Source organism: Oryza sativa, chromosome 1 (genome assembly GCF_034140825.1).
Source record: "Oryza sativa Japonica Group chromosome 1, ASM3414082v1".
In the NCBI taxonomy this organism is placed as follows: domain Eukaryota; kingdom Viridiplantae; phylum Streptophyta; class Magnoliopsida; order Poales; family Poaceae; genus Oryza; species Oryza sativa.
The window spans coordinates 12,635,532-12,762,422 of NC_089035.1; the positions used below are offsets into that span (position 1 = coordinate 12,635,532).

At 44.4% G+C, this 126,891-nt stretch overlaps 12 protein-coding genes, 2 long non-coding RNA genes and 1 other non-coding gene across 25 annotated transcripts in view; 4 read left to right on the top strand and 11 right to left on the bottom strand.

The window, feature by feature from the left end:
- Positions 1 to 2,760, bottom strand: part of LOC4326972 (protein GFS12) — an 11,049-nt gene extending 8,289 nt beyond the window's left edge. For 4 of the 6 annotated variants that reach the window (XM_066311376.1, XM_066311374.1, XM_015765863.3 and 1 more), the window contains exons 1-4: positions 2,368 to 2,760; positions 2,120 to 2,154; positions 1,497 to 1,568; positions 1 to 1,419 (exon numbers count right to left, since the gene is read on the bottom strand). The exon at positions 1 to 1,419 is cut by the window's left edge and continues 606 nt beyond it. In XM_066311376.1, the coding sequence (XP_066167473.1) occupies positions 1 to 1,419; positions 1,497 to 1,568; positions 2,120 to 2,154; positions 2,368 to 2,514 (1,673 nt within the window). In that variant the 5' untranslated portion in view covers positions 2,515 to 2,760. Of the gene's footprint in view, positions 1,420 to 1,496; positions 1,589 to 2,119; positions 2,155 to 2,367 lie in introns of those variants that run through there. The other 2 variants (XM_015765866.3, XM_066311379.1) reach the window with 2 other exon arrangements.
- Positions 2,761 to 3,294: 534 nt separating this feature from the next.
- LOC9272345 (F-box protein SKIP23) lies at positions 3,295 to 5,698 on the bottom strand. 2 transcript variants are annotated; one of them, XM_015779701.3, is made up of 3 exons: positions 5,471 to 5,698; positions 4,016 to 5,355; positions 3,295 to 3,616 (listed from the first exon to the last, which is right to left on the bottom strand). In XM_015779701.3, the coding sequence occupies exons 2-3, from the start codon at positions 5,283 to 5,285 to the stop codon at positions 3,591 to 3,593; spliced, it is 1,296 nt and encodes a 431-aa protein (XP_015635187.1). In that variant the 5' UTR covers positions 5,286 to 5,355; positions 5,471 to 5,698; the 3' UTR covers positions 3,295 to 3,590. The 2 variants fall into 2 exon arrangements, with proteins under 2 accessions (XP_015635187.1, XP_015635181.1); XM_015779695.3 differs by having other exon boundaries at positions 4,016 to 5,398.
- Positions 5,699 to 23,411: 17,713 nt separating this feature from the next.
- LOC4326973 (F-box protein At5g25290) lies at positions 23,412 to 33,258 on the bottom strand. Of its 4 annotated transcripts, XM_066311386.1 has the most exons (5): positions 32,919 to 33,258; positions 32,729 to 32,830; positions 32,565 to 32,590; positions 23,963 to 32,491; positions 23,412 to 23,738 (listed from the first exon to the last, which is right to left on the bottom strand). In XM_066311386.1, the coding sequence occupies exons 4-5, from the start codon at positions 25,233 to 25,235 to the stop codon at positions 23,710 to 23,712; spliced, it is 1,302 nt and encodes a 433-aa protein (XP_066167483.1). In that variant the 5' UTR covers positions 25,236 to 32,491; positions 32,565 to 32,590; positions 32,729 to 32,830; positions 32,919 to 33,258; the 3' UTR covers positions 23,412 to 23,709. The 4 variants fall into 4 exon arrangements, with proteins under 4 accessions (XP_066167483.1, XP_066167482.1, XP_066167480.1 ...); XM_066311385.1 differs by lacking the exon at positions 32,565 to 32,590; XM_066311383.1 differs by having other exon boundaries at positions 32,729 to 33,258.
- Positions 33,259 to 35,885: 2,627 nt separating this feature from the next.
- LOC4326975 (uncharacterized) lies at positions 35,886 to 38,169 on the top strand. 2 transcript variants are annotated; one of them, XR_010741896.1, is made up of 4 exons: positions 35,886 to 36,258; positions 36,912 to 36,989; positions 37,729 to 37,791; positions 37,883 to 38,169. It is a non-coding gene; the product is annotated as an uncharacterized lncRNA (long non-coding RNA). The 2 variants fall into 2 exon arrangements; XR_001545433.3 differs by lacking the exon at positions 37,883 to 38,169 and having other exon boundaries at positions 37,729 to 37,875.
- Positions 38,170 to 45,315: 7,146 nt separating this feature from the next.
- On the bottom strand, positions 45,316 to 48,648 carry LOC4326976 (uncharacterized). Its single transcript, XM_015766777.2, has 3 exons — positions 48,441 to 48,648; positions 46,967 to 48,312; positions 45,316 to 46,711 (listed from the first exon to the last, which is right to left on the bottom strand). Exons 2-3 carry the CDS (start codon positions 48,234 to 48,236, stop codon positions 46,701 to 46,703), a joined length of 1,281 nt encoding a protein of 426 aa, XP_015622263.1. The 5' UTR covers positions 48,237 to 48,312; positions 48,441 to 48,648; the 3' UTR covers positions 45,316 to 46,700.
- Positions 48,649 to 53,517: 4,869 nt separating this feature from the next.
- On the bottom strand, positions 53,518 to 54,398 carry LOC4326977 (ubiquitin-40S ribosomal protein S27a-1-like). The gene has a single exon (NM_001409022.1). The coding sequence runs from the start codon at positions 54,287 to 54,289 to the stop codon at positions 53,822 to 53,824; it is 468 nt and encodes a 155-aa protein (NP_001395951.1). The 5' UTR covers positions 54,290 to 54,398; the 3' UTR covers positions 53,518 to 53,821.
- Positions 54,399 to 54,537: 139 nt separating this feature from the next.
- On the top strand, positions 54,538 to 57,950 carry LOC4326978 (uncharacterized). Its single transcript, XM_015755544.3, has 5 exons — positions 54,538 to 54,756; positions 55,762 to 55,842; positions 56,468 to 56,592; positions 56,704 to 56,883; positions 57,350 to 57,950. Exons 1-5 carry the CDS (start codon positions 54,717 to 54,719, stop codon positions 57,716 to 57,718), a joined length of 795 nt encoding a protein of 264 aa, XP_015611030.1. The 5' UTR covers positions 54,538 to 54,716; the 3' UTR covers positions 57,719 to 57,950.
- A 553-nt stretch (positions 57,951 to 58,503) lies between these two features.
- On the top strand, positions 58,504 to 62,327 carry LOC4326979 (uncharacterized). Its single transcript, XM_015755553.3, has 7 exons — positions 58,504 to 58,862; positions 59,727 to 59,826; positions 61,101 to 61,196; positions 61,274 to 61,326; positions 61,637 to 61,685; positions 61,781 to 61,828; positions 61,930 to 62,327. Exons 1-7 carry the CDS (start codon positions 58,603 to 58,605, stop codon positions 62,023 to 62,025), a joined length of 702 nt encoding a protein of 233 aa, XP_015611039.1. The 5' UTR covers positions 58,504 to 58,602; the 3' UTR covers positions 62,026 to 62,327.
- Positions 62,328 to 63,003: 676 nt separating this feature from the next.
- Positions 63,004 to 66,327, bottom strand: LOC4326980 (dihydrolipoyl dehydrogenase 1, mitochondrial). The gene is made up of 2 exons (XM_015755531.3): positions 65,997 to 66,327; positions 63,004 to 64,439 (listed from the first exon to the last, which is right to left on the bottom strand). The coding sequence occupies exons 1-2, from the start codon at positions 66,255 to 66,257 to the stop codon at positions 63,189 to 63,191; spliced, it is 1,512 nt and encodes a 503-aa protein (XP_015611017.1). The 5' UTR covers positions 66,258 to 66,327; the 3' UTR covers positions 63,004 to 63,188.
- A 3,958-nt stretch (positions 66,328 to 70,285) lies between these two features.
- On the bottom strand, positions 70,286 to 73,435 carry LOC107281750 (uncharacterized). The gene is made up of 3 exons (XR_001547520.3): positions 73,189 to 73,435; positions 72,702 to 73,097; positions 70,286 to 70,752 (listed from the first exon to the last, which is right to left on the bottom strand). It is a non-coding gene; the product is annotated as an uncharacterized lncRNA (long non-coding RNA).
- A 1,841-nt stretch (positions 73,436 to 75,276) lies between these two features.
- On the bottom strand, positions 75,277 to 80,747 carry LOC4326981 (hydroxyproline O-galactosyltransferase GALT3). Its single transcript, XM_015768460.3, has 7 exons — positions 80,020 to 80,747; positions 78,778 to 79,027; positions 78,425 to 78,700; positions 77,442 to 77,570; positions 76,097 to 76,273; positions 75,908 to 76,015; positions 75,277 to 75,802 (listed from the first exon to the last, which is right to left on the bottom strand). The coding sequence occupies exons 1-7, from the start codon at positions 80,670 to 80,672 to the stop codon at positions 75,596 to 75,598; spliced, it is 1,800 nt and encodes a 599-aa protein (XP_015623946.1). The 5' UTR covers positions 80,673 to 80,747; the 3' UTR covers positions 75,277 to 75,595.
- A 4,285-nt stretch (positions 80,748 to 85,032) lies between these two features.
- LOC4326982 (probable glycerol-3-phosphate acyltransferase 3) lies at positions 85,033 to 91,499 on the bottom strand. Its single transcript, XM_015790640.3, has 2 exons — positions 90,666 to 91,499; positions 85,033 to 86,250 (listed from the first exon to the last, which is right to left on the bottom strand). The coding sequence occupies exons 1-2, from the start codon at positions 91,416 to 91,418 to the stop codon at positions 85,327 to 85,329; spliced, it is 1,677 nt and encodes a 558-aa protein (XP_015646126.1). The 5' UTR covers positions 91,419 to 91,499; the 3' UTR covers positions 85,033 to 85,326.
- Positions 91,500 to 104,531: 13,032 nt separating this feature from the next.
- On the bottom strand, positions 104,532 to 104,721 carry LOC112937713 (U2 spliceosomal RNA). Its single transcript, XR_003240372.1, has one exon. It is a non-coding gene; the product is annotated as a U2 spliceosomal RNA (small nuclear RNA).
- Positions 104,722 to 109,779: 5,058 nt separating this feature from the next.
- Positions 109,780 to 112,550, top strand: LOC4326983 (polygalacturonase At1g48100). The gene is made up of 4 exons (XM_015766769.3): positions 109,780 to 111,039; positions 111,131 to 111,298; positions 111,445 to 111,489; positions 111,591 to 112,550. Exons 1-4 carry the CDS (start codon positions 109,816 to 109,818, stop codon positions 112,431 to 112,433), a joined length of 2,280 nt encoding a protein of 759 aa, XP_015622255.1. The 5' UTR covers positions 109,780 to 109,815; the 3' UTR covers positions 112,434 to 112,550.
- A 234-nt stretch (positions 112,551 to 112,784) lies between these two features.
- On the bottom strand, positions 112,785 to 117,765 carry LOC4326984 (uncharacterized). Its single transcript, XM_015766771.3, has 6 exons — positions 117,470 to 117,765; positions 115,527 to 115,908; positions 114,833 to 115,029; positions 114,595 to 114,736; positions 113,389 to 113,548; positions 112,785 to 113,315 (listed from the first exon to the last, which is right to left on the bottom strand). The coding sequence occupies exons 1-6, from the start codon at positions 117,550 to 117,552 to the stop codon at positions 113,290 to 113,292; spliced, it is 990 nt and encodes a 329-aa protein (XP_015622257.1). The 5' UTR covers positions 117,553 to 117,765; the 3' UTR covers positions 112,785 to 113,289.
- Between the last annotated feature and the right edge of the window lie 9,126 nt (positions 117,766 to 126,891).

A 126,891-nucleotide genomic window follows, 5' to 3' on the forward strand; every position in this document is an offset into this window, starting at 1 on the left:
TTAGGATGCGGTTTCGTGAAAAGTTGGCGCCGCCCAGTTGATTTAGGCTTTGCTGGATCACTAGGAGGCAACATTACATTCTTGGCTTCAACAGATGACTCCCCAGAAAGTTTATACCCAAAGGTTATGTCAATCCAATGATGCAGTTGTCGCGAGACTCGATCACTCTCTAAAGCATTCCTGTGCAGACAAATAAATTCCTCTGCAGAAGTCACCCAGGAAGGTAAAGCCAAATTGCTCATTTCAGAATGAAGAGAGACAAATATCCGAGGATCGCTATAGAATTCTGGAATGCACTCATCAGGAGTCCATTGGTATAGCCTTTGCATGTTAGATGGGTATTCGTTGGGCTCATAAACAGAACGCACAGCAGACCTCAAGATGTTCTTTGGTAGCCTCCTTGCTTTATAACTGCAAACTGCTAGCTCTGAGAGACACTCATCAGAAACATGATGTGGAACCTCAGATGATGAATAAGTAAAATCAAGTTGTTCATCACCTTTTGCCAGCCGCCATTTACTTTTGGTGAGGTCCCTCCAACCAATATCAGAATTTTCATCAGGCCTCACTGTGAAATCTATTACCCAAGGCATTACTGTGTGAAAAGCTGGATCACCCCATCTTCTACCAGCTAACTTATTTAAGACAAGAATATATTCGTAGTTGCTCAATTCACCCATCCACCATCGCTTAGAGTAAGACTGCCAATCTAAGGATGATGACAGATTGAAACCAGAATAAATGGCCCTCGAAGAACAATCCTCCTCAAAACAACATAGGGTAAGAGCTGGACGCTTTGACTCAGCAAAACCACAATTCTGTTTTACAGGACATATATCACTTATGCTCAGGTAAGGCCATAAAGAATCTGACATAAAGATGGCTGAAGGTTTTAGATTACCATGATGAACTCCAGAATCATGAAGATACACCAAAGCAGATATTATCTGGTAGATGAGAAATCTAATATGCCAATCTGACCACAATGCCTCTGGACTGTAGTGCATGATATTTTCCAAGGTATATGGAGACTTTGGATGCAACATGTAGCAACAATCATATGTTTCTACAATGCCTAAAACAGGTAAGATGTTGGGATGTCTGACATGGCCAGAAGGATGTATATCATTGAACTCTGAAAATCCAGTAAAATTGAGAAAATCTAAGCCTCCTGAGCCAACAATTTTATTTTCAGACAAAAGATTTAAAGAATTCATCACACTCTCTTCTGTTGTCAAATTCAAGTAACTTGAGATAAGCTCTCTAATTTCAGAAGTGGCTGCTCTAGCAAGATATCGAGTAGGAGTTAACTTAGTAATTGTGTTTATGATTGATTGCTTCCTGTGGTTGTCATCAGCATCTGTGCTTTCCTTGCCCTGCAGATCTATCTGACTTCCATTCTCCAAGGAATTACTCTCACTGCAGGATAATATTAAATGTTGATGAACTTGGGAGCCTTTTGGGCATAGAAGATAGTACCTAAAAAGAAACTTTACCATTCTTGAATATCCAAAAGTTCCTTGCCACCCTGTAGTCCCACCAATACAAAATAACCAGTGCTCTGCTGGCTGCAACATATACAGCATCACTTGAATAAGGATGGAACGAAACAAAAGGAAGAGGACAATCCAGTTAGTTAAGAAAACAAAGGGCGTAGATCAGTGAGTCAGCATACAAGATACAACTAGCTCTAATAGCCAAAAACTGCATAGATGTACAAACGGCTTTTGAGTTGTTTTGCAGATGGTTACTATTTTCCGTGCATCTTGTTTCAAGAACTGGTGTACTAACAATGTCAAACTTTCTTGTGCCCAACCTTGTTAAAATGTCCAAAGAAAAGCCCCAGCATGTGCTTTAATGATACTCCCAAGTGAAAAATAAGGAATTTTGCAGCAGCATTGAAATAACACTGCTAAAAATAGCTAACAGTTCAGTTAGTGATTTACTCAATTGTTTCCATGATCAATAATCTAACTAAAGTATAATGTTGTGATATTGTAAAGAGGTAAGAGCATATACAGCTAAATTTTCCATCTTGCCAGAAAATATCATCAACACGAAAGGTAATTGTTTTAGATAATATGCAAAGTAACTGTAACCAAAGAATCAGTAGCCCTACCTCCCATTACATTCCTCAGCCCCATCAGATGCAATCTGCAATACCAGGAGATGCGAAAAAAAAAATACAATCATGTCAGAACTACAACCAAAAAGCTACAACCACTAAAACAAAGAGAAGGATTTCTAACAATGCGGAGGCAATGGAAGGATCAGCCTCGCAGGAATATGAAATGAAGCTCCAAAGGGTGGAGCAACGCCTAGGCTAAGCACACAGAAACGAAGAGATAAATAGGGTGGCGGAAAGACCTGGACGACGGCGGCGGAGGCGAAGGGGAGAGGGGACTCGTGGAGGCCGTGCACGAAGGAGAAGCAGGAGCCCGGGAGGCCCGAAAGGATTCGACGCTCCAGGCACTCCGGGCACGCCGCCCCCGCCTTCTCCGGCGAGCAGACCATCGCCGCCGCCACTGAGGCCTGGATCGAAAGACCAGAAGAGTCCTAGTGCTTCCGAATTTGGACCGAGGCGCTGAGCCGTGGAGCCCTAGGGTGGTGTGGAATCGGGCCGAGGCGGCAAACAACCGGCGACTAGCGAGCGGTGTTCGACGGCCGCAGCCTCCGCGGTAGCGCCGCCGCCTCCGGCGTCGGTCGCCGTCGTCGGAAAAGGAGAGAAGAGAAGAATTCTCAATCCAATTCAGAGGGTTCAGGCCCAAATTGAGGAGCCCAACTTATCACTAATTTCCATTGGGCCAGAAAACGGGTGAATTGAACTAGGCCCGACTCAATTCTTCACCACCAAGCCCATTTTTGGACATGGTGAACTACTTCCGTCAAATCTTTGTGCTACCATGAATTTGCATCCAGTTCAGGTTGATGAATGAAACTTTAAGAAGGGAATGGAATGCGATTTCAATTCAAAAAAATAATTTAATGAGAGATTGCTGGCTCTTAGCTTGCATTCAACATTACTGCACTGCTCTTTCCAGAAACGTTCAGCGAAAGGTTAGTCCGGGTTAGTTTCAATTGGTGCTTCTCTTGTATGGTTTGCTTCAATTGATCAAAAGGTAATCCTATACACGTAGGAGTACTTGAAAAACGACCAGCTATGAGTTGACCCATCAGAATTCATAACTGAAGAATGAAGAGGCCAAAACAGGAGAATTTGCAAATTCCTTCAGTGAAGCAGTCACGCAGGTTCATCTGATCAATTCAATGGTTGCCGCCGTTTAAGAAGCATGATTTATATATAATACCGCCAGGGATTATTAAAGGCATTTTCCCAACCATATAATTAAGTGTATCGCGTGCAACATCACAGAGGATAAGAAAAACCAGACCAAGTGAGTTCACGGCACCACACCCAGTTCTAACTTCAGACTGCATAGTACATGTACAAATCCCTTAGCTGCCATTGAAAAATGCCCATTTCCTTCTATGTCATTGCCACTGTACGGAAACTTAAACTGGTTAAATTATCTAAACGCCCAATTTACCCTAAAATTGGCCTGCATATCATCGTCATCCTTTTCCTCTTCTCAGTCTCTTCCGTCACCGAATAGAACTGGGCAAGGGGAACAAAATATTATTAGTAACTTTGACTACCACAATAATATCAACAGCATATCATAAGACAGGTTCAAGTTACATTTCGAATCAATTAGTTTTAGTATTTTACACTACATCAAATATTTATGTAGTCAACTAAACGTATGCACACAAACTTGTTATCTTATCAATAATGCACGTGTTACATTCCCAATCATATTGATGAGAGTTGAGACAATACATCATTGTAAACTATAATATTATTACGCATATGGTATGTAATAGAAAATAACTGAAACCAACAATTACTGAACAACTAAATCAAAATGCAACTTTATCTATCACAAATGAAAATCTATAGAAAGAGATGTAAGCAAAATGAAATCGGTAAAACTGAAGCATTGATTCTATTTACCTTTAGAATATGATGGCCTAAACCAAACAGGAGGTGGCCAATTCAACCACGAGCCAACAGGCAATAGATCGGTGAAGCTACTATCTTCCAAATGGAAGGCACCAACCTCTCGACAGCCAAATCGCTCAGAATAAATATTTTCCATTGAATCATCTGTACAGTAGACACTATTTGGAGTCAACATGGGAAAATCTTCTACTCGTAGGAAGAAGGAGCTATTGAAGCCAATAAACAGCACACGGCCTTCAAAATCCTTCTGCTTAACAAGTTCTTTCTCAACAAGATCAACCTTATATACGATCAGTTCCTCAGTCCTCCGGTCATCATTAACATATTTGCAATCCCTACATACTTCAAGAAGATCACCATATTCCAACCGAACAATATACCTGGTACAATCGACGACTGTATTCTTGGTGTCCAGGAGAACCCTTAACATCGGAGAGGGTCCATTGGTATCGATAGCATGAACATCACCATTGCCTCGGACTGCATAAAACAATCTGTCATCGTCGTTGTACAAAACATCATGATAATCCCAGCATTGCTCATCAACATCGATCCAGGTCCAATGAGTGCCACCCACCCTTGCAAACGAGAGGTGATTATCGAGCAGGTGCAGAATCATTACTGTGCAGTTTCCACTGGATGGATCTGCTGACAGGACAACCCTCCCATAGAAGTAAAACCGGCCTTCTTCCCAGGAATGAAATTCTGTCTCTGCTTCAGTATCAACATCTCGTGATGACATATCCATTGTAAGAAGATCATAGCCATCTGGCACCCCGTCAGCATTGCAATGTATCTTGACATTCGCTATTGTCTCCGGTGGCGGCATCGCGATCTGAGCCTGAGTCGCCGGATTGACAAGGAGCAGATTGGACCGCTCGTCGGCGGTAATAAGCCAGCCATGGGAGGACCCGACAATGTAGCGGCTACGGAAAGGAGGATCCGGCATGGTTACATAGTACTCCTTCCCTGTGGTGAGGCTGTACAGGGTGGCAACGGTTGGGTCACGGTCGCCGGACGAGAACACGAGGCATGGCCCCGGGTTACCGGAGCAAATGCCTAGGCGGCGGGCCTCCAGAAAGCTGGCACACCATGCGCGGCAAACCACACCGGAGCTGAAGATATCTGGGATGTCAAGCATACCAAAGATGTGGACGAGCAGGTCGGCCGGAAGCTGGGACCAATCGACATCGGAGGTTGACGGATACGGAGCTTCTTGCTGCAACAATTCTGCGGTAACAGAAGAAGAAGCCTGCTCCATCGATCAATGAATCCCCTCCCGTACTGATATCCCGCAGAGAAATTCCGAATTCCCCAGATTCCTTGTTGTCCTGATTCAGAAAAACGGGATGGAGTCCTAGGCCTATACACACCCTATAACAAACAACGCTAATTATGATTCTAATCTAACTCCGATAAGATAGGAACATTATTCTGAGTTCTGACCCGAGGCTGCCGCCGTGCGCCCGTCGGTGATGAGCCGCCGGTCCCTGCAACCGCGCCGGCCAGCCCCCGGCGGCCTCTGTTACTCAGTCTCGGCCGATACCCCGACCGCCGGCGGCCGCATTCGTCGCCGTTGCTGCTGCTGCGCCTGGGAGGAGGAGGAGAATAGGCGGCGCGGTTGCGGCGGCGTCCGATTCCCTCGAGCTACACCAACTCTCCAAGAAGACGAACAAGGTCTTTCCGTTTCTACCGTCCATTGATATCCTACGGTTCCACAAGTAAGAACCGTGTCTGTGTACTAGGGGATGAAGGCGCAAGGACACGTTGCCTTTAGGTCATTCCTAACCCAAAATACTAAATATGGTTTCCATAAACTCCACATCATCAAGAAATTAGTATTAGACACTACTCTTCCAATGCAAACACTACTATTCCATACTTAAATTTAATGCTTCTTATCACACATGATGTCTTGAATGTTGTTTAGAAACTATGTCTCATGCAAGACATGGTTTCCTTCTCTTTTCTCATTTATTCACTTGCCACATCATTTTTCATTTTAGGTGACACCTTATTTAATGCTATAGACATTGACGGAGCTCGTGGCTCCTCACCGGGAGACCGCGCAGGCCCCCCTTTGCCAGTTCGGCCGGGGGCTTAGGGTGAAATCTCAAGCTCTCGCTCTCTCTGTATGTGGAAATATCGTATGCCAGCCAGAAAACACGAGACACCGACGATCTATACAGGTTCGGGCCGCTGAGAAGCGTAATACCCTACTCCTGTGTTTTGGTGGATCTGTGTATCAATGAGCTACAAGTGTGAGCTGACTTCTCCCCCGTTCTAAGCTCATAATCTGGGAAAGAATCAACCAACCCCCTGTCTATGGGCAAGGTCCTCCTTTTATACTTCAAGGGGATACCACATGCACCCTTCTCTTTCCAAACTGGACTGTTCTTTTTCTCTAGAATGGGCGGAGATCAGCACGGTTGCTGTTCGAATGACACTCCGATGGGACTGCCCATACCTACCTCCACTTCCGCCGGGGGTGAGCGCGTCGTGGGAACACGGCTGTGCGCTGACGATATGATTAGTGTCAGACCGGTCACAAATCGGTCATTCTTGTCCACCGCGTGTAATCTTGGCAACGTGCATGTTTGCCCTTCTTCACACAACATCTTGCTTGTAATGGTTAGGATGAAGCCTGGCATATATCGATCGGGGCTAACGTGTCATCTCTAAGAGATAACACGCTTAACTCCGGCTTGAGACGAGTGCCTAGAGGCTTTCGTCTTGACGGGACGGGGCAAGGCGTGCGCCAGACCGCCAGCTGCCACCTAACCCGTGATCTGACCGGTCTGTGACTGGTCACAGACCGGATAAAGGAACGCGCCGTACTGCACTGCGTACAGCGTGACACGCCTGACCAGACTGCATTAAATGCTGTTAGGTGAGCACAGCTGTGCTCACTTATCCCATATATGTGGCGCAGACTTCCTAAAGGGGGTCGGGGCGCCCCGGCCCTCGGGGCCAGGGCAAGCGCAACCCGACCCCCCCTCGGGGGAAATCAGGAGGAGGGCGGACACCTCACCCTCGGGCCCGACGTCCCCGAAGGTGCCAGGCCACGTGGGCGATTGTGTCTGCCTCAAGCCTCTAGTCATGATACTCCCGGTCCCATATCACCGACAGTAGCCCCCGGCGTTATGCCAGAGCAATTTCCCTTCCCAAGGGAAGCGGTCAGGTGTGACGCCACTCCTAAAGCCTGGTGACAGGTGGGACCGGTCTGCATAGTTGGGCAAAATCCCCAACGGTCCCAGTCCATGCATATTGGTATTGCTAACTTTGGTTGTCCATAATGGGCGGTCTATTCAAGACTGCCACATCACTTGAGCAGCGCGCGAATCTGGGTGAGCAGATTTGTCTCGCCCAGAGATACGGTAACGCCGCTTCGGTCGGCGAGCGTAATTAACGCGCGCACGATACAATCCGTTTCGATTGCCACAACCGCATATCCACCTCAAGCGCCGTAAGCGGGCGAATGGGATTAGTGGAAGCGTGGGCACGGGAAACGAGGGAGCGAGATAGCGAGATACGAGGGAGCGAGGTAGTGGGCACGAGAAACGAGGAGCCAGGCCCAGCGATGGCAAGGGTATAAAAGCATCGAGAAAAGGATTTGCTCCCTTCCTTTCGCCATTGTTCCTCTTGCCTTCGCTGCCTGAGCTCTAACTCTTTCTCTGCTACGCCCTACTTTCGCCACACGCGCTCGTTCCCAATCATCTCTTCCTCCACTGCCATGGCACGGGGCTCTGCTCTGCTCGACGGCAGTGTATTGCCGCCTTCCCGCATCGTGAATGAGAGGCACGCCGGACTGCCGCGCCGCTTCATGCCGGAGTCCGCCACCGGTCGGGAGATTGTGATGCTGGGCGAGGGGCGCCCGGCACCAGACTACCCGGGGCGGTCCATCTTCTTCCTCCCCTTCGCGATGGCTGGGCTGGTCCCGCCATTTTCTCATTTTTTCATGGATGTTCTGGAGTTCTACGATCTCCAGATGGCGCACCTCACCCCCAATGCGGTGATGACACTGGCCATCTTCGCGCACCTGTGCGAGATGTTCATTGGGGTGCGCCCCTCTCTTCAGCTGTTCCGGTGGTTCTTCACCGTGCAGTCGGTGTCACCGCCGTCGGTGGTTGGCGGCTGCTACTTCCAGCCGCGGGGGCCGGTGCTGAACCGCTATATCCCCTGCGTCCTCCGCAAGAAGTGGGACGACTGGAAGAGCGACTGGTTCTACACCCCCCTCGCCGACGAAGCGCGCCTCCGCCTTCCAAGCCAGCCCCCGGCGCAGGTCTCCAACTGGCGGGCGCCGGTAGATCTGGGGGAGGAGTACGACGCCGTCCTCGACCGCCTGGCGGGCCTGCGATCCCAGGGGCTCACCGGGGCCATGGTGTTCGGCGATTACCTCCGTCGCCGGATTGCGCCGCTCCAACGGCGCGCCCGGAGCGCCTGGGAGTACACTGGGCCTGAAGACTACATGCGGACCCACCAGGGAGCCAGATGGGATTGGGCTCCTGAGGACTTCAAGATCGTAGTCCAAAGGGTGCTGAATCTTAGCTCCGCGGAGGCGTCTCGCCTTCCTCAGGAGATCCTCCCCCTCTGCATCGATCCCGACCGCGTCTCCATTCTAACCATTATGCTGGGGGTCGGGGCTTCAGAGGAGAGAGCCCCTAAGGGCCACGACGGCGCGGGCGAGAGCCGCCGGGGGAAAAAATCTGCCCCAGGAGGGGGTCGTGCTTCTGGGCCCCGCGTCGGGGGCTCGGGGAGCAGCCGCCCTGCCGACGCCCCGGGGAAGAGGAAGCTGGGAGGAACACCTCCCCCATCTCCTCCCCGAGGGGGCGGGGCGGTGCGTACCAGCGGTCGGCGCCCGGAGGGGGCTGCGCCGACGTCACAGCCCGAGGGGGAGCGCAAGAAGAAGCGGCTCCGCAAGATGGGGGAGACGGAACCAGCCCGGGGAAACCTAATTTCCCCCCCAAGGTGGTCATTCAACCGACCCCCTCGCAGGTTCGTCTCATTCTCATTGCGACCACCTTTCTCCCAAAGAGAAGTTTTTTCTTACTCATTTTGTTCGTCTTTTGGTTTTTTCTTCTGCTTCAGCGATGTCCCGTCGCATTCCTCCCGCCGCCCCAAGTCCGGCCAGTCCGAGGCCGAAGATCCAGCGGCCGCAGAGGAGCGGAGGCGGGAGTCTGACCGGCGTGAAGCCGGAGCCCGCCTTCGGGAAGCTGAAGAGACCGCCCGGGAGGCCGCCCGGGTTCGCCAAGCGGAGGAGGCTGCTCGGGAGGAGGCCGCCCGGGCTCGCCAAGCCGAAGAAGCTGCCCAGGAGGAGGCCGCCCGGGCTCGCCAGGCTGAGGCGGCAGCTGCTGCTGGCGCGTCACTCGGGCCCACTCCCTCGGGCGGCCCTCAGGCGACATCCTCCGAGGCGGCTCGCGACGAGGCCGCGGGCGCGTCGCCTGGGCCTACCTCACCGGGCGACGCCCAGGACCAAACGGGCCCGGGGGACATCCCCGAGCTCAGCGTATCCTCCGGGGGGCCAAGCCGCGTCGCTTTTTCTCCAAGGCGGCTTTTCTCCTCCTCTTCCGTCGCCCCAGTGAGCGCCGAACCCATTATGCAGGCCTTGGCCGCCGCAAACACCGCGGTGCTAGACGGATTTAGCGCCCAGGTGGAGGCCTTGCGAGCGGAACGAGCGGAGCTCGAGGCCGCATGGGCGCGCGTCGAGGAGGGGCGGCGCTCGGTGGACGCCATGGTGGAGGTGGGCCGTAAGGCTCACCGCCGCCACATCTCGGAGCTCGAAGCCCGCAAGGCGGCGCTGGCGGAGATCGCCCGAGAGGTGGAGGAGGAGCGAGAGGCCGCCCTCGTCGCCACCACCGCGATGGTCGAGGCGCAAGACACCCTCCGTCTTCAGCACGCAAGCTGGGAGGCGGAGCTGAAGAGCAAGCTCGACGCCGCCCAAGGGGTTCTCGACTCCGCTGCCGCCCGAGAGCGGCGGGCAACGGAAGCCGAAGCGGCGTCCCGGCGGCGCGAGGAGGCCCTTGAGGCCCGTGCCATGGCGCTGGAAGAACATGCCGGCGCCGTGGAGAGGGGCTTGATGGACCGCGAGGCCGCCACTGCTCTCCGGGAGGCGACGCTGGCAGCGCACGAGGCCGCCTGCGCCGAGGAGGAGTCCGCGCTCCGCCTTCGCGAGGATGCACTCGCCGAGCGGGAGCGGGCTCTCGAGGAGGCCGAGGCCACGACGCGACGGCTGGCGGACAGCCTCTCCCTCCGCGAGGCGGCGCAAGAGGAGCAGGCGCGCCGCAACCTTGAAAGCGTCCGCGCCGAGAGAGCCGCGCTGGAGCAGCGGGCTGCCAACCTCGAGGCACGGGAGAAAGAGCTGGCCGCGGGGGCGCGCATCGGTGGGGCGGCTGCGGGCGAAAGCGACTTAGCCGCTCGCCTCGCGGCTGCCGAACACACCGTCGCTGACATGCAGCGCGCGCTGGACTCCTCCACCGGGGAGGCCGAGGCCCTTCGCTTGGCGGGCGAGATTGGGCCCGGCATGCTTTGGGACGCGGTCTCCCGCATGAAGCGCGCCGGTCGGCAAGCAGGCCTCTGGGGAGGCCAGACGACGGTGCCCCCCACCAATCTGGAAGGCCTCGCTCCGCACCTCAACAGGATGGCTTGGGTTCTCGAGCGACTCCCCGAGGAGCTCGAGAAGACCATTAAGGCATCCTCGAGGGACCTCGCCCGGGGGGCGGTCGAACTCGTGCTGGCGAGTTACCAGGCCCGGGATCCCAACTTCTCCCCATGGATGGCGCTGGAGGAGTTCCCTCCCGGGACCGAGGACGAGGCGCGCGCGCGGGTCGGGGATGCTGCTGACCACATCGTCAACGGCTTCGAGGGCTCGGCCCCTCGGCTCGCGTTCGCCCCCAGCTCCGACGAGGAAGGCGACACCAGCAGCGAGGACGGCGGTGGCGACGAGGCCGGCGACCCAGGCGCATATGAATGAGCCCCCAGGCCCCCGCCACTCTTAACTTTTTTTTCTTGTTCTTTCTTCTAAGGCCTTCATGCCTCTTTTTTGTACAATCTAACTTAATCTGCAATGAGAAATGATGAAAAATTTTTGTGTTAGTTTTATTTTGCTATATATATGAGTTGAGGATGATCTGTGCCATGGTCCTTTTGCGCCTTAGCTTGAAATAAGGGCTCGCGCCCAAGTCCCGGTCCTCGAATGGCTCGGGTCGGGGCTAGTGCCTGGGGAGATCCGCATGTCGAGACTGGCCAGGCCGGGAACGTGGTGACCGAGGGGTATGGGTGACCCGATTGTGGGTTTTTGCCGATTCCCCCCCGGAGTTCACCACGCCCCGGGGCACGGCTCAGTTCTGGGCCCCGTTTGGCGATTTTAGCTGACCGAACCGAGCCCCCGAGGGCAAGGTTGAGCACGAGTGACCCTATTTCAAGTCAAGATTCTTCAAAAGGAAAAAACGGCACAGACACAACCTTTAGGAAATTGAAACTGCTTTTATTGAAATGCTGAAAGGAATATATGTGCATGTGTGGTAGCCCCCGGCTAACCCTGCACACCCGAGGGGGGGTGCGGGGTTAGCCCGAGCCAAAACCTGACACCCGACCCCCCCCTTCAGGGGTAGAAGCGACGAAGGTGTTCGATGTTCCACGGGTTTGGCAGCTCCGTGCCGTCGCCCGTGGCCAGCCGTACCGAGCCCGGCCGGGGGACACCGATCACTCGATACGGACCCTCCCATATTGGTGAGAGTTTGCTCAATCCAGCACGCGTTTGGACGCGGCGTAGGACGAGGTCGTCGACGCAGAGTGATCGGGCCCGGACGTGGCGCTGATGGTAGCGCCGCAGGCTCTGCTGGTAGCGCGCAGCTCGGAGGGCCGCGCGCCGCCTTCGCTCTTCCAAGTAGTCGAGGTCATCTCTACGAAGCTGATCCTGATCAGCCTCGCAGTACATGGTGGCCCGAGGAGACCTCAGGGTGAGCTCAGATGGGAGAACCGCTTCTGCGCCGTAGACGAGGAAGAAAGGCGTTTCCCCGGTCGCTCGGCTTGGTGTGGTTCGGTTCGCCCAGAGCACCGCTGGCAACTCCTCGATCCATGAATCGCCGTGCTTCTTGAGAATATTGAAGGTCTTGGTTTTAAGGCCTTTGAGGATTTCTGCATTGGCGCGCTCCACTTGGCCATTGCTTCTGGGGTGGGCAGGTGAGGCGAAGCAGAGCTTGATGCCCATGTCTTCGCAGTAGTCGCCGAAGAGCTCACTAGTGAATTGGGTGCCATTATCCGTAATAATACGGTTAGGCACTCCAAAACGGGCCGTGATGCCCTTAATAAATTTAAGAGCAGAGTGCTTATCGATCTTGACAACCGGATAAGCCTCGGGCCACTTAGTGAACTTGTCGATCGCAACATACAGATACTCAAACCCGCCCGGGGCCCGTTTGAACGGTCCCAGGATATCAAGCCCCCAGACAGCAAATGGCCATGACAGTGGTATGATCTGCAGGGCCTGGGCCGGCTGATGAATTTGCTTGGCGTGGAACTGACACGCTCTGCATCGCCGGACCAGATCGACTGCGTCATTGAGAGCTGTCGGCCAATAAAATCCTTGACGAAAGGCCTTGCCAACCAGGGTGCGCGAGGCAGAATGGGCTCCGCACTCGCCCTCATGGATGTCAGCAAGAAGCTCAACGCCTTGTTCCTGAGGAATGCACTTCAGGAGGATTCCATTAGCCGCGCGCCGATAGAGGGTCCCTTCTACCAGCACATAGCGTTTGGAAATGCGTTGTACGCGTTCACTCCCTTCGCGGTCCTCAGGTAGAGTCTTATCTGTGAGGTATGTTTGGATCTCAGAGATCCAAGCAATCAATCTAAGGGAGCTTGGAACGCTCTCTTCGGGTCCCGAGGCCTGGACTCCGACGGGCCTCGGGTGCCGGTCAGGCGCATCCGTCTCCTCTGAGGGGTCGGGTCGCGCCGACGGCTGGGTAAGCCTTTCTTCAAAGGCGCCCGGTGGGGTCTGGGCTCGCGAGGACGCTAGCCTTGAGAGTTCGTCGGCTATCATGTTGTCCCTTCTGGGTACATGCCGAAGCTCTATCCCGTCGAAATGGCGCTCCATACGCCGCACTTGGCGTACGTAGGCGTCCATCTGTGGGTCAGAGCACCGGTACTCCTTACAGACCTGGTTAACGACTAGCTGGGAGTCGCCTAATACCAAGAGGCGGCGGATCCCCAGTCCAGCCGCCACTCTGAGTCCAGCAAGGAGTCCCTCGTACTCTGCCATATTGTTAGTCGCTCGAAAGTCGAGACGGACCAAATATCTGAGGACGTCTCCGTTCCGAGAGGTCAACGTGACCCCTGCACCGGCGCCCTGAAGAGACAGAGAACCGTCGAATTGCATCACCCAGTGGGCGGCGTGAGGCAGCTGTGAGGGGTTCGTGCTGGCCTCGGGCATTGAGACGGTCTCTGGAGCCGGGGTCCACTCTGCCACAAAATCGGCGAGGGCCTGGCTCTTGATAGCGTGGCGTGGTTCAAAGTGCAGATCGAACTCAGAAAGCTCGATTGCCCATTTTACCACTCGTCCTGTACCCTCTCGATTATGCAAGATTTGACCGAGGGGGTAAGACGTAACCACAGTGACCCGATGCGCCTGGAAATAATGGCGCAGTTTCCTTGAGGCCATCAGAATAGCGTAAAGCATCTTCTGGGCCTGTGGGTATCGGGTCTTGGCGTCCCGGAGGGCCTCACTAACAAAGTAGACAGGCCGCTGCACCTTTCGGCGGGGCCGATCCTCCTCGTTAGGGGCCGTACCCCCGGGGCGTTCTTCGTCCAAGTGGCCCCTCGGGGCGCACTCGTCTTCTGCGCTGATGACCTCGGGGTCGGAGGATGACAGGAGCGGCCCTCCCACAGTGGCCTCGGGGCCGTCCTGGGGGTCGGGGACTCCTGGCATCGTCGGACAAGCGGGCAAAGGGCCAACTCCGGTCGTCAGGGGCCTCTGGCCTCCGTTCGGCTCGGGGGCCTCTTCTCCCTGCTCTTTCCCGGGTCGAGTCAGCACAGGGTTAGCCTCGGGGCCAAAGGGCTTTAAGTGCAGCCTTCCCTCAGTGGCCTCGGGGCCTTCCTGAGGGTCGGGGGCACCCAGCACCGTTTGACAAGCGGGTGGAGGGCCGACTCCGGTCGTCGGGGGCCTTAGGCCACCGTCCGACTCGGGGGCCTCTCCTCCCTGCCTGCTCCCGGGCCAAGTCGGCACAGAGCGGGGGTGCGCAGAATGAGGATCGTCCTCATCGCGCTCCACAACCAACGCTGCACTAACTACTTGGGGGGTCGCCGCTAAGTAAAGTAGCAGGGACTCATTTGGCTCCGGGGCGACTAGAACCGGAGGAGAGCTGAGATACGCCTTCAACTGGGCGAGGGCATTTTCAGCTTCCTCCGTCCAAGTGAACGGCCCCGAGCGCTTGAGGAGCTTAAACAAGGGTAGCGCCTTCTCTCCCAGCCTTGATATGAAACGACTTAGGGCGGCCATGCAACCGGTGACGCATTGCACGTCCCTAAGTTTGCTGGGGGGGCGCATCCGCTCGATAGCTCGCATCTTCTCGGGGTTGGCCTCAATGCCTCGGGCAGAGACCAAGAACCCGAGAAGCTTGCCCGCAGGTACACCAAACACACACTTATCGGGGTTCAGTTTTATGCGGGCGGAGCGGAGATTCTCAAAAGTTTCCGCTAGATCTGAAAGTAAGGTCTCTTGGTTGCGCGTTTTTACAACCAAGTCATCGACATACGCCTCAACATTACGTCCTATTTGACTACCCAAAGAAATTCGAGTAGTACGCTGAAAAGTAGGACCTGCATTTTTTAACCCGAAAGGCATTGATGTATAACAATAGGTTCCTACGGGGGTAATGAACGCAGTTTTTTCCTCATCCTCCCTAGCCATGCGAATCTGATGGTAACCAGAGTATGCATCTAGAAAACACAAAAGGTCGCACCCCGCAGTGGAGTCGACGATCTGATCTATGCGAGGCAGGGGGTAAGGATCCTTAGGACATGCCTTGTTAAGGTCGGTGTAGTCGATGCACATCCGAAGCTTGCCGTTCGCCTTGGGAACGACCACCGGGTTCGCCAGCCACTCCGGGTGGATGACCTCACGAATGAACCCGGCCTCCAAAAGTCTAGCCACCTCCTCGCGGATGAAGGCTTGACGTTCCGGGGCTTGCCGCCGCACTTTCTGCCGGACCGGCCTTGCGCCCGGCCGCACGGCGAGACGGTGCTCAATCACCTCCCTGGGGACCCCGGGCATGTCCGCTGGTCTCCATGCGAAGACGTCAGCGTTTGCCCGCAGGAAGGAGACGAGCGCGTCTTCCTATTTGCCATCCAGAAAACCACCGATCCGTGTGGTCTTGGATGGGCCGTCGCCCAAGGCAACCTCCTTGACCGGGACCTCGTCGCAAGTGGCCATCCGCTGCCTCGGGGCGGTGGGGGCAGAGGGGCCAAGCCTCTCGTCACCACCCTCGGGCTTGGACGCAGCAGCGAGGCGGTCCGCGCGCTGCTCAATGCAAGCAAGCGCGACTTTAAGGTCGCCACGGACAGAGATGGGGCCACCGGGGCCCGGCATCTTCATCTGGAGGTAGGCGTAGTGGACCGCCGCCATGAACTTCACCAACGCGGGTCTCCCTAGGACCGCGTTGTAGGGCAGACTGAGGTCCGCCACATCGAAGCTCACCCGCTCCGTGCGGAAGTTGGCGGGTCCACCGAAGGTGACCGGTAGGTCAATGTGACCTAATGGCCACGTGTGCCCCGGCGTCACACCGATGATCGGTTGAGACGGCTGGAGCACCATCCCCGGGGCCTTGATAGCATCAAAGGCCGCGGGGGAAAGGATGTTGAGAGCCGCTCCTCCATCTATGAGGACACGTCCCAACTTCACGTTGCAGATGGTGGGGGAAACCACCATCGCAACCTGCCCTCCCCGGGCAATGCACGGTGGGTGGTCAGTCTGGTCGAAAGTGAGAGCGACCTCCGACCACCGCGCCCGACGCATCGCCTCATGGGTAGGGGCCATGGCCAGAAGCTCTCGTTTCATAGCCTTGAAGCTCCGGCGAGAGACGTGAGCACACGCTCCTCCATCGACGGTGGCAATGGTGGCCCCAGGTTCTTGGAAACCTAGGTCATCATCACCATCATCGATGTCAACAGCGGGGGCCTTCTGCTTGGCCTCACCTCGCCGTTTGCCGGATGGAACCGCCGGGGACTTGCCCTCACGGCGTTCCTGCCTCCTGTCCTCCTCCCACTTCCTCGTTCGCTCAGCCAGGTTTTTGACTGCACGACAGTCCGCGAGATCGTGGAGGGAGGTGTGGTGGACGGAGCACCACCTGCCGGCCGGGCGCTCCCTGCCGGGAGTTCCGGCCTCTTTCTTTTTGTCGCTCGCAGGCCTCCCCTTTCGGGTGGCCCGCGGAGCGCCCTCGACGGCGAGGACATGACCCTCGTCGCCGGAACGGTCCGACCTCTTCTTCCTCCTCCTATCACGCCGCCCTGTCTGAGCGGCGGATCCGGGGGCGGCCGAAGCTGCCACTCCGGAACCGGAGGAGTTCCAGGTCCACGCTTCCTCCTTACGAGCCACTCGGTCCGCGAGCTGAAAAAGCTCCGCGGTAGTCTGGGGCTCTTTGGAAGCGATCTTTTCGAGCATGCGGTTGTGCCGCACGCCCCCCCTGAACGCGTAGATCACCGCGTGTGCAGGGATGCATGGTATAGTGTTGCGGACTTGGCAAAACCGCTGAATGTACGAGCGAAGCGACTCATCATCGCCTCGCTGTACTGCATGCAAGTCCGCTTCTTCGCCTGGGCGCGGATATGTGCCTTGGAAGTTCATGGTGAACTGTTGGCACAAATCTTCCCAGGAGTGGACCGACGCGGGTGGCAGGTTCATTAGCCAACCCCGCGCCTGTCCTTTTAGGGCCATGGGAAAGAAGTTCGCCATGACCCTGTCGTCACCCCCAGCGGCCTCAATCCCGGTCGTATAGACCTGGAGAAACTCGGTGGGGTTGACGCTCCCATCGTACTTCTCGGTGATGGTGGGCCGGAACCTTGGGGGCCAACGGACATTCCGAAGACTCGCCACAAAGGCTCTACAGCCAACACCACCGGCCGGGGGCACGGAGGGCTGATCTTCACGTCCATGTCGAGGTGACACTCTGGACGAGGAGGCTCCCTCCGTTGCACGGGGAGTACGCCGGCTATTACGCCGGCGCCCGATGTTGAGGCGGGCATCCGGCTCCCCATGCTGATCCTCCCGAGTCGACGGTGTAGACGAGGGAGTGGCAGCCGAATGACGTGCAGCCGCCGCCGCTCGCCGCGCCCTCCGCCTTGATGACACGGAGCCGGTGGTAGCGGCGCCGGAGGTCTTGGTGGTGGTGGCGGACCGTCCACCAGCACCCAGGCGCTGCTGTGCCGTCATGACCAAGTTGGCCACGTCTTCCAGCCATCGCTGGGCTGGAGACTCCGGGTCATGGACGACAGGCGGGTGTCGTAGGAGCGCGCCAGCAGCTTGAAGCGCACCCTGAGGCGTGCTGCCGTCGCCGTAGACGAGGAGGCGACGCTCCCCGTCTCGCCGTTCTCCTGCATCACCTGCAGCCGGTGACGCCGCGGACTTGTCGACCCTCTCAAGCGCCTCCCCCTGCTTAGGGCTTTGGCGCGGAGGAGGTGGAGGAGTACGAGCTCGACGGCGTGGATTCGGCTCCCCGTCGTCGCCGCTCACACTCGGCGAGAGGTCGTGCGTTTTTCCTTGCTCGGCCATTAGGCTGAACAAGAAAAACTTGGGGCACACGGAAGAGTCTGAGAGCCCTGAAAGCACACGCTGAGCCCCCTACCTGGCGCGCCAGATGACGGAGCTCGTGGCTCCTCACCGGGAGACCGCGCAGGCCCCCCTTTGCCAGTTCGGCCGGGGGCTTAGGGTGAAATCTCAAGCTCTCGCTCTCTCTGTATGTGGAAATATCGTATGCCAGCCAGAAAACACGAGACACCGACGATCTATACAGGTTCGGGCCGCTGAGAAGCGTAATACCCTACTCCTGTGTTTTGGTGGATCTGTGTATCAATGAGCTACAAGTGTGAGCTGACTTCTCCCCCGTTCTAAGCTCATAATCTGGGAAAGAATCAACCAACCCCCTGTCTATGGGCAAGGTCCTCCTTTTATACTTCAAGGGGATACCACATGCACCCTTCTCTTTCCAAACTGGACTGTTCTTTTTCTCTAGAATGGGCGGAGATCAGCACGGTTGCTGTTCGAATGACACTCCGATGGGACTGCCCATACCTACCTCCACTTCCGCCGGGGGTGAGCGCGTCGTGGGAACACGGCTGTGCGCTGACGATATGATTAGTGTCAGACCGGTCACAAATCGGTCATTCTTGTCCACCGCGTGTAATCTTGGCAACGTGCATGTTTGCCCTTCTTCACACAACATCTTGCTTGTAATGGTTAGGATGAAGCCTGGCATATATCGATCGGGGCTAACGTGTCATCTCTAAGAGATAACACGCTTAACTCCGGCTTGAGACGAGTGCCTAGAGGCTTTCGTCTTGACGGGACGGGGCAAGGCGTGCGCCAGACCGCCAGCTGCCACCTAACCCGTGATCTGACCGGTCTGTGACTGGTCACAGACCGGATAAAGGAACGCGCCGTACTGCACTGCGTACAGCGTGACACGCCTGACCAGACTGCATTAAATGCTGTTAGGTGAGCACAGCTGTGCTCACTTATCCCATATATGTGGCGCAGACTTCCTAAAGGGGGTCGGGGCGCCCCGGCCCTCGGGGCCAGGGCAAGCGCAACCCGACCCCCCCTCGGGGGAAATCAGGAGGAGGGCGGACACCTCACCCTCGGGCCCGACGTCCCCGAAGGTGCCAGGCCACGTGGGCGATTGTGTCTGCCTCAAGCCTCTAGTCATGATACTCCCGGTCCCATATCACCGACAGACATCATCCTAGTCATTGGGTTAGGAATGGCCTTATACAGACACATGCCCATTATTATCGTGAGAAATACTTCAGCATGGGAGAACCGGAGAAATAGAGCCCGTTTTGTTGGCTACCTGAGTAACTTATGCCCGAGAAATTATGATGATGTTGCCTGGTCAGGCATGTCCTCTCTCCAGGTTGATAATCCTTATCGTTTTGGACAAGAGCACGGTTTTTAAAAAACAACTTTAACCATTTTTTTATTATAATATATATATAAGTGTTAACAAATATATGATTTTATTAAAGTATTTTTAAGACTAATCTATAAATGCCGTCACCATATTTGAAAGACAAATATTTTAAAAATGATTTATAATTAAAGATTCTCAAATTTAACCTTACCACTGTCTAAAATGACAATTATTATCAGCACGGAGGGAGTAAGAATTTCAGAAAACGCCTACAATCGGGCGCCACAAGGGGGGGCAGCAAAATTCGGGTGCCTCCCTCCCCCAACCCGACACGCATGCCGCCCAGGCCCCGCCATGTGTCCCCACCATGCACGCCGTTGCAACAAATCACCTACATATTATGGAAACTTTCATTTTTGTTCTATCAAAAATGTTTCACCTAGTGTACTCATGATGTTTCACTATATACTAGATGATGCAGTGAATTGAAACATCCTGTTGCTTTTGCTGAAACATTGTTTTCATATAACGTGAAACAACGTCCGATTTTTTTGTTGTGTTTCAGCTTTTTAAACGATTGAAACATTTTCGATCTACTTAGTGAAACAATTCCGATATATTTGGTGCAACATCATGCAACATTTAAAAATAATTCAATAATAAGCTAATTTTTTTCATCGGATTATATTCATGTGTGGTCTTGTTTTAAAAATTTAATTGCAACGGATTTAATTGTGCAATCGGATCATGATTTGGATAAATAATTTAAGAGAAAAAATAGTTTAAAGTTTGCTTAGATGCATGCATGCAGGGTGACGTCATGATGACATGGGCGCTCGATTTTTCTAAAAGAAAAAATTAGGCGCCCGATCTGTAGTCGCCTCGAAGAATTTTGCTGTTTGGTTGGAGCCTCACCCTAAGCAAAATAGATCCCATAACGCTACACTATGTAAACTCTGAACAGCTCTGACTCTTGCAGTAAATAGCATGTACTACTTGCTAATTTTGGGCCTCCGGTTTTCTACACCGGACACCCCATGTGTTTACAATACTATTCTCTGAATCAATGGATGGTACACACATGACAAAGTTGTGTATCGTAAACCTGACATCGTCATACATGTTCTACAATATATTAATAATATAAGGTTTGCCCGAGTGGGACCCAAATAGACCAAGCATGGTCGAGTATATCACGAAATACCAAAAGAAGTTGACCCAAATAGACCAAGCATGGTCGAGTACATCACGAAATACCAAAAGAAGTTGATGAGGTAGAGGAAGCGAAACAGCGACGGTCTATCTTATTCCACAGGCAACGAGTGGTGAACCTATATCCTTATTCCACCGTCTTCGACACCTTTTCATCAGCATAGCACATATACGGATGGCTCCAACTTCTCCTTCTAAAAGATTTAATTAAGCAAGGGTAAGTACCAACCTACTCAAGAAGCCACCATAATGCATTTAGTGCTCACATGGGTTCAAAGATGGCTTGGTTCCTTTGCATAAAGCTAGATTTCGCAAATCATTTCACAAACCTATGACTTAGCAGTTTTAACTAAAAACGGTGTTAAGTTGAAATTGTCATTAATCCGCGAGGATTCATCCACCTTCCCCAAGCCTCACTTGATCCGGTTTGCCATTGCATCATGTTTTCCACATTTCCAACACCATAATGACCTTCTCGTCCGTCGAGCAAGGTCACACCTTCATTTCCTATCCTATTCTAGGTAGATTAAAACTTATGAGGCTAGTCAAGAGCAGTACAAGTCCTGACGCTCATTAACCATGAGCACGGCTATTCGAATAGATTGGTTTACTCACACTACAATGGATGTACGTTTTTAATCCCGCACTCCATGACGTACCTAACACATGAGCCTAGTCCCAACACATGAGACTTGTCACGGTCTGGTTTTTCAGTCACCCTCGTGTCGCGGTACCTGCTCCAAGGACTATGGATCCCCATTGCAGCCCGTCACACCAACCCCACCTCGAGCCGACAGTGAGGGGAATCCTGGCACTCTCGAGATACTAGGGGTTATACAATCTATACAAAAAATGTTAATAGCAGTGGTGTTCATTCCCACACCACACCTTTTTCTAGATGTTAGTGGTAGGTATGGTGTGGGAATGGACATCACCACTACTAACATTTTTAGTAAAGATTGTATAATCCCTAGGGTGGCGGTGGTGAAGGTTTGGGGGTAAGTGGGTTAGTGGGCATTCTTTTGCGAAAAAAGCCCATAGATTTCCACTTTTATAGCACAGCCCTAATTCACGATTTTTCTCTCTTTCGCATGTAATATCTGGCTTTTGAAAGTCAGCTTAGAGGAACCGCTCGTGAGGAACCTATATCGAATTACACTTTTTCACAAAATTTCCAGCGTGCGTACTAACCTACATGGCATCGCCCAGCGGCCGCGCCATGTGCAACGCATTATGTATTAACATGGAGCGTAATCCATGTGAAGAGAACATCATATGGAACATATTGTCCTCGAAGAACATTGGATCTCTTGATCAGCTCGTTAGCTGTCAAGTTTTAGATGTTCAAATTCTTATCATTTAATGATGCTGATATCATGGTTTAACTATATCTTTTTGACTGATTGGATCTATACTTTGAAAACGATAGAGACATCTACTGTAATAGATTGCAGGTATTTTGGTTTGTATAAAACATTTTTTTGAAACAACCCGCACGACGATTCTATTGATATAGCACAAAAAAAAATACAAATCTATAGTCCCGGTAGACATAGTTAGGAAAAAAGAAAAAGACAACCACACCACGCGTCTACGTTTGATCCTGCTACTGAAAAAAAACAAGCACACAACACCCCAGATAAATGGTTCTTCTGAATGACGCCTCAAAGAAGAGAACGATGCTAAGAGCACCGCCGTCCGTCCATCCTAGAGAATCAAGATGTGGTTTTCACCTAAAGAAACCATTGGGTAGAAGAGACGCAACAACGCCCCAAGAGGAATATGACGCCTGCGGGTGTTGCTGTTGTCGGCCCGAGGGCTAGGCCTTCGCCCGTAGTTCCTACTTTTGTCTATAAGTCCAACTCCTCTTCTGCTGCATCTAACACTCCTATTAAGTTTGAAAAAAGGAACTTATGGAAGGCTAAACAACTTAAAGATTTCAGAAAGGCTAATGGGTTATATTTCAAATGTGGTGAAAAATATTCCCCTTATCACAAATGCTCTTTAGCTGGAAGTCATCTGAAAGCTCTACAACTAATTGAAATTTTGTCTGATGAAGTACTAGATGCTGTAGTAGCAAGGGAAGGAGATGAAGCTGCTGAACTTTGTCACATTTCAGTCTTTGCTATAGCTGGTAATTCTCATCCCAGGCTATGAGGTTAATGGCTTTGGTTTAGAACAAAGTGCATCTCATGTTAATTGGCGGCTCAGGTAGCTCTCACAGTTTTCTGGATTATAATTTTGGTCAGCTCTTGGGACTTCCTTTGGTGGAGATACCTCCTACTTTGGTGAAGGTGGCTAATGGTGAATTCATTACCTATAAACATCATATTCCTAAATTCACTTGGTGGATTCAGGGTTTCACTTCCTCTTATAACATGAAGTTGCTACCATTGGAGGGTCATGATGCTATACTTGTGATGGATTGGTTAGCTCAATGGGGTGATATGCAGTGCAACTGGGCTGAAAAGTGTCTTTGAAATTTCAGTACAATGGCGACTGGGGTTCAGACACCTGCCTCAACTACCAATTTATCTGAAATTTTCTTGCAGCAGGTTCTGAAATGGCACAAGGGTTGTGATATTTGGGCCACTGCTTTGGTAGAACAAACTGTTACTTCCACTGCAGTGTCTGTTTCTTAATCTATAGTTTTACGAAAATTTGGTTCAAGTATGCAAATACGTATAGTTTTATAAAATTTACCTACACTCAATTAGTCTCTGCCTCAGGTCATGACAATGAGGGCGTACAGTTGGGGAACGGGGATGCGTTGTCGTAGAGACCGAGAACCAGAAATTAATACTAGGTCGTCTAAAAACTTTACCTATAGGCTATAGCTCAACATCCATTATTTACCATCTCCCAATATCGCACAGCTCTTCTTTTCTTTTTCCGTTTTTTTTCTAAAAAAAGATGCGGTCTCTCAAATCTCAATCTCATGAAAAACCCCCGAGCTCCGTTTAGCATAAACAGAGAAACTTTCATCAAGAAGTGACACAGCACAAGACTTTGCTTTCTGCATAATAAAGTAACAACTAACAAGTTCTCACAACAGAGCGAAGATATGAAACGCATGATTAATAGATTATTGCTGAACATGACAGTAACACAAGTTAGGCTGTAGGCGCCATTGGCATGCGTTGTTTACACATTATTTTATACTACCTCCATTTCAGGTTATAAGACTTTCTAACATTGTCCACATTCATATAGATGTTAATGAATCTAGGTACATATATATGTCTAGATTTATTAACATATATATGAATGTGGGCAATGCTAGAAAGTCTTATAATATGAAATAGAGGAAGTAGCATGATCCGTACAGCGATCAGCATATGCTCAATTCGTGACTGCTCAATCTGCAGAATTATGGCACAGTGTACCTGAAAAACAAAAGATTGCTCTAACAAAACATGAAAAAACTACAAATGTTGATGGATCTAAGTGATGTATAGCCAAAGTTCACTGTTTCAATCAAAAGTTCTTTGTTCAGAACGACTCTATATAACTTGCAAAAAAGTAATATTACCTATCACAAGAGAATATGAATAGATAGAGATGTAAATAAACATAAATATGTAACACTCGAAGCAATGGTTCTATTTACCTTTAGAATATGATGGCCTAAACCAAACAGGAGGAGGCCAATTCAACCGCGAACCAATAGGTAGCAGATCGGTGAAACTACTATCTTCCAAATGGAAGGCACTAACCTCTCGAAAACCAAACCTTGAATGATAAATATAATGAACTGTATCATCTGTACAGTAGACACTGTTTGGAGTCAACATGGGGAAATCTTCTACTCGTAGGAAGGAGCTATTGAAACCAATAAACAATGCATGGCCTTCAATATCCTTAAGTTCAACAAGCTTGTGTTCAACAAGATCAACCTTATAAACAACCAATTCCCTGGTCCTCCTCTCCTTGTTATTATTAACATAGTGATAATACCTCCATACTTGAAGAAGATCACCTGATTCTGACAGAACAATGTACTTGGCACAATTGATGAGTGAGTTCTTGGCGTCTAAGACAACCCTTAATATTGGAGAGGGTCCATTTGTATTGATAGCATGAACATCACCATTGCCTCGGATTGCATAGAACAATCTATCATCATCGTTGTACAAAACATCATGATAGTTCCAACATAGCTCATTAACATTGATCCAGGTCCAATGAGTGGCACCCACCCTTGCAAAGGAAAGGAGATTATGTAGCAAATGCAGGATCATTACAGTGCAGTTTCCACTGGATGGATCTGCTGACAGGACAACCCTCATGTAGAAGTAAAAGCGGCCTTCTTCCCAGGAAAGATCAATGGGCTCTGCCTCATCATCAAAATCTCGTGATGACATATCCATTGTAAAAAGATCATAACCATCTAGCATTCCCTCACCATTGCAACGTATCTTGACATTCGCTATTGTTTCCGGTGGCGGCATGGCGATCTGAGCCTGAGTCGCAGGATTGACAAGGAGCAGATTGGACCGCTCGTCGGCTGTAATAAGCCAGCCATGCGAGGACCCGACTATATAGCGGGTACGGAAAGGAGGATCCGGCATGGTAACATAGTAGTCCTTCCCTGTGGTGAGGCTGTGCAGGGTGGCAACACTAGGATCACGGTCGCTAGAGGAGAAAACAAGGCACGGCCCGGGGTTATTGGAGCAAATTCCGAGGCGGCGAGCCTCTAGATAGCTGGCATGCCAGGAGCGGCAAACCACGCCAGAGCTGAAGATATCTGTGATCTCCAGCGTGCCAAAGATGCGGATGAGCAGGTCCGCGGGAAGCTGGGACCAATCGAGACCGGGGGTCGAAGGTGGAGCTTCCTGCTCCAGTAATTCACCGGTAACAGAAGAAGAAGAAACCTGCTCCATCGATCCCCTCTTTACTGATAAAAAATCCGAATTCTCCAGCTTCCTTATTGCCCTCCTTAAGGGAGGATTATTGAGGAGCAAGGCTCCGGATCATATAGAGGGGGCGGGGCCGATTCCGACACCCACCACTACAGGACTAAGAAGACACGGATTCTATTTCCAACTCTAATAAGAAAATTATTCTGACTCGAACCTGCAGCCATGCGCGCCGTTCCTGCATCCCAAGCCGGTCAGCCCCGGCGGCCCCTACTGCCGGCCGATAGCCGCATCACCGGCCACTGGATTCATCATCATCGCAGCTGCGGCGGGAAGAATGAGGAGATGCGGCGGCGGTGGCGTGGGGGAAGTTGAGACGGGACGACGGGAGTTGCCGGCGGCGGCGGTGGTGGCGTGGTTGCCGGCGGCAGAACGTATTACTAGCTCACGCTAATCCACCCCCACCAAGATAAAACAAGTGTTGCCCTAGTATTTTGCATCCTTCCACGGCCCACGGGCCCATCAGTTGGCCCAAAAGCCAGTGGGCCACCTCTTTACCTTTCTATCCACCTATCTCTCTCTTCCTTCCCGTTCGGCTGTTATCATCACCCTAAGCGGCGAGCAGAGAGGAGAAGGCCGGCGGCGGGGTCGACCGGCTCCGGCGGGGGGCAAAGGCGACGCCTCCACGGCGCTCACCGTCTCCGCAGGTGCCGTCGGCTCGGCACCGCAAGCCTGTACACCGTGACGTACGGCGGCGCTGGGTGGCGCCACCTTCACGAGCGATGCGCGTGTGTGGAGTCCTCGATGCCCACCAGCTCGTGCGGCGCCCTGCTACTCCCAGTTCGGCGAGGCCGACACGGAGCGCGCGACTGCGCGAAGAGGGCGTGGTTGTCGAGGTTCTGGCATGCATTACGGCTTGGTTGTTTCAGAACCGGTCATGTCGCTTAGTCGTTTTTCAGTTTGTTTTTTACTATAAGAGATGGAGCCGGTGAGACGAGCAGGCTTCGGTGGGTCCTGGTTCAACGACCGACGCCTCAGCTGTGACGGACTGCAGCATGGTGATCAAGATCTGCAGTGCGGCGCAGAGATTCCGGCACGGCAGGCCATGGCGCCCTGGCAGAGGGCGACCAGCCTAGCGAGGAAACCGACGCTCCAGTGGGCAATTCTCGAGGCGGCGCCCGAGGTGCCCTCCGTCAAAACCGCCCAGTTCTCGTCGGCTCGTCCTCGTCACGAGCAGTCGGCCGCCATCCTCATCATTGCCCACCGCCGGCTTCTCACTGCTCTCCCCACGCTGAGACGGGAACTGGGAAGAAAGAGAGAAATAGGTGAAGAGGTGCTGATGTGCGAGTCCATGCTGACTAAGTGTTGTTGACACAGGTCAAATCAAAGTGCCACGTCGGATAAAACCACCTTGCTATACTGCCATGGGACCCGTTGAGAGACCCGTTGCACCGGTTTTAACAGTTGAGGGACCCGTTGTATCTGGTATTTCTGTTCGAGAACGAAAATCGAACTCGCTTTCAAGTTAAGGGACCAAAAATGAACTTATTCCAGTAGAGAAACTAATGGCCCTATCGCCTTCATCGTCGCTCGATCCGCCGTTGAGGACGTCGCCTCCGAGCTCATTGGCCCCCGTCCCGCCTCCCGAGAGATCGACCCGCGTCGCCGGCCCCGAGTCGATCCACTCTAGGCGTCGTCTGCGGGCAACCGCGGCAGTGATCGGTAGGACGATGATACGCCGCTGGACATCGTACATAGCGGCATGGCAGATTGGCGGTGCACCCCGGACATTGCGTAGTGAGGCACTAATGGTTTTTCATACAAGAATTTAAGTGAAAAAGCTAGGATAAGATTCAAATTAAACTAGGATAAGCTTAGGATAAATATGGAGGTCTCATTTTTTTTTAAGATAATGGATAGAAATCTGATCTCTATATCCATAAATAGATGTACACTGCCAAATATTGCACGAGTGTATACGATGCACATCTCATAACCAAGGTACACACAAAAACAATCAACCAAAAAGAAAAGACTAGAAGATTGCTTCAAGTTTTTCCTCAACATTTCAAACATTGGGGGATGCAAAGCTAACCCGCCTTTTCGCCACCACGCCATCTCGTTGAAGTTGCAGCAACCGTAAAAACTCCTTCGCTCTACCATCAGCGGAGGAAGGGGACTAAGCTAGTCTATCCAACCGTCTCATGTCACCAAGCGTCAATTTCATATCTGGCGAACAATCTATGCCTCCTTGGCGTGAATGTGTCCATCACCCATCATCGTTGCAAAGCACCGCCTCCGCTAAGCCGCCATAGCTTATCTCTCTGAAAATCGTCGCCACATCGCGCGAAAGCGATCATGCTGCCCCTTCATGACCGCCGTAGAACCTCACCTCTGTCAAGCCGCCGAAGCTTCTCTCACCGAAGAATTGCCACCACCACACCATCCTTGCCGCAAACCATGATCTCCACCAAGCTTACTGCATCTTATCTCACCAGAGAGCCACCGCCACAACACGAATCATCGTCACAAACCATAATCTTTAATGAGCTACCATCACAGCCTATCTCATCGTGGAACCACCACCACCACACCGTCTTTGTCACTGATGTTTGCCACCACTCTTGGTGCTGCTGCCGCCACCGCCGCCATGCCGTTTTAGTCGCTGACCTCTACCACCACCCTTGGTGCTGCCAATGGCGCTCGGCTTCGCCCCTAGTTTGTCACTGAGCTGATTAGCCACCATCACCACCACTGAGCAAACCAACCACCACCTCTACCAACACCACCACAAACATCACCATCGCCACCTAGGCCCTATCACCACTACTGCACACACCACTAGTGCGCCACCATGCCAACCCATCCACCTCTCAGAACGCCCCCATCAACACCGAGCTCTGGCCCCACCGTGCCTCTCATCTCCATTGTCGACACCATTGCCACTAGCTGCCTCCATTTCTACCATGACCCCCACCAGCCAAGGCCAACGCCGCCGTCCACCTCCAATGTAGTTACTCCTCGCCTCGCCCTGTGAGATAGGAGGAAGCGAGTGGGAGGGAGGAGGGAGAGGAAGCCCTCCGCACCATTGCCCAGCAGCTACCCGCCTCCATCTCCGCCATCTCACCCTGCCAGCTGGGGACGCTGCACCGTCCACCACCAACACGGCATTGGGCTGACCCGAATGACGAGGTAGGGGAACAGGAAGGGGAGAGGAAACGAAGCCCCACCGTTGCTTGCCTCCATCTCTACCGCATTGTGACGCTAACTAGGGTCGCCACCGCCCACCTCCATCGCTACGCTGCGCCGTGCCGCATTGCTTCGCCTAGGAGATGTCAAAGCAGTGGAATCCGGGGTTCGCAAAACCAACGGGTACTTATCACGGTTATTGACTAAGCTACTAGTTTGAATCGATAAATGGGCTACGTTGAGAGAAAAAAACTGGCAAAATTCATCTAAATTTCACTTCCTTTATTACTTTTCAAGCAGTTGTCACAATTACCATCAAGAATCCATGTCACTCCAGAATCCATTTTTGCCCGGTCAGCTGTCTGCAAACCCTATCATGGTTCTGCTCCTCTCCGTTTTTGCCCAAGGTGGGAGCTCCTCGACTGGGGAACTTTTTTTTCCAGTTTCCTGGCAGTTGCCGCATGTGCTCTGTTTTTTTGTTTGTTTTTATTTGGATGTTCTCTTCTTAGCTATACATTGCTTTGCATGCAGTTGTTTGTATATTTGACAGCTCCCGCCCTGCATGCTTACCGCATGTAACTTTGTGTGCGGTGGGTATTGCCACCTCCCTCCTTGTTCCTTCTCCGCGCCATCATTCCCTCCCCCTGTGCCTGTCGGCAACAGGGTCGGCGGCGGTGGCGAAGCAGGCCACGAGTGTCGTTGTTCCCCACGCCGCACAGGCACCGGCGCTCCCTCCCCCCTTGTTGTCCCCCACCCCGCCCACCGGCCACGAAGGAAGGAAGGAGGAGGGAAGACAGGGGATGGTGGCTGGTGATGTTGCCGTCGCTTCCCCGGCATGGCGGCCGCATTAACGCTGCCTCCTTCTCTGGCGACATTGTGGCCGGTGCGGCCGCAGCGCGGCCACTTCGGAGCCACTATCGGGGACCCTCCCCCTTCTTCTCCCTCCCCTTCTAGATGCGTCGCTGTCGGGGCCTACGGTGGCGGCGGAGCCGGCTGTGCTCCATGCTTCGCCGTCTTCTCGCATCAGCATAAACTCTTCTACTCACAGCCTTCGCCACCTCGAGCTAAGCTGAGATTGGTGGGGCGCATCGATGGCCGGAAAGAAGAGGCCGCCCACCACTCTCGCCGACAACCTTCCTTGCAGAAAGAGGCCGCAGCCAAGCCGGCCTCGGCCGTGGAGGCGCCAACGAAGAAGCAAAAGTTGGCCATGGAGCGGAAGGAGATTGACCAGGAGAGGCACTGCCAATCCACTGAATCGGGCATCGCCGCTGCTAAGTTCAAGCTGCAGACGTAACAACAGTTGGTAGAGCGGAGGCTGCGGTGGCGCCAGTGCCCCATCCTTTTGTGATTACGGTGGTGTCGGGGCCTAGGTTCATATGAACGTGTTTAGGATCTTGCTTCATCGGAGGCGTCGCAGAGGGAGGCCACGGTGGAGGCGCTTGTGGTTGTGGCGGACCTCCGACAGGTGTATAGGGCATATGAGAAGGGCGGGCGGAAGGGGGAGTGAAGCGGAGGGTGGAGATGGGTCGTCACGGATGGAGACTGAGAAGGACGATGGCGTGGAGAACTGCGCGCCACCATCGGTTCGTTATGCCATTTGGCGGCTCATTCGCGGTATCTCTTTTTTAGAGCAAGTTTAATAGTATAGCCAACTACTAGCTCTAAATCATCTATAGCCAATCTAAGAGCAGGTACAATAGCAAACTATTAGCTAGCTATAAAGATATTTTAATGAGATAAAAGATGAGAGAGAAGAGTAGCGAGCTACATATATGTAGCCAGCTGCAGCACGGACTCCAAGACACAATATATGTATGACAGGTGGGACCGTATATTAATAGTATAGTAAGCAACTATTGTACGAATTGGCTATTAGATTAGCTATAGATGAATTGGAGCTAGTAGTGGGCTATACTATTAAACTTGCTCTAATGGCTCATTCATACAATAGTTACCTATAAGCATATACTACACCATTAATATATGGTCCAACCTCTCATACACACAACGTATTGGAGTTCGTGCTGTAGCATTCTACAAATCTGTAGCCCGCTTTCCTTCTCTCTCTTCTCTTCTCTCCTCCACGTGTTCTTATAGCTGATTTGTAGCTTGCTATTGTACTCTCTTAGAGATGCCTAATAGCTCATTCATATGTTACTTATAAGCATATACTACACCATTAATATATGGTCCCAACTTCATATGTTACCTATAAGCATATACTACACCATTAATATATGGTCCCACCTCTCATACACACACAACGTACTGGAGTTCGTATTGTAGCTGGCTACAAATCTGTAGCTTGCTTTCCTTCTCTCTTCTCTTCTCTCCTCCACGTGTTCTTATAGCTAACTTGTAGCTTGCTATTGTACTCGCTCTTAGAGATGCTTTCCAACTCTATGATTCATTGGTGCTCCACTACATCTAATGCTTTGGAACTTGTTTGCGGTTTGCAATTGAAGGATTTGCATTGGGTCTTGCAATTGCATGCAATCAGCGTCGAAGCAATCATGAAGTTGGTAACTAATTTGTTATAATATTCAGATTAAATGAAGGGACCGATAATTACGATGACTATCTGCTCATTTCTTCTTCCCTATCGTAATGTTAGCTTGTTTGCTCTTTCTTTTAAGGAAGCTAGGGACAATCGTTTGGGATGATTGTTTAGTTTTGGATCAATTGTTAGGTTTGGACGGGTTTCAGGACAGTGGGCGCGTGAAGAAGGTTCTCCCATTGTTAAGGATTTTGTGAACGAGGTTGTCTAACTTGGTATCAAGAAACGATATTTAACTGAGCCCATTGTTGCTGTGATCCTGGATTTAGCTAGAAAGGTACACGCCGAGCACCGGCACCGACGCGGCTCGAGGTGCACCACCGGAGAAAGCCACTCAGACTCAACCCCAGCCTCCTACCGCCCCCTCCGCCTTTCCCCCCTCCCGTCCCGTCCACACCAAGCTGCAGGGCGCCCGCGACAAGATGGTGGATGAGATCGTTCTCTGCCATGGACTCCAGGCTTCTCCTTTTCGGCACCGACGTCCACGCCGGCTCCAGTTCTTCATGCATCCATGCCGATGCCCCTCTTCATCACATCTACCCTATAGTTCAACAAATGGTTTTACTCATTTACTCATGGAGCACCCGGCATAGATCTGGCCGCGTGGCTGACGCCGGCTAGCAGATCAACCCACCAGCAAGCGAATCCAGTCACCGATGAGAAATCTTTGAAGGGTGAAAACGATTGCTCAAGCTCTGCAAACATTCAATTCTTAAACAACTGCAGCTCATGGGATAGAATATAGATAGGAACTTAAAGCTCGAGATACGGATGCCATCGAACACTGCAGGAGGAGGCGTTGATGTGCAGGCAAGCTCTGAGTAGGGGAGGCTGAGGAGCCCGCGGCGAGCTCGAGGGCCAGCACCGACAGCGGGGAGAGGGGCAGCAGCGACGGCGGTGAGCCAGTGATGCGGAGGAGCCGGCAGGTTGGGAGCGCCGGGATGGTGTTTGGGAAGGAAGGAAGAGGAGAGGGCGGTGGTGTCCAGATAAGGGGAAAAGAATCTTATACTACTAGATGAAGCCCCGCGCGTTGCTGCGGGAGTTTCTCAATGATATTAGAAGAAATAATAGTTATACTCGTATAATTTTCAACTCTAATCAACTATTGAAAAAAGCTATAAATAATTAAGATGGTGAGGTTTATAACAATTTAAATCATATAGTATTGATGGTTGAAACAAATGTGGTTTGATATTGCTGCTGAAATACATGAGATACTTTCAGTACGTAGCATTTTAAGATTAATCTTTGCATATAGATAACTGATGGAAGTGCCTAGTAAATTGAAATTGCATTTGGTCAAAAGGAATCGGGTGGGTCTACTGTATATATATATATGCATTTAGATTGAACCATGTAACCAATTCATTTCCATATAAGACAGCCTAGTGCTATGCTAAAGTAGTGCAAATCAATGAATAAAGGGAATATATCCATACATACACAAAAAAGATTAAGTGCTGACCTTGTTGTGTTGCTTAACTAAACGCAATGAGTTTGAATCCTTAGAATCTTGCCTCCTTATTTGTTCAACCTACACAAAGAGGACCAACTGATTAGCTCACCAACGTACTATCAGAAAAATGTTCAGGATAAGCAAACTTAACTGGGTTTGCAAGATAAACGCTGGTCACTGATTCATGGCGTCAGTCAAGAGGGAATTAACATATTTTTTATTTAGAACCCACAATGGATAAACTAATTAATTAATGAAATAGAAGAGAAAAATTAGGAACACACATAGCATTAAAACAGATAAAAATGGGCTTACTGCTGCTCAGAACCGAAACATAGAAGGCATCACAGGCAATAGGCATTCTTGATATGCGATGGAGAGACGGCGAGTCATCTGCTACTCATCTGTACATCAGAGCTGCAAACCAATAAATCACAAAACATATTATCACATCATATGCCACGATCGCCGCCGTTGCCGGCTTGCCGCCCTCGTCTGTGTTCACCGTGACCGACGCTGCTGCCTTCGTCCGTGTCCGCGTCCGCCGTCGTCCTCAACCGCTGCCACCGCCCTCGTCCGTCACCGCCGCCGACCTCGTCCGCGTCCACCGCGCCCTCGACCACTGCCGCCTCCCTCTGCCAACCGCCGCCGTCCTCGTCCACGACCTCCGCCGCTGCCGCCCTCGTCCGCGTTCACCGGGACCGACGCAGCCGCCCTCGTCCGCGTCCGCCGTCGCCGTCCTCGTCCGCGTCCACGCTGCCGCCTCCCTCGTCCGCGTCCGCGTCCGCCGAGCACGGCGGCTGGCGTGCGGGGATGGGGGAGAAGAGAGTGCTTGTGGTGGCGGCGGATGTTGTGATGTGGTGGAGGGTGAAGAAACCCTGGAGAGAGGGGACATGGGCCGTGATGGGCTGGGCTTCATCCTGAGACCTTCTCATCCAACGGTTTATATGCGATCTCATCCACCGATCGAACAGTTGAGAATTAGTGATGACGTGGAACGCTGAGGTTTCAGCTTTGGGTCTTAACTTTATAGAATGAAGGGATTGGCTTAGGTCAGATGAGATTATCTTGCCTCCAAATCTCAGTCTGAGCCCGCCAGATTGTTTCACTGCTTCCAAAACTTTTCATATCCCCGCCTCCGAATCTCAATCTCCAAATTTGAGTTAACCGCCACGGGTTTTTCAGATTTTACGGGGGAGGATTCTTGTTGTTTATTTATTGAACATTTTCACAGATTTAAATTATGAGAGATTCTTGTTCTACCGAATCTTCAAAAAATTAAATTATGAAAGCCTTTAAAATCTTACTTTTAAAAATGAACCTCTTTACAAAGTCTATGGCCTAGCTGCGAAGGAAAGATGGTCACTAGTCGCCAAAAGGCGAAATCTGTCACGAGCTCGGTCATGCCGTCACCCACCGAACTTGCGCATTATCTTGCCATGCTATGCCGCCAACTATCGTTCCAGTCATTTATGCCATGTGTCGCATTGCCTATGTCGGACCGTGTCGGTCCATTTATACGACGCTCGCAACCATGCCAGCCTATTTGCGCACACGTACCCCTGTTATCCACCTTGTACATACATACTGGTCTATGTCATGTTGTGTTGCTATGGGCAGCAAACACGGAGACCTCACATTCAAGCATGGCGATGGAAACACTGTGGATAGGATGACGGCGGTGAGGCCTTCCTTTTCTCGAGGCGTCACAACCTCCTTGGAAGCGTTGTCTAGGAAGTCTTCGCTCCCAGAGTTTGCCATCTCCTCTGAATTTGTTCCTCAATAGTTTTCTCTGTGATCATCATCAGGTTGACACGAGGGACGAGTGGATCATTTTCTCTCTCACCCCTCCCTCCTCAGCCCTTCTACGTGAGCATGACGAGAAACCCATTCTTAACCTTCTTCGTGGTTTTTGTGTTTGGCGGAGCGTTTGTAACCTCAAGTACATGAGAATGATCAGTCACACTTAGCGGCGACTGGTTTGGTGATAGTCTTTTTGCTGGTTTGTGTGACGAGCTGCTAGTATGCGGAGGAGGTGTATTTTTTTGTTTGTTTTTTTTTTTTAGAAAAATTGTGATTATGCCATCCTCAAAAGCGAGTTTCACCAAAATAACATTCTGCATGTGGATTTCGTTAAAATGCCATTCCCAACCAAACTATACATGCAAGAATGCTATTCAACACAAAATTGCCCCTAGCTCCTTCCACCTTTCTTCACCACCATGGACAGTGTACGAGCTCCTCTCATCTGCCTCCTTCAACTCAATGGCTTGGAGGACAACGATGACAAGCGCGCAGATCCAGTAGAAAGCAACAACTCGGTGGCTGACGATGACAAGTGAATGGATATGAAGCTGCCACCAACAACCGCGTGGAACCGGTGATGACGATGATGAGCATGTGGGTCCAGCGGCATTTCTGCTTGTTTGGGTACTGTAGCATGTAGGCACCACTTGATAATGATATTTCAACGAAGCTCACTCACATAATGGTATTTGGGTGAAGCCCGCTTATGAGGATGGTAAAATTCTTTTTTTTTTGGTTTTTCTGGTGAAAGTCTTAAAGTATCTACCTACTGTATTACTTAAAAACAACTTTAAAAGGAGACATCACATCCGCTGTAGAGTCTAGAAATTTTCCATTAATCAGAGAAAAGAAAAACATAATCCATGTAGAAATATAATTTAGAAATAACTAGAATTCGTAATTAAAAATAAGCAATATTGAGAAAAGAGTATGTATAAGAACCCAATACAAGATTAATTCAAATACGAAATAAAAAATTATGAAATTAGAAAAAAAGAAGAAGAGTTTGAATAGGCATACAATTTTAAAATAACTAAAATTCTAAAAAAGAAAAGGAATATTGAAACAACAATTAATCCATCTAGAACACAACACAATAAAATTTCGAAAATTAGAAAAATAAAAAGAAGATTTCAAATATGAATAAAATTTATAAATAAAATAAAACCGTTTGTTTATAACACAACGGTAGCAAATGACAAAAAGAGGAGAAGAGAAACGAGCCCGTAAAAAAAGATGGTGGTGGTTGATGGAATATATAAAACTATAAACGAAACACAAAGATGATCAGATATATGAGATAACTATTTAACAAATTTTAAGTAGAATTATGTGTAAAAATAGATAACTTTTTGGTGCTAGCCGCGCAATTATGCGGGTTACCCAACTAGTTATTATTTTTTACTGCTACAGCGATATAAAACTTTGCACTTTTTTGGGCCGGTCAATTTTTTTATAAAAAAATTCTCCGTGAAAAACAATTCACTCAACTCAATCGTAATTTCAGTTTCTATCAGTGGCGGCAAATCCATGTACCTTCTTGGCGGCAAATTCTTGTATCGCGCCAAATCGCATTACTTTAGCAAAACTACCTGCGCTCCAAATCCCTGCTCCTGACGCGCCTAATCTTTCCTCAAATACCTCCTCCTGGTGCCAATCGTCTCCCAACTCACGAGCCCCTTCGCCTCCCCTTAGCATACAGCCAGGGAGGAGAGGCGGAGCGCCCAAGGTGGAGACGTGGAGTTGGCTGTGGGAGCAGGGCGGCCTAGAGCAGAAATCCAGGAGGCGAGGGAGAGATGAACCCCACCAGGCGACCCCGGCGACGGGAGCGGAGCCGAGCTGCCGAGGTCGAGCAGACCCTGCCGGAGGCCTGTGGAGGCACGGATGAAGCCACGGAGGGGGCTCGGGCCGTACCAGAGAAGAGGTCTCAGGCAACGGCGGCCTCGAGATCCAACAGCCGTGCTGGCAGAGACATGGCCTGCGCCGTGATGCAGAGGACAAACAGTGCGGTGACCAGCCACATGCCCCCGCACCAAGAGGTCAGAAGTTCTCAGATTTTCAGTTGGAATTGTTACTCGTATTGTCAATGTTTTCTCCAATGGATCATTACATAAATAAAATTTGGGTCCAAACTCTTCCAATCGTGCTGCATTAAGACATCAAGTGTGTTCGAGCCAACTTTGTGTAAGGTGTCTAAGAGCTAAAATTTTCTGCATCAATCTGTGAGATTTCAACGGTAGCAGTTGTATGCACCTAAGTGTTATTTTTAAGAACAACATATTTCTAGAATTTTCCACCTTTTGATTTCCTATCAATATTCATGCAATTCAGTACTGATTTTTCTTAGTGCAATTTACCAAATTTTTATATGAGATGTGCTCTTTTCCATTGATTAGTTTCGGTCAGTATATTTGTAGCTTTTCAGTTAAGTTCACAATGTCATAATAGTTCTGTTTCCAATCAGGAATTAATGAGTCCTGGATGTATCTCAGTTTCTTATTGGGTTAGTGGTGCTTCGAAAATCATTTGCGATTTATACAATGTTAATTAATTTGTTTCATGGTTGGAAATTTAAGATTTGCAATTCAAATGAACATGTTCTTGGAAGCACATTATGCTTGAGAATCTTGATCCTCATTGGCTTCTAGGTGCATGTCCGTTAATAATCTGAAAGTATGTATTTGGTCTGCAGGGCCATGGAGAACAAGCACAATTTGATTTCAGAGCCAACAAGACCTGTCCCTCTCACTAGTCACCACCTAGCTAAATGGTAAGTAAACATCTATTGTTTGCAATATTGTACTGGATCATACTGGATCTTGCAGTTGAGGTTATCGGCAGATATAATAGTTTAATTTAGCTTATATTGCTAATGTCATGCCATTCTTAATTACTACTGATATATGCTTTCCATTCATACATATCTTGAGAGAAATTATTGAAATCCATGTTCATGCCAATTGTTTATTGGAAGGCTTGAATGAATGGGTGAAACTCTATGTGGGGCTTTCCAGTCATACATATCTTGAGAGAAATTATTGAAATCCATGTTCATGCCAATTGTCTATTGGAAGGCTTGAATGAATGGGTGAAACTCTATGTGGGGCATGGCAGTAGGTTCATTTGGATTAAATCAGCAATGTATAATGTTTACATCTTAAAATGAATGATAGTGAATAAGAAAATGGTGATCTTGACAGTGATTTGAGGATGAACACTACAAGATGAATACGTATTTGCTTCTATGGTCTTGGCAGTGATTGAGCATTGCAAATTGCAAAATAAAATAAAACTGGATGCTAGACATGATTTTTTTTCTCTTTACAAAACAATGCCCACAATTCATGACTCTAACCTGGATTTGTTCTTCCAGTTTGCACTTTAAAGTGTTTTTTCTTAGATGAATAGTGCTCACAAGTGACAACCAATATCTGATTTTTTTTTGGAACTCGCATCTATTTATATTATAGCAACTCAATGCTAATTAAAACTTCACTTTTCATTTTCAGGTTTCAAGTTCTACACGCCTGTTTGCACTTTAAAGTGTTTTTTTAGATGAATAGTGCTCACAAGTGACAACCAATATCTGATTTTTTTTGGAACTCGCATCTATTTATATTATAGCAACTCAATGCTAATTAAAACTTCACTTTTCATTTTCAGGTTTCAAGTTCTACGCGCCTTACATTTTGGTGTTCCAATATGTTAAATACAAATACATTTCTCAAATATGCATGCTGTGTTTCAACGTTTTGAGCTTCCTGTTGGAGCTGAACTCGATTAGAACAGCTTGAGTTTCTCCATTCATAGAATACTGGTTTCCTTTACAAATACATTTATCCATTTAGTTTTACATTTTCTTTTTTTATATATTATGCAGATGTCACTTGTGAGTGTGACAAAAAAAATCATCCCTTCTGATCAGCCTATACAACATTTTTTTCTATGTAGTATTATAAGTGATTAATTTTAAACAAATTGGAGAGTGAAATAACATGTACTATGGTAGTTATTTCACTTTCTGCCATTTTTTCCCCTATTGATGAATATTAACAGCTGAAGCTACATGAAAAATGTTCAAAATCACCACTTGCTTCAATTGGTTGGTGATAAAATGCTGTTATCTATATATGGTGGTCAAACTCTTAAAGAAACTTTTAAATAGCATAAACTTTTTAATGATCAATTCTTAGATAACTCTAGTTAGGTCTATAATAACTCTATAAAATGACTTTCAAAATCAATATACGAGCAGTTGTTCATTCTTATATGCTCAAAGTCCGAAGGTACTACAAATACACTGGTAAACAGCCTTAGTAACATTTATTATAAGCTACTGCAGTCCTTCCTGTAACACTGTTTCACACTGGATGTAGTATGTGTTACAACCTTTCTATGTAACATATACTATGTGCTACTGCAGTATTCCCCTGTAACACATTTAGTCACGTGTTACAAGTTTGTGCTACAATAGCTCTGTTCTGTAGTAGTGATTATCGACAACTCCGGAATTCATCCAACTTCCTCTACTCTACTCTCTCCCTAATCTAGTATACAATAAAGTACAATAGAGCCTCTTGTAATTCAGCTCATGCTTTGGGTGTGTGAGAATGAGGGAGGAGAGGGTTATTGATAGTGTGGAGGTGACTTGAGCGAGTGGATATGCTAAGGAATATTCTCAATAGAATTCAAAGAGCATCTTCATATCTTTCTCTTGCCAAGTGTCCTCTCTATGACAGTTTCTACTAGTAGAAACGGCCATAACCGTTATTGGGAAGTCAGTAATAACTGCCTTACCGAAGTAGGGCTGGATTGGGCCAACTGGGGGTTCAGCCAAACCAAGAGTGGCTCCCCTGGCCCACACCCTTCTTCAAGATGCTGACATGTGGGCCCCACTTTATGGTACACCATGTTTTGGCTCAAAATGATTGCACATTTTATATGTTGTAAATCAAAACCATGTGGGTCCATCAGCGCAAATATATTTGCATTCTTCATGCTCATTCTCTCTTGACTTTGGTGGTTGATTACCTGCATACGAATCAACACCAACACTCGTAGAAATGGTTAGAAATAAATCCAACCATTATGTTGAATGCTTTACTTTTATGGTTTTATATAGGTATTGACGACGAGAATTTTGTACTTAACGGCCGTCAACACCGAGCACCACATTAACTTTCGCGCCTTTATCCGTCTCCGCCTCTTCCTTCGACGACGTGTAGACCGGGACCATCTGATACGAAACCCGGTCGAACTCCCACCTCCGAGCGTCCACCTTGTCGTCTGACAACTGACATCCTCGCGGGCGGCAGCGGCGGAGGAGAGGTGTTACCCTAATCTTGCGGTGGTGGACCGAGGGGAGGGCGAGGCGAGGCGGACCGATGTGGCGATGTGGGGAGAAGAAGCTTTTCCCTTTTCCTAAGCCTGAAGGGCCCAGTTGGCTGGATTGGCCGGGCTCACAATAAGCCCACAGTTTGGATTGCAAGGCCGGCCCGCATACTTGGTGCATCCTCTATGCTCTGCCATGCATTTTGCATTGGAAATAAGTCCATTTTGCATCCCCTACCTACCGGCAGAGTTTGATTCGCATATACTCGTTTCTCTAAAAAATAGATAAAAGAAAAGTAAATGTTCAACGTACATCAAGTGCGCTGTGCACATACTGATACACATTTTCTCATACAAGGAAAAAAGATGATATCTTGTAGTAAATGAGCTTTGAGATGCATTTACTGAAAAACAAAAAACTAGGAATTTGTTATGCAACACAAAAATTAATCTTCCAAAACATTTACATCCCAAAATATCCGTTCAACATTCAAATTTATATGGCACATCCAGCTCATGTATCATACACATGCATACTCTTTAGAAAGAAAAAAAATCCAGTGACCAAATAAAAAATTGAAAAGAAAATATTCAATGTAGATCAAGTGCACAGACAACGAGGAAGTGTGGAACATATTTTCTTACATACAGTACAAGGGAAAAAAAATGATGATATCTTGTAGTGCTACATTTACTTGCACAGCATGCTATTTTGTACCGAATGATTTTGCATCATGGAAAAATAATCTAGCTATCAAATGAGCTTTGAGATGTATTCACTCAAAACACAAAAAAATCAAGAATTTTGTTGTACCACACAACATTTACTGTTCCAAAGCATTTACATCCCTAAAATTCGTTCAGCATTCAAATGTACCTGGGACAGAAGGCTTGTGAAATTGTACTATTATACACATCCGCACTCTACAAATCAAATGCTAGAGCAACGACCGGATGCGAGACATGCCCAAAATATATACATATAGCAAACAAATGCTAGAGTAGGAGCATGCCGGACTAGGACGATGGCGCAGAGGATGCAAGGATAGTAGAGGGAGTGCGACGGCGACGAGGAGACCAACCTGTTACCTGTAGAGGGAGAGGCCACACGACGCCAGCAAGGGGCATTTTAAATGTAGTGATAAAAAGAGAAAAATGGAAAAGGATGCATTTTCATATATTGTCTTAAAGGCATAACCATGATAAAAAGAGAACAATGGAACATGTACTTCCGTGGTCCAAGATTTTTTTTAGATGTCCATATGGTATAAGATTTAGCTCTTGCATATATAGTGAAATGTTGCCACAACCATAGTTACAACGTAGATAAGCGATGGTCTACAATTACATGGACAGATTTCCCCTCAACGGTAGGTGGCAGCAGATAAATTCTTCTATCAAAAGATTGTAATGAAAGTTAAGTATAATCAATTTATTCAAAAGATTCATGTTTTCACATTAATTTTACCCTACAACCAGCTCTTTTCTATGATGACACACTTAAATTTTTGCTTACCAGATCCCACAATGAGAGAAACAAACTCCGTTCTTTTCTATGATGACACTTAAATTCTTGCTTACCAGATCCCACAATGAGAGAAACAAACTCCTTTGTTTCTGACCAACACAGAACACCAATTTGCAGTGAACCCCATTGGAAAACATATCCCTTAGACAAAACAATACGTATTTCTCTAGAGCTATATTTATATGCCATATTAACACAGTTTGATAAGCCTGTGATCAGTGAGTACAGAGCCAAGCTAAATCTGCCAATAACTTATTCAAAACTAATCTGCCAATAACTTATTCAAAACCACCTGAACATCATTCGTAAAAAAAACACCCTGCAAATAAACCCATCTCTTCCTCATCAGTGATTTAGAGAGAAAACACAATAGTTAGTAACCAAAAGGGTGCAATAAAAGAATAATGCCTAATAAATAGAATTGAGAAAAATGCCTAATAAATAGAATTGAGGCATAATTGAAAAAGGATCATTAGCATGTACATGTGTCAATTTGGTCATCATACCTACATTGAACAGAACAAAATACTTCTTTGGTGATGTCCGCCTATCGAAATTTCTTAATTAGCCTCCTTCGACAAGCACTTGTTGTACTGTGCTGCTGCTGCTCAGAGTACTCTTGCTGGTTCCCCAGGTAACCCACATTTTTTTGTTATAAAAAATAAAAGACAACCAGCCAAAAATATGTAATACAGTCATCATATCTTTTTTTTATGGCGAGAAGTGATCAGCGGCAAGGAGAATATTGATCTGTAACATTTCTTAATATTGTCTTCATATTTCCACATTATCAAAATCTAACATCCAAGGAAAATATATTTATATAGTAATAAAAAAAGGAACACTTAAGGTCAATGCCATCATCTTCAAAAAAAGAAATATATAAATTTGAGTAAAGTCCATCACCGGTCCCTAAACTTATACCGCTGTGTCATCCCGGTCCCTAAACTCGCAAATCGACCGTTCAGATCCTCAAACTTGTTCGACTGTGTCATCCCGGTCCCTAAACTTGCAGATCACTCGTTTAGGTCATCCAACTTGTTTAGTTGTGTCACCCTGATCTCTAAACTTGGATTTCAATATCATCTGGGTCAAATAGGATGGTCTAAAGACTTTATATTTAAAAATAATTCATAACTTTTTCATGTGAACTCTAATAAAGACAAACTTTATATCAAACTTGTAGCCCTCGACGCGATCTACAACTTTGTAGTTGAATTTTTTTTATTTTAAGTCATTTTTTGTCCCAATACATTTTAAAATTAAAATTTCAAAATCTATAAACATGCAACAATATTTTGGGACCCTAAACAGTTTTAATTCAAAAACTTTTCAACTACAAAGTTGTAGGTCGCGTCGAGGGCTATAATTTTGATATAAAGTTTGTCTTCATTAGAGTTCACATGAAAAAGTTATGAATTATTTTTTGATATAAAATTTTTAGACCGTCCTGTTTAGGGACCGGGGTGACACAACTGAACAAGTTGGAGGATCTAAATGAGTGATCTGCAAGTTTAGAGACCGGGATGACATAGTCAAACAAGTTTGAGGACCTGAACGGTCGATTTGCGAGTTTAGGGACCGGGATGACACAGCGGTACAAGTTTAGGGACCGGTGATGGACTTTACTCTATAAATTTTACTACCAAACTGCTACCCACATGGTATAATTTTCCTATTTGGATTATGCTATGATGTAGACTTATAGTGGATATAATAAGTTCATAATAATTTTTCTTATCACATATTCTATACTCTCTTTCCAACAACACAGTAAAGTTCTGAAAAGAACCATTAGAATGCATGCCACATTATTTAAGCTCGCACTACATTTCTCCCCTCTGGCAGTACAATTCACAGAATTATCAACAAACGGAGCGACTCTTTTGTTCTGTACACTTTGTGAAAACACTTTTTTTGTTCTCTTCCACTGTGTTATTAAGAAAATTACTGAACTGAATCTAAAAAATGTGAAAGCACTCAATGAATTCAGATGGAACTTACCTGGCAAAACATGCCCATGTACATGAGCCAAGCAAGCAACTCCACCATCATCAAGACAATTAGAAGAATGCTTTATCTGCAACTTCATCATCATCAACCACGCTGAACTAAGCCATAAATCTGCAAATATGCCACATAAACATTTTGAACTTGATATAAAAGGTAGGAGAAAATATTTGATCAATAGACTGAAATAGAGGGATAGTTCAAAACAGATTTCCCAGCAATTGCCATCCCAGTGGGTTTGAGAAAATCTGGACAGCCACATACTTCCCCTCTGCAATCTTCACCAGACAATGGCAATGATCTACCCAGTTTCCTGTAGTTTCACACCCAAATACCATGTGCATAGACTGTAAATGCAGTATTAAGAGTTCATAATTAAACTTAAGAAAAACTAAGCAAAGATCAAGTATTTGTTTTCTCAATTCTACAGACCAAATGCATGATGCATGTAAACCATCTAGATAAGTGTTCCATATTTTCATTAGAAATTTCCATACTTTTAGGTTTATCAGTCCCTCAACAGGATATTCGCTGATTCCTTCGGCCGAAAAATTCAATTTTTTTTCATTTAGCAAAATTTCCCCCAAAAATTTCCAAAACTCCAGCAATTCCAGTTACATCAATCCCCCATAAATGTTTTTTATTTCCATGATACTGCATCATGAACCTAGTAACCTACTGGATTGGTTACCACTGTAACGATCCCCTAGCTGCGCTGCAAACAGAATGCACCTCAAGCTATTATGAAAGCCTGACTGGAAATCCAGCATAATAACCACAGATCTGAGTCCCTTCAAGAAGCAAGCTGCAGGCACAAAGGGAGAAATGGAGAGGGGAGGCTACCTGGGTGGCCTTGTCGACCTTGGTGAAGTTGGTATCCGATTTCATGAGGCCCCAGCCTGAGATCACCAGCATGGCGGCGGACGTGGTGTCATCAGAGGTGTTGACCTTGGACTCGGCGGCGAGCGTGTTGCTGTTGTTTTCGACCTCCTTCCAGTTCTGCGGCGAGGCCGCAGGATACTGTCATCGGCACAGTCGCCCATGATCGTGCGGCAGATGGCTCACAACTCCATCATGACTGCCACTGCCTCCTTCACCTTGAGCCCAACGCCAAACGATTTTCACGTCCAGGCCCACATGGCAGCACAAACAGACTAAGAGAGGGAGGGAGGGAAGTATGGCATACCACGTGACGGTCTCACAATCACCATAAGGCTCTTTTTAAGTAGTAAATATTATGAGAGATTCGGTTACCATAAACAGAGGGAAGCTCCAAGAAGTGAAAAAAATACATGACTTTCATTCATGCAGACTAAAATAACAATGTTCTCACAGTCAAGACATGATTAGCATGATTATTGTTGAACATGACAATAACACAAGGTAGCGCGCCACTGTTTACAAATTATTCTAGAGCAAGACCGTACAGATATCCACGCTAAATTAATGTATTCATGACTCAATCTCCAGAATTACTAGAAAGATGACCTGAAAACCAATCAAAAGGCATCACCATGAGTCTGACTTTATTTGAGAAACTGAATGTGATGCTGCGGAAACAAGTTTAAAAATCAAAAGATTGGTCTAGAACACTATGGAAATACTACAATGTTAATGGATCTAAGTGGATGTATAAACAAAGGTCACGGTTTAAATAAAAAGTTCTGTGTCTCCATTTTGCATAATCTTTGTAACAATCAAATAAATAGTTGGGAGGTATATATTAATTTTAGAGATGCCACCTTAGACGGATAATAACATATTCATATAGCAGGGGATTATAGGTGAAAACCACAAATTCAGTGAATCATGGAGACCTCGCAATAAACCATGTAAACATTCTAAGAAAATTCTCAAAAAGTTAACTTAAGTAGAAGGACATACTATTATATACACACATGTAAAAATTTGAAGATAATGCTCAGTGTTGTTTGGAATAGAATACATATAATTAAAAAACAGAAACATGAATAGTGTTGACAGAATAAAGTGAAGTTGGAACATTTTAGTATTATTCCTTTATTTCTTTCTGAGTTTCAACCCTTCTAAAGAGAATCAAGTTCGATTTTTAAAAAAAAATACATGGCGTATTATAGCACCTCCATTGCATATGTTGTGTTGACAATATTTTAAATTTTTTATACATAGTTTGTAGTGATTTCCATGATTTCAGTAATGCATCTGTTACATTTCCAACTATATTGTTAGGCAGTAGCAGCATTACATATACTAACTTGTAAACTACCACCAGAGTTCTATTATTAATAGGGTATGCAATAGCAAATTACAGAGATGTAAACAAATTGAAATATGTAAAACTTGAAGCAATAAATCTAATTAACTTTAGTAAATGATGGCCAAAACCAAATAGGAGATGGCCAATTCAACCGTGAGCCAATAAGCTGATCAGTGAAGCTACTATCATCCAAATGGAAGGCACCAACCTCTCGGAAACCAAACCTCACACAATAAATATATTCCATTGAATCATCTGTACAGTAGACACTATTTGGAGCTAACATTGGGAAATCTTCTACCCGTAGGAAGAACGAGCTATTGAAACCAATAAATAGCGCACGACCATCAAAATCCTTAAGTTCAGCAAGCTTTTGTTCACCAAGGTCAACCTTATAGACAATCAATTCTCTGGTCCTCCTGTCGTTATTGACGTGTTTATAATACCTCCATACTTGAAGATCACCTGATTCTGACAGAACAATATACTTGGTATTATTGATGAGTGAATTCTTGGTGTCTAGGACGACCCGTAACATTGGAGAGGGTCCATTGGTATCAATAGCATGAACATCACCAGTGGCTCGGATTGCAGAGAACAATCTATCGTCGTCCTTGTACAAAACATCATGATAGCAGCAACATAGCTCATCAACATCGATCCAGGTCCAATGATTGTCACCCACCCTTGCATAGGAAAGGAAATCATCTAGCAGGTGCAGGATCATTACTGTGCAGTTTCTACTGGATGGATCTGCTGTCAGAACAACCCTCTTATAGAAATAAAATCGGCCTTCTTCCCAGGAAAGATCATTCGGCTCTGTTTCAGTATCAAAATCCCGTGATGACATATCCATTGTAAAAAGATCATAGCCATCTGGCACACCCTCACCATTGCAACGTATCCTGACATTTGCTATTGTCTCCGGTGGCGGCATGGTGATCTGTGCCTGAGTCGCATGATTGACAAGGAGCAGATTAGACCGCTCCATGGGAGGATCCGACAATGTAACGTGTACGGAAAGGAGGGTCCGGCATGGTTACATAGTGATCCTTCCCCGTGGTGAGGCTGTGAAGTGTGGTGATGCTAGGATCACGGTCGCTGGACGAGAAAACGAGGCAGGGCCCAGGGTTATTGGAGCAAATACCGAGGCGGCAAGCCTCTAGATAGCTGGCATGCCACGAGCGGCAAACCACGCCGGAGCTGAAAATATCTGGAATCTCCAGCGTGCCAAGGATGCAGATGAGAAGGTCCGCAGGAAGCTGGGACCAATCAAGACCGGGGGTCGAAGGTGGAGCTTCATGCTCTAGTAATTCACCGGTAACAGAAGAAGAAACCTGCTCCATTGATCAGATCAATCAATCTGCAGAATTATGTCATAGTGGACCTGAAAAACGAACAGAAAGATCTGAGAAACTGAACGTGGTACTAAATCAAAAGATTGCTCTAACAAAACATGAAAAAACTACAAATGTTGATGGATCTAAGTGATGTATAGCCAAAGCTCACTGTTTCAATCAAAAGTTCCCTATTGCCAATATAACTTGCAAAATAGTTATATAACCTATCACAAGAGAATATGAATAGATAGAGATGTAAATAAACAGAAATATGTAACACTCGAAGCAATGGTTCTATTTACCTTTAGAAAATGATGGCCTAAACCAAACAGGAGGTGGCCAATTCAACCGTGAGCCAATAGGTAGTAGATCGGTGAAACTACTATCTTCCAAATGGAAGGCACTAACCTCTCGAAAGCCAAACCTTGAATGACAAATATAAGTAACTGTATCATCTGTACAGTAGACACTATTTGGAGTCAACATGGGGAAATCTTCTTCTCGTAGGAAGAAGGAGCTATTGAAACCAATAAACAATGCATGGCCTTCAAAATCCTTAAGTTCAACAAGCTTGTGTTCAACAAGATCAACCTTATAAACAACCAATTCACTGGTCCTCCTCTCCTTATTATTATTAACATAGTGATGATACCTCCATACTTGAAGAAGACCACCCAATTCTGACAGAACAATGTACTTGGCACAATCGACAAGTGAGCTCTTGGCGTCTAAGACAACCCTTAATATTGGAGAGGGTCCATTTGTATTGATAGCATGAACATCACCATTGCCTCGGATTGCATAGAACAATCTATCATCGTCATTGTACAAAACATCATGATAGTTCCAACATAGCTCATTAACATTGATCCAGGTCCAATGAGTGTCACCCACCCTTGCAAAGAAAAGGAGATTACGTAGCAAGTGCAGGATCATTACAGTGCAGTTTCCACTGGATGGATCTGCTGACAGGACAACCCTCGTGTAGAAGTAAAACCGGCCTTCTTCCCAGGAAAGATCATCTGGCTCTGTTTCAGTATCAAAATCTTGTGATGACATATCCAATTTAAAAAGATCATAGCCATGTGGCACTCCCTCACCATTGCAACGTATCCTGACATTCGCTATTGTCTCCGGTGGTGGCATGGGGATCTGAGCCTGAGTCGCAGGATTGACAAGGAGCAGATTGGACCGCTCATCGGCGGTAATAAGCCAGCCATGGGAAGACCCAACGATGTAGCGGGTACGGAAAGGAGGGTCCGGCATGGTTACATAGTAGTTCTTCCCCGTGGTGAGGCTGTGCAGGGTGACCACGCTAGGATCACGGTCGCCGGAAGAGAACACGAGGCAGGGCCCAGGGTTACTGGAGCAAATGCCAAGGCGGCGGGCCTCCAGAAAGCTGGCATGCCAGGCGCGGCAAACCACACCGGAGCTGAAGACATCCGGGACCTCCAGCACGCCGAAGATGCAGACGAGCAAGTCCGCCGGAAGCTGGGACCAATCGACACCGGAGATTGAAGAAGATGGAGCTTCTTGCTCCAACAATTCCCCTGTAACAGAAGCCTCCTCCATCGACCAATCAATCAATTAATCCCCTCCCTTGCCGATATCCCGCAGAAAAATTGAATTCCACAGATTCCTTGTTGCCCTGATTCATAAACAGAGGTTCATTGCAACAGCTAAACCCTAGCAAAACCCTACACCGCTGCAGAACTTGTAACAATACTAGGGTTCTAATTCCGAGAGGAGAAGTGGAGAAGAGAGAACTATTCTGACCTGAAGCTGCGGCGCCGCGGTCACTGAGTCTCGGCGGATACCCCCACCGCCGGCGGCCGCGTTAACGTTCGTCGCCGTTGCGGCTGCACCTGGGGCGCAGGAGGAGGGACGGGGAGAGGCGGCGCGGTTTGGGAAGGATGGAGACGGGAGTGGTTGCGGCGGAGCGGAAGAGGGAGTTCGACAACCTGCGAGTCCAACACGTCTCGCCGAATCCACCGTCGCACCGATAGTCTGATGATATCCTACGGTTCCGAATTAAAAAGAAAAAAAGAAAAGATAAAAACCGAAAAAAGAAAACCGTGGAAAACCATTCCCTAAAAAACCGGAAAAAAAAATCCCCATGTGGCTTCCCTCGGCGTCTGCGTTTTACTAGCAGTTTCGCAAAATTGGAGTCGGACTAAAGTTCGAAAGCTTGCAGCTTGCTGGTTCCTATTCCCACGCAAACCACGCGATTGACCACGGATATAATTAAAAAAAGACGTAACTAGCTAGTGGTAAACCAGCTACCACTTTATCTATAAGACCTATACTTTAAATACAATTTTCTCTTAAACTACTCATCTGATCTATGATCCGATTACATTGTCGTGTTCATAACAATTAAATCTTTAGAACAAGATCTCCCATGATTATATTTTGATGAAAAATCACATATTACTTTTATAATATGTCTAAATTACTTTTTGATTTCACTAAATTACTTCTTAGATATATAAAAGTAAATTCAGTGAAACCTAAAAGTAATTTACATATATTATAGAAGTAACTTAGAACAAAACGAAGGTAACTTTGGCATGTCATTTAAAGTAAATCCGTCGTAGAGATAAAAACATGACTCTATCTAGAAATTAAATTAATCAGCACAAATTATGAAATTAACTAAAATAATAATAAAAGTAATCACCTCAGAGCATTATGAATGCATAGGAAGTATTTTAATCAAATCTAAAAGTAACTTTTATATATATGATAATTTGTTCAATGAAAAAAGGCATTAATTAAAATTACTTTCTTTTTTTTTTGTTATAAGTTACTTCTATAATATATGTAAATTACTTTTAGACTTTACTGAATTTACTTTTATATGTCTAAGAAGTAACTTAGTGAAATCTAAAAGTAATTTATACATATCATAAAAGTAATTTGTGATTTTTCATCAAAATATAATCATGTGAGATCTTGTTGTAAAGATTTAATTATTACGAACACAATGGTGTAATCGGATTATAAATTGGATGAGTAATTTAAGAGAAAATTTTATTTGAAGCATAGATGATGGGAATATTTCTTCTACTTGCTCAATGGATTAAGTACTAGCACGTGGGTGTCTCTGGTTAAGACTAATTGGAGAAGCCTCTCCAATTATATTTACCGATTAAAAAAACCTACTCAAATATGGATAACGTACCAAAATCTTCGTAAAAACATCTTCAATTTTTATAATAGTAAAGATTATGTCGTTGATCAATGGTCAAACATATGATAAAAAGTTAACAGAGGAAGTGTATATTAGTAATACATTGATTAATAATAGCTGAGTCTAAGTTTCCTCCCTCAACCATAAAACTTCGTATACAGCCACTCTCAATTATCAATAACGATTCAGTCTACCTTTTTAGGATAGTTTTTACACAATTTTCTTTAATGTGGATCCCACTTGTCAGTGACTTGTTGGCTTCCTTCTCTCTCTCTATCTCTCGCCAACGACCATCACGCTTCGGGCATGCTGCAGATGGCGGCCGAAAGCAATCCCTAGCACTCCATAAACCTCCTCCTTTCCCTCTCCTCCCCAACATCTTCGATGGCGGCTCGGTAAGAGCATCGACGGTGAATCTAGAGGATAGGGGATGCATCTATGGCTTCACTTGACGATTTCGGCAGTGGGCTACAGCAATGGCTTCATGCAATGAAAGGTTGTGGTGGCTTTCATATGACAGCGTTAGTGGGGGCCAGCGGCTTTGCAAGACAATGGTGGTGGGACGACAGCTTCCCATGGAGATTGCGACACATCACACAATTGCGCAAGAAGGGTCCCACCCCTAGATATCATAGTGGTGGAGAGGGTGTTATGGGTGCTTGGGATTATAGGTGTTGCCTTCTTGCTACCTCTGCTGAGATAGATAAAAGGGAGGGGTAGCTCGGGACACAGGGAAGGAGAGGGGAGAGAGATAATAAGAAGAATGTAAAGGAAATGTCATATGGCTCCACCGCTAGTCTTTATGCCATGTGGCACCAAAATCATCCAATACTACTAAGAGCTAGTTTTAGTATAACTAACTCTAAGCTCTAAACTTATATTAAAGCTAATATTTATAATAGGTTAGCTCTATTTTTTCTCTTCTCTCTTTTTTCACTACAAATTTTATGTATCTCTTACATAAGATACAACACTTCGTTTTTTTTTCATCTCTCTCCTCTATTAGTTTATAGTAGATTTATAGCCTTGCTCTAAGGGTGGGTTCAAATCTACACTTTCTTAGCATCCACTCGCTCATTTTTTGCGTAACACTCCTCAAACTGCTAAACGACGTGTTTTTTTTACCAAATTGTTCTGCCAGGCAAGCAAATTGGCATACATTTTATTTTTAATTAGGGCTTATTCACTTTGCTACCATTTTCAACCTTATCAAGTTTGTGTAATTGCCAAATTTTGGCAAGATTTCATATGTACTTACTAAATTTCGGCAACAAACTAAATGTAGCTACTTTTTTTATAACTTTTTTTTAAAAAAAGGTAAGGTTGAAAATGGTAGCAAAGTGAACAATCCCTTAGACTTGAATATATGATGGTGTTTCGTTGGAAATTTTTTTTGAAAATATACCGTTTATTTTTTTTTTCTCTCAAAAATATTCGGGTTGTAATTTTATTTACGTTTATTTTTTTTTCTCTCAGAAATATTCGGGTTGTAATTTTATTTACACAAATATACGGTTGATATTACGATCTCGCACAATAAAAACGCGAGACCACTCAGTGTCGCGTGGCAAGTTAGCGAGAGCGAGCGGTCTCGCAGACTCAAGTAGCGAGACCGATCCTTGCCGCTAATAATTATCTTAATTAACAATTAATTATTAATTAATCGCTAATCAGAATAATTAATCACTAATTATTATTAATTAATAGTTAATCATTTAATTTTCAAAACGCTCTCGCACACTCACCATGTGAGACTGCTCAGTCTCGTGCCAGTCTCGCGCATTCCGCGTGCGAGACCGTTCGGTCTCGCGCCTCTGCCGCGCGACACCGCGCGATCTCGCATCCTCTTCGTGCGAGACCGGCCGTGTCGTCAGCCCACATCAGTTTTGCGAAACGGTTTAGCGATACCGGGGGTATATTTGTGCTAAAAAGTTTATATAAGACTATTTCTAAGAAAAGAATATGAACGGTGTATTTTCAAATTTAAGTCGTGTTTCGTTGGTCTTCCGTTCTCATATGCGGCGTAAGTCATGTTGATGTTATGGTACCATGGGTCAATATTGCCTCACTTCATACTTTGGAGATGTCAAAACAGTGGAGTGTAGCACTAAGAGGGTTTGTAAAACCGCCAATAAAATTTTGATAAATTTTACATGTTTTTGCGCAGTTACCTGGTCCCGACGGTTTGGAAAATCCTGGCACTAACTACATGGTTATTGTGGTTATTGCCATTTTCCTATAGAGCTACGAAAAATCGATCCGTAAACCAGCTACGCTTAAAAGCATTCAATTTTCTTTTGGCAAGGTAATCCAAGTTGTTGATTTTCAAGCACTTGAAGTGCACAGGATTGCATTTTAGTGATTACCCAGGTTCTAAGTTTTAGAGATTAACAACATCGTGGTGATCGAAAATAATTACATTTGCTAGTCATGCAAGGAGCTCGCTCGCTCGCAAGGATCCTTGCGACTGGCAACGTCATGCTGTTTGTAAACCGTCCGGTCAGGTCGGATGCCACAGGAATTGAACAGGGAGGCATCGCACTAATGTATAATCACACAACAAGCATCAATCCTCAATTTGCAAAATTCAACAGAGATCACACGATCTAACACATAAAGCGTCGAGCACATAAGAAATGTACAGAGAGGTTATCAACCTGACATCTGACGAGGATTAATACGCATTCGCAAGTAATGCGAGAAATTCAACAAATATCTTCACTAAAAAAAAATGCTAACGCAAAAATGGAGCAATAAGGAAAACTAACAAAGAATACTCAGTACCTGTTACGAGAAAATCAGTAACTTGGGTATGTATATCAGTTTGCAGAAAATAAATTTAAGAACACAATCAACTAATATGCCCATTTCTATTTTTTTTTCATTTCCAAACTACATGAATATCACAGCATATGTTTAAATCTGTACTGCCAAAATAAGACAACTTCCTTGTGGTACATGTAGGTTTATGCGAACACTAATGCAAGTTACTAGTAAGATTAAAGGAACCATAGCAGATACAAAAACTATTTATTTGGTGAACCTTTATTTGCAGCTACTTGCGTTGTTACAATAGTACATGGACGAATGAACAAAAACATTTCATACAAATTAGAATACTATAACAAAAACTGAACAAAAAGGAAGATTATACCATATTATTATGCCAGGATTATAGCACAGACAGAACAAAGATAGATTAACATTGCACAAGATCATGGACAAAGAGAGATCATCATCTTAACACGCTGTAGAAGAGGCAAAATCACAAATCAGGAACCTTTATTTGCATCTACTTGCCTCGCTACAATAGTAAATGGAAGCATGAACAAAAGGCAGATTACACCATATTGTTATGCCAGGATATGGCTTTCAGGATAACACATTGATTAACATTGACCAGGAACATGGACAGAAAGATCATCTAATCATTTTAACGCACTGAATAACAAACTGGCAAAGACAGAATCACATTCTGTGAGATATAACAGGTCACGTCCTGAATCGAAATAGAATTAATTTTTTTAATACGAATCAACTTTACAGGGCCAAATCCTAAATCAAATTCGAATTAAATTCTTAATACGAGCAGTACCGCAAACTACGATTAGAAAACAAAACTAACATAACATGTATGCATAGCGGAATTTCAAACAAAATTCCCAATCACAATTACTTCGCTTCCCTGCAACAAGCAATTTAATCAAATACCATAGCCGATAACCAAGACCACGCCAACGGATAAAAAGATGATTAACCCAAACATAATTCGACAGTAGTACATAACATGATTTCAAAACCAAAAGTAGGGCATCACAATCTTCACAGAGGTGATGCTAAGGTGTTCAGTTCCAAGGAGACTAGTTTAATACGACATGACAAAAAAGGATTAATTATCATCTAATAACCAGTTCGATTTCCTCCTCCTTCCTTACTTCCGCCCCCAAAGAACAGGAGCCTACGCCTAAGCCTGCTGGTTGTAGACGTAGGTGAGGCCGCACTTACCGCAGTAGTGGCGGTCGAAGTGGTTGGCCATGAAGGTGCCGGCGCCGCACTCGGCGTTGGGGCACTCCTTGCGGAGGCGGGTGACCTTGCCGGTGGCGTCGTCCACCTTGTAGAACTGGAGCACGGCGAGCTTCACCTTCTTGTGCTTGTGCTTCTGCTTCTTGGGCTTGGTGTACGTCTTCTTCTTGCGCTTCTTGGCGCCGCCGCGGAGGCGGAGCACCAGGTGGAGGGTCGACTCCTTCTGGATGTTGTAGTCGGCGAGGGTGCGCCCGTCCTCCAGCTGCTTGCCGGCGAAGATGAGCCGCTGCTGGTCGGGCGGGATCCCCTCCTTGTCCTGGATCTTCGCCTTCACGTTGTCGATGGTGTCCGAGGACTCCACCTCCAGCGTGATCGTCTTCCCCGTCAGGGTCTTCACGAAGATCTGCATCTTCGCCGGCGGCCGCAGCGGCGGCGCGCTTGCCCTTACCTGTGGTTTCTCCCGCGGCGGCGGGGTGGAGGCGACGGCGGTGGTGGTGGGGTGTGGACGGCTAGGGTTTAGGCGAAATGAGAGAGGCGACTCTTATATAGCTGAGGCGAGGCATCCTGCGCCGTTGGATTCGATCGGACGGTGGGTGCTACTCCCCTAGTGGGAGATGGGCCGCCTTATGGGCTTCTTTTTTGTTATTGGGCCGCCTCGCGTGTTCTTCTCCTCGCAATTCGCTTTCTCTTTCTCTCTCTCTCTCTCTCTCTCTCTCTCTCCTCACGCCGACGCCTCCGTCCGCTTCCGCCGCCGCGCGCAGCCGCAGCGCCGCCACCAACCACCGCCGCCGGGAGAGGGGGGGGGGTGGTACGGGATAGGGTAGGCCGCGTCGAGGATGGCGTCGGGGAGCTCCTCCGGCGACATGGGCAGCTCAGGTACGGAGCGACCCAAATCTTGGGTGGTTTAGCTGGTTACATTGGGATTGAAAGTCAATGGGAGAGTAAGGCGTGTTCCTTGGGAGGCGTGTTCCTTGGGAGATTTGAGGCGCCGATTCTGATATGTCGTGTGATAAGGTTACTGCGTGTGATTGGTTTCGTGTAGCTCGAATGATGCGCCCTGTTCGCTGTGGTGCGGCGGTTCTTGATAATTGATACTATGTTTTGATTTTTTTTCCCCTTGGTTTGGTGAGGGCATTGGATAAGTTGCATGTAATTCTTTGCAAGCGGAGATTTAACCGTTGGTGGAACAAAATGTTTGCTTAAGCATGCATCCTGCATCCTTAAGTCTGAAATAACACACTTTTTCCCAATTCGGCAATTTTTCCTATTAGTCATCTTGCATTTGATAACTGAACCCGGATACAGATAGATGAGCATTCGTAGGATATGTTTCAGATTTTTACTCATGCGAACTCAAGATGTCATTTGGATGTGGAATGTTAGGAATATGCGGCAGTTTGAATGTTAAGATGTTTTCAATCTTTCACTCAAGAGCTCATCTGCTTTGTTAGTTTCTGGTCGTATATACCACTCATGCATATTAACATGGGGCCATGGACCCCTCAACTATTTTTTTTTTTAAAAAATGCATTTCCTTAACTGTTTATCTTTTCAGTGTGCTATTCTAAACACCCTAATTATGTGATGTTAGTTTTTTTTTAATTTTAATAAGGATCATAATCAAGGCACCTGCATATAAAGTTCTTTTGGATACTGTTCTTTATTTACTATTTAAGTGAGTTTATCGATGAGAATGATATGCTGGATGGGTTTTCGACAATCTTCCTTTTTTAGTTTTATTTTAATTTCTGGTCACTATTTTGGTAAAAGAATGCCAGAACACAAGCCTTAATCAAAATGCAATTTTTCCATGTATTGTGGCTGTTTGATTCTCGTTATCGTATGACTTTAAATGTCTGGTCCTTTATGTGCCAATGGCAGGGGCCAAAGATGTGATTTTGGATGAACCACTGCTAACTTCAGGAAGCGCTGAAAGTTCACAACAGAGGTCTACTGATGCTGGTATGTATACAGGTCTTTCAGCCCCATGTTTTACTGGTCCTTCAGTATGTTCCAAATCAGAAAGTTAAGTTTTAGATATTTGTGGCAAGAACATTAAATTGTTATGTACAAGAGTATAAGTCCATAGTCAAGATGCATTTTATAGTTGTTATAGTTTTTCGACATGTTTGGTAACTCATGCAAAATTATGTAGACTGTGTGATATTTCTGTCACTTTTTCTAGTGATTCTCATATTTGTTGATGATAATTTGTAGCTGGAGATTTGTTCTGTAATTGACTATCGTCAAATACTTTTGGATTTTGACAAAGGCAGGCTAACGCTAACTGATTGAGGAAAACTGGAAGATAAATAAACAGTGAATTAATTTTTGGATTAATCTTGTGTTTACACGTGTTAGTGTAGGGCCTTCAGGTGAGAGTAACTCAGAAGTCAGAAGCTAGTGTTTTGAATATGTCATATGTTGATGAGCTTTGTGATAAAGATTGTATGTGTTTGTTTTTTACAGCGCTGTAGTATAAAATGTGATATATTATACACATGGGCCTGTTTGAAGTAATTGGTAATTCCTATTACTTTAACCACTGCTTTAGTTCAATGCTTGAGGCTTCATTCTTTTTTGTCAGACACAAAATCACGTGTTGAGGATATCTGGAAGAAAATGAACAGTGGAATGCCAGCTAAAATGCCCAAACCTGTAATGAATAAGCTCAGCACACCTGCTAAAGAAAAGAAAAGTACCACGGGAAATGTGAGTAACGTTTATGCTATTAACCTTATCAGCAAGTTGATTTTCACATGTGAGGTCTAAATTTAATTTTTGTTTGGCTTTATGACTGATCTTCTGAATAAATATATGTAGAACTGGATGAGTGTTCTGGGACTTTCACCAAGTAAGGCTTCCACAAATGATCAAGGCTCCAAAAATGGCCAAAAGCAGGCACAACAAGAAACAAGCGAGGACGCCAAAAAACTTGCAGCGAGTGCTCTTGCCGCTGTCAGAGATGCTGCTTCAGCTGCAGCTGGAAGAGGGAAAGTGGAGGTAATGTTTGTATAGGATAATGCTTCTGCTGCTTCTGCATCCGTCTCACTTCTTATGGTTGTATAGGATAATGTTTTGGTACAAAATTCTTTCAAGAAAAATGTAATGGCATAGGGGTGTATTTGGATTCCTTCTAGTTTTGCTCTGTCCATCCTTTCAAACATTCAGTTCATATTATTAGTTTGGAAAGGTTCGAAGTCGCCCCACTGGTACACCCATAAATTTGGAAAAGCACATGGTTGTGAGACTGTTTGACCTCTCCCTGCTAGGCCCAATCCACAAAAGTTTATGTAGAGAAATTTTTGACAATTTGAAAACAAAATTAGTAAGAGGAACCACACATCTTTGATTTTAAGGAGGGGCATACCCTTGACCTCAGCACCCACAACCTTGTGCTCGGTGCTCCAACATTATGCTACATGGGCTCCGCAAACTGCTAACCTAGTATTTTTACATGCTTGAACAGATCACGGAGGTTAGGGACTTTGCTGGGAAGGATATCGAGATCAAGAAACTGGTGGACGCCGATTCAACAGAAGCGATAGAGAAGGCCAAGGCCGCTGGTGCTGCCCCGTCTGCTCTCGACCACATCCTCGAGCAGATAAAGAAGAAGCAGAAGCTGAGCGTCCTGGACAAGACGAAGAAAGACTGGGGAGAGTTCAAGGAGGAGAACAAAGGGATGGAGGAGGAGCTGGACCAGTACAAGAAGAGCTCGAACAAATACCTGGATAAGGTGTCATTCTTGCAGAGAGCTGATTACAGAGAGTTTGAGCGCGAGAGGGATGCGCGGCTGTCCATGATGTCGAAGCGGAAGTCGGATACGCGAGAGGATTGATGTGTAGAAGGCCTGAAAAAGGAAAAAAAAAGTTCCATCATCTTGCAGCTCCTTGTAGACATTCTTTTTAGATGATCATGGGAACATCATTTTGTCTATGCATTCTCTTCTGTTTCTATCTGTTGATTCAATGTGAATGAAGAAGAAGAAGATGCTGTGCACATTGATACTGGCTGTATCCATTTCTTGTATGTATTGTTTATGTATGCCAGTCTGGGCAGTAATTTTTGGAGGAGCTAGGCTTGGCAACATTCATGAAGGAAAAACTCCACATTTGGCCTCTCAAGTATGGCCTACTATAAACTGATCAGCTTGGCAGGTACTGAAAAAAAAAACATCAAATGCACTAATCCAATATAAGATCAAGAACTTTGTTTTGCATCTCAAAGAGAAGAGGAAAAAAAACATTTCTCTGACTGATCCAGACCAAATTGCTGGTGTCACACACTGCTGCCTGAAAGCTCAGTCTGAGCAACCCCAGCACGCTTGTGCTAATTGTATACGGAGTAATCCCTCCGATCTGATAATACTTGTCGTTTTGGACAAGGGTGAAATCAAACTTTAGAATCTTTGATTATGAATCATTTTTAAAATATTTGTTTTTTAAATATGGTGACTACATGTATATATTAGTCTTAAAAAGTACTTTAATAAGATCATATATTTGCTAACAATTTTATACGTATTATAATGAAAACTAATGGTCAAAGTTGTTTTTTTAAGACCGTGTCCGTGTCCAAAACGACAAATATTATAAAACCGGAGGGAGCAGTATTCTTGTGGTCACCAAGAAGCAACAGTTGCGGAGACCATACAAGTGACAACCAGGCAAACACGAGGACACGACTCACACGAGGGAGAGGAGAAGAAGAAGAAGAGCCGCCATGGCCGCAGGAGCTGCCTGCTGCTACCGCCCTGCCGCGGCGGGGAGGGCAAGCCTCGACGCCTTCGCCACCTCGTCGCCGTCGTTGAGGCCGAGCAGCAGCGGTGTCTTCTTTATCAGCAGCAGCAGCAGCAGATGGTGGATGAGGAGGAGGAGAGGGGAGGGGAAGGTGAAAATCAGCAGCAGCAGCAGGGCAAGAGCCAAGCCCATGTCGAGACCTGCGCTCTTCTCCCCTGTGGCCATGGAGTGGCAGGAGTGCAGGTGTGTGAGTGACCTCCTGCCCTTCTCCCTCTTTCTCCTTGATTGGGCTCATTTCCTGAATCCATGTCAACGTTGGTGTTCAAGACTTAGGAAAGAATTTTATTTCATCTCGATTATTTTCGGTAGCTGATTAGGCTTATTCTGCTTCCTGATTGATGTCATCAGAAAACAAAATTTGAAGAGGGGCATGGCATCTTGGTGTAGGATGAATCTTAGGTTTGGGCTAAGATTGCTATTAGGATGAAATATAGTAGAATTAATATTAATAAGGATATTCCATGCTGACAGCAATGGCCAATGGTGCCTTGTGGAATCATGATTCATGACAGAAATTTCTCTTTTCTAGGCAGCCTCACAAGGAGCTCTCTCTCTGTTTTTTTTTTTTTGGGGGGGGGGGGGGGGTGTTAAGGCTATTTTATCAGCCCCAGCTTGTAGTCATGGGCATATCATGTATGCCAAGTCTAAAACTGTATGGCCATGTGTTTGAGGGAAGATCGTTTTATCGTGACTCTGAGACAGGCTCTTTACTATGGCCTTTTGGCCAATTGCAATATGACCTCAGCTGAACGCAAAATTCCGTGTTATAATTGCACTTGCAAATATTTAAAAAATATATATACCCATTTTAAATATCTGATTCTCTACGTATTTGATATGTGTGTGCTGAGGTCCTAAGAAATAAGTAAAACCATGCTGTATTCTTTCAGGCATTTGGGCAGTGGGTGTTTTGTAGGAAATTAGTCTAAAATAACCTTATTTCTGAATTTAATTGCAATAGCTGTTCAACAGAGATTTGTTAGTTTTCCTACAATTTTCATATTTTCTACATTATTAATTAATGATTGAACATTGTCATGGATATAGCACCGAGATTGAAGTCGATGTTCCCTGTTCAGTGGCTTATCAGTGTTACTCAGAACGTGAGACCATTCCTCAATGGATGCCATTTATCTCATCTGTCAAGGTGCCTGTTAAGCTTTGCTCAAAATATATTTCTTCCCATTTTTCTTCATTACCATGCTTTGGTTGGTGGCCAGCAAACATTTTACCATTACGTTGCCATGGAAAATGAACAATGATGCTTTCTTTCTCTGAGTTATGAGTACCTAAACAAGAAGGAACAATAAAACGTTAACCTAAATAAAAGGAACAATAAAACATTAGCTTTATTTCATAAGACAAATACAAACATGATATCTTATGGTCCATTAGTTTAGTTGACCTATACACCATTCTGATTTCACGATGAAAAGTGAGTATCAAACAATGATAGTTGCCTATTTGTAATTAACTGAAAAGTTTTTTTAAAGAAATAAGACCAAGAGTTTAACTGATTCAAGTAACCACGGAATGACACAACTTTTTATATACTCAGCAGTTTGCACAAACCCCGTTATTGGTACTTATGCCCTTTAGGACTTGCATGCTTTTCCAATGGTAGTTGGACAGATTTCTTGCTGTCATCAATTCATCAATGATGATTATCGTGTTCGCTAAAAAATAAAATCAATTATGCTTATCTGATCAGTTGTTCTCATGGTGATATCTCTTTCAGTCCAATATCCCAAACAATAGATCCCTGTATAGGACATCTTTATGTTGAAAATCTGTTGCAATGGGACTTATGTTTGTTTTTACTGTATAAGCACAATCGACAAGTTATGTAAGATGTGATGGGAAAAAAAAGATCGATAACTGACATCTTAAAAAAGGTAACACCGTAACATTAGTGCACAATTTGATCTTGTTTCCTTCTACATAAGTAATCCATAGATTCTATCTAATTAACCTTTTAAAAAATAAGCATTTTTTACATGCAGGCAATTTTTTCGTGAATACAAGAACCTTAGTTGTAACTGTGATAACAAAAATCTGTTAAAGTATACCAATTTTAGGCAAAATAGAAGACCATTCCACTTTATAACCATGTCCAGAATACCTTGGTGTGAACGCAAATTGTAAACTGGAGTATAATTCTATACCTTATATGTCCTATAAACTCCACACTTGATGACTATAGAACCTTCTCTTGGTCATATTAGTAGAATTACTTCAGTTGTTTTCTGCACTTCCTTGCTGTAGAGCAAACCATCATTCACTAACAGTAACATTAGCATTAGTTGTAGCTAAACTTATAGGATTTTGCATTAACTTGATTTTGTTTATATATTAGTCTATGCCACTTTCTTTCAATTTTAACACTGACACACACGCATCGCATGCATACAATTATTACAGATCCTTGAAGATAAACCAGATCAATCACGTTGGACTTTGAAGTATGAGATACTTGGTCGAGATGTAGAATTTTCGTGGCTAGCTCGAAACATGACAGTAAGTACCTGTTATGAATTATGACAAAGCTGCAGTAAACTATGGTTTTTAAATTCTCACTTTCTTCTTGGTACCAGCCTACTAAAAACCAAAAGATCCATTGGCGATCTCTTGAAGGTCTTCAAAATAGGTACATACTACACAAATCCTTATTATTTTCATTTAATTTATTCCTATTTGTATACCAGATTACCAGTCCTATTTATCTATCAGTTTGTCATCAGTGTCTTCCAAATTAGTATATATTCCACAAATGACAAATCCATATTCCATATTTTTTTTTTAACTTAGCCCTATCTGTATATCAGTTTCTCATCAGTACCTTTCTCTCTGCTGGTTGGGTTTGCTGCAGTTTTTTTTTTTTCATAATCCAATATGCCAGTTAATTGAATTTTTATAACCCTTGAAAGTTAAGGTAACCTATACTTTACTTCTTGTAGGGGTGCTGTTCGTTTCTTTCCTAAAAGCTCATCCTCTTGCAGAGTACAAGTGAGAATTCAGACATGTGAATCTGTGACACTCCTCGTTAATTTTAAACTTGGTTATAGTTTGTTTACGATATGAGCTTTTGTTACTGTCTGCAGCTGACGGTGGCTTATGAAGTTCCTGAAATTTTGGCACCTGTTGCGTCAGTAAGTTGCATATGCTCATATGTTAAGACTTCAAATATTGTTATAATCCAGTAGTTCATTGTTTCTAGTTCATTAGTTTATATAACTAATTACCATAACAGGCACTGAAGCCATTTCTGGAAGGGCTGCTTATGCAAGGTTTAGAACGTTTCGCGACGTTTGCGAAGGAACGATATAGCAAGATCCCTCAACCTTGACGGGAATCAATCATTTGCATTCGAATACTCATTTCTAAGGATTTTAGTCTCATTCAAGAGAAGCCCAGCGAAGGTCACAATCGATGTAAAGACCAGTAGACCACCTAATGCCACCCTAGATGCAGTGGAAAATTCATCCAAAGGGAATTACAAGAGTTGACTGCTATGAGAAATAAAACTGAAATAAAAGAATCATATTGTTGACCATTCTTTTTGGTCATTATAATCAATGAAATGTACCAGCATTGAACATGAAACTTTGATAGTATGGCAAAGCCAATTCATCCTTTGTCTGAGACAAATTGCGCTGAGTCCTCTTTGCAATATAAATGCATGTTTGCAGGACAGTTCTCGCACATTTGAATTTGGACAAAATCTTTGGATTTCGAGAATGATCATCCAAAGAAAATGCACGTTCATCGGACTCCAGTTGTGGTTATTTTCTTGCTGTCATGCTGTTTACTGTCATTCAGGCAATAGCAGTCGCCGGATGCATTACCTCTGCTGTTTTCTTTTAGGTAATCGGACGCCTATATTTCCAGTATAAGCCCTTGTTTAGTTCTCACTTTTTCTTCAAACTTCCAACTTTTCCATCACATCGAAACTTTTCTACACACATAAACTTCCAACTTTTTTCTTCAAACTTCCAATTTTGACGTGGAGCTAAACACACCCTAAACTGGAACTCACGTCGTCACATAATGCACAAGAAAATCGATCAAACTCACGCACAACGATGCATATGATCAACTGTTGCAATGGAGGAAAAGAAAGACATGTTATACACATCAGATAATGGCTGGCAGCAATCTATGGAAAAAAGCAGACGATGAATCCGTACAACTGTTGGAGACAGATCCAGCTTTATATTGTAGAAAAATTGTTTTGCGCTAGACATTCATCCAGCACGTTTTCCCATTTTTTTGTGAGTACACACCAAAATGACAGATCCAGCTTCATATCTTAGAGAATGATGTATAGCATCTAAGGGAATGGAATCAATAGCATATACTATTGGCTGTGGCAACTAGTGTCAATTCACAGCATCACGAACGAGAGTAAAATGACAGACAGTGGCTTTTTGATCCCATATATCCAAAATTATTACAAAATTTTGGAATTTGTGAAGCCAAGCAGTTTGGATGTTAAAAGCAAAACAGAACTTAAATGTGAATCGCCTTTGTGAAGGTTTGCAGGCAGGCCTCCTTCAAGGCTTCGCTCACGGTGGGATGAGCGTGGCATGTACGAGCTATGTCCTCACTTGATGCTCCATACTGCAAAGCAAGGACAGCCTCATGTATTATCTCTCCAGCACCGGGAGCCATGATATGCACGCCCAGAATCTTGTCAGTTTCCTTCTCAGCCACCACCTTCACCAAGCCCTCAGCATCGTCAATGGCCTTTGCACGGCTGTTTGCCAACAGCGGAAATTTGCCAACACGGTAGGGAATTCCTAAAGCTTTCACCTGCTCTTCAGTCTTTCCAACAGACGCGACCTCTGGATGTGTATAGACCACACCAGGCACTGTGTCATAGTCGACGTGCCCCTCCTTGCCAGCAATGAACTCAACACAGGCAACACCATCCTCTTCAGCTTTGTGGGCAAGCATGGGCCCAGGGATGGCATCCCCAATTGCATAGACTCCATTGACGTTAGTCATGAAGCGCTTATCCACGAGGATCCTGCCAGCTTTGTCTGTCTCAACACCAACACTTTCCAACCCAATACCAGCAGTATATGGGACTCTTCCAGCAGAAACCAATACAATATCAGCTTCAATGACACTCTGCTCACCTCCAGCTGCAGGTTCAAGTGTTAGCTTCACACCATCTCCGGAGGTATCAACCCCAACTACCTTTGTCTTGAGCATGAACTTCATCTTCTGCTTCTCCAACATGCGCTGGAACTGCTTCCTGACTTCACCATCCATTGATGGAACTATATCTGGGGCAAATTCAACAACGGTGACCTCTGAACCAAGGCGGTTCCAGACCGAACCCATCTCCAGACCAATGTAACCTGCTCCAATAACCACCAATTTCTTTGGAATCTCTGACAAGCACAAGGCCCCAGTAGATGAGACGATTTTCTTCTCATCAATTGTGACTCCAGGGAGTGATTTTACATCAGACCCTGTAGCAATGATTATGTTTTTCCCTTTGACAACTGTGCTGCCACCATCGCTCAGATCAACAGACACCTCTGAGGGCGAAGCAAGTTTCCCAAAGCCTTTGACATACGTCACTTTGTTCTTCTTGAAGAGACCTTCAATCCCCTTAGTCAGGCCTGCCACAGCCTTGTCTTTCTGTGCCATCATAGCTGGGAGGTCTACCTCCAGATTGGAAAATTTCACTCCATGGTGTGCAAAGGAACTTTTTGCTTCATGGTACATATGAGATGAGTGCAACAGAGCCTGGAGATTAGAAGCATGGGTGTAAGTTAGAAGTGTTCCCAAAAAAGCACATCTATCGAGACAGGTCACCAATGCGAATAGTTATGTACTTATGTATCTGCAGTAAAGCATATAAAATAACTATAGTGATTAGTTTAGATCTTTGATAGAAGTGTTCATCTTATATCCAGAAAAGAAAATATTCCTCTACATGGAGAATGGTCCAAGACTCCAAGGACAGCATAACTCTTATATCGAGCTATAAGAAGCAAGATGTTTAGTCCCACATGAAGATGCTCAGCACGTATGTATAAAAATAAAACAAGCATCTACTTTCATAATGAACCAAAGAAAAGCATTGAAAGAGCCCAAACCAAATAATGGAACTATATGGAGGATGGGATAAGTTTGCTTAGTTCCTGATCACACAGAAAGTGAGAGATCAACAACTTTTAGCACAGGAACAGTATTCTGGTGCCAAAAGAACTTATCTGATAACACTATACTGCAATGTAATACAGGTGAACTTAGATCCACTTGGATTCATTGCAAACAAACAAATAATAGTTATCTAAGTGAATAGGAATTTAACCAAGTGCAAACTCTCATAGACATGGTAGAAAAGGTCAAAGGCGCAGAACTGTTAAAAGCTCAAAAGTTAGTTACGTATAGCATAATATGTGTGCAAGGGATAGTCTCACGCATAGCATAAAACAGTAAAGAAACAAGTCTCAAGAAAAAGGACAATTAAGAAACTAACTGTTAACTGGATGCAATATAACTACGGTACAAAGTATCATGATAATGACACCTCGGGGCAACCAAACTGCAGTTCAAAATAGCCCACGGCATCAAACAAAGTCCAAAATGATGCCAAGAAGAAAAGTTCAAATACAGTAAGGACTCGTGCCACCATATGAAAACGAAATATGCAGCACCTGTTGATTAGTAACGATCTGTTGAGCCATAACACATCAGTTGTGTTAATCCTATTGGTTTACACCAGTTAACCAATTTAAGATTATTTTGTTTATCAGATTAGGACGATGCTGTGCCATCAATTTAGGATTATTTTGTTTATTAGATGGATGGCAACCACCCAACCATCGAGTTGGCAGAATTTTAACAACACTCTAGGAAAGGTGTCTTCCAGGAATTTTCAAATGGACGGGTACAAGATTAAGAATCCAAAAGACTACAATTATGCAGCATATTGCACAAAAGGCATTACTCCTCTATAATTCAAATGCTTGACAGTAAATTTGAAACACCAAATTACATCAGATGTCACACATATGCAGACCATTCATGCCAAAATATTAACAAGGGAACTCAAATCTAACCACACAGCGCAAAATGCTCCTCGAAATTACGCGTATCCTCCGCACGACCAGAATTTCAATTCAACGCGCATCGCAACAACTCGCCCTACCAGCAGATACCATCAATCAACCCGAAATAATAAGGTTGGAAAACGTAGATCTAAAATCGCATCCACCTCAACCGAACCCGCAAGACAGTAGAGAGGAGATCGAAAAAGAGGGGGAGGGACGAGGGGGAGAGCATCGTCGTGGTCACCTTGGAGGGGATGCAGCCGACGTTGAGGCATGTCCCGCCGAGGGTGCCCCTCTTCTCGATGCAGGTGGTCTTGAGCCCCAGCTGCGCCGCCTTGATCGCCGCCACGTACCCTCCCGGCCCGCCGCCCACCACCACCACGTCGCTCTCCTCCCCCGCCACCGCCGCGTACGACGCCCTCAGCGCCGACACCCCCGCCGCCCCCAGCGGCCGCCGCAGCAGCGCCTCCGCCGCCCGCCTCCTCGCCAGGATTGCGAGCGCCATCTCTCTCTCTCTCCTCGCTTCGGGCTCCTTGTGGTGTTATTGGATTTATTTTTTTTTCTTCTTTTGCTCCAAGAAAGAGGAGAAGAGGAGAGAGAGGAGGAGGAGAAGGTGGAAGGGGAAGCGAAATGGGAAGCGGCTGCCGGGTGGGGCCCGAGCAGATAGGGTTTTTCCTGTCGAGAGATCCTGGCCGTACGATGCAGAAGGGAAGGGATGGGCTCGCTCGCTCACCAACCAAAAATAAAATAAAATAAGATGTTGTAGTAATTTATTCCAACTACTCCACATCTTAAAAAAAAAACCCTCCTATGATCTCTCTGATAATTGGTGACTTTTGCTTAGCTAAATCGTCATTTGAAAAGTTTGGTGGTTTCACTTTATTTTAATCAGCGAAACATTAGAACATTTTGGCCTGTTGAGGAGAAAACGTTAGCGCTTTTGTTATGATTTTTTACTTAAAAATGCAGATAAATTATTGGTGTGTGATTGTTAATGTTCAATCTCTCTCTCTCTCTCTTCTTTCCATGTAAACCAAATTTCTAGATTTACATTATTGGGATCCTGCACTTTTCTTATGTGGAACCTTGCAAATGTAAAGTGCATAGACTATTTGTGCAGTTGAGAGAGAGAGAGGAGAGTGAAGTTGCTGGTTCACAGTTCATACCTAATCCAGTAGAGGATATGATGTTGGTCCATGTAGAACCACTGAGACCCTGGAGAGAGGCTGCCCTCACAAATCAATTTGTGATCTCTACTCTCACAACCATCCAAGACAACAATTGCTTTCTCATTCTGTCACATTCCATCAGCCATTTTTCTTGGGCTTCGGTTCATAACTTTGCTATGCTGAAGATCCAACAAACCCAATTTCAATTTAAGTTTACATTAGTCCACAAAATAAGACCAACACATAATAACATAACCCCTCATCTGTGATGGGCCATGACTCACATATGTAACACGTATATGTATTTACCCTGTCAGCGATAAAAAAAACTCATATATTACTGACTCATATGTGCAGATAATATTCACCCTGTCAGCGATAAAAAAAACTCATATGTTACTGACTCATATGTGCAGATAATATTTACCCTGTCAGCGATAAAAAAAAACTCATATGTTACTGACTCATATGTGCAGATACATCAACTGGATGCATGGCAAGACTGCCAAGCGCTGCCGGTCCGCTAAATGAGCATATCGATGAATCAGGAATAGCATTCCCAGTGAATGAAAGAGTATACAAAGGATCGAATGCTGAGATAAAATAGCTTTAGTAGAAGATTAAGAGCTTAATTGCTATATGCATTGTTGTTGGTATTCCAACAACTTTATGTTTCGTTATTCAGAGATGGCCAGGTGAGCCTCTTTGATTAGTCGTTGCCATGAGATGAGATAGTAAAACGTTTATGTTGACAAATATACAATTTAGACAAAAAGTCAACTATAATCATATAACTGAGAACATATTTCAATTTATCAGGAAAAAATATATTTCAGATAGGGGTGTAAGTGGCTAACCTGCAAAACCCACTTATAGATCACAATAAGCCCCCTTAATTTCAGATATGGGTATTTGCTTGTAACTAATCAAATTAATTGATATTCAGGAGAGAGAGAATTAGAGAGAATACATGAAATCAATTGGAAGAGGGAGAATACAGGAGAGAGTGGTGGCTGTGGTGGGATGCTGCTGTGTTCAGCATACTTCCCCCGTTCTATAAAAAATAAATCTAGTAGTAGTAGGTGGGAAGATCATGTGGTTGTACTACATTGACATCCAGGAGTTGTGGATCGTGTACGAAGATCCGAGGGAACGTATCAGTTCGATTGGAGTAGTACCATTTTTGTCGTGCAATCCTAGCTTGTTCACATTGCAACTATCGTCGTTTTTTCTCGTTCATTTGGAGTAGTCTGAGGTCATCAGTTGGAGAGATTGGCCGGATCAACCTTGCCGTTGTGGCTGGCGGCGACGAGCATCTCAACGACGGTGCCTACGTGCACACCCTCATCGTGGATGGATCTGCCTAGTACCAGCGCACCTTCCAAACAAATCTCCTCTATGGGCATGTTCTTGGTCTCTGGCAGGAAGGACGCCGCTCCGTGGGACCATGCCACGATGCGGAAGTGCGGAGCTTCACCAGAAACCGAACTCGATCACCTCCAGCCTTGGTAGTGCGTCGACGACGATCTCCTCGACGTCGAACGAGTAGATGGTCATTGACATGGGAGGCACTTGTAGATCCCACTCATCATATAAGTCAAAACTAAGCGCTATACCGACTTGAGGCCTCGAGCATATCGATTTTGTAAGTTAAGGGATATGTTATATCTGGTATTGCGGTTAAATTACGTGATTCAAACTCCGCGTTAAAATGAGGGAACTAGAGTGAACTTATTCCGGCTAAGAAAAGGTCTATGTTATGCATAAAGCAGAGGAATAAGTCTATTTTATCTTTCCCATCTCTTATCCCTAATCAAATTGTATCCCTCAACTCAACTCATAACGCTTCGCCTAACTTTAAAAACCAGTGCGAATATAGTCCGGACACCAGGCTACTGCGGCCACTGGTTGAGAGGGAGAAGAGACCGCAACCACAGGACCCCGAGCTCCCCGTCGCTCACTGTGGAGGTTTGAGGGGGCAGCATGGAAGAAGCAGGGCCAAGCCCGGTGGCGTCCGACCTCCTTCTCCAGCTCCCCGCACAAATTGAGATGGTATATATCCCCGGCGAGTTCCACGACCTCGCCGTGGTATATATCCCCGGCGAGTTCCACGACCTCGCCGAGCAGTTGCAGGTCAAGCTCGCCGGCGACATGCCCCTCTAGGACAATTACAGTTATTGGCTAATGAAAGTACCTCACCAAGTCTGCTATTGTTAGGTTGCGTTGGAATGCCCAACAATTGCTGGATGAAATTTTAGATTCTCGTGGCACGCTTTTGAAACTGCTAAACGGTGCGTTTCGTGCAAAAACTTTCTATATGAAAGTTGCTCTAAAATATCAGATTAATACATTTTTCAAGTATGTAATAATTAAAACTCAAGTAACCACATGTTACTACCATCTCATTTTGCGTGAAACACTTAATCTTAATCTTAATCTTCATCTTCAGGACATTCAAACACCACCTTAGTTTGAGTCCGGAGTGAATTTGGGTAGGATCTAACTAGTTATTGGCTGATGAAAGAAGGTTGATGGGTCTATTCTGAAAGCTTTGCTACATCCATGAAGGTTTATGGATTACTTCATGTACGCAATCATGTGTGCCAAAGCAAATGATGGCAAAGTTCTATCTTGTCCCAACAAAGTAGCAATGCAGAAATGCCTGGTGCCTCAACCTGTTCAATTAGTCTGTCAAAAGATGCGCTGACAAAAAAAATTTACAACTCAATTATTCCTTCTGATAGTGTTAAAAGCTACATAGTCATGCCACACTATTCGTATACTGGAAAGTAGAAGTAGCATAGTTTGCAAAAAAAAAAAAACAAAAAACAAAAAAAAAACCTAAACCCTAAAAGAAAAAACACTACCATCCTTTATCCTATATGTTGACATCAGAGCCACACAGGCAACACAGTCAATAGTTTCAAAAGTATTAATATCTGCCAGGAGCAAACAAGCATTCACTGGGTTGGGTAATATAAGCCAGTGCACTGTACTCGGTGCTCCATTTCCAACATCGATTATTTGGACATGCGACCATACTAGGTAGTACTTGTTCAGTGGGCTAAAGAACAATCTATCTTGCTGAGCCCAGGAATCGATGAAACGAATAGGTTCAATACAATGCACAAGGGTGCAAAAAGATTGTCAAAAATATAACAAGTAAATCTGCACAGAAAAATAAACAATCCATCACTATTTTTAAGTTTTTAACAGCTAATTCCGGCATCTGATAGGGCAGAGATGTGAGTCGTGACATACCAATATTGCAATTCTCCACTCAGATCAAGGCTCTAATGTTTTTAACACAATTTAGCAAAACAAGTAAAACCTCTGTCCATCTGAGTCATCCTTGAGTCAAAACTTCCAAAGCAAATGATAGATTCACATCTGCTAATAATTTTCTTGCACAAATATCAGAGCATTTTAGATGGATAACATTGTCCGTGGACATCTATAATTCAATCTACATGTGACCTTGCTTTTCTCAGAGTGACAAACCTGGCCAAACATCGTTTTTTAATCATCTAAACAATAAAAGGCATATAAGACCTAGCACATGCTTTCAAGATACCTTCAGATACTTTTTATCAACAAAATCATGACTTTTTATCAACAAAATCATGACTATCTAGTTATGATGGTTTACAAAGTAGAGGCAGAATAAGTTCCTATAAGATGAACTGAGAGAGGATACATACCCCAAACATGGAAATGGCAATGGTCTTCAGAGTTATCAAGGTATAGTAGTCAACAAACGGCATTAATTGAATATCACCATACATCTTGAGGAATTTCAATATTTCCATGTTGACTTGCTCCATTCTTATGCTGCATTTTGGGATAAAATGTTATGATGTGACAGAATGAAACAGCAATTCACATCTAAAACAATTGCATATGGAAAGCACATTTGATTCCTCTCGATAAAAAGGTCAGATTGTATGTAGGAAAGAAGGGCCTTATTTTTAGGGCAGTAATGCACTAACTATAATCATCCAATCTAGTAAGGTTGAATCCATCACTACAATGCCAAACTTATACCAGAAATGTTACAAGGATAATAGCCGATTATACGGTATATACAACTAAAAGAAAGTGCTCCAACTATGTTTGAGCATTAGTAATGCAAACAAAAGGACTGACATGGTAAAGTATAAAATCAGAGGGAAGCATGTTACAGTTGAATGAAAATCAAGCCCAAGAGAACTGTTCCTTCCGCGTGCAACCCTGAACCCTAAGGCCCCACCCCTTGACTTAACTGATTTGGATAGCCTTGCCCACATGGAAGGATAGGTGCCGCCGATGCTTTGCTTCGTGTGTGTGTTTTATTTGAGGAAAAATACTGTAGGAAAGTTTCCTACAGTGAATATATTAAAAACATATATGTACAATTTACTTAAAAACATATATGTACAATTTACAGGGTTTCTACAGATTGTCTATCCATTGTTGTATGTTTGGGAGATAAGAAGGCTTTGCTCTTTCGATAACCAACACAAATTCCTGTCTAAAGAAAGAAAAACAAATCTGAAGCTGTGGATTTATGTTTCTGAAAATCTTATTGCTTCTGAAAATATATGTACACCAAGGCTTTGCTCTTTCGATAACCAACACAAATTCCTGTCTAAAGAAAAAAACAAATCTGAAGCTGTGGATTTATGTTTCTGAAAATCTTATTGCTTCTGAAAATATATGTACACCAAGGCTTTGCTTTGTGTTATTGCCTAGATGCCTTTAATTTATGTTTTGTGCCACAAATGTACAAAGAAAATAAAGGAAATGTCCAGTATACAATATCAAAAAACCCCATGACAATCAGGCAATCAGCCTAAAAAGACCATAAAAATTGACCCACCCAGCCTAAGATCTGGAAGCTGCCTTTTTTTTCCTGGGCTGGAAAATTTCTGTTCTGTTGGTTAACATACAAAATAATGGATGACCAAAACCAGTTTCCAGTAAAACTAGTAACTCATGTTATCGAAGCTAGTCATTGCTGTTTTCTATTCAATCCAACTAAAAGTAGAAGAATTTTTTTTTTGAAAAAAAAGATTTAATTTAGTGTACTTTACATGAAACTGCAAATATTATGACAAATAAAAATCATACAACAGTAAGCCATAGTGTTGTAAAAACTACAGATTTAGCAATAAATTATAAATACATCGCAAGACTACAGATTTATTATGTTCCATCAATACAAGATTTAGCAAAGCATTTATTGCAAAACCAAAGATTTTAGTGTCCCATCAAGACAATAATGTGGCAGGGACAAAGGCAGACCTCTCAAATTTGTAGTTTGAAATATTCATTACAAAATCAGTAATTTTTGGACACCATTGCCTAGGTCTGTAGTTTAGTGATAAATTCAGTGTTAGATCTGTAATTTTGTGATGTTGTCGCTTAAATTTAGAGTTTTGCAATAGCTTTATGAAAATATATGTTGTTTTGCAAAAGCTACTCTTTAATTGATGTCAAACAAGGCAGCTGTTTGTGCTTTTCTTTAGTTTAAATTTGAAAATTTAAAGGGTGATGCAACAATTCTGTCACCCTTATGAAAAGTGTCCAAATTTGACTATTTTACCCTGACCACTAGCAGTTAAAAAGTGCTTCATATGTAAGGGACTTGCATTGTAAAACACATGTACCATTAGTTACTGGAGCGAATGAATGAATACTAGATATCAACTCCTAAAATTCGGATTGTAGAAAACAATGCTGTCAAAAAAAATCAAGCATAGGAGTAATGAAAATGAAGGTACAAGATAACTAGTGCTGACCTTTATTATTATTTGTTCAGTGACCATGTAGGCTGAAACCAAAGAGCAGGAGGGGGGCAGTTCTTCCAGGAACTCTGAGTGTACTGATCAGCGAAAGTATCATCTTGTAAGTTGTACACCCTGACCGCCTTTGCAATATGCTTAAATCTCCTACACTTGGTGCTATCATGAGCAAGGTAGACGCAATTCGGAGTTAACACGGGGAATTCATTCACAGAAACGAAGAAGCTAACAAACAGAGCGTGGCCACGCAGATCCTTTATCTGCACTAGATCCTCCGTAGCAAGATCAAGCTTGAACACCGCGAGTTCATATGTGCGGGGCTCCTCGCCATCGTCGAGCTCAAAGCTCCTCCACACCTGGAGGATGTCACCCCATGGTGCCCGAACAATATAGCTGGCGCGGTCGAAGGAATGTTTCAGAGGGACACAAATGCAGTTGACCACTGGAGCAGCCGAGCCACTGAAATCGATGGTTTGGATCTCACCGCAGCTGCGAACGGCGTAGAGCAAGCGGAGGGGGGCATGTCCGGGAGCGGGACGCGGTAGAGGTTGCCGGTGGAGAGGCGGCGGAGGGTGGCGACGCCGGTGGGGGAGGTGGTGAGGAGGCAGGGGCCATGGCTGTTGCGGCAGAGGCCCAGGCGGCGCGGCAGATGAGATCGGGGATCTCCAGCGCGGTGAAGACGGTGACGAGCAGGTCCCGGTGGTCGGAGGGGATTTCTACATCCATCGTCGATGGAGTACAGGATGTTGTTTTTTTTCTTTAACATGACCGTGCCTATATATACACACGTACTATAGGCGGAGCGGCCCCGGTGTTCGAGTCGGTCTAACTGGCCCGACTTCCCCGCCGACTCCAAGTGGACTCAGTAGCAGCGCCGGTAAAGTACAGCAGGCTCAAACCTGACAACAGATGCCATACTAATGATTTATTAGAGAGAATCAGGGTGTTCATCGACGGTTTTTGGCGGTTTGGTCAGAAAAGCCGGACCAACCCGGAAATACCGGTTCATACGGTTTGGTTTTAACGGGTTTGACGGGTTAAACCGTAGAAAGTTTCTTTCTTCCTGCGTACGTGAAAGAAGGGGATCAGAAGAACAGCAACACAGCCATGGCTGTCCTTCCAAGCTCAATAGCAGCTGATTGCACCATGGCTCGTAGCCTTTCCAAGCGATGGAGGCAGGCAGGCAGCAAGCAGGACGGCAGGACGCCGGCGGCGCGGCGAGCTAGCGATTGTTTCCTCCTCGGATGGGAGCCGCCGTTTGGCTGCCTCGGCGTCGTCGCCGGCATCGGCGCCGCCGGCACCAACGTCTATGGGGCTGTGCACTTACGTGCGAGCTAAATAGCCGATGCTTGCTTGGTTGCCTCAGATGCCTTCGCCATGGCGTCTTGCTACCGCAGAAGCTCAGCGCAGGTCCGGAGGAAGAAGAAGGACGAGACACGGGTTCAACGGGTTACGGCGGTTCTAAACCAACCCGTGAAAAATTGGAAAAACGGTTTGGGTTGGTTTGGTTTCACGGGTTGAACGGTTTGTACCCAAACCGTGAACAGGCTGCATAACAAAAATTACTGAGGTCTGGCATATAAATTATTTAATTAATATAGAATAATTTAGTTAAGATTTGAATAATCTACCCGGGGCCTTATGACACTAGGTAGTACAACATAAATATGCCTTTGCCATGATTTGATGGAAACTCAATTATAAATCGGATCTAATTTGTATCTCTCAATCGTAAAAACAGATATATCCACCATCCAACCATTAAAACCGGTTTAAAATGACTCTCTCGATAGTATTGATGGTGTATCAGATTTGGTACCCTATAGATATCATTTTGATACCCCTCAGGTACCAACTATACCTCTTTCGTACTCGACGATACTTATTGGTACTAGACAGATACCAATAGGTACCATACCTAGTACCCGTCGATATTAGTAAGGGTATTAAATCTGAGCTAAAAGGATGGCGATGATTATGGACACTGGTTCTCCAAGAGACAACAATGAAGAGTTCGGCAAGGCCAAATCTGGTGGCTAGGGATCTCAATGATTTCAAATATGCTGCAAGCAAGCAACGTGGAGGATGCAGATATTTGTTCAGCCATCCCCACTCCTCATTGTGTGAACAAAGTCCCCAATTTCGACACCGTCGACCACTTACATATCCTAGTAACAACTTACATCCTAGTACGAGGCAGGGATTGAAATTTCAGTAATTTAATTTCGAACCCCCCCCCTGGGCAAGTCAATATCTTGGCCAAAATTTTCGGTTTTTCTCGAATTTTGTGAATTTAGTCAAATTCAATTAAATTGTGTCAAAATTTCAGAAAATTTTGGCCCAAAAAAATACTGAAATCTCTGAAATTTCGGTTCTACCGAAATGGCCGAAATTTTAGCTGAAATCGAAATTGAAAACCCTGGTTGGTTCTTTTTTTTGGGACGGAGGAAGTACGTAGACATCTCATAATAAAATAGCTAAGCTTGCAGAGCCCAGCCAATTATCTTCCCAAAATCTTATTTTCCAGCCATTCCCCAGTGTACCATCTGTACCCCAATCTTGGCCATCTGAGTTGCCCAAATCCTTCCAAATTTGAGAGGATAGGAAAAGGTCTAGTGCACATTTTTTGCATGCCAGATTGGCCATCAACTTCTGAATGGAATCATCCAGAACAGTTGGAGATCCATTGTAAAACATTTTTTTGTCTTCCAGCTCGTAATTTCGTATACATGGATCAATATTTTCCTCTACAAAACCAAACCTATTGATCCCCAACAAACTTGCCATCGAACAAAACAATCGTGGCAATACATTGTACAACAACAAGAAAACTAGCCTACCACAACTTGAGACTTCACTACCTGTCGCTATTGTTGGCGCTGATGCAGAAACTATTCACAACATACCGGCTGATACTCCTTTTGAAGCTTCTCCCACAAACACATCATAAGCCTCGGGCTCTGATAGTGGGCAAGCACATAATCGGAGTCACATCCTTCGCTATAGAAGCGGTCATCATTCACATAATTTACTTTCTGGCCACTGTTTTTGTACTGTTGTATCCAGATACCCATTGCCACATCTTCAAGTTTGAATAACTGATGCAATTAGAAACATGAAGCAGCAGATTAAGAGCTGCATGGCTGACAATCTCTTTTTTTTAAAAAAAGAAGTCCATTTGTATCGTTAGAAAGTGTTGTTACCTGAAGAGTTCGTTCTTGATGACCATGAACAATAAACTTTGCAATGTCCCTTGAGACTATATATCCAGGGCCATGAGCCCATGGTGGATATGCTTCAACAGGCCATTCCTGCATTTCTCATATGTGATATGTCAGAAGAGCTGCCTAAATAAATAAATCTTGGTACAGGATAACTGCAATAGACAGTACCTTTGGACTGATGAACCATTTGCTATCCTTGTTTCTATGTGGTGAAGACTGGAAAGAAATAAGACCATACAGAAGTCCATGAGGGTCACTCTTCTTCAGGCTTGAGATGACTTCATCAATCCTAACAAAAGCATCATCATCTGTTTTCATGATGTACTTTGCAGGAACAACTTTGGTCTGCAGATTGGCAAAAGGCAAATATAAGTTTAGGATGCGCATACATTTGCTATAGCTCATATTAGGGATTTGTGAGGTGCTACATCCATGAAGGTGTATGGATTACTTAATGTACGAATCATGTGTGACAAGCAAATCATGGCAAAGTTCTATCTTGTCCCAACAAAGTAACAATGCAGAAATGCCCTGTGCCTCAACCTCTTCAGTTTGATGTTCTGTCAAAAGATGTGATGAGAAAAAAAAACAATTCAAATGTTCCTTCTGATAGTGCTAAAAGCTACATAGTTATGCCACACTATTTGTATACTAGAAAGTAGAAATAGCATAGTTTGCCAAAAAAAAAAAAACACTACCATCCTTCATCCTATATGTTGACATCAGAGCCACAGAGGCAACAGGTCAACAGTTTCAAAAGGATTAATATCCGCCAGGAGCAAATAAGCATTCAACTGGGTTTGTGTAATTTATAAGCCAGTGCACGGTACTCTGTGCTACATTTCCAACATCACATTATTTGGGCATGCGACCATGCTAGGTTATTGTACTTGTTCAGTGGGATAAAAAACAATGTATCATGCTGAGTCATGGAATCGATGAAATGGATAGGTATGAATACAACGCACAATGGGTACCAAAACTGTCAAAAAATATAACAAGTAAATCTGCACAGAGAAAACAATCCGTCACTATTTTTCACTCAGATTTATTCCTGCATCTGATAGAGCTTATTCCTGCATCTGATAGAGCAGAGATGTGACATACTAATATTGCATTTTCCACTCAGATTAAGGCTCTAGAATTTTGAACATAATTTGGCAAACACAAGTAAAACCACTGGTCATTCGTCCTCGAGTCAAACTTCCAAAGCAAATGATAGATTCACATCTTCTAATAATTTTCTTGCACAAATATCAGAGCATTTTAGATGGATAATATTGTGCATGAACATCTATATACATGTGGCCTTGCATTTCTCAGAGTGATAAACAAAGGGCCAAGCATTGTTTTTAATCTAAACAATAAAAGGAATATAAGACCTTGCACATGATTCCAAGATATCTTCAAATACTTTTTATCAACAAAATCATGACTATCTAGTTACGATGGTCCACATAGCAGAGAGGCAGAATAAGTTCTTATAAGCTGAAAACTGAAAGAGGATACATACCCCAAACATGCAAATGGCAATGGTCTTCAGTGTAATCAAGGTATAATAGTCAACAAACGGCATAAATTGGATATCACCATACATCTGAGCTTCTTTCAGTATTTCCATATTAACTTGCTCATTCTTATGCTGCATTTTTGGGATAAAATATTATGATGTGACAGAGTGGGACAGCAATTCACATACAAAACAATTTCTTATGGAAAGCACATTTGATAAAAAGGTCAGACTATATGTAGGAAAGAAGGGTCTTATTTTAAGGGCAGTAATGCACTAACTATGATCATCCAATCTAGTAAGGTTGAATCAATTACTACAATGTCAGACTTATACAAGAATGTTATAAGGATAATATCTGATTATATGGTATACAACTAAGAGAGAATGCTCGAACTATGTATGAGCATTTGTAATGCAAACAAAAGGACTGACATACTAAAGTATAAAATCAGACAGAAGCATGTTACTGATGAATGAAAATGAAACTCAAGAGAACTGTTCCTTCAATTTATCATTGATAGGATATTCATTATAGGAATGGCATGTTACATCTGTACAAATTAAAGCTTTGTAACTGTCACGAATCAAGGAAGAACCAAGGAAAAACAGCAGCCATAATGTTCAGCTTTGCACATTTGGTTTTCTTTAGGCATTCTGAATTTCCGTTGTAATAGCTGACCAAGTTGCACTGGAGCTGTAAAGGCTGTACGAGCCTATTCAGGATATACAACGGAATGTGAATAGCCAATTTATCCTATCCCTCTCAGCCTTCATTTAATCTTTTTCTTCTAATGGTAATCGGTTCTTACTAAGAAATTAAGTTGCAATCCTAGTATCAAAATGCATGGCTGTAGAAACTAACTAGTCCTTAATAAGGTGTATACTTTTCAATCAATCAAAACAGGTAATTGAACAGGAAAACAGTGCAACAGAAAGAAGTAAGAATGTAGTAATTATACACATGGTGAATAGAGCAAACTTACAAGACCAGTAAAAAACCGTACGGCTACTTCTCCTAAACGGACAGCCTCATATTGCATCCATGTTCGCCTCAAAGCCATCCGACGCTTGAAGTTGTTTCCAGTCGAGAAAACACCAATCAGCAGAAAAATTCGCTTCTTTGAAAGAGGTGGGGCCTTCATAAGCTCAACACTAGCCATGTCCACCTCTTCTGAAACTGGCAATCCATTAGCCAAGACTGACAGGAGCTCCAGATCACCAGAAACCTTAACTTCTGCTACAGACCATGGCTCCAGCCTCTATCAAAAACTTAACAGGTTTCACAATCATGCGATACACTTAGAAAATGTAGTTTTGTCATTTTAGACAACCTCACCTCTCTGTATGCAAATGACGTATCATGCCTTCCATTTACTGTCATATGGAACCCTTCTGCACCAGCCCATAATGTTGCTGTAAAAGGCTCCCCTTCAATAATAGAAAAACTACCACCAAAATTTGCACGTCCTTTTGGCCTTTTCTCATTTTCATGCTCGTTTGCAGTAACATTTGCCATTGTATTGTTCCTCCCCTGAAGGCCACTGACACCCGCTTGCTGATTGCAACGAACAAGCCCATCCACTAGACTGATCAAACTCACAGCAAAAGGAATATTCTTTTGTCATTACCAAAAGAAGCTATAAAGGAAAAGAAAGATATTTCATAATTAAAATACCGTAAACAAATATGTACTATTTAAAGAAATAGACATGGAAAATAATATCATGATATGCTTGCTGCACCTTTCAGTAATCACCAGCTAAATATCACAGAATTACACTATTACGATTACTGAACTAGCACATTAAAATTCCAAGTGCAAATATTTCTGTTGTTTGCTTAAGTATTCCTTGTTTAGAAGAGTTTCTGATTCTTGAAGCAGATAGTTGGTTTAAGGCAAGAGCAAACGTGCACTACTATAAGTGCTATAAACAGGTATAGAATGGAAAAAAAATAAAAGATGTATATTTAGTGTTTTTTAGTTTGCGGCAAACATTTTTTCTCAACAGATAGACCAAATAATAAAGAAATACTGAAAAGTCACACAATCCCCCATAAATAGCTAAAACCCAAATAAGAAACATAATATCAATTTTCTGTTGAAATATAAACCACATAAAATCATTAGTCTTCAATATTGATTATTAACAAATAATAGAAGTATTTAATCAACTAAATAAGCTAAATAAAACCATAGTACTCAAATTTAGAGTTATCACTCGGTTTTCTAGGATTTCTACAGGAGTGCGGTGGGATATCGTGACTGGCTGGCTGACCAGTCACCAGGCAGCTACCTCCACTATAAGCTGGTCATAATAAACATGCAACATTCCACAACAATATGTGAGGCATCTAACAACACGCTGATGCTGGCCAGTCATTTGCTAGCTTGCCTATGTACTTTGTGTGTACCTAAACTTCTAAAGTGGAGCATCCACACTGTAATCATCAAGAAATTTCTGCATTGCTAGCTTCCATACACAAGTTCAATTAATCACAGATATGAACAACAACCTGAGCTAAAAACTTTAAGAGGAATAAATCCAAAGGAAACTGCAAAAGCTTGCAAGAAGTTCACCTAAGCAGTGAGCTGCTATTGCGATCGGCATCACCAACCGGAGGACACCGCTCCGACAATCCCCACCCCTCCTCGCGCGTCCAGGAGCTCTGCTCCACCACCATCTCGGCGACTCCCAAGCTCACATTGACGGAGACCACCACCTCGCCGCCGCCCCCCACCATCTCCACCCGGAACCAGGCCGCCCCGGGCTTGGGCACCCCGACCACCGTCACCGCGGAGCCCTCCGCGAGCCCGCACGGGATCTTGACGCCCCGGGCGCCCACGCCGCCCAGATCCCCTTCCACGGACGACCGGCAGCTCACATCGAGGTCTCCCTGGCGCCGCCCGTCCTTGCCGCCGGCCGCCGATGCCGCGACGGCGAGGGTGAGGTTGCGCCATGCGTCGGCGGCCTCGAGGACTCCCGCGGCGGTGCCCGGGAGCGCGTCGGAGCGGAGGAGGAGGGGGCGGAGGAGGCGCCAGGAGTGGTGGGCGGTGGAGTTGGCCGGGGGAGGGTAGAGGCGGGAGAGGCCCGGGAGGGTGGGGAGGAGGCGGGCCGCTGGGCCGCCGGCGGCGGTGGCGGCGGGCGGAGGCGCGGTGGAGGGTGACGGGGAGAGGAGGAGGAGGAGGACGGCGAGGGTCAGGATGAGCAGCACGCCGGTGCACTTCCTCATCGGCGGCGAGCACTGGTTGTTGGGGACTCGCCGGAGGAGCTCTTCGGACAAATGGGCGCCGTTATTTTCCCAAACAGAGAGAAAAAAATGGGCGCCGTTTTACAAAAACGAAACCGTCTCTCGGGCAATTTTACTGGTTTTCGTGAAAACCGTTGACTACAAGCGAAAATTGATCTAATTTTTTTGAAGAAAATAAAATACAGTACTATCTAAATTGTTTTGAATTTGACTGATTTGTTTAGAACCATGACTTTTATTGAATTTGAGTTCGATTGATTTACCGAGCGATCTTGGCTCTCGAGCCGCCTTAAAATCTTTGGTATTCACGAAACCTAAGAGGTGTGTTTAGTTTGTTGAGGGTAAAGTTTTTGAAGTGTACGAATACATATTTGAAGTATTAAACGTAGACTAATAACAAAACAAATTAGAGCAGGTACAATAGCAGGCTATAAGCAATCTGCAAACATATTTTAACAAAGATAAATAAGGAGAGAGAAAAGCAGCGGGCTACAGATTTGTAGCCAACTGTAGCACAGACTCCAAGACGCAGTGTATATATAACACGTGGGACCAAGTATTAATAATGTAGTATGTAACTATTGTATGAATGAGCTATTAGATTAGCTATAGTTGAATTAGAGCTACTAGTTGGCTATACTATTAAACTTGCTCTTACAGATTCCGTCTGTAAACTGCGAGACGAATTTATTAAGTCTAATTAATCCTTCATTAGCAAATATTTACTGTAGCACCACATTGTCAAATCATGGCATAATTAGGCTCAAAAGATTCGTCTTATAATTTACATGCAAATTATGCAAATGGTTTTTTCTATCCACATTTAATACTCCATACGTATATCCAAATATTTGATGTGATATTTTTGATTAAAATTTTTTAAAGTCTAAACAAAGCCCTAGTCTTTTTTAAGTCCAATTCACTCGAAAGACTGGATGGGGATTAGGGAGTGGAAATAGTGTTTGGCAGCTGTTTCTTTGTTTCTGTCATTGACTTCCCGCTGTTACTATCCAAATTGCGTTGATGTTGCTCATGACAATGGCAAAATTGATCAATGGAGAAACAAAGTAGTACTATAGCAAGTTGCATTTTACAACATGCGAGATGATACTTTTGTTTAACAAACACATCACACGTGTCTCAGTTCCTGGATAAACTACCCACTTTTACACGTGAAAATAAGGGTAAGAACACAATTACCCCTTTCTTTTTTGATTGTTTTGATGGGTACTGTAGAGCTAGATCGAACGGCCGACCGGCCAGAAATGACCATTGGCTTGATTGTTTTGACTGCACTATAGAGCTAGATTTTACGTGTGACTGGCCACATGTGAAACATAGGTTTGATTGTTTTAACTTGCACTATAGAGTTAGATCGAATGGCCAACCAGTCACACGTGACCATAGGTTGGCAAGTTGACTTTAGTCATTTGAGTCATGTTGCTGTATTTCAGTTTCACGGAGCGACAGCTGTGCTGTCTCTAGTGACGAGCAAACCAAACCAATAGGAGAGAAGAGTGTGCATGCTTGACGCTTCGTAACCTTAAGAGTAAGAGTATACTCTTAAGTGGCTAACCCATTGGAAAAACCGGGCTTGGGACAGTTTAGGCCTGAGTTTTACTCGTGGACCAGTAACTATATATTTTTTAGATTTTCCCAACCACCCGTGACCTAACTCTAGTTGTTTGGCTAGCATCCCACATATATAGCCTTTTCTAGCCCATCAAGCAACACAACCCTGATAGGCAGCCAACCCTAGTCCCACCTTCCCTCCTCTAGTGGTCTCACCCATCACGTCATGTAGCCGGTGCATGAGCGTCGCATCCTAAAATCAAACCATCGACTCCGCATCACGCATTCACTTCGCCTCAAAGCTTGATTCCCTAAATTAATCCATGTCAGTCTCCTTTCTAATCTTCCCCAACCCTAGAAACAATAGGAACCTGGGTTAATAACAATGGCAAAATATTATTGTGCTTGTTTCAAATATGATTGGTGCTGACCTTGGGCTTCGCACAACAATTGAAAATTGAATAATTGCAAGTAAACATTAGGGATGCTGCCCGTGTATTTTTTTTTTGTTTTTATTGCTTCCTTTTTAAGCAACTCACCTGGAAATTATAGTTTTGAATGCACACAGGTGAAGGGTTTAGGTATTGGCAAAATGCGAAATTTTTTTAAAAAATATACCTCTTTTTTATTGGTTTACATAAATATATACATTTAGAGGGATTTGCAGAAGTACACCATTATCGCAGAATGAAAGTGTGGACGCACGACTTCGCGCGGCGAGGGCGCGAGACCAGCTGCTTGTCTCGCGTGACGAGTGCGAAGACCGCAACTTCGCATCCCTAGCTATCTATCTATTATATTCTAAAAGTCCATTAAACTTCCTACAAACGCTTTTAAGCTGCTATGTGGCATTCTATAAACACTCTCGAGTCGCCATGTGGTGCTCTAATAGAATAAAGAAATCTGACCAATGATTTTTATTTAAATTATTGGACTCATTATTTTAGATCGTTAGATTTATCTTTACAGAAAAATAAAAAATAAAATCTCCCTCCGTGCAGGCCTCGGCGCTTTCAGGTACTTAAGTACGTACGATCCCTCCCAAGTCCCATCTCAGTGCATTTCCTTTTTTTTAAACCCATGATAATTAAAATTAAAAACTTTTTATGTGCCTAAAAAGGCCATAGATAAACATCAACCAACTCTTTCTCTATCCTCTCCTAATAAATAGTCCATTAAACATCATATAAATATTTCTAAACATCTATATAGCAATCTTAAATTAGAAAAAAAAATACATTTGACCATCAATTTACATTATTTTAGGTCATCATATCAATCTTTTTCTTTTAAAAAAACATCCAAAACCTCCCTCCACACTCCCATGCAGCGTTAAAGCCCGTTAATCATCTTATAAATATTTCCAAACCAATCCGTGACACTTCTAAATTAAATAAAATCATAAAAAATTTAGAACAAAGCATCCAACCATTGGGTTGTTATTATATTTTTATTTAAAAAACTCCCTAAATTTTAATAAAGCTGACATATCCATTACTTACATCCTGTTAGACATCTAATGACTTTCTATCAAGTTAATTAATTTCTCTCAACATGTATATGGGGGCTATTTACCTATACAATTTAATCTTGATGCTTTTATCAATAAATGATCTTATTAGGAGATAAATGAATAATCTTAAAATGATCATAGCATCTAAATTATGTATATGATATATGAAGTCACTAATTAATAAATTAAAGAAAAATATTTAAATGATATCATTTTTTTTACGTCATAATATGTACCCCATCTTGCCTAAATTTCTTATAGACAACCTATCGAATATAAAAACATGATCAGTTGAACACCATACTAATTGTACCAAGCATGTGGGTTACTCTAAGGAATCTTACCAGTGAAACAATCATGAGGTGGCCTTACCAATATATCGAGACAATTCCAGGGGATTAACGACCATGTTGATTTATTTCCTTTTGGTAAAACTTGCTAAGCTAAATCGTAAATTACTGACATTTAGCGTAGAACAATATAGAAACATAAATTTTATTGTATGAGCTCTACTTTAATATTTCTTATTAATTGAAGAGAAATAATTTAGAACATATGACTTTACCTCATGGTAGGTTGTAGGCTCAACCCGCTTATATATTTAACCCAAATTGCAGAGATCAAATAATTTCAAATATGCTTCATAGAGTGGAATTCTCCAAGTTTTTTCTAAAAAAAATGGACATGAAAATAATTCAAAATTTAACAAAAATTTATCTATTTTTTTTAAAAAAATGTTGGGTTTACAACCCATTATAAATAAAAATATTAAAACATTTTAGCGGGACTAATAGGATGAAAATATCTAAAACTTCAAAAACTTCAAATAGAATCTAACAAAAAAATAAACTTCTTGGCAAATGTTTGGAGCGAGATATCCCCGTGGGTAGTCGAAATACTTAGAATTTTCTCATAGGAACTACTACATCTATTGTTTTGATATAACATTTTCTCATAAATTGAAAATTGTATTGTTTTAAGTTATTTTAGTTTAAAATTTATGTACTGCAAGGGTAACTAGAAGAAAATCATTACCAACATTCGAAGCACATTAAATGAGTTCAATTTTAGTTTAGATATTATAGTAAAATAATATTTTAATACAAAGTCACCCATAGATGGACATCGTTATAAAATTTCACGCACGTTAAATAAGGTGCCCGTGCATGTGCGTTAAAATTTTACCACGTCAAATAATAATACGTTAATACCATCTTATTTTACGTAAAAGACTTACTTTTCATCTTCACGTTTACGTAGAGGATAAAAGAACACCACTTATATAAATAATAAACATCAATGTCTCGTACAAGTTACTCTCTCGGTCCCAAAATGTTAATTTAATTTTAAGACAGAGGGAGGGAGTACAGTATGAGTAACTCCATTACAAGTTACAACTGAGCACAACCGGGGTGTGTCTTACACACCTTGTTTAACTGGGTAATTAAGCTTCCTAATTACGCCAAGCCAGGCACAAGCACAACACGTACTTTACCCACAGTAGACACCATGCATGCAAGCGGGCCATCGATCGAGTCCATTGACGTTTAGTTAACCATTAAGTACTCCCTCTTGATGGTGGTGGCTGCCGGCGACGCGGCGCCGATCGACGCCGCCATCGTTGCCGGTGAGGGCGAGGTACTTGTCCCTCCTCGTCAGCGCCGTGCGCGTGTACCCCAGCGCCTCCGCGATCCGCCGCTGCACCTCGTTCGCCAACTCCGGTCCGCCGCCGCCGCCCTCGCCTCCGACGGCGACGGGATCCAGGAGCTGCACGACGTAGGCCGGCGTGGGGTTCATGAGCAGGTAGAGCGGGTCGAGCAGCTTCCACCCCCCCGCCGTCGTGCCGTGGAACATGGACACCGCCGAGTGCAGCGCCACGGGCTGCACGTCGGCGCCGAGCTCCGTGAACAGCGGGCTGAACCGCAGCAGGAACGGCTCCCGGCAGGTGGTGCCCTCGGGGCACACCACCAGCCCGCCGCCGCCGCCGCCGGGGAGGGACAGGTGGGCCTGCATGGCGGCACGGTCGGTGGCGCGGTCGCGGGTGAGGCGGAAGGTGCGGATGGGCGCCAGGATCTCGGAGAGGCGGCTGATGCTGTAGGTGGCGGCGGAGAGGTCGGTGCGGCCGGTGGCGGCGGAGACGTAGAGCGGGTCGACCAGGGAGCGGTGGTTGCAGACGAAAAGGTTGTGCGCCGCCGCCGCCGCCGGCGGCAACGAGGAGGAGGAGATGCGGCGGCTGTGCATGCCTAGGGCGGCGAGGAGTGGCACGGAGATGGAGAAGGGGAGGAGGAGGAAGACGGCGGTGCGGAGGATGGCGAGGGGTGCGCCCAGCGGCAGCCACATGAACATGGCGAGCGTCGCGGCCGCCGTCGGCCGGAATGCAGTGCGGCCGTCGTGGAAGATGAGAGGCTTCGCGTAGCGCCGGGGATGGAGGGGGCGCCACCGCCGCCGCGCCGACTTGGTTGCCACGTACACCTCCTGCATGCATCATTGCACGGAATCAGAATTTTTATTCGATCAAATTCCGACCATAGCTCCCGTCTTCTTTTCTCCAACAAAAGTTAAATTAAGATTAAGATTTTTGTGGCACGCTTTTCAAACTGCTAAACGGTACGTTTCAGACGAGAACTTTTATATATATAAAAGTTGCTTTAAAATATCATATTAATCTATTTTTTTAAGTTTATAATAATTAAAACTCAATCAATCGTACGTTAATACCACCTCGTTTTGCATTAAAAAACTTAATTTTCATCTTCAGGAGAAAAAAACACAATCTATATGTCTAACAGAAATAAGTAGGTGTTTTTTAAAAATAAAGTTCATAAAACCCCACCTATTACGATGCAAAGTTGTACAAAATCATAGATGTTTTGACGTATAGCACATAAGGTACTAAACTTTTAGAAAACTAGACCGTTAACTAATTTCAATACTCGTATTTCAAATTTTTTAAAAAAAATTCTTGCATACATGTAACATTGATATGATGATTAAAAAAACTCATAAATTTAAGATGAGTAAATTCCCTGTGTACCCCTGAAAACTCACTCAATCCCTTTCATACCCCTAAAATTTACCCGATCCCTTCTGTACCCCTGAAATTTCAATTTGATCCCTTCCATGCCCCTACCGTTACATTTTCCATCATTTTACTGTTACGTTTGGTTGCAAATGTCTTTTTTTGCCCTTGATGCTTTAGGTTTAAATATAAGCTTCAAAAATAATTGAAAATTTTGTTTGAGTGCACATCGTGTGCATTTTATAAAACTAATGAGACTAAATAATTAGTGCAGAAAATTTTGACATAAATTTTGAAAATAAAATAAATGTAAAAAATTAAAATTTTTATTTGAAATTTTAATAGGACAATGGATTTTTTTATCAGGAGCATTCATAAAAAAAAATGTTGTGAACATTGGTATACCTATCTTTATATGAATGCTCCTCATTTTTATGACCTTTTTTTAAAAAAATAAATACGTATTTTTTTTATTTCATTATCTAAAAATATTTTTTTGGGATAAATAATGCATCGCACAACAAACTCATAACTATAATAGTCTCATGCGAGAAGCTTTTATATTTTTAATAATGTAATTCATGAATTTCTTTGTTCATCCAAGGGTAAAATGGTCATTTTTATAGAAAATACACGGTCAACTAACGGTCAACTGACGGGAGGGGTATGCAAGGGATCAAAATCAAATTTTGGGGGTATATAAGGAAGTAAGCAAAATTCAGGGGTATAGAAGGGATTAGGAAAAATTTCAGGGGTATATAAGGGATTTTCTCATTTAAGATGTGATCGTAGAACTTGAAAGCGTGACAGATCAAAGTCGAAATGATCAATAGTGCGGTTTGTTGAAACTTTATAGCCATAATATCTGGAGTTTAAGTGCCACGTACCAAAACCTATGTAGTTTTGTGCAACTTAGATCATAATGCCTAGAGTTAAGTGAAATTTACTCTCTCTTTTTTAATTAGTTTGCACGGTGGTTTGATTAATAATCTCATTGTTTTTCCGATGATAATGATGGTTGGCGACTAATTTTATACTAGTCGTTGCTTATTTTACTCTTTTAAGCAAGTTTAATAGTAGAGCTCACTACTAATTGTAAACCCACTAATTGTAAACCCACTAATTGTAAACCCATAGTAAAGATAACATATATAATAGGTCAGTTATATGGTTAGCTGTAATTTTTTTTCCGTTCTCTCACTTTCTCACACTACAAAATTTAATGTATATTTTTTGAAGTATATGTAGAGTTAGCCCTTGAATGGGACCAACACTCCCCACTTTTTTTCCTTTCTCTTCCACATAAACCTGTCAAGCTTATTACCTATGGTTACTAAATTTAATACCAGAAAATATGGTCAAGCTTCCCATGCTGTGACGACCTGACTGTCTTCAAGTATGCGTCATGTCATCAAACTGTGGGCTACAACTATGTTCCCTTGGTCCATATTGTCACTACTTATGGGCCATAACCACAGGCTGCCACGGCACCTTCCTCGGCATTACCTCGCTATAAGTGGGCATCCTACCATAGCATCGCTGTAACTATGTCATCTTTGGGCCACAATATTTATGTTCTTGTTATCTCCATTGTTGTCAGAGCAGGGAGCTCCTCTAGCAAGAAGGTAAGATACCCGCCCATGAGAGTTCGGTTAAGGTGAAGCTTGTGTCCGGAACGTGTCAGAGAGTGTAGATGGGAGATTTATATAGGTTTGGGCTGCCCGAAGCGTAATACCATACATCTATAATCTTTCTATGGATGATGGGATTTACAAAATGTATGTTGAGTGGATGTTGTTCTAAGTGGGAGATGATGAACCATTCTTCACTGATTTTTGGCTAAAAATCTAATTCTGACTAACTGAACTTAACTATCCTAAAAACCAAACCCAATTCTCAATGGCATTGGTCCCTCTTTTATATGGTATGGGGATACCACAGTGCTTATGCTTATGTGCATGTGTGGGACATAGCCCAAAGTAGTTGGTGTGCTCAGTCTTGTCTTTGTCCCTCCAAGAGAACCGGCCGGGTGTGACGGGCTCACCTAACAGCTGACATGAGGAGCAATGTAACCAAAGTCTTCGTCGAGTTGTCAATGAGTCTACCGGTCATCCACCGATGCTGATAAAGGTGGCCCATCGGATGATAAGGCACAGACCGTGTCGCGTCGCTCTTCTTTTTATCCAAGGCAAAATGGGCAAGCGAGGGGAGGCATGCACTGCCACATCCCCCACGTCGCATGTGATCGATCCACAAAAATCATATCACACCGCAATTAATGCAGAATGATAGGGCAAGGATATACACAGGCTCGGGTCAAATCTTCTTAATGAAGTAGATTCGCTATTGGTGACCTTGGGTCCCTGGCCTATTTGTTGCGATCGTCGTGGCCCCGAGCTGATGCTGATGTTAGGTCATCTTATTTGGCTCGGGGTAACACTTGGGTCCCTTCATCTATTCTTGCTTTGATCATCATGGGTCTCATAGTGCCCCAAGCAGCCGATAGAGTTGGCGGAACCCTTGTTTTCACTTCTTTGACAATCATTATCCATGCATTGATACTCTAGTTTTCCTCACTAATCATAATTACCCACCATGTTATTCTTCACCTAACTTTAAGTACTATCACCACGTCTTTTTTTTTTGGGTTACCACTATTGTTGTTCTCGACCAGTCAACTACCCCTACCAATGTCGGCTCTTCCTACTTTGACAACAGTGAGTGCATCATATCTCTAGCTAGCCTTGATCACCAAAACTATCTAGAAGTATAATACTCTCTCTGTATTATTTTAAGAGATAATCCATTATATGCCACTGACTTTGTCACACGTCTACGATTTGCCACTGACTTTATCACGTTCTACAATATGCCATCGACTTTTGCTTAACTTCTATGATTTACCATCGCCGTCCGGTTAGCCACCGTTAGTACTGTACAAATTTGTCGAAATGACCAAAATACCCCTATGACAAAAACTTCCAAAATTTGGATAAAATTATCAAAATATTATATTATAAACATAAGATTGTAAACATCCAAAATTTGATCAAAAACTTGAAATATGATATTTCATAATTTTTATCCAAATTTTGAAACCTTTTCTCCCAGGGGTATTTTGGTCATTTCGATAAATTTGTACAGTACTAACGGAGACTAACCGGACGGCGATGGTAAATTGTAGAAGTTAAGCAAAAGTCAATGGCATATTGTAGAACATGATAAAGTCAGTGGCAAATCGTAGACGTGTGACAAAGTCAGTGGTATATAATGGATTCTCTCTTATTTTAATGTATGACACCGTTGACTTTTTATCAATGTTTGACCATTCATTTTATTCAAAATATTTATATAATTATCATTTATTTTATTGTGACTTGATTTATCATCAAATATTCTTTAAGCATGACATATTTTTTTGGGTTTTATATTTATATTTGTACAAAAAAAATTTGAATGAGACGAATGGTCAAACATTGTTCAGAAACATTATACTCCCTCCGTTTCAGGTTATAATACATTTTACCTTTAGTCAAAGTTAAACTGTTTCAAGTTTGACTAAGTTTATAGACAAATATAATAATATTTATAATACTAAATTAGTTTCATTAAATCAATAATTAAATATATTTTCATAATAAATTTGTCTTAGGTTAAAAATGTTACTATTTTTTTTATAAACTTAGCCAAACTTAAAACAGTTTGACTTTTGACCAAAATCAAAACGTTTTATAACCTGAAATCTGAAATGGAGGTAGTACATTCAAATACGGAAGGTCCGGAGTGAGTACATCCATGCATATTATATGCATGTTGACGAAGTGTGACGTGGACAAGTTTGTGACACATGCATGTACAGCGAACTACTAACCTTGCAATACTTTTGAAAGATCCGACTGAACGATCTCCCACGTCCACCAATGCCGACGACGACGCGGCCATCGCCGTCGCCGCACGTCTCCTCCTTCTCCCCACCTCCGATCACCTCCTCCATGTCCAGCCTCCGGAGCACCTCGCCGTCGGACTCCATGAGACCGAGGTAGTACCCGCCGAACGCCCTCACCTCCGGCGCGACGACGGCGTCGACGCCGAGGTACTCCCTCAGGAACGGCTCCACCATCTCCCTCGGCATGCCGCTCACGCACACGCACCGCCGCCGCCGCACCGCAGCCTCGAACACCTCGGCGCTCACGTCCTCCAGGAGCAGCCTGGGCAACGTCGAGCTGCCCAGCCGGAACCCGTCCTTCCTCACGCCGGCGAAGCTCACCATGGCCATGACCCTGATCGCCCGGTCATGGCCGAGCAGGCGCAGCGCCGGGTAGAGCAGCAGGAGCAGGAGGCCGCGGAGGAGGCCGCCGCCGCCACCTCCTGCCTCCAGGGCGACGAGCATGAAGTACGGGAAAGTGGACGGCGACATCAGCAGGCCGCCCTCCACCTTGCACACGGTGGTGACGACGCTCGTCGTGGTGGTGTCCGGCGCCGGCAGCAGCTCGTCGTCCGACGGCCACCGGACGATGTTGTCTGCCGCCGCCGGCTGCGGCGGCGGCGAATGGACGAGGGGTCTGAGGCTCCTGACGATCTTGTTGAAGTACATTAGGAGAGACCTGGTGAAGACCTTAGTCATGGCTGCTGTGTGTACTGTGCAGGGGCTGGATCGATCGACCGAGCAGCACGAATTTTAAAGCAACGGAAGAACAGGCTGGTAGTGTGTCTACCTTCGACTGACAACTGTAGCTAACCTAGTATATGCACCCCGAATAATGTGTGTCACATGCGTGGGTTTAATTACAAATACAGATAGGTAGGTGGTCAGCGGGAGAAGGGATTAATAAAAAGAAAATCCACTTTATATCATTTTCACGTATTAAACCTTAGTATATTACTATATATGTAATTGGTGAGAGTGTGAGACCCCTCTAACATAAATATTTCATGTTTAGAATAAGAAGCAGTATAACTTTCGAGAACTACCCGATAGTCATGTATACCAAGATGGGTTGGATTATAGACCATATATATTGAGAGATGGCCCTATTTAGGGAAGCTTTAGAGATATCTATTTTCAGAATTTCTAGCTTCGTCAAACAGTTTTGAATCTCACTTTGGACTGGTGAAAATCTAAAATGTTTAAGGTGCTGAAGATTTTGAAAGAATTTGCACCTGCTATGAAAGTCTTAGTATTTGTTTACTGGAAATGAATTAGTTAGCTAAGCTATAATTATTCAGCTTCAGATTCTTTATCAGCTAGATATATGGGCACCATGATTCAAATTGAGTATATACCCAATTCAAATAAGTATGAAATTTTTTTAAATGTTTAGGTATGAACATTAACTACTTCATTAACTAGTTCAAAGCAAGTTTGAACTTATTTTTGTTAGATTTTGATTCTAGATATATAACATCCAAACATATAATTAGTTATGTATGTAATATTGGATTGTGAAATAAAGTTCAATTTGAATTGTTTTGTTGCTAGGTATAGGTATGAATCAAATACTTATAACTAGGTATATACTCACAATTTGAAAATTTTGAAAACTTTGGACGAATTTATGTATTTCATACCATGGTGCCCGGGTACCATGGTGCACCATATGAGTGTCCTATATAGTAAATTTGTTTGGTGTAGGTATAGGTATGAATAGAATATATATATATATATATATATATATATATATATATATATATATATATATATATATATATATATATATATATATATATACTCACCCTGTTACTTCTTATAATATCCATCTGTCTAAACAGGACTAAAATCTGAGATGTTTGTAGAACGAATTAGACCCTCAACTCTTCTGTGCTTAGTTGGTACAACTTTTATAATTCCTAATTAGTGTTGTAAATAATTTTTTTTATTAATATATAACTACTGCGCACTACTATTATAAAAATTGAAGATATTTTTGCCAGTATTTTGGTACGTCATCCGTATATGAGTCGGTTTTTAAGTTCGTTTGCTTTTAGAAATACAAATTGAAGATGTTTCCGCGTCCGCCATCCGTGTTTGAGTCGGTTTTAATTTTATGTTTTGGTTTTAATCTATATCTCTTCTCTATCTCTACTATTATAAAAATTGAAGATATTTTTACCGGTATTTTGTTACGTCATCCATGTATTAGTCGGTTTTTAAGTTCGTTTGCTTTTTGAAATACATATCCGTATTTAAGTCGGTTTTTAAGATCATTCATCATATAAGAAATCTATTTAAAAAACTCGCATGCTAATTTGAGATGATCGGACTCCTAACTGCAGCTCATGATTTTCTAAAAATATATATATATCCAAGCGAACTCCCACAGTGAATTTTATCTTAACTAAACCATATAACAATAAGGTTAAAATAGACTTCACCAGTTGCAACGCACGGACATTTTTTCTAGTAAAGAAAAAATCTGAGATGTTATCAGTTTAGTATAGGACTATAGGTGATGTCTCGCTACATTTGTTGGAAGAACCCGAGCCGTACTTCGAGCAGCAGTTGAGCCTATATTATCGACCTCTAGCTTTCATGTGATTATTACTAGGGGCAATTGTGTTTTTACCTGTTTTGAAACCTAATTATCGATTTGACCTTATTTTTTCTAGTTTGCTCATTTGACCCTCTTTTTTCAAAAACGAACATCAGGTCGGATCCTATGCTGTGAAGGCAACATAACGGTGTTACCTTAGACAACAAATGACATTTATACCCTTACTTATTTGACCGTACTTTTTATTCTTTTTTATTTGACCCAATTTTATTCTCATTTATATTTTTGAGATATGTGATGAATTTGACCTAGGTTTGATAGATTTGACTTAGGTTTGAATTTGAATTAGATTTGATAATTTTTGAGAAATTTGACATATTTTTAACCAAATTGAATTAGATTTGATATATTTTTGACAGATTTGACAGATGTTTGACAAATTTGAATTAGATTTGAAAAAACATTTACAGAACATACGCAAAATTTCAACAACATCCATCCCAATTTGCCAAAGAACAGAAGAATAGAAACTGCAATTCACTAGCTCTGCTTGTAGAAGAACAAATCGGCATGGGACGCATGAAGAGCAAAAGGCGCTGAAGCTTGGGGATGCATGGCCCACGGGTGCATACAACTCGCTGCTCGAGGACGACGCTCCACGCCGCTGCTCTCCCTCCACCCGCGCCTCCCCGTGTGCCCGGCGGCGGCGACCTCCTGCGCCTCCCTCCGGCCGCCGCGCGAGTCCGCCGCCGGCTGCCGCGCGCCGGGGTTGAGCTCCTCTGCCGCGAGTGCATGCGCCCCGGGTCACGCTCCACGCTGCAGCTCTCTCTCCCTCTCCTCGCGCCTCCCTTCGTGCCCGATAGCGGCGACTGCGCCCTCTGGACCCCCGACCCACCTCCATGCCCCGCGCCGGCCGCCGCCGCGCGCCTCCTCCGCTGCCCGTGTAACCCTAACCGCGCGCGCGTGCGTGCTGTGGGGAATCGGTCGCGCGGGCATGTTTTGGTAAATCACAGGGGCAGTTAAGTCTTCTTCCCTCTGTAATTTTATTTTTTTATTTTCTTCTAAATCTATTCCTCACAGTGTGAATACATAGCGCCACACGTCCACTTCAATTTTAGAAAAGAGGGTCAAATGAGCAAAGTTAAAAAATACAGGTCAAAATATATAGTTAGATTTTAAAATAGGATAAAAAAGCAATTATCCCTCATTAATACCGTGATAACCATCGACAGAATGAATGAGTCAAACTGAAGCAAATATAAATTGACGGCAAGGACCTAATCTAGCTAGCTAATACTCTCTTGGGTCATAATTATACGATGTTTGGAGTAGAATTTCTGAAAGGGAACGAGGAGTACGTGTAAAGCACAATAATGGACACGTACACAGGCTATAATCATAGCGGTTCTTAATTAAATTCACTGTATCGGACGATACTTCCTCCATCTCGAAACAAAATACAAAGTATAACCATATCCCCAAATATAAAACAAGATCATTTTTTTTCAATGTTTCATAATACAAATTATGCATGCATGTATGTTCTCATGCACATCACCGGACCCTTCCCCTTTTTGTTTTAGTAAATTTTTCATCATCAATATTTCTAATCATATTGGATGCATATATATTATACTTATTTGAAGTGATTAAAAAAAAGAATGTGATAATAATTCTTTCTTGGTTTTTGCATAAGTGACATCAATGCTAGTTGTTAGGGGCGGATAGAATTCTAATAGGGGGGTTTATCTCCTTCTTTCTCCTCTAGCCCTCGTACTCTTCCGGGGGTAGGGGACCCGAGTTCTCCTAATACCACATTAGATCTACCCCAGCTAGTTATGTCTTGTATTTTTTAGCAGAAGGAGTACTCATTATTGTAATAATAATAGTATTTGGCATTACCAATCACTACTCATAAAATCCACATTTTGGAAGCACCTTAAAAAATTTGTCTACTCTATAAATTGCTACCGTCTATATTTAGCTTTTCATATTTTATTAACTATCTATAAATATCTTTATTTGTAATAGTCATTATTTTAATGCATAATATCGCAAAGTACTGTGGCCTATGGACTTGCTAGGGAGGGGAGGGGATGTGGCCCCGTGGGAGGAAGGGATTGGGAAGCTCATTTTTTTAAAAAAAGAAAAACAAAATTATAGAACATGAAGGACAATAGTGTCTAATTTTTCAAGGTCTAGCCGTTGGTGGGCTACAGAAAGAGCGGGGAAGGTGGCAAACCATCGAGACATATGAGAACTAAAGATGCAAAACCTCGATGATGTGATGATTCTATTTTGTAAGGTTTTGAGCATCTCCAGCAGAAGCCCCCTAGCTACTTTATGGGGCCCTAAAGGTTAAATGGCGGTTGTCCCTAATTCTTAAGGATCTTAAATATGTCTTTACTCTAGCAGTAGCTCCTATATCTTAGCCCCTAGTTTATTATCTTTTATTTTAATATAGAATTTATGTTTATATCTAGTTTAACACCACAATAATTCAAAAACATAAATAATTCCAGCGCATGGAATTTAACCATATTAAAATTTGCAATTTCAAACACCACAATTCAAATTTGAATTCAAAATTTTCAAACATGAAAATGCTATATCCTACAAGCAAATATTAAACATAATCCATAGTTGACAGAAAATACAATGAAACAAACTACCGAGCACCATGAAGCGCCCCAAATGTTCCACAAGATCATCTCAAAGTTGCTCATGTGCATGTCAATCTTCAATTTCTTTATGTATCTTTAGAAACTTCTCTAGCACAGGTTTATTGCGTCATTGGTGCTCCTCCTTTCTCAACACCTCACTGTCCTCCAATCATAGTCAAAGTCCACATCTTCATCTCGCTCAGTGTCAACAATCATGTTGCGCACGATTACACAAACTGACATTATGTACCATAGGGTCTTCGTATCCCAAAATCTAGCAGGATCCCTCACCATTGCAAACAAGCTTGTAAAACACCAAATGCTCTTTCAACGTCCTTCCCCACTCCTTGAACTTTTGTGTAATGGATTCTCTTGTTACCTTAAGGATTGGAAATGGTCTTCACAAAAGTGGCCCAAGAAGGGTATATGCCATCAGCAAGATAGTAACTCATGGTGTATTTCTTACCATTTACCATAAACTCCATCTATGTGTATATTTCCAGCAAACATGTCCCTATGAATTATTTCACGACCTGAGACTGAACTACGACGCTTTCTTTTGGTTCTTTTATGCTCTATGTTCGTAAGAAGGGCAGCTGCAATGTAGTAGTCATCATCATCGGACAACTCCTCTCACTCCCACCATTGAGCAAGGAGATCATCGTCGTCGTCATAAAAGTCCATGTACAAAAATCACTACCATCACAGCATTGCAAAATTAGAGCATATATATGAAATTACACAAGCACATGCACAGTATAGAGTATATATATATCTGCAAGACTCAAATTCTATGAAAAGTGGTGCTACTTAATAGTACAGTTCCAACATACTTCAAGTATATTATTAACCCCGTCCCAAAACAAGATCATTTTCACCCATCTCATACATAGCAATACAAAACAAAAAATATTAGCATACTCTCACTTTATCAAATCCTAAAACAATTATTTCTCTCTTTATCTACTTGTAATATATTTATTTCATACTTTTATAAAGAAAAAAGTATGACTTACCCCCCCTCCCCCTGAACTGTTGCGTCAGTCCGGTTTACCCCCCCTAAAGTACAAAACCGGACATCTCATACTCCCAAACTTTCTAAACCGGATGAATACCCCCTAAGTCGACTCATAGTGGTTTTTGGATCATCGTGGCGCACAATCAACTTAAAAAAAATAGTGGAACCCGCCTGCCAGCTCTTCTTCTCCTTCCTCTCCGCCACCTCCAGGAGCTGTGCGATTCCCCGCAACGGAAAATGGCGGAGACAATATGGTGGAGGTTCGCGGGCTAGCTCGCACCTCCACCCTTCCCCATCCGCCCAACGTCGTTGTCCGGTTTACTTCTTTTTATTTTTTTTGCATACATCGATGCAGGAGGAGCCTGTGAAGGAAGGCAGGGGGCACATCTCGTCGCAATCAATGGTGTTGGGCGAATTTGATGGCGTGCAGAGCAATGAAGGATAGGGAAAGGGAGAGGGAGTGGAGGAGACGGTGAGCCAAGGGAGCACGGGAGGGGAGTGGCAGCGTCCTCCGGGGTCACCATCACCATGACCACCATTGGAGTCGGAGATGCTGGAGGCAGGGCGTGTGCTGTTCAAGAACCTCGCCACCGACTTCGAGGACCGCCTCTACTCGGTCCCCCTCGATGATGTGCGTAGGCCATTGGCGCCGAGGTGCGAAAGACGATGACAGCCACCGCCGACATTGTCCTAGCACCAAGGCCACAGACGATGACGACCACCATAGCAACGACCTGGGGGCAGCATGGCCCTTCAGATCAACGATGAGGGACACCGCCCACTGGTGTATCCTCTTCTCTGTTCTTCCACTTCCTCACCGTCTCTCTCTCTCTCTCTCTCTCTTCGAGAATGGAGCAGGGACAAGGCATCGGCGGTGGTGGGCGGGATGTGTGTGCAGGTGGCGGCACTACACCCTCCATCGGGGAGGTGAAGGCGGCAGCGGCGAAGTGAGGGGGAGGCTGCAGTGCGGTGGCACTACTCCACCCGTCGTTGCCTCATTGGCGAAAAGATAAAGAGAGAAGAAGGGAGAAGCTAACATGTGGGGCCCATGGATTTTTTTAAATAAAAATTGGTTGACTGGACTGCCACGAGTATACTACGTAGGACAAAACCGCTTTGAGTTAGCAGGTAATATGCCTGGTTTGCGTAGTTTAGGGTGTAAAATATGTGGCTTTTGAGTTTAGAAGGGTAAACCGGACAGATGCAATAATTCAGGGAGGTAATTCGTACTTTTTCCTTTTAATTCATAAACTTATGAGATGCAACTATTGCTAAAAGTAAATTTATTTTAAGAATTAAACTTGAGGAAGTATATATGTCAATGGTTCATATCGATCCATTGCAATACTAGTGGAGTGCTACTAATATAAGTACAGTGATACAGTTCATAATTCAGATTCTCCTCTGCAGTCAACAAAGTCTAGCGCATCGTGAGGACGGGGACTAGCGTGGGGGCGGGCGGCATGTGGCCCTGGCAGACAATGGCCAGGCGTGCGAACGGCCAGCATGCGCACGGCTGGCATGCAGGCGGAGGTCCTGTGGACGACGGTCGATAGAGGTAGGAAAAAAACTTCACATTTTTTAGGCAATCTTGGCGGAGGTGGGGGGAGTCGACGGCACTCGCCGAAGGAGATCTAGGTCATAGCGCCGCGCGGCAACGAGGCAAGACCGTTGGAAGTGAAATTTTGGATCGCACCAGAAAAAATGTCAATGGGGGCCGCACTCCCAGGACTAATTAGGGGTTAGGTTTAGGGTCTTTGCTGGAGATGCTTAAGAAGAGCCAGCATCGACGGCAGATGAGTAGGCAAGGAACGGGACGAGCAGATTGTGAGGGTGAAAGACATTTGTCAAATTTGATAAAAATGGAGGTCGGAATAGGGAGCCTAGAATTTAGGGGGTGAGATCTTTTGAGCCAATGATTTTAATATATAGTATCTAAATTATAACTTTTGGAAGTTGGATAGGAAGTCACTTGAAAATGTTCTTAGTTGATTTTGGAAATAACTTTTTTTTAGATAATGGAAATGGATTACATCTCTGGCCTCTGCCCGTAGGCACACAACCAAAAAGTCCAGAAGTGAACAGAAAAGAGCTTAACAAAAAGGCGAGATGGGACAAATCCCCAACTTCTGCCTATAATATGATCTTCTAAAATAATGTTTCTAAAAACACGTAGATTCTATTATGAAATTATGTAGGTACTACACCATCCAAACTGGAATAAAAGTTCCTTGGCTACCAATTCCAACCGTGTAGCACCATTCCGCATAGTATCCTGTTGTTCCAGTAAAAGCATCATACACCAAGAGTGGAGCCAATTGGAACACATGAAGATAACCTGCATGATGTTAGGCATTTTTTTATGGTTAAAAACTATATCATTACGACAACGCCAAATTGACCAACATAGAATACTAGCTCCAAATAAAATCATTTTTTTTTGTCTAGACACTCTCCTTAGCCAGTTACCAAAAATATCTTTTGCATTATGGGGAGGGGGATATTGAAGGCAAAGAAGACACATCGCCAAGCAAAACGTGCAACATAACAATCAAAGAAAAGATGTTGGATGGTCTGTTGTGTATTACAAAAACAACATTGCTTGTTTCCCCTTCATTTTCTCTTTATAAGGTTATCTTTCGTTAAGATTACTTTTTTTGAAGAAACCACATAAATACTTTGATTTTTGGTGGTACACTTATCTCCCATAAGATCCTCTTGCGGATCCTTACATTAGAATTAATGATCGCATTATACATGGATTTGACCGAAAATTGGCCATTATTATGTAGCAACCAAATAAAGCAATCCTTTTCATTTGACAGGGTTATATTAGCTAGTCGAGAAATCGAATCATTTCACTCAACTAACTTTGGTCCTACAATTGATCGTCGGAATGAAACATTCAACGGTGTTGTGCTCATAACCTCTGCCAAAGTAGAATGTCTCTTTCGAACCACATTGTACAAAGAAGGGTATTGATATTTGAGAAGTTGCAAGTCCAACCATGTGTCTTCCCACAATCTTATCTCCATCCCATTACCAGGTTTAAAAGATCCATACTAAAAAAAAAATGATCTTTTACTTTCATTAGGCCAGCCCAAAATTGAGATGTTCATGGTTTGTGTGACGTGTGGGAGAGGGGTTTACCCTTTAAGTACTTGTTGTGCAAAAGGTTTTGCCACAGACCATCACCATTAAGAAGCTTGAATAGCCATTTGCTCAACAAATATATATTCATGATATCAAGATTTAGGACACCCAGTCCACCCTTTTGGCCGGCATATATATTCCCATTTTGTTAACCTATATATTTTTTTGGCTATCACTGCTCTAGAAAAATCTCGATCGGGAGTAATCCAGTCTTTGAAGTGCACCTCAAAGTATTTCAAAGAAGGATAACATAAACATGGGAAGGCTCGAAAGAACCGAGTTAAGAAGAACCAATCTCCCACTATATCACTTGATTCATATTGCTAAATCGTATTTGCCTTTTTTTTCTAATTTCAAAAGGTTATAAAATATAGCCACCCACACGCATAAGCGTGCACGTCCTGTATATGCATACATAAAATATTCTTTAAAAAATTGATAGACTCCAAGACTAAATCCGGTCCTGCACGATTTAAATTATTGAGTGGATTATTGCCATTGACTATCTAATTTATTATAGGGATAAATAATATTTTGAGAAATAAACTTAATAAATATCTTAAAATATGTAGTAGGTGAAAGTTGTTTTTTTTAAGAAAACATATTTTTTAGCCTTGGACAAATAGTCTGTTTCAATATATAGTCTGATAAATAAGCTGAAAAGAATATCATATTAAACCTAAGAGTAAACTGCATGGTGGTCTTTAAACTTGTCCATTTGTGCCATCCAGGTTTCTCTAACTCTTAAAATGTATTTTCAGGTCGCCAACTCATCTTAGGCACCATAACTAGTCTAAACCAGCCCTGAACTGCTCCGCGCACCGACATGGCATGCCACGGTGGATCTCCCATGGACTTGGTTTAGTCCTAATAAGTAGGGCTCAAACTTGACATGGCTCCATCATCTCTCTCCCATCTCTCCCAACCCAACCTGCAGGGTGCATGGCATCTATGTCAGGGCAGGAGCCCATCGTGTGCTACCTTCGTGTTCCTTCCCGTGTTTCTCCTTTGTGCATCCGCCTGCCCACATCGTTGCTAGCCCCTCCATCCCCACCGAGCGTCCTCGGCCTACAGGCCCTTGGGCTATTGCCGCCACCGGTGTCGGGCACGAGCTTGACAAGGTGGTCGTGGTGAGCTTGAGCACGACGATTCTTGCACCGGATGAGCTAGCCTAAAGGTGTTAGCGGTGAGGTAGGAGGGGGGAGTCATCAAGAGCTCAAGCTCGGCGAGCTAAGTGGAGAGGGCCGCCCTCATGTGTATCTCTCCCATAGCTTGCCAGCCTCTTTGAAGATGATGACGGCGATGATAAACAAGACAGACGAGGGAGAGGTGCGTGGAGGAGGATGGTGCCACCAAGAAGCCGTGGTGACAGCTAACTCCTCCTAGGCTGCCATCGTCTAGGTCCTCCCACTTCCCCTTTCACTGTTGGGCGGGGTGAGTTAGCCATTGAAGTAGACTGGGATCTGAACGATAACCCAAGTTCATTATCGCAAGTGCCACCGAGAAGAATGAGAAGAAATGGAAAACAAAATTAAGAGAGAAGGGAAAAAAGAAAAGGAAAAAAGGAAAATTTCTAAGTGGATCCCATTTGTCGTCATTGATGGTGTCATGTCTGCGTCACATAGGATCTCGAAGGGGTCATAGTAATTTGAGATAGAAATAACATACTTAAATAAGTTATGAGACTTGGATCAATATGTTAAGAGTATAGAGATCTAATTAACACAAGTAGACCAGTTTAAAGATCTAACGTACACTTTATTCTAACCCTAATGAGTAGGATACTTATACACAACGGTATCTTACTACCACCACTAGACTATATAGCCAAAAAATCAGTTTCCAACTGATATTTATATCTTTGGAACAAACTAAAAGATCCTCGTGTACTAGCATATGTTTCAGTAGGCAGTTGATCGATGATGTGCACTAATTAACGACAGAGGCAGCGTAAAAGAAGATGCACACACCCTACTCCCACCCACCAGGCCACCACCGCAAGTGGACTGATGAAAAGCTGCTGCCACTTGTCGTCAAACGGAGGAATTATTGTGGATGATTACACGGTAATAGCAACTACTCCTGCTTCCAAAATATACAGTCAAACTTAGTCTTACTTATACTACACTACACTATTAATTACTCTATCCGTTCCAAAAATATAAACATTTTTAGACTCTAACACGGTCTCTGAGTCAACAATATCTATAAAAGTAATACTCACTCCATTCCAAAATATAAGACACAACCACCCTTAATCCAAATATCAAGAAACAATTATTTTATCTTGTAGTTTGGATCATCCTAATAAATATAATGCATGCATCCAATAAAATTAGATAACATGAGAATGGAGGATTTAAAAAGGTAGGAGTACTAATTTAATGGAGAAAATGTCATAGTTAATTGCATGCTTGTATGCATGCCTTATACTGTTATGAAACATCTAAAAAAGTGGTTGTATCTTATATTACGGAATGGAGGGAGTATGTTTTAAATAAAAAGAAATATATATTATGATAGTTTGCTTAATGATAAATATAGTAACATCAGTTTTACATGATTGAATTTTTTTTCTATTAATAGTCAAAGTTTAAAATATTTGACTTGTCACTATTCTAAAAATAGTTATATTTTAAAATGGAGGGAGTAATGTTTATCTCTGATACACATGTAATATATAAGTACATATAAGTATCTGAGAGCATAAGTAGCTGGCAATAAATCTTTGTAGCCCGTTTTTATTCTCTTCTCAATCTTCTCTATCTAATTAAACACAATAATTTTTAAAATCCGCTTACAACACTTGTTATACTCACTCTTATTAAAGCAGCGAGAGAAAGTATTCTTGCAACAGGCCAGTGATTGGGACATCACGACAAGTGTGAGGACATCAACAAAACTGCAGCTTGATGCCCAGCGAGAGCCTCTGCATCAAATTATTCGATATATCAACCTCTGCTTGCGTTTTTTACCTGTGATGATGCTACATTTTTTTCCATTTCTTTTTGAACGGTAAAAGGACGGTAAGCGAAAATTAGGACAGTGAGGACCAAACTTAATAAAATACCTAAACAGGGAAAATAACAAGCGACCCCATTCGATGTGGTTAAAATAAATTGCAACAAAAGTCATATTCCAACCGGAGAATTACCCATGGTAACTACAGGAATTGGTCTATTTGGCTTGAAATTGCAAGGAATCCTTGTTTTCTAATTAAACAGGGCAAAAGAAAAACTATTGCTAGCTGAACACTGTGAAAACCAATTGATTGTTATTTATTTTTGCATAGTGACCACGAGGGCTGAATCCTAAAAGGAGAAGTGCAGTTATTCCATAAACTCTGTGTGCCCTGAGGACCTACGATATTATGAATTCTCTATGTCTTTCAGCGTGAAGCATCTTAACGTGCAGCTCCACATTTTTTTTCCTTACCTTAATATTTGTGACCTCCACAAGAATACAACATAGAAAAGCAAAGAAAGAAATTAAAGGAGATGTGTCCGGTGCACTAAAAGCATCAAATACGACTATCGATGTTGAGCTGGGTAATGGAGATCAATGGCGTGCATCCCACCAGTCAAGCGGATGGCGTAGAGCAATCCATCATTATTGTCATAGTAGAATTAGCAGTCGTGGTAATCCAAGCTTAAGCAAAATCCGCGTGCGTGTGTTGATCCATGTCAATGCGGTGTCGCCGATCGAGCCTAGCGAAGGAGAGAGCTGGTTGAACGGGCTGTGGGTGGAGGGTGGTGGTAATCGTAGAGGGGTTGTCGATGGCGGATCGCCGTTCGGGAGGGTGTCGTGGTCGTCGGGGAGCGGGATGCGGTAGAGGTTGCCGGTGGAGGGTGGGTGGCCACGCCGCAGCAGATCAGGTCGGGGATCTCCAGAGAGCTGAAGACGGTGACGAGCAAGTCCGCCGGCAGATCAGACCAGTCGCTGCCACGGCAGTCTGCCACGGCGTTCGCCCGAGATTTCTCCGTTCATGGATTCCCACCCGCTCTTAATCCCGCTCTTAATCTATCAATCAATCTACAGGACATATAAATCTACAAATCAATCTACAGGACATATAATCTATCAATCAATCTACAGGACATATAGTAGATATATTTTCAGAAACTCATAATCTATCAATCAATCTAGAGGACATATAATCTATCAATCAATCTACAGGACATATAGATATATTTTCAGAGACTCCTGTTGGGAGTCCTTATGTTATCAATGCAGAGGACATATGCTCCCAACAATATGGAGTAATTGACAATGTGAAGATTCAAGCTTTCAATCTTTAAACAGAGTGGAAATATATTCAGCAGTGACCAATGATTCCATTCATTTGTATCTGCAAGAACTCGATGATTTGATTCAAATCAGATTAAGCATCAAAAAGTTTGTGTTCGATTTGGTTGGGGTGTGTCAGACCGAGGGTATAGTGCAACGCCAAGGCAACACTCAAGGGCCCCAATGGCAAGCCAGTACCCTTCCCCAAAATAAATTAATTTAATATCAAAGTAGGCACATAGCCCACATATCAGACATTAAACTGATAAGAACAGATACTACACTTGATCTTAGCCAAAAGGCCGAGAAAGGTATGCTTTTGCTAGACACTCCGTCTCTTCTTTTATGGCTGTGTAAACTTTCAAATTTTTCCATCACATCAACCTGTCATACACACACAATTTTTCAGTCACATCGTACCAATTTCAACCCAAACTTTCAACTTTGGAAGGAACTAAATATAGCCTATACCTCATCCAGAGGCTCAATCCATCTCAACTAGCGATGTGGTATTATTAAACCCATAAGAAGAGGTCATCAGCCTTGGGCTTAACCAGCCCACGAACGGCCCAACGATGGCCTACATGCTGGCACGGGAATACGGCCCATTACTACTCTCTGTCACTGACATATAGGACAACTCAGGGTTTTTATTTTTATTGTTTTCTTTTGGCAAGAAAGGGTAAGGTCAGATTTTGACATGTGTGTAGTGTACTTGTGTCGAGATCGATGAGTAGTTTTCCTGGTAAGAAGTAGCAGCTGACGTTGCATCGAGTTTCTGAACTTACCCGTGATGCTCACGAACAAAAAGATTCAGAGATACATGAAGCCGACTAGCTCTGTGCTCCTGAATAATGCTAGCTTTCTCTGTACTTTGAGAGGACAAAACCATTTTCAGTTCCGCCGGTAGCACGCAGGATTGCTCATCCGCTGTATTGAGTTAGCTTCTTCAGTTCGTGGCTTCTTGCCCCTGTTTTTCTTTTGTCATACACTGAACTAGCTACATCAAATACTTAACATAAGAGATGTGTACAGGTAGAGCTCTGAAGGTTCTCTACGGACAGAAGGACGTGAGTTCCAAACTTCCAATGTGTTACTACTGAATTTGGTTCTTGACAAACAAAAATGAAAAAAAAAAGAAGAAAAAAACATGGTTCAGAAATGAATATATATGTATGTTATCTCAAAATTGGGTGATCAAACCGATCCGTCCTACAACCGAAAACATGGGACAGAGTGGGTACAGCGTCCTGTTCAGCCTATTCTTAATTTTTCTTTTCACAAACTAATGCCAGCTGTCAGTTGATGTGCCCACCCTGAATTCGTCATCCAAATAAAGTGTAGCAAAACATCTTCAAAAAAAAAAAAAGAAATTCATGTAGGTCGGCTAACTAACGCAGCAAAAGTGATTAGGATTTGATCACGGGCTGTCATAGACAAATGGCTTTGCTTTTAGTTAGTGCAAGGACACCATCTCTGTGTTTGTATAATACGGAGATTCAGAAAGAGATGGGAGTTCGTGTGCAATATTCTCTCTTGTTTGATCAGGGGAGTGTACCCGTCTTCTGTCGCGTCCGGCGGCAGCGGATGGACGGCGAAAGGTAGAGGTGATCACATGCGTGCATTCCATTCGCGGCTGGTAATTTCCTGCCCTGTTCTCTTCTTTTCTCTTGACGTTTTACTGCAAGGCTTTTCCTGCAAACAGAAAGAAGCTCGTTTTTACAGCTGTATGCTTCTCGGAAAATAGGACTTAGCCATATTGGTTTCTTGTGTAGGTTCACTGAATCTTCTGTTCTCCTGCCTGAGCACTTGATTAGTAGTAACAAGGACTTAGCCATAAAATTTCTCTTTCACTAAACTTTTAGAACTGAATGAACCTCGTCGCTTCACCAGTTTTACAATGGTTTTGGGTGATCCGGTCAAGCCATTACCAAATGAACGGAGGAGTTTTACTCGATTTTGGGAGTCGAGATACAAAGTTTACCCGGCTTTAGAATTAGCCGCGAATTTTAAAATGACCACTAAGGGAAATAATTTATGATCCTTGAGAATGTTACTGGAGGTGCCAAGATTTTACACTAAAAATTTTAGTATCTCGAAATACCTAGTACATGGAGTTACGTACCAAATTTTAGACTACAAATTATGGTATCTTATGGTACATTCTTAAGGATAATAAAATTATCCTTAGTGAAAACTGACTTATTTTATTAGTATTGGAGGTACTTGAAGCATGACTCGTATTTACATTATATTAAAAAGTTAATAAGATAAATGACTTTTATGTAAGTGTTTGGTTGAAGTCAAAGATATGGCACTTTTATACTCTTACGATCCATATGTCATACACTCCCTTATTAGCAAAAATTTGTCATAAAGTGTAGCTCTTTTTTTTGGTGCCACGAAAACTATGGCATACCACACTTGTGACATAAGTTTGGAAAGTGAGTTAAGGTTCTGTTCGTTAAGTTTGGAAAATGAGTTAAGTTTGGAAAGTGAGTTAAGTTTGGAACTGAGCCTAAAAACAAGACGGAGTACTCTTTTCAAACGAAGATAAAATTAATGAGCTAAGCATTTAGTACAAGCATACCAGAAGTCCAGAACCGTAGCGCTGTGGGCAAGTAGGTTGGTTAGTTTAGTATTTTGAGACAAATTCCCTGTGGTATTCTCCTACAAGGTACTCGTAGTATTTTGAGGTATGTATATGTCGCACCATCACAAGCTAGCCGATCGATCGTTAATTTGATCTCGTGAAGAACTAGAAGCTTCGTTGTGGATACAAGTGTCGAATTTATTGGCAGCTGTAAACTAATCGCCAACTCGATTAAAACTCTCGATCGATATCCTGGCATTCATCCATTCGTGTTCATGTGACCGATCGATCGAGTCAATGTAAGTCAAATATCGAATTGATCGAGAGCGACAAGATGCCCCCAAGATCTTGTCGCTTATGAACTAGTATTACAGTAGTAAAACACATGTACTATACAGGAGTAATTAACAGTTCATATTGCAATGCTACACGGTGCAGACAATGACAAGCTAAAGTTAACCACAAAGCTAGTTCGAGGCAAAGCGTAGCTACTAGGCTCTAGCAAGGTGCTAATTGTGCATCCTTGGTTCTGCATGCATAAATGGCAGCTCCAACTTGCAGTTTGTAAAGCCGGAAAAGAGCATGCAAGAACGACAACTTGTTTCAGCTAACCCTAAATCTTCCCCTAACTTCTTTCAGCCTTGGGTTTCATTAGCAAATGCAAATCTTTTCCAGGCACGTCGTGCAGAGAGAGAAAGCGCGAGCAGCCACCGGTAACCTCACTGGCAGAGGTTGCCTGTGTATCCCACGCTAATCACTGATAAACCTACCTGTAAGTGTCTCATATTGCAGCAGAAGTAATGGAGAGAATCCCTGTCGACAAGGTAGGTGAGCTGGAGTGGATTCAGCAGTAGAAAACAGCTAAGTACTTAAAGTGCAATGGAGAGAGGCATCTGAAGTCCGTTGTGCTTAGGGACGAGGGTAAGCAGTTTATGCTTTAGTAGCAACCATTTCGCTGGCTATAGTATCCACTGGCTTTCAAGGAATGGAACACATTTACCAAGCACCCTCAATTCACTATTTCGGATAGTATTTACGGTTCTACCTTTACAATTGGATAGAAGCTCATACTCGACTTCAACAACTGGTACTGCTGATGTGTCCAAATCCCATACTCCTACGCCGGGTTGATCTCCTAAATAGAGTTTAGTAAACAAGGGAGCGAAACGACCGATGATGTCCTCTCAGAAAAGAATGTTTCAAGGGATTGATTTCAGCTCCTATTATCTACAGCTTGAAAATACGAGCGAGGGAATTAGAGTTTATCCTTAGGATTCTATTCGAGTAACATCCTGCTTGGGGGTTTAGGCTGTGTTCGGTGGTGGGTGTTGGGAACCCATCACCCACGCACGGAAAAAAGAGCGGTCCATTAACGCGTGATTAATTAAATATTAGCTAATTTTTTTCTAAAAATGGATCAATATGATTTTTTTAAGCAACTTTTATATATAAACTTTTTTTTAAAAAACACATCGTTTAATACTTTGAAAAGAGTGCGCGTGGAAAACGAGAAGAGGGAGTTGGGAACTCCTGCTATCGAACACAGCCTTACTAGGGAACTGCCTTGGGATGAAAGATGGTAGGAGAGAAAAGTTTCCGAATCTTAGGTACAAGTGCTCCACTTCTCAAATATCAAACAAAATAGTTATAGACAGTTTTTAGGGAAAGAAAAAATAACTGATAGGCTGAAACTTCACTACACAAAGGAAATCAGTATATTGTTGTTACATTGTCAAAACCCACACATATATATCAATAGGTATATATTCAACATGGTTTTTCATAAGGCCGATTCTAACAAGAAGAAATTCGGTAACAATTTAATTGAGGAAACAAAATATACATCTAAATTCGAAACCCTGAGCACTGAAAAATGGACAATTGGATGGAAGCGAATACACTCGTATAATCTCCCCCTAACCAAGTTAGACCCAATTCATTTGCTTCATTACGATACTCTTTGATATAATTGTAGTGGCATATATGATAAATCAGTATATGAGAAAATCTATGGGGTTTTCTAGCTAGCACCATAAGGTGATAGACTAACCAGCCCGATTCAAGCCTCACTGCACAAGGTGGTAGGCTAGCATTACAAATTTTGATACGAGAGTCCCTCCATTTATATCCAATGTTTTGTATAATAAACCAATATGGATTTAGCTCTAGAGATTCACCATGGACGAATGCTAGCCACAAGTGTGGTAGCATACAAGTAGTACAAATTCACTGACTGGCTGTTCCTTTGCCTGGATTATATACACCGGTATGGTGCTTACAAAATTGGAGCGGGTGCGTATTGTAATCCAACATGAACTTAGTAATACAATTATATATCCACCATGACAAATGCTAGCCACAAGTATACATACATACTTAGATACACCCATGCCAATTCATTTGCCTTTGATTAATAAAATACTGGTGCTTAGTACTACAAAAATTGTCAGAATTTTAGCGGTCCAGTATGAATTTAGCTTTTGATCATCCTGCATCGCCCAATACTAGCCACAATCATGCACTTGTACTCCCTCCGTCCCTAAATATTTAACGCTGTTGACTTTTTAAAACATATTTGACCGTTCTTCTTATTAAAAAAATTTTTATACATAAAAATATATTTAACAATAAATCAAATAATAGGAAAAAAATTAATAATTACTTAATTTTTTTTAATAAAACGAACAGTTAAACATGTTTAAAAAAGTCAATGGGCATCGAAAATTTAGGTACTGAGGGAGTATATATATAGCATCTCCCGCTCCGTTCAAACTCCAAGCAGCGCTAGCTCCACCCAGCTAGGCCGTACGTCGGCGATGGGGCCAACGGCGAGCGCGGCTGCACGCCGGAGCACGCGGCAACCGTCGACGATGACGACGACAATGTCGCGTCGCACGGCGGCGGCGGTGGCCGTGTCCGTGGTGCTCCTCCTCCTCTCGTCGTGTCTCCCTTGTTGCTCGGAGGCAAGGCTGCACTACCACCGGAGGCAGCACCGGAGGGCGCCGCACCGCGGGCACCACCGCGCGGCGGCGGCGGCGGCGGCGGCGACGAACGGCGGCAGCCACATCTCTCAGCCGCCCGCCGCGCTGCCTCCCGACTTCGACAGCGGGGAATCGCCGGCGGAGACGCCGGGCTTGCCTCCGGCTGGCGTCGAGGACGCTCCGCCGCGGCGATCTCCGCGTGAGAAGCCGTGCCCGACGATGCAGCCTCCCGTCAAGCCGCCGGAGGAGTTGTCGCCGGTGGGCGCGCCGAGGTCGCGCGTTCGGGCCATGCCACCGTCACCCTCGCTGTCGCCGCCGGCCAAGGCGCCGTCACATTCTCACGCTAAGACGCCGTCGATGCCGCCGGCGGAGCGGCCGGCGCTTCCTCCCACCAAGGCGCCGGCGGCGATCTCGCCGGCCACGCCACCTCAACTCTCCCCAGCGAACGCACATTCGACGCACCATCACGCGAAGCCACCGTCATTGCCTCCGGCCGAGCCACCAGTGCCCTCGCCGTCGCCGGAGCATCCACCGCGGCACTCCCCGTCAAAGCCACCGGCGTACGCTCCGGCCAAGCCACCGACAGCACTACGTCCGGCGATCCCTCCGGCCGCAATGCCAAAGCCACCGTCAGTCGCTCCGGTGCAGCCACCGCAGCGGCCGCCTGCCCCGGCAACAAAGCCACCGCCGTCGTTTCCACCGCAGCTCGCCCCGACGATGCCACCACCGGCGCACGCGCCGGCGGAGACACCAGCACCACCAACAACGCCACCGGCGCTGCCACCGGCCACGACGGCGCCATCACCGAAGAACAGCTCATCATCACCACCTCCACCCTGCACCGGCGGCGGCGGCGGCATCAGCAACGTGTTCGACGTGAGGGCGTTCGGCGCGACGGGCAACGGCTCGAGCGCCGACGGCGACACGCGCGCGTTCCGCGCGGCGTGGAAGGCGGCGTGCTCGGCGGAGTCCGCCACCGTGCTCGTGCCGTCCGACGGCGTGTTCACCATCACCTCCACCATCTTCGCCGGGCCATGCAAGCCAGGCCTCACCTTCCAAGTAAAAATATATATAATCACGAACACACGCCTTGTCCCCGATTTCCATCAACTTCCTTCCCCATTGATTAACCCGTGACGTGTCGCGGCAGATCGACGGCGTGCTGATGCCGCCGGACGGGCCGGCGAGCTGGCCGGCGGCGGACGGCCGGCGGCAGTGGATCGTCTTCTACAGGGCCGACGGGATGACGCTGTCCGGCAAGGGCACCATCGAAGGCAACGGCGAGGAGTGGTGGAATCTCCCGTGTAAACCTCACAGGGTACGTAATTAACCAACCTTAATCTCGTGACACGACACGCTTAATTTCATCTTTGTAATTAGCCGACCTTAATCTCGTGACATGAGTGACACGCCTATTTTTTTCTGTCAGAGAGTACACACTGACTGTTTCGTGTCTATGTTCAGGGCCCCAATGGATCGACCCTACCCGGCCCATGTGAGAGCCCTGCAGTAAGTACACTACAAATCGCATTAGCTGCAGTAATTTAATTATTGAGATTGATTAATCGAGTGTTAATCCTAGATAAAGTGAGATATGTTGTACTGTGCAGCTGATCAAGTTCGTGGCGAGCAGCGACGTGAGCGTGCAGGGCCTGAGGATGGAGAACAGCCCGCAGTTCCACCTCAAGTTCGACGGGTGCAGCCGGGTGCTGGTCGACGGCCTCGTCGTCAGCTCGCCGGCGTCGAGCCCGAACACCGACGGCGTCCACGTCGAGAACACGAGCTCCGTCCGGATCCTCAACTCCAGGATCAGCAACGGCGACGACTGCGTCAGCATCGGCGGCGGCTGCTCGGGGGTGCGCGTCGAGAACGTCACGTGCGTGCACGGCCACGGCATCAGCATCGGCGGCCTGGGCGCGCGCGGCGCGCGGGCGTGCGTGTCGAACGTGACCGTGCGCGGCGCGCGCGTCGTCGACTCCGACAACGGCGTGCGGATCAAGACGTGGCAGGGCGGCGCCGGGTCGGTGTCGGGGGTGGTGTTCGACGCCGTCCAGATGGTGAACGTCAGGGGCTGCATCGTCATCGACCAGTACTACTGCGATGCGCACGGCGGCGCCGGCGCCGGCTGCGCCAACCAGACCGCCGCCGTGCGCGTCGACGGCGTCGCGTACAGGGGGATCCGCGGCACGTACAACCCGCGCGGCGGCGGCGGCGCGCCGGTGCGCTTCGCGTGCAGCGACACCGTCGCCTGCACGGGCATCACCATGACCGACGTCGAGCTGCTGCCGGCCGGCGGCGGCGACGAAGGCGGCGGTGCCAGCGCCGGCGCGAAGCTGGCCGACCCGTACTGCTGGAACGCGTACGGGGTGATGGAGACGCTGACGCAGCCGCCGGTGCACTGCCTGCAGGAAGGTCGCCCAGAGTCGCTGCAAGATCAGCTCGCAAGCTGCTGAGCAGTAGCAGACATGACATGCCTCTTCTTTTGACAATAGATTTCTTCTCCGCGATTCATGCTAATCTATAGATTTTCTTTCTCAACGATTAACTATAACTAACTTTTGAGTCATCCAGACTCCAGAGTTCCAAACGATGAACAAATGAATTGACGAAAACCTCTTGAAACCTGACTTGGGAATGACCTTTACAGATTGCGAATTGCAAACATGAGAGCACCGTAGAGTGAAAACATTGAAAAAATATCTGAACAGGCTAATAGCCAAACAGCTAGATATAATCATATGAAGAACTACATTACCAAAAGCTTGTCGATCTTATATCATACTATAAAGCAAGTGGTCTAAGTATATCATATTAAGCGAGTACATTTTCCATTAAATTGGTTTGGCTACATCATCCATCTCAAGACCGTGGCTAGCTAGAATCTGCTAAAAATGATAACAAATTAAACCAAGCGAGATACCGTGGGAATTTGTTGCCTCATGGAAAGAGATACAAAAGCTCATTGCCAAAATTTTTAGGGTTTTATGAGCCGCGTACATGTTGCCCCCAGTAGCCAGGGCAAGCCTCAGGCTATTACATCCTGGATGAAGCACCTTCAGAAGAACTTCATACAGAACCCTAGTAAATATTTACAGTGTATAGGAGGAACTTGTTAAGCTACTAACTTGCTAATACTTCCCCTGTAGTTATAAAACAGTTTCCATCACTAAAACTTCTTGATTGGATTTTGTTACTTTCCAAATCCCTTTCTTGAGAAGAACTCACTAGATAGCCGTCAGCCCATCACAGATAAGGATTGTGGGTCTTCAAGATTACACCATCTATTTGGAACAGAAGCCAAAAGGCTCATCACTCCGGCTTGACGGAGAGCCTCTCTGCAGGTGCAAATTGGGAGGAGTTAATTAACCTGGCAGACCAAAGGGGGGAATGGATTTGAACTGTGCTTACTTATTAGCTCGTAAGTTACAATCATGGATGTACCCCACAGGGACATGTTGAGAAACCGCGGTCCAAACCCCCTGTAGAAACCTCTCCAGCCATCTTCCTCTAGCAGCACCCTGGTGGTTTTCATGACAGATGGCCTGCCCCTACCATAGTTATCCATCACCTGAAATAACGCATGTTAGAACAAGCAGATGGAACTCTGGCAAGTATATTGTAGTAATTTGTATGGCTACTATGCCCTTTGATATGGTAATAGATAGCATCATTGCAAAGACAATTCAGAGAAGGATCTTGTCATAACAACAGCACGTTAATACAAATCACACAATCATGTTGAGAATGTTAATATCAGCCAGTGTCACAGGTACATAGTCAGCTACAAGCAAATTTCAGTCCCAGCTTTGAAAGGGCATTTGGATGTTGATGAAAGTTGCCGTAAAATCTGCTAGGTGAGACTTCTAGCAACATTTCAGGCAGACTATATCACAACAATAATATAAACAACCCAACCGAAAGACAACCTACATACCTCAGAATCATGTCATTAGTACTGACATCAGCCACTATGATGGACAAAAACAGAACATGTTGCAGTGATAGCCTTGAAATGAAATTCAGAATATGAATACACATGAAAGTGGTTGGAAAACAGAACAGCCAAATGACTTGTGACATGGAGAACCATAAAAAGATCATATGTGTATTACTCATGTCAGAGCTAAACAAACGACCTATAACTTATTTGAAGAGAACTTTTGTACTTCTCCCTATAACATTGTGGTAATGGTTGCTATCAGTGATGAAGTACATGAACCTTGTTACACAGTATGTTGCAAAAAGGCCAATGACTTCTCATATTATCCTGGACCGCAAAGCATAATTTGTCCTTCACCGCCTAAACATATCTAACAGTAAGGCTGCTAGCATAAGTATGTCTCTTTGGGTTTGTCAACTAGAAGCTCTGAGGAAAGTGCAGCCAGAGGAATTCCTGTGACTTCTCTAACACTGCAAAGGTGAGTTTGATTTCCAACCCAGAGTACTATCATGAAGATGTTGACCGTGGCATAAAGTCTACCATTATTGTTTCACAGTTCCACCAGAAAGATCAATGCAGTTATACAGGTAACAAAATAAATGTTCACTAAAAAATATATCTACAAATAATCAAAGATAAAACAGCCATGTGTTCAGAAAAATATATATAGTTACCTGAAGTCGTGTCTTAATGGTATCGATTGGTGTCGTGATTATTGATGAGCAAGCACCAGCTATTGTTCCAGCAGTTGCTTGAACGACAACTAGTTCTGATTGAGATGGTTTCTTTTGTGAATCAATTCCATAACCCAAGCTCCTATGTTGATGATGAGAATATTGAATAAGAAAGGAACTACAAATTTAAACCTTTGAACCAAAATGAACAACAAATTTTGGATAAAAACTAACACACCTCCATATGGCATGTTGAGCACCACCATATGAACTCCACCAAAGGGCAGAGGCTGGAGATTGAGTCAACATGGTGATTCCAAAACCGCGGTAAAGGCCCCGGAGCCCCTCAGTCCTGACAACCTTGCTTATCACATCAAATGGGCCTCTGTATGTGGCCATCCCTGGTAGTCCTTGAGCCATGAGCCTTTGGCAAATCTACAGAACACAAAGATGCCGTGTAAACTATCTAATAATATAGATGTCCTCAACTAGTTAGTAAAATCCTACTGTTTGAACTTGTTGAGATGTGAGAGCAACTATGAAATAGTAGATTCAGATTATTATGAAAGCAATTAGCCCTTGTCAGGTGAAGAAATAGAGATTTAAGAGCTTACAAAAAGGAATTATGTGATAACAGGAAATGGTCAGAAGGAAAGTGGAGTGAATAAAACTTAAGTAGTCAAAGAAGGAATCTCAAGAGTCACTAGGCTTTAAATCAATAGGCAACATGTATATGCATGCACTACAAAATTCACCAGCCAAAAGGCAAGTTTTCATCAAAGTTTTGGTTGATATGTTTACAAGTTTGGTGAACCAAAATCATCATTGTAAAGCAGATCCTTTAACAGTGACAGTAGATTATTGAACATCAAAGTATTACGGGCAAACGGAGAAGTTATGAACATGGCACAAGAGTGGAAATGAATGCTCACCACATCTAATGGCACAAAATATGCGCTTGAGAATATACTTGACACTAGACCTGCTATACCATTAGCTACAGCAATCCTTGATGCCTCTGACATATCAAAATGTTCAGAGTATTTGAATGCCATTTCTTTGGACACCTCTAATGAAGTCAGAGCAAAGACCCGGCCAGGCAGTGCTCCAACTGCTGAGGTGCCAAAGCCTCTGAAAGCACCAGGGATGCCATCACTTCTCAATATCCTTCTGAAAACAGAAAAGCCAGACATGTGTGAAAGCCCTCCTTCTGCAACCTGCATTCTGGTCTTCACAACGGCCGTAGGGTGCAGAACACCTTGCTGAGCAGTAAATAGGATAGCTCCAATGACATGGAACCTGGTCTTGTCCAACCTAATTGTGATGCAAAATAAGCAAAATGAAATTCTTTCAGTCACAGAAATATGCTGATACAAATTGGCGCTTCATATGATTTGATATAGATACTTGCATGGATTGTCACCGCAAGTGGTAATCTTTTCTATATAACATCCACTGTTATAAGCATCATAAAGAGGAATTGACACACTAGCCAGAACTCCTGTCCATTATATTAATGGTCGGAACAATGTGAAATTCAATTGAGACTTGAGACACTAGAACTGAAACATAACATGAATCTTGGTTATGGTTTATGTATTAGAAGCTTAGTTAGCAGCATGTTATGCCAAATGTCAATCGGTGAGCCAACCCCCACCCCTGCAACGCCCAAAACATGGTGTAACATTATAACAAAATGAATAGCTACACATCCCAAAAGCTACAGCAATAGGTACTGAAGTGCTTAGGAAAACATGCTTGATATATGAGTTGCAGACATGAGTCGATGATAAAACATGTTGTGTCAAATACATACATTGAGTCAAACTTTGAATACTTTGAGCACCAATGTCTCCTTAAATATTTAGATCAAATATATAAAAATCATACAAGTAAATTTGTCTCAAAAGTACTTTCACAATATTGTAATATATTGGAGTTGCAAATAAATTACTATCTATGGTCCATTTTATTTGTCGTTTCAGACAAATCTTTTGGCTTGTTTTCTTTGTAGTTTGGTTGTCCTAAGCGTCAATTAAATTTAGGGCCAATTTGTTTGGTACCATCACAGAAATCGCAAAGTTGCAAAATACTATTTGTGTGTGTCATTGACATGTGGTTTCCAAGCCCCACATCTCACATACAATGGTATTTTGCAGCTCTCATATCTTTGCGTTGGTATTGTCCAAATTATCCCGTAAATTTGTGTGTCGGAGTCCACATAATGCCTAAACGGCATGTTATCGTGACCGGAGAAGTAGTAGTTCTACTCCTCCTCCATACAAACAACACCTCGCTCATATATTATCAACAGAAAAGCAAAACGTCTTCTTTTCTACCTCTGCACACTTTCAGCTTGAGGGATTCTACCAAGCATTATTGAGTAAGAATTCCATCTCAACTTGTGAAACAGACTATTCCCATTCAGAAAGGTGCAACTGAAAGCTTGCGGAAGCCATACCTAAGTTGGCCTTGCCATAACCAAACAGCAAAGCGCCTAACTTCTGTTCACCATCCAAACCGACAGCGACAATGGCGTGATCCTCGTGAGTGCTCCCACAAGTCCACAAAAAAAGGTTAAAGAAAAAAAAAACACCTAACCGTGGCTAATGTGCAAGTGACTCGACTTCCTACCACCACAAAATTCCCCTTTCTCATCCCCAATCCCAAATCGCGAACTAAACCCAGGCAGATTTGATGGTGAACGGCCAAGATCACTATATGAAGAAGCTAATACTACTGTTCTGCAAAGGCGGAGTAATTATCATCGCGCTAAGCCGCAGCCATCCCTCCTCGCATGACTCAAAAAAAAAAAACAAAGAAAGAAAGAACATTTTTATTCCGAAGTGAAAGAAATCAAAAGGGGGCGCTTTACCTCTGCCAGTTGATGTTGGCCTCCGCGAGCGCGAGCCCGGCCGTGGACGCCTCCGACGTCTCCGCCGCCGCAGCAGCAGCCATCACCCAAAGATCCCGGAAAAGAAAAACAAGAACCCCACAAGCAAACAGCTCGAGCTGGCGAACCCGCTCAAGAAACCCTCCAACCCGCTCGACGCCCTGCCTGCTAGCCCGCTAGGTCGGCTTCCTCCTCCCTCTCCTCTTGCCGCGCGGTTGGTGCGATTTATGCGATGCGAATATGCGCGCGGAAGAGGGAGGAGGAGGTGGCGGCGGCGCAGGAGGGAGAAGAGGAGAGGAGGAGGAGAGCGGCGGAAATTTGATGGCGAGAAAATAATAAAAATAAAAAATGATAAAAATAATCGAGAGCGTTGCCTAGTCATCTAGGGGTTGGGAAGTTTCCAGCGTGGTCGTGGTCGGGGTCGGCGCGGCCCCCGCGCTTGCCTACCTCCCACGACTCGGGGGTGTTTAGATGGGAGTAAAACTTTTTAGCCCATGTCACATCGGATGTTTAGACGCTAATTTAGAATATTAAATATAGACTAATAAAAATACTAATTTCATAAATGAGAGCTAATCCGCGATACGATTTTTTAAAGCCTAATTAATCCATAATTATCAAAAGTTTACTGTAGCATCATATTGTCAAAATCATGGCGTAATTAGACTCAAAAGATTCGTCTCGCGAATTAATCCAAGCTTATGGAATGTGTTTTGTAATTAGTATATGTTTAATTCTCTAAATTAGTGTCCAAACATCCGATATGACAGGGACTTGAATAAGTCTCTGAAAACCAAACAGCCCCTCAGTGACTGACCTGTGGGGCCAGACTGGGTGTGGGGCCCGTGAGTCGGTGGCGGCGGGGGAGGGCTAGTGGTGGGCGTTTTTCCTCCGATTTCCTGCGCTCGCGGAGGTCGAGTCATCGTGGGGACGCGGCCGCGCGGAGGAGGAGGTGCTGCCAGCGAGGCATCGAGGATGCCACGTGGTGGTCGGGGATTGAGCCTCGCTGTCTCGTTCCGCCTCGTGGGGTCAACAGTAAGGCCGGGGTGTTGCCGTCGACTCGCTCGTTCGTTGGTCAAGAAAAGATTCGACCGCGCTTTCGACGATTTCGTCTTGTGTTCCGTTTATTTCGACGATTTTTTTTCACGTGTTCCAAAACGGAAGATGCAGAAATTCAACACTGTAGAATTTTAAGGTGAATGAGCTTTATATCTTTTGTAATTTAAAATAAGGTCAAAATGGTACTTCACTGTAACTCATTTCTAAATTATAGCCCTCGCACTAGATATAACTACTTTTAGGCTGTGTGCCTATGATCTTATGTAAGGGTGAAAAACGGAGCAATGAATTAGTGTGTGATTAATTAATTATTAGCTTAAAAAAATTAAAAATAGATTAATATAATTTTTTAAAGCAACTTTTAGCACTCAGTTACTTGTTTGGATTCTTCTCTACTCCTTTTTTTTTCATTTTTTTTTGTAAAGATGGCTTGAAGGGTCTTTTTTTTTCTCTTCATTACATGTATTTATTTTATCTTTACCTCCTCCCTCATCCCCACCATATCGTCTTCTTGTTGTGCATTTCTCTTTCAATTGATCCAAGGTTCTTATTGTTGATAACAAAGACATGACAAGATTTATCTAGTATGAGCCTTTTTTTTCTTCTCCTCCCTCCTTGCCATCGATTCCTCGTATGACATCTTGTCATAAAAAGGATAAATCTTATATGTGGAATATGTTTTTTATAAATTTGTTCTTTGCACGGATGATATCTAGACCTGGGATTTCTTGTTGATGCATGGTTGAAATTTAGAGATTGGTGATTTTCCCTCAGAATTGTAAAATCTCCGCACCAAGAGAGGCGTTAGAGTTGCTTTCAGTTAATATAGGGGAAAAGTTCACAAATTACTTATCCAAATCATTCTTGTCGAGTTTAATGGGTCAATTTTCCATAGCATAGTAATGGAACCATATCCGCATATCACACATGGCTCAAAAGTCAAAAGGCGACTAAACAGCACCCACACCTTTGAGGGTGTTCGTTGTTACAACCCTTCAATCTCATCCTTGTTTTGTTCACTGCCACCACCCTTCGATCCTCTACTTTGCTCTTTAGAGTTCTCATTGGTGGCAAGGAGAAAGGGGGAAGGCCATCTCTTGTTTTGGTCTAGTAGGTTTATAGAGTTTGTTCCAAATAAAGTCTTTAGATAGGGTTAGAACTATTGGGATCCAGGGTTTATCTCGCGTAGTATTTATGGAGCTATATGTTTATATGTTTGGAGGTTTTGGTTAGAGTGCTTTTGTTCTTTCTTTGTCTTTTCTCCATGGCTATTTCATATGCAACACCCTTAACGAAGATATAAGATGACTTATCTACTCGATCATTGATGAACCAGACAATTGCCACATCTTTTGGGTCCATATCACCAACTTATTCAGTGATACCGTGTTGGTCATCTACTTTTGAGCATTATAAAGTTGGTAAGTGTCACGCTATACTTGTTTACTCGCATTTCTTGTCGTATTTCAAGTTGGTATCTTTTTTAACAAAAAGGGTTATAATTTCTTGCCTTTTCTAATATAACTTTTACTTGTATCTTTTTGCACTTAGCCTTATATTATTTTGCACTTACACCATAATACACTTATAGTTACACTGTAAATATATCTGTAGTTTTAGCTATTAATTAGTGTAAGTTTCTTCTGAGGTTTGATATTTGTTAAAATTATTATGTTTACTTCAGATTATGAATTTGTGTTGTTAAATGATGGTAAAAGATGTGTGAAGTAAACCCTTCAAAATGTGTGTCGTTTGGAGTCTTGAGTTTTTCCCCAATCCTCTTCCATCTATTCATTTTTCTTCATAATTTGATTTTTTTTCTTCAACCGTCATATTGTTCGACTATAGGCTATGTATTTGAAAGTTGATACATGTTTAGTTTTGATTCAACTGGATGGCTTTGTTCTAACATACATGTGACCTGAGTTCTAATGCTTGGCTCTCGAGTATCTTCTGGGGACGACTGATGTGCATGCATGGGCCCGCAAAGGAAATGGCGCACCCTTCGGTCCAAAGTGCGTGCATGCCAAATGCTAACCTCTCTAAGCAAATTGATCGACGCTAATCATGGTTTTTTAAATCAAAATAAAAAATAAATAGTTAAGTTGAAAGTTTTAAATTTGTAGTTGAAAAATTCATATGTTGATTTTTTTAAAAAAAAATTAAGTTGAAATTATTTACTTGAAAATTCAAATTTCGAGTTGAAAGTTTTTAAAATTTGACTTGAAAATTCAAGTTTCGAGTTGAAAGTTTTCAAATTTTGAGTTGAAAGTTTAGAAATTAGGGTTGCAAGTTTCAAAATTCGAGTTGAAAGGTTTGAATTTTGAGTTGGAAGTTTTCAAGTATGACTTAAAAATTTTTAAATTTGATTTGAAAGTTTTGAATTTTGAGTTGAAAGTTTGAGTAGAAGGTTCACTAGGAACATTCAAAACCGAATAATTTAAACACACTATTGAAAATATACTTTAATATTGGAAGTTAGCAATGCCTCATCCAAAACTCATGGAGGCCCACATAATCAAGAGAAGAAAAACCAAAATGCACCCGAGAGAATGTAGAGCGGCAAGTTGGAGATGCAGACACGCGCACCTCAGTGGGCCTATGCGTGTGCCAGCTGCGTGTATTCGTGTATTAGGGATTGCAACATTTTTTCCCTGTCAAGTTTTGATTTGTTTTTGGGTTGGAAAGTGTATGAGCTAAGTTTGATTTGTTTGATGTGAGCCTATGAGGTGAATCATGATATTTGAACTTTATCGAGCCTACACTAGAGTTTGGGTGTTTAATGGGCTTGAGATTAGGACATGCTGATCTGATTGTATGTTCAGTTTTTTTTTTCTACTGGTATTTGATTTTGTGCATATCAATCAAATCAGTTTGATCTTATCTTGCAGTTGAAAAATCTGATAAATCTAGAACCACTTTTTCTATCAAATTATATATAGACGACCCCTTTCTCCTATGATTTTTACTCACATCTTCTTGCCATATATCAAAATCTATACCTACTTAAAAAATTCGTAAGGCTTCCGGTAGATGATTTTTGTCCGTCTTGGTCCATCATCCGCATCACGTGTACCTCCTCTCCGCTTCATATGTCAATGCGCGTCCCCTCTGAAGATCCCACAACCAATCCAAATCATCACAAATCTAACCCAAAAACTAAATCCCAATCCCATCAGAATCATCACAAAATCAATCCAAAATAAATCTAGGACAGGAGACGATCCAACTGGAAATAAAAAAATCACATCACATAAAAGATGAGAGGAGAGGGAGGGGTGAGAGGGAGTCTGCCGCCGCTCCTCGCCACCTCGCTGTTGTGGAGGTCCCGAGCTCGGGGGGGTCAGATCCCGAGCCGCCACGCCATCGGGAAGCCGCCGCACCGAGGAGCCACAGCGCCAGGGAGCCACCGAGCAGCTGCAGCGCCATGAGCCGTCGACTCGCTCCTACGCCGCGCTGCACTGGGGAGATGCCGAGAGGGACAGAGAGGAGGAAGACGGCGACAACGAGGCAGATGTGGCACACCTGCGTGGAGTGGGCTAGTGGCGGGAGGCGGATGCGGCAGGGGTAGGGGTGTGGTGGTGAGGAGGTGGGCATGTGGCAGTGCTGGGGTGAGTAGGAGTAGGGCGGCAGTGTGGAGGAGGAGGAGGAGGAGGCACCGAGGAAGGAGGAGGGGGCAATAGTGTGGGAATAAGGATGGATGGGAGCAAGAGTGAGGATAAGGTTGGTTGGGTTGGTGTCACGCACAGAAATTCCCGAATAGAATTTCAAGCAGAATGTGCATTAAAATCCCCGTCCAGGACCAGCCGGGGTACACAAACGACAATGTTGACATTCAGATCCACGTCTTACAAACATCATAAAAGTCTTACATAAATGCAGCGGAAGAAAAGAAAGACAACAGGAGCTAAGCCTTGACTAGAACTGCAGCGGGAACACCACTCCACAGGCATCCTCGACGGCACGGACGAAGCCTACTCCTCAGAGACACCTCCATCCGACACATACTCGTGCTCTGAGGTTGGGAAAAATAGAGCAAGACTGAGTACTACCCACTGTACTCAGCAAGTCATACCGGAATAGAGGCATGATGCAGGGAATCATCAAAGAAGAGCTAGAGTGGTTCATTTGCATAAAGCGAGCATTTATAAACAGAAGTTGAAAGATTAAACAGTTCTAATAATTAATTAATATTAACTATCCACTGTCCAACGCTATCCCACGTTGCAACAGGCCCAACCATCCACCTAAACTATCCAAATTCAAAAGATTACACTAGGGTGAGACTAATCACGGTGAATCTGGTTGACCGCCCATAACCGCGGGCACGGCTATTCGAATAGTTTTACTCTGATCAGAGGTGTACAACTGTACCCACAAGACACAGCCCCACGACACGTTTCCGTGCGCCGACATGCCACCACGACATACCGGAAAGAGGCCGTGACAGGACCCTTCGCATAACCCCCTCTAACCAAGCACACCACACCTCAGGTTTCACCCCCACTCCTCGCAAGGCAGCGGGCAGTCCCCTCTCGTGCCTAGGTGAATCCAGAAGCCGCATAGGCCGTCGCAGGGCCCATCCAAACTCCATCACGCCCACCCTTGCCTGGATGCGTCGACTAGAGGAAAGCTACACTACAAGCCCAGCCGTTGCCCACGCTGGCTTGTGGTAAGTACGATAAGTTCTTCCAGGGCATCCCGCGAACCGGTCCTTAACTGCCATGGGTGCGACCAGCAAAACCATGCACCCACAGCCCACCATGTGATTTATTTTAATTAACCAACACCAAAGCGGTGGCACTAATCCAATAAAACCATTAGAACCAACAGTCTAAACATTAATAGGATCTTCCCCATTGTGAACTAGTTGAACTAAGCATGGCTAAGCAATCCCTAGTCCAAACTCTAATCATGTTATAACCCCAAGCTGACAAAGAGACATGGTTCAGCAATAGCATGGCTATGACAATAGGTAAACATCCCATAGTAACATTATAAAACAATGCAATATTTGAAAGAAAACAATAGAGCATTTGCAATATAGGATCAACATGTTCAAGTGACAAGCATGACTTGCCTTGCTCTGCTGCTGGAGGAACCTCGGCGACTATTTCGAAGTACACCGGAGCGTCGGAGGAACCGGAATCTAGCGACATACAAGGCAAACATTGCAAACAGGCTATAAGACTACTGAAACAGGGAACAAAACCATTTTTAATGGATTCTACATATTTTTCTTGATTTACTGAGACTTGAATGGGCTTAAACGGAGCTCGGATGAATTAGTTATGAATTTTAAAAGATTCACTGTGTTTATTACTATAAAAGAAAAACCTTAAATCATTTATTGCGCAATAATCCCCAGGGCTGACGTCAGCACGGAGGGGGGTGCGGCGCCGGCAAGCGGGGCCCACTGGTCAGCGGCTCAGGGGGGGGCGGTTCACCGTGGACCAGGACCACGCAGGTGGTCCACCGCCGGTCCACGGGACCGACGGCCCAGATCGCCCTCGGGGCCGATCGGACGGGCGGCGATAGAGGCGGCCGGCCAGGGCTAGCGGCGACGGCACGCGCGCGCGAACGCGTTGCCGGCGACGGCATCCGGCGGCGGAGGCGACGGCGCAAAAGCGACGCGAAAGCGGCGGCAGCGGACGGCGGCAACGACCAAAGGCGACGGCGAGCGCGGGCGGCGGCGACGCACGGGGAATCGGGGAAGGAAAGGAAAGGGGAGGGAGTCCTCACCGGAGGGGACGGCGGTGACCGGCGACGAGGAGCGACGGAGGGAGGTCGACACGCGGCGGACGGCGACCGGGACGACCTAAAGAACGAAAAGAAAGAGATTAGAGAGGAAGAGAGGGGCCATAGGAGACGGGAATGCCGGCCGAAGGCGGCGGACATGGCGACCCTCACCGTCGCACGATGGGAATGGCGCTCCGGCGGCGAACCTCGACGAAGGAGGGGTGGACGGGGTGGATCTCGGCCACGCGAACCCGACGGCGGCGACGGCGCGGTGCGGTGGCGAGCCTAGCTGCGGCTAGCGGCGGCCGGAGGCGACGGAAACGGCGGCGGCGGACGGTTGCACGGCGCGGGAGCGATGGGGAGCACGAGGGAGTTCGGCGAAATGGGGAAAAAACGAGAGGGGGCGACGGCAGAGCTTAAATAGGGAGAGAGGGGGCCGGACGTGGCCGGGAGAGGCGGGATTTCGCCGGCCAACGTGGGGGAAGTGGGGGAGGAGAGAGAGGCGGGATTCGAAAATCGAATCCCGGCCATCTCGGGCGCGGGCGCGAGCGGGAGAGAGAGGGGAGTGGGCGCGGGGAACGCGGCGCACGCGCGGGCGTGGTCGACGTGGCCCGGAGGAGGCGGAGGCGTGGGCGCGGCGGCGGTTGCGGGCGCGGCGGCGCCGGCTGGAGGAAGGGGACGGGTCCGACAGGTGGGGCCCACCTGTCGGCGTCCCGGGGAGAGAGGGAGGGGCGGCTTGGGCCGGCCCACGAGGGAAAAGGAAAAAGAAAAAAAAGAAAAAGGAAGAAAGGAATTTCCAGGGATTTAAATATTGCTTATGCTCAATTTTAATTGGTTAAAATTATTTCGAGAGCTCTGAGAATTCCACTAAAAATCCTGTTAGTGAATTTCGACATGTAGAACTCAAGAAAAATTCCACATGCCAATTCCGATTATTATTTGCATTGATTTAAAAGGGTTTACTCTTGCTTTGCACCGGTATTTTCTTAGGGTCTCTTATAAATTAAATTTTAGGCTTGGGAGGAGAACTTCGGGGTGTGACAGTCGGTCGGCTTTGGTCAGTTTTTTTTTACTGGAACCGACAACAATAGATTAGGGCAAGGCAAGGCTGGTTGGATCGGTCGGCTCCGATAGTTTTTTTTTTAAATAATAGACACCTATAAGATTAGTATAGGTGCCATCGTGCTGGTTCTTAAAAACCAGGATCTATAAATATATTATATGTGTAAGTTCTTTAAAAAACAACATAAATACTATAAATATATAATATTTTAGTTTTCATGCTTTTCCATGCCATGACGGTGAGAAACAGATAATTGGTGTCGGTTTTGAATAAGTCGGTACCTATGACCCTATTGGGGTTTTATAGTAGTGTAAGGCTGAGTTCTTATCTCTACTTTCCCAACTCACATCTTTCTTTTTCGCACGCACGCTTTTCAAACTACTAAACGGTGTGTTTTTTTAAAAAAAAATCTATATGAAAGTTACTTTAAAAAATCATATTAATCTATTTTTTTTAATTTATTTTAGCTAGTACTTAATTAATCATGCACTAAACGCTGATTTATTTTGTGTGCCCAACCCTTGCTCCCGAACACACCCCAAGTGTGCAACCAACATCACCGCCTCACCGGCCCGTGCTGTGCTGCCGCGGCAGAGCGTCCCCGAGCGCCCGCTACACGATTTAGCATGATAGATTAGTCTGTGTTTAGTTCACACTGAAGTTTAGAAGTTTGGTTGAAATTGGTACGATGTGATAGAAAAGTTGTGTGTGTATGAAAGGTTTGATGTGATGGAAAGTTGGAAGTTTGGAAAAAAAACTTTGGAACTAAGGTTGTGTTTAGATCCAAACTTCCAACTTTTTCTATCACATCAACCTGTCATACACACACAACTTTTCAATCACATCGTACCAATTTCAATCTAAACTTTCAACTTTAGAATGAACTAAACACAGCCTAAACAGGGCATAAGGAATTTCCCGTTGCAAAGCGTAGATATTTCTACTGGTAATAAGAAAACATTCCAATGTTCGTGGGTAACCGAGGATCATTAAAGTTCAGTCTCGTACAAAGCATTCCAGACATACATGGCGCTCTACTTTCCAAATCCCAGAGGAACAATACTGGGCCAGGTCGATAAGTTCACTTTATGTCCCTCATCTTAATCTCGAGTTTGAATCACATCCCTAAACCGCAAAACCGGGTAAAACGCATCCCTCATCTTTTAAAACCGTTGCAAATGTAGTCCTAAGACAATATTAAAGACATTTTTGGGTGATGTGGTGCTGACGTGGCATAATAAGCAAAAATAAAAATAAAAAATCACATGAGACCCACCTGTAAGTGAGGCATCGATATTCTCTCTTTCTTATCCCCATCTCTCACCCCGTCGGGTTGGATCTTTCTGCTCCACTGCTCCTTGTTCTTACATGTGGGGTGAGGGAGGGGGATACGTGTCGAAACATGGATTCGGCAATAATAAAACGGGGTAGCGCACGAGACCTAAAAGTGGATGGATGTGGAGACAAAGGATTTAGACAGGTTCAGGCCCTCTCAATGAGAGGTAATACCCTACTCCTGTTTGGGGATTTGAATCCGCCGAGT

What these genes read in the sequence shown, in the direction of transcription:
- LOC9272345 (XM_015779701.3), bottom strand. Translation starts at nt 5,285, where the DNA reads ATGGAGCAGGCTTCTTCTTCTGTTACCGCAGAATTGTTGCAGCAAGAA. An exon ending in TAGGCCATCATATTCTAAAG is followed by an intron (nt 3,617 to 4,015) that starts GTAAATAGAATC and finishes CCCCTTGCCCAG; the next exon opens with TTCTATTCGGTGACGGAAGA.
- LOC4326973 (XM_066311385.1), bottom strand. Translation starts at nt 25,235, where the DNA reads ATGGAGCAGGTTTCTTCTTCTTCTGTTACCGGTGAATTACTGGAGCAG. An exon ending in TAGGCCATCATATTCTAAAG is followed by an intron (nt 23,739 to 23,962) that starts GTAAATAGAACC and finishes TTTGTTTTTCAG; the next exon opens with GTACACTGTGCCATAATTCT.
- LOC4326976 (XM_015766777.2), bottom strand. Translation starts at nt 48,236, where the DNA reads ATGGAGGAGGCTTCTGTTACAGGGGAATTGTTGGAGCAAGAAGCTCCA.
- LOC4326977 (NM_001409022.1), bottom strand. Translation starts at nt 54,289, where the DNA reads ATGCAGATCTTCGTGAAGACCCTGACGGGGAAGACGATCACGCTGGAG.
- LOC4326978 (XM_015755544.3), top strand. Translation starts at nt 54,717, where the DNA reads ATGGCGTCGGGGAGCTCCTCCGGCGACATGGGCAGCTCAG. An exon ending in ACAGAGGTCTACTGATGCTG is followed by an intron (nt 55,843 to 56,467) that starts GTATGTATACAG and finishes CTTTTTTGTCAG; the next exon opens with ACACAAAATCACGTGTTGAG. An exon ending in AGAAAAGTACCACGGGAAAT is followed by an intron (nt 56,593 to 56,703) that starts GTGAGTAACGTT and finishes AAATATATGTAG; the next exon opens with AACTGGATGAGTGTTCTGGG.
- LOC4326979 (XM_015755553.3), top strand. Translation starts at nt 58,603, where the DNA reads ATGGCCGCAGGAGCTGCCTGCTGCTACCGCCCTGCCGCGGCGGGGAGG. An exon ending in ATGGAGTGGCAGGAGTGCAG is followed by an intron (nt 58,863 to 59,726) that starts GTGTGTGAGTGA and finishes TCATGGATATAG; the next exon opens with CACCGAGATTGAAGTCGATG. An exon ending in CTTGAAGGTCTTCAAAATAG is followed by an intron (nt 61,327 to 61,636) that starts GTACATACTACA and finishes TACTTCTTGTAG; the next exon opens with GGGTGCTGTTCGTTTCTTTC.
- LOC4326980 (XM_015755531.3), bottom strand. Translation starts at nt 66,257, where the DNA reads ATGGCGCTCGCAATCCTGGCGAGGAGGCGGGCGGCGGAGGCGCTGCTG. An exon ending in TCGGCTGCATCCCCTCCAAG is followed by an intron (nt 64,440 to 65,996) that starts GTGACCACGACG and finishes TCTAATCTCCAG; the next exon opens with GCTCTGTTGCACTCATCTCA.
- LOC4326981 (XM_015768460.3), bottom strand. Translation starts at nt 80,672, where the DNA reads ATGAGGAAGTGCACCGGCGTGCTGCTCATCCTGACCCTCGCCGTCCTC. An exon ending in TTGCCATTTGCATGTTTGGG is followed by an intron (nt 76,274 to 77,441) that starts GTATGTATCCTC and finishes GCCAATCTGCAG; the next exon opens with ACCAAAGTTGTTCCTGCAAA. An exon ending in ATCAAGAACGAACTCTTCAG is followed by an intron (nt 75,803 to 75,907) that starts GTAACAACACTT and finishes TAATTGCATCAG; the next exon opens with TTATTCAAACTTGAAGATGT.
- LOC4326982 (XM_015790640.3), bottom strand. Translation starts at nt 91,418, where the DNA reads ATGACTAAGGTCTTCACCAGGTCTCTCCTAATGTACTTCAACAAGATC. An exon ending in TCTTTCAAAAGTATTGCAAG is followed by an intron (nt 86,251 to 90,665) that starts GTTAGTAGTTCG and finishes TGATGCATGCAG; the next exon opens with GAGGTGTACGTGGCAACCAA.
- LOC4326983 (XM_015766769.3), top strand. Translation starts at nt 109,816, where the DNA reads ATGGGGCCAACGGCGAGCGCGGCTGCACGCCGGAGCACGCGGCAACCG. An exon ending in AGCCAGGCCTCACCTTCCAA is followed by an intron (nt 111,040 to 111,130) that starts GTAAAAATATAT and finishes GTGTCGCGGCAG; the next exon opens with ATCGACGGCGTGCTGATGCC. An exon ending in TCCCGTGTAAACCTCACAGG is followed by an intron (nt 111,299 to 111,444) that starts GTACGTAATTAA and finishes GTCTATGTTCAG; the next exon opens with GGCCCCAATGGATCGACCCT.
- LOC4326984 (XM_015766771.3), bottom strand. Translation starts at nt 117,552, where the DNA reads ATGGCTGCTGCTGCGGCGGCGGAGACGTCGGAGGCGTCCACGGCCGGG. An exon ending in GCTCAACATGCCATATGGAG is followed by an intron (nt 114,737 to 114,832) that starts GTGTGTTAGTTT and finishes TCATCAACATAG; the next exon opens with GAGCTTGGGTTATGGAATTG. An exon ending in CCATTAAGACACGACTTCAG is followed by an intron (nt 113,549 to 114,594) that starts GTAACTATATAT and finishes GCGTTATTTCAG; the next exon opens with GTGATGGATAACTATGGTAG.